The 115,842-nt window shown below is 33.8% G+C and overlaps 12 protein-coding genes and 6 long non-coding RNA genes across 27 annotated transcripts; 10 read left to right on the forward strand and 8 right to left on the reverse strand.

The window, feature by feature from the left end:
• Positions 1-1,106: 1,106 nt before the first annotated feature.
• Positions 1,107-12,512, reverse strand: LOC142232277 (leucine-rich repeat flightless-interacting protein 2). 4 transcript variants are annotated; one of them, XM_075303021.1, is made up of 7 exons: positions 12,376-12,512; positions 11,435-11,600; positions 5,964-6,269; positions 5,529-5,892; positions 5,292-5,456; positions 5,016-5,200; positions 1,107-2,539 (listed from the first exon to the last, which is right to left on the reverse strand). In XM_075303021.1, the coding sequence occupies exons 2-7, from the start codon at positions 11,519-11,521 to the stop codon at positions 2,429-2,431; spliced, it is 1,218 nt and encodes a 405-aa protein (XP_075159136.1). In that variant the 5' UTR covers positions 11,522-11,600; positions 12,376-12,512; the 3' UTR covers positions 1,107-2,428. The 4 variants fall into 4 exon arrangements, with proteins under 4 accessions (XP_075159136.1, XP_075159137.1, XP_075159135.1 ...); XM_075303022.1 differs by having other exon boundaries at positions 11,435-11,552; positions 12,376-12,496; XM_075303020.1 differs by lacking the exons at positions 11,435-11,600; positions 12,376-12,512 and adding an exon at positions 7,956-9,140.
• Positions 12,513-14,711: 2,199 nt separating this feature from the next.
• On the forward strand, positions 14,712-17,665 carry Rab10 (RAS oncogene family member Rab10). Its single transcript, XM_075303025.1, has 4 exons — positions 14,712-14,995; positions 15,804-16,003; positions 16,068-16,157; positions 17,108-17,665. Exons 1-4 carry the CDS (start codon positions 14,869-14,871, stop codon positions 17,303-17,305), a joined length of 615 nt encoding a protein of 204 aa, XP_075159140.1. The 5' UTR covers positions 14,712-14,868; the 3' UTR covers positions 17,306-17,665.
• Positions 17,666-20,144: 2,479 nt separating this feature from the next.
• Positions 20,145-21,767, reverse strand: Ost48 (dolichyl-diphosphooligosaccharide--protein glycosyltransferase non-catalytic subunit Ost48). The gene is made up of 2 exons (XM_075303024.1): positions 21,578-21,767; positions 20,145-21,466 (listed from the first exon to the last, which is right to left on the reverse strand). The coding sequence occupies exons 1-2, from the start codon at positions 21,717-21,719 to the stop codon at positions 20,253-20,255; spliced, it is 1,356 nt and encodes a 451-aa protein (XP_075159139.1). The 5' UTR covers positions 21,720-21,767; the 3' UTR covers positions 20,145-20,252.
• Positions 21,768-24,528: 2,761 nt separating this feature from the next.
• On the reverse strand, positions 24,529-24,840 carry LOC142231874 (uncharacterized). Its single transcript, XR_012720950.1, has 2 exons — positions 24,699-24,840; positions 24,529-24,634 (listed from the first exon to the last, which is right to left on the reverse strand). It is a non-coding gene; the product is annotated as an uncharacterized LOC142231874 (long non-coding RNA).
• Positions 24,841-25,050: 210 nt separating this feature from the next.
• Positions 25,051-25,298, reverse strand: LOC142231875 (uncharacterized). The gene is made up of 2 exons (XR_012720951.1): positions 25,221-25,298; positions 25,051-25,156 (listed from the first exon to the last, which is right to left on the reverse strand). It is a non-coding gene; the product is annotated as an uncharacterized LOC142231875 (long non-coding RNA).
• Positions 25,299-26,061: 763 nt separating this feature from the next.
• On the reverse strand, positions 26,062-43,945 carry rempA (intraflagellar transport protein rempA). The gene is made up of 10 exons (XM_075303026.1): positions 43,755-43,945; positions 43,095-43,690; positions 40,657-40,817; positions 40,097-40,551; positions 39,049-40,038; positions 31,966-32,316; positions 31,641-31,895; positions 31,462-31,584; positions 27,882-28,995; positions 26,062-26,681 (listed from the first exon to the last, which is right to left on the reverse strand). The coding sequence occupies exons 1-10, from the start codon at positions 43,899-43,901 to the stop codon at positions 26,398-26,400; spliced, it is 4,476 nt and encodes a 1,491-aa protein (XP_075159141.1). The 5' UTR covers positions 43,902-43,945; the 3' UTR covers positions 26,062-26,397.
• Positions 32,448-32,992, forward strand: LOC142232281 (uncharacterized). The gene is made up of 2 exons (XR_012721076.1): positions 32,448-32,717; positions 32,775-32,992. It is a non-coding gene; the product is annotated as an uncharacterized LOC142232281 (long non-coding RNA).
• An 8,663-nt stretch (positions 43,946-52,608) lies between the features above and the next one.
• Positions 52,609-53,528, forward strand: Tspo (Translocator protein). 2 transcript variants are annotated; one of them, XM_075303033.1, is made up of 3 exons: positions 52,609-53,080; positions 53,199-53,434; positions 53,500-53,528. In XM_075303033.1, the coding sequence occupies exons 1-2, from the start codon at positions 52,763-52,765 to the stop codon at positions 53,403-53,405; spliced, it is 525 nt and encodes a 174-aa protein (XP_075159148.1). In that variant the 5' UTR covers positions 52,609-52,762; the 3' UTR covers positions 53,406-53,434; positions 53,500-53,528. The 2 variants fall into 2 exon arrangements, with proteins under 2 accessions (XP_075159148.1, XP_075159147.1); XM_075303032.1 differs by having other exon boundaries at positions 53,199-53,523.
• A 7,876-nt stretch (positions 53,529-61,404) lies between these two features.
• uncNacbeta (uncharacterized nascent polypeptide-associated complex beta subunit) lies at positions 61,405-64,717 on the reverse strand. The gene is made up of 2 exons (XM_075303034.1): positions 64,235-64,717; positions 61,405-64,001 (listed from the first exon to the last, which is right to left on the reverse strand). The coding sequence occupies exon 2, from the start codon at positions 63,995-63,997 to the stop codon at positions 61,646-61,648; it is 2,352 nt and encodes a 783-aa protein (XP_075159149.1). The 5' UTR covers positions 63,998-64,001; positions 64,235-64,717; the 3' UTR covers positions 61,405-61,645.
• LOC142232286 (uncharacterized) lies at positions 63,910-64,540 on the forward strand. Its single transcript, XR_012721078.1, has 3 exons — positions 63,910-64,046; positions 64,105-64,137; positions 64,202-64,540. It is a non-coding gene; the product is annotated as an uncharacterized LOC142232286 (long non-coding RNA).
• Positions 64,718-71,997: 7,280 nt separating the features above from the next.
• amrt (TM2 domain-containing protein 2 amaretto) lies at positions 71,998-73,028 on the forward strand. Its single transcript, XM_075303035.1, has 2 exons — positions 71,998-72,394; positions 72,458-73,028. Exons 1-2 carry the CDS (start codon positions 72,080-72,082, stop codon positions 72,746-72,748), a joined length of 606 nt encoding a protein of 201 aa, XP_075159150.1. The 5' UTR covers positions 71,998-72,079; the 3' UTR covers positions 72,749-73,028.
• Positions 73,029-75,235: 2,207 nt separating this feature from the next.
• Positions 75,236-76,727, forward strand: CtsB (Cathepsin B). Its single transcript, XM_075303036.1, has 2 exons — positions 75,236-75,667; positions 75,820-76,727. The coding sequence occupies exons 1-2, from the start codon at positions 75,284-75,286 to the stop codon at positions 76,462-76,464; spliced, it is 1,029 nt and encodes a 342-aa protein (XP_075159151.1). The 5' UTR covers positions 75,236-75,283; the 3' UTR covers positions 76,465-76,727.
• A 911-nt stretch (positions 76,728-77,638) lies between these two features.
• Positions 77,639-82,933, reverse strand: LOC142231448 (uncharacterized). Its single transcript, XM_075302056.1, has one exon. The coding sequence runs from the start codon at positions 82,931-82,933 to the stop codon at positions 77,639-77,641; it is 5,295 nt and encodes a 1,764-aa protein (XP_075158171.1).
• A 1,437-nt stretch (positions 82,934-84,370) lies between these two features.
• Positions 84,371-85,215, forward strand: LOC142230609 (uncharacterized). The gene is made up of 3 exons (XR_012720747.1): positions 84,371-84,584; positions 84,761-84,930; positions 85,024-85,215. It is a non-coding gene; the product is annotated as an uncharacterized LOC142230609 (long non-coding RNA).
• Positions 85,216-85,929: 714 nt separating this feature from the next.
• On the reverse strand, positions 85,930-87,563 carry por (Protein-serine O-palmitoleoyltransferase por). The gene has a single exon (XM_075303037.1). The coding sequence runs from the start codon at positions 87,447-87,449 to the stop codon at positions 86,064-86,066; it is 1,386 nt and encodes a 461-aa protein (XP_075159152.1). The 5' UTR covers positions 87,450-87,563; the 3' UTR covers positions 85,930-86,063.
• Positions 87,564-88,502: 939 nt separating this feature from the next.
• LOC142232293 (uncharacterized) lies at positions 88,503-88,985 on the forward strand. Its single transcript, XR_012721080.1, has 2 exons — positions 88,503-88,730; positions 88,788-88,985. It is a non-coding gene; the product is annotated as an uncharacterized LOC142232293 (long non-coding RNA).
• A 378-nt stretch (positions 88,986-89,363) lies between these two features.
• Positions 89,364-100,906, forward strand: Ranbp16 (Ran-binding protein 16). 4 transcript variants are annotated; one of them, XM_075303041.1, is made up of 19 exons: positions 89,364-89,605; positions 89,801-90,030; positions 90,090-90,255; positions 90,310-90,548; positions 90,621-90,837; positions 92,943-93,041; positions 93,110-93,256; positions 93,323-94,002; positions 94,071-94,215; positions 97,950-98,097; positions 98,161-98,314; positions 98,376-98,781; positions 98,847-98,985; positions 99,051-99,128; positions 99,192-99,253; positions 99,961-100,100; positions 100,164-100,283; positions 100,342-100,412; positions 100,649-100,906. In XM_075303041.1, exons 1-19 carry the CDS (start codon positions 89,603-89,605, stop codon positions 100,696-100,698), a joined length of 3,294 nt encoding a protein of 1,097 aa, XP_075159156.1. In that variant the 5' UTR covers positions 89,364-89,602; the 3' UTR covers positions 100,699-100,906. The 4 variants fall into 4 exon arrangements, with proteins under 4 accessions (XP_075159156.1, XP_075159154.1, XP_075159155.1 ...); XM_075303039.1 differs by having other exon boundaries at positions 99,051-99,253; positions 100,342-100,449; XM_075303040.1 differs by having other exon boundaries at positions 99,051-99,253; positions 100,342-100,446.
• A 1,808-nt stretch (positions 100,907-102,714) lies between these two features.
• On the forward strand, positions 102,715-112,931 carry Gbeta13F (guanine nucleotide-binding protein subunit beta-1). Of its 3 annotated transcripts, none has more exons than XM_075303045.1 (3): positions 102,715-102,883; positions 106,314-106,462; positions 106,690-112,931. In XM_075303045.1, exon 3 carries the CDS (start codon positions 106,878-106,880, stop codon positions 107,898-107,900), a length of 1,023 nt encoding a protein of 340 aa, XP_075159160.1. In that variant the 5' UTR covers positions 102,715-102,883; positions 106,314-106,462; positions 106,690-106,877; the 3' UTR covers positions 107,901-112,931. The 3 variants fall into 3 exon arrangements, with proteins under 3 accessions (XP_075159160.1, XP_075159159.1, XP_075159158.1); XM_075303044.1 differs by having other exon boundaries at positions 102,715-102,879; XM_075303043.1 differs by lacking the exon at positions 102,715-102,883 and having other exon boundaries at positions 105,868-106,462.
• The last annotated feature ends 2,911 nt before the right edge of the window (positions 112,932-115,842 follow it).

The raw sequence follows: 115,842 nt of genomic DNA on the forward strand, positions 1-115,842 counted from the left end.
TGCTGTACATTGATCGAATGAATAACGCAATGGAAACAAATTTGCCTAAAAACTATAGTTACAAAAATGTGGTGTTTTAAAAAAATTAGTTTAACCGACGTCGGAGTCGAGCAAAATCGTACGACTCCGACTTCACAGCCCTGATTGCCACCATGTGGATGAACGTGAAACAAAATTAGGCTATGAAAGAGCGGCATGTCTGCTGAATCAACAGCATTTTTTTTCAAAGAGTTAAGTGCACTAGATAGGGTCACGAAAAAAAGTTGATGCAGTCACCCCCCAGTTTTGTAGCATACACGAAGACAATTTCAGAACACCAAAACTTTTTTTTTCGTGCACCCTACGACCCCCGAAATACAATTTATTGTGCTGTGTCGTCATTTGAATTTTGTGTCGTCATAATTAATTTGTATATTTTTTATGATTTTTAATGCATTCTAACGCTTGTTTGAAACGTTTTCCCTCGAATATTTTCAAAAATTCTATAAAAATTTCTATAATGAATTTAGCATTTTTGTGGCAAAATTTGAATAGGTTGTACCATTTTATTTATTCTTACCTTTTTTTAAAAGAAAACAAAAAATTACGCATTAAAATATGAAAAAATGAAGTAAAAAACTTCCTGTGTAGTTAAAATAATTAACTTCTTTGTGAGGACATTTTTGGAAGTGCTTTTAAAGTTGTGACATTAGAACAACTCCCAATTTTTTTGCTGGGAAAAGTGTGGAACTACTTTTAGTTGCTTTATTATAAATTAATTGTCGAGTTATTTTGATGCCTCACATGCATTTGCAATTAATATAATAACAGAATGTCAAAGGTTTTAGTACAAAAACTACAGTCATACTCGGCCGTAAAGTGTATTTTGGAAGAGATTTCATGTTGGCCGCAATCGAAATTCAAAAAGTCGAACATTTTTATTTGAAAATATGTCCTATCACACCTACCAATGCTTGTATGAATACATGTAAATAATTAATTAAAGGTGATTATTGAATTCTTATTATCGGACAATGAATGGTAATAAAAATATAGTGCAGCATTTTTACACATTCAGTCACATTAGCTGTCTCAACGACCCCAAACATGAATTAAAAGGCATTGAATTAATTTTAATTTTTTTGTTTTATTTTTTATTTCGTTCGTACTCCTAATTTCTTTATATTGATTTTTAGAAAAATGTTATTATGTAGAAAGCAACTAATATCTCATATCATATTTTTTCGCAAAATACTATTAATATTATTTAGAATAACAAACATAAACTGGGATTTTTATTTTTCACTATGTATGCATATGCGTGTGTTCTGTGGACTGTGCTGTACAGAGATAAAAATTTTAGTTTTAATTTCAATTAAAATTTGATGGCAAGATTATGAATTTTATATTACAATGAATTTCGATTTCTCGTTTCTAAAAAAAATTACTATGAAAGGTGCGTACTACAGGTAATATAAATGAAATATATATTTTTTTGTTTAATATATGCGCAAGTCTTTTAAGTACTTTACACCTTATTTGGAATCAAATGAAACAATAATTGAGAGAGCCGCGCTAAATTTTGAGAAAAAAATATTAGACTTTATGGGCAGTTATCATAATTATAATGTTTAATATTGTTAAAAAAAAACGTTCTTCTTATAAAACAATATTTAATTTAATAAAGTCCTAGAAGTTGACCGCCATCAGCACAATTTTACTGAGAGCGTGGGACTGTGTTTTTTTTGTGTATTGTTAGTCATTTGTTTTTGATTATTTGATGATTTTTCTTTAATCAAATATTTTTAAATTCTAGATTTGTTTTACTTCAGGTTAAAAATAAAATAAATATTTCAACAAATAAAATATTAATAAAAAACATTTCAATTTTTCGACTACAATTACAATGTATTAAATATAATAATAATAAATGTATACAAATATACATACATAGGTAATAGATTATCATTTATCGCATACAGAGAGCGTGCAGCGCTATTAGACCATTTGTTTTTTTTTTTGTGTTAATTGTTTTATATACTATAATTGTATATATAAGCATATGTGTTATATTTTGTTGTTGCCAGTTACGTTTCGTTTTTAATTCTTATAAATTAGAGATGCATCGTTTATGTGTGAGATTGAATAGGGTTTAATTGAAATACGAATAACTAACTGACTGTGACACGAATCTTTAGCAACAACACAATATCATAACAAACAAAAATATATAGAGGAAATAAAAGGCGGCAATTCAATGACCATTGGTTTTATGCACTTTGCTGCCATTGACTTTAGAACCGGTACCATTTCTGCTACTGGAATTATATGTGTTTGGCTGCTTTGGTGATGTAGAAGATGATTTTCCAGCTGTTGACATTGAATCCTCAATTTCAACCTTATTTGCCGTATCATTAATTTGAGACAGTCGTTCATAGCCATACAATGGTCAAAGATCCTTTAGAAGAGCGCTCTTTGCATTCTTTAGTTTGTCCAAACGTTTTATTAAATGATTGTTTGATGTTTCCAATTCTTCAAGTTTTTCCATGGCTTCACGATTCTACGAAAAAAAATGAAATATTTATAGTCTTTCATATTATGGAGAAAATTATATCGAAAGAAACAGACTCGAATAACCTTTACAACGACGAAAAGTAAAGCTAATAGCAAGAGCATCTCAAGGGTGAAACTAGAGGACTTTGTCATATAAATGAAGTTCGAAATGTATAGACGTCTCAAGACAATTTACAATGATTTTTGTTTAATAGAAGTGTGCACCAAAGATAATTGAGTATAACAAGATTAAGCATTGTGCTCTTATAAAGAGAAAACAAATGTCAAGGTGTAGAGGGCTATGAGAAAAAAATTGTTTTATTTGTCAATTTTTTCCAAAGCAGCTCTGCCCAAGAATAAATTTAAACGGCAATATTCACATAAAACCATAATGAATATTTGCTTTAAAATACACATACGTTTTATTTTAATTTTCTACAATCGTTTTGGTACTGCTTTTGTGGGTTTTTATTCAGAAATTTATGAAAAACACAAATGTTTTTATATTTTCCGACGCAAACGGCAATACATTTGAGAGACACGTCGACGCAAACTTTATGATATTTTGTTGGCAGAGTCCTCTGGTGCTTCAGTTTTGCTATGACAAGACTGCATCTTCTTCTCAATTATCTTTGTGTGCACTTATCACCAGTGTTGCCAGTATTTTTCTGGCTCTTGTCCCCAAATTATGATGTTTTCGTCCCCAAAAATCCCTAATTTAAAATTAAATTCCCTACAAAAATACCCAATACATTTTTGCTGTAGAAAATCAGTAATAATTTAAAAATTAAAATTTTGTCACATGCAGCAAGCTGCAATATGATCAAGATTTCGAACCACAACACCAAGAGACTGGTGATCGTCTTTCGAATGCTGGAGGTATGAAAATGAGAGTTCGGTCACCTTGTATTTATGAACGAAAATTAACTTTTAAATATTCAAGTAGTAAAATTGGGTGGTAGACACGTTGCAAAAGTTGGTAGACTACCAGTCATTAGTAGATTGATAGAATTTTTGATGTTTTGGTACATTTTGCAAAGAGGTACTTCATAAATTTTCTATAGAAATAAAATTTTGAAAAAATGTTCTTTATAGAAATAATTTTTTGACAAAATTTTCTATAGAAATATAATTTTGACAAAATTTTCTATAGAAATAAAATTTTGACAAAATTTTCTATAGAAATAAAATTTTGACAAAATTTTCTATAGAAATAAAATTTTGACAAAATTTTCTATAGAAATAAAATTTTGACAAAATTTTCTATAGAAATAACATTTAGACAAAATGTTCTATAGAAATAAAATTTTGAAAACAATTTGTATAGAAACATATGGCCCATGGGGGCTCAGTTTGATTAAATAAATAAATAAAATTTTGACAAAATTTTCTATAGAAATAAAATTTTGACAAAATTTCTTATAGAAATAAAATTTTGACAAAATTTCTTATAAAAATAAAATTTTGACAAAATTTTCTATAGAAATTAAATGTTGAAAAAATTTTCTAAAGAAATAAAATTTTGAAAACAATTTCTATAGAAATAAAATTTTGGCACAATTTTCTATAGAAATAAAATTTTGACAAAATTCCCTATAGAAATAAAATTTTGACAAAATTTTCTATAGAATAAAATTTTGAAAACAATTTGTATAGAAATAAAATTTTGACAAAATTTTCTATAGAAATAAAATTTTGAAAACAATTCGTATAGAAATAAAATTTTGACCAAATTTTCTATAGAAATAAAAATTTGAAAAAATTTTCTATAGAAATAAAATTTGGCAAAATTTTCTATATAGAAATAAAATTTTGTTAAAAAAGTTTCAACTGATTTCTCGAAAAAAATCCCCAAATTTATGGAAATTCTCCACCAAATCCCCAAGTCCCCAACTTAGAAAATTTGTCCCCATTCACGGAAAAATATACCCAATTTGGGGGAAATCCCCAATACTGGCAACCCTGCTTATCACACACAATTGCGCACACGATTCACTGTACATCCACAGAAAAGTTGTAAAAGAATATAAAATTGTACAGAATTTTATATTCTTTTACATTTGGTTTTGTTTTTTTTAAGAAAAGGAGAAACTAAAGACAAATTAAAAACCTTTAGCATAACGAAAAGTGCCAAACAACTGCGCTGGGAATTCACTTGAGACTTCTAGTATACATTTCGTGATATCTGATTTTACTACTTCTGATTGCTATGGTATACACAAATATTTATTTATTTTTGTAATTTATGTTTTTCATTTCATTGCATTACCGATTATAACCGATAAGGTTTTCGTCGGATGCAGTTTCAGTCCAAATTGTGTTTTATTTCTTAAAATAGCAATCATATGCTAAAAAAATAAGTATTTTCATTAAATGTGAAAAAGTAACAGAATTTGTCAATATTTTAAATATTTAATTGCTATATTTTTATATGTAATTGCACTTTTCTCGAGTTTTTTTTTTCTAAATAGTTTTGTTCTTACCTCTCTTTGAAGTTTCCGTCTTTCAATTTTCAATTCAGCTTCTGCCTTTTCAGCAGCTTCAGCTGTACTTTTGTAACGTATTACTTGAGTTTCTGATCGGGCTAAGCTTGACTGTAGACTAGCAATTTCCTGTTCAGCTTTTTGCAGCTTGTATTTATAATCCGATATAATTTTATTGGCTTCTCCTATAGGTCAAAAAAAAAAAAAAAAAAAAAAAAACGAACAATTGTAAATAATATTTAAAAACTTCGATTTGAACAACTTTAATTATATTACTTTGTGCTTCATAGTCATCATCGTCCGAACCCAAAGGACCATTTGAAGAACTACCCCGTCCTCTACCTTTGCCTTGACTTTTATATGTCTCCAATTGTTCTTGTAATTGTTGCACTTCTGACTGTAACTGTTGTTTTTCTTCGGTAAACTTTTTAAGTCGTACATCTGTTTTAGTAAAGTGATGAAATAAATATTTACAAATTATCTCAGTTATTATCTATAAGTATTTGCATGTACCTAAAGAACCCTGAACTGATCCTAATAATTGTGCATTTTCTACGCTGACTAGAGCACGTTTGGCGTCAGTACCATCCTCATTTTCAACAGCAACAATAACCAATCCTTGTTCGGCAATTAGGGTATCTCTTTCATTCAATTGTCCTTGGACAAGTTTTAATTCTTCACTTAACTTATCTAACGAACGTTTCAGGGCATTGCAATCACGTGATTTTTCTTTGAATTCACGTTGTAACTGCGCATACGATTCCTCCATGTCTTCTAGTTTGTCTTTTAGCAACTGTATTTGATACGTTTGTGAAGCACGCTCATTATCCAATTGAGCATTAGCAATCATGGCCTTGCGAAATCGTTCTTCCACATCCTAAACCATAGAAAAAGTCCCAAAGAAATGTTTATTAAAATTCACAATGTTGCATTCAAAATTTTACATGCCTTTAACTCATGGCGTATATCTCTTAAACTCCGTCCCTCTTCTTCTAAAGAATCTTCACTGCTGCGTCTTGAAGACATTGAATTAGCTCCTCGTGAAGAATTTAATAAGCCACTAATTGCCGGTGATGCACTTCCCATTCCCAATCTTGTTCTTGATAAGGGATCTATACCGGATGCTGTTGTATGCATATCGAATGCACGATCGGCATTTAGTTCCTGCTGCTGTTGTTGTCGCTCTAGCTCACGCATTCGTATTTCTCGAGCTTCCGCTCTAGCCTGCCTCCGGGCTGCCAATCTTGCTTCAGCCTGTAAGAAAATTATAAATTATTTATAAATTTTGATTACGTAACATAACCTGAAATAAATAAAAAAAAAAATAAAACTAGACGTGCCCATATGTAATAGGTACTTTTAGTTAATGTGGTAACCTAACCTAACATAACCTGAAATAGGAGACCAGAAGTCTAAAATGGACGGTTAATTTCATAGAGGCATTTTCTCCATTTTGAAACCAAAAATGATCGAAATTCGGGGCATCTCAGCTAGCGAGATGTGTCCAGTACACATAAATGGATCTGCTTTTCCAAAATCAACTTATAATAAACTACGACATTTCAAGAATCAAAATAAGAACAAGAATCTAATCGTGGAAATCACGAATCTTTGTAGATAAATTGCCGTATGCACAATAGAAAAATTAGAGGAAAATTGCAATACCCATGTTACAGCTTCGCCAAACTAAAAGGTTTAGGGTTTTGCTGTAACAAGTTATGAAATTTAATAGAAGTCGAAGGCTAAGAGATCTGTTATCTAGTTTGTTGTCTTGGGAGTTGATGGGACCCACCGTCGTGCAATAGTTGGCCGCATGTGTCCAATCCCTCTATCGACCGAACACCAAAAAGTTTATCGGTGGACACCAAAGTGTTTGTCCTCTGGTGGAACTTTTCAGTGTTTCGAAGTAGTTTCTCGGCTAAGGAGGTCCCTTCTCTTTGACCTAAAAATAGAATCGGGCAGCACTCATTGAAAAGAGAAACCAAGCATTTCCCTTATATTGGCAAATGCACACAAAAAAATTTCACGAAAATTTTTCCAATTAAAATTTTAATTGAGTTTTAAAAAATATTCAATTAAAAATTTAATTGATTCAACGAATTTTTTAATTGAAACAAAAACCAATCACAAAAATAATAGTATCAATTAATTTTTTAATTGGATCAATTAACTTTTTAATTGACCTTCAATTAATTTTTTAATTGATACTATCATTTCTGTGATTGAAGACATTTCAATTAAAAATTAATTGGATCAATTAATTTCGTGATTGAATCAGAAAAATTTTTTTTTGTGTGGGAATGAGTACTGTAATGAATTCGATATCGTCATTCGAGATAAAGTCAGCTAAAATATATTTTGTGGGTAAGGAAAAAAAACGAAGTTTAGAGAACAGACATAATACATTGACTTGACTCTGGAATAAAATGAAATTGCCAAATTTGTAATAAGTACTAAATTTTGTCAACATTGAACCGCTATATATACACATTTGAGGACACATTTTTGTAACAAAGTAGTTTCAAATTGGAGACAAGATTCGCAAGGCAAAAAAGTTAGACAATACGCTGACACTATCGGTCTGTTCATGAGTCAGAAAGAACCCAATTATTTCCATGACCTTGCCATTTTTTGCTTTATAACCGACCACCGGATGAATTTAAAATCGATCGAACTTTTCGTCTAGAGAAGAACGAAGCTAAAAATGGGTACTCCAACTATCTAACAGAGATAATGCAGAGGAGCAAGACCTGACTCCTAAGGATGAATACGAATTGTCTCAACCGCTAATTTCAATCATTTCCACAGATATGCATTATTCATGATTTCAAAAATATTGCAACGCTTAGTATGATGGTTTCTGGAATTCTGTAAACTGAAAACAAACTTTTTTCTCTGCTTTAAATATAGATAGAAATTATCGCAATTAATTTTTCTTACTATATTGTTTGCTTCGTCAAGAAATTGAACCAAAAGTTCATCGTATGGCTCTCCTTCAATGTACTCATTGTCATCATTATCATTACTATTATTCCCATTTCCAGCTGGTGCTGTAAGCGGCTGGGCTGAATTCGCATCATTAACATGTTTGGACTTTAAATCCAACATTGTTGGGGGCTTTTCATTTGAATGTGTTTTATCAATGTCGACGACGGCTACTTTGGATATATCTTGAGTTGAGTTGTCATTGTTGTTGTAATTGTTTCCATTATATTCTTCGTCACATACTTCAGTTTCATTGACATTCTTTGTTATTGGTGCTGATGATTCTTCTTCTTTTTGGTTTATACGTTGTACCGCTGTTACGGACTGCTGTTGTTCGTGTTTATCATTGTTATCAGTAGTTACTTCTTCTGCGTCTGCTGCTGGGGTCGTCTCTTCCACCTGTTCGTTATCCGAGATATTCATGGTATTTGGTTGCATTCTGCACGCCTCCTTCAAATTCCCACCTACTAGCGATGACTGTTCTGTGGCCTCTTCGCATTCCTCTATTGCCAGTACAATTTTGCTATTGTCAATGGTGGCTAAAGTGTCCCCGCACGCAACATTGAGTTCAGCCAAATCACTATCACTGAAATCAAACTCCTCGATGATTTCATCGTTTACAACAATTTTTTCTTTATCATTATTGTTGTTGTTGCTATTAGCATTACTGTTGCTGTTATTGTTCGTTTTAATTTTTTGTGTTTTCGATTTCAATGATTTTTTAATTGTTTTCTTATTTTTGTGACTATTTTTATTATTAGTTTTTCCAGCAGCAGCAGAAATGGAAACGTTCTCAGTCGAAGTTTGCTTTCCCGACATATTGTATGAAGACTAACCGAAACAGGGAATTTTTGGAATTTCTAATTTTTGATATTTTTTCTTTAGTCACTCAAATATCTTGTCGTGCACACGTTCTTCTTTCTCTTCGATTGCCGACTGCGTAGTCAGAAAGAAACTCAACCTAAGCCTGGCTGATCGTTGACTTACATATATTAGGTAAACAACAAATGGAGGAATCGACAAAGTAAATCAAATAAACTCGCTTTTTCTGGGTATTTCAAAACATGGATTTTGTTCGTTTCTTTGCCACAACTTCTGTTGAGTGCGCTTACTCATTGCGTCGACAAATGACTGACTGACTGATTAAGTGATCGCCGGCTCTCTTCATAATGTGAGAGCAACGTTACCAAACCAAAAATAAATTGTGGGATTTAAACTCGAAGTGAGAGGAGAAAACAAAACATGCTTGTGTTGAAAATTCTCACTTTTAACATTTTTGTACGTCATTTAGTACCTGAAGCAAAACCACCAAGCACTGCCAGTAGACAGTAGTTTTGTGAGTCTATACAGAAACCTACTGGAATGCCGGTCACACATGGCTTTATCATTGTGAACTTCAACATTGAAGTAATAGTTATTGGGTTGTTATTAAAATTTATTGCATTTAGACTGCGCCTTGGAAAACGGCACATTGATGTAGTTTATACAAAAAATTATGTATTTCTTCCAATCGTAATAACTGGTGTTAGTAGAAGAATTTTCATTCATTATGTTAAAGAGACATATTTTAAGCGCAACATATTTTTTATACAACACCCAGAAGAAGACGAGATAGGCACATGGTGTCTTTGGCCGGGCCAAGAGCCGATTTAGAAATGTTTTTATGTCTGTGAACACAATTTTGTAACAAAAGTCTATGTCGCAAATTAAGTCCTTGAGTCAACATCCATCTCAAGCTCTATATAAATCTAACCTAACCTACCCCGAATTGGTTAAAATTTTGAACAGAGTATCATCAAGTGTGCTGAATTTCGTGGAAATCGGTTTATATTTTATATGTATCTTTCACCCGATAAATACTAAAATGGCTCCAAAATTTCACATATGTGTGTTTCAAATTGGTGTGAAATCGATTCAGATATAGACATAGCTCCCAAATGACTTCACAGTTTACACAGGGATCAAACATTTTGTAACGTATTTGATCCAAACCGGTTCAGATTTAGATAAAGCCCTCATATATACGCTCTTCCGATTTGCGCAAATATGAACAGAATACCCCCATTGTGCACAATCTAAACTATTTCTGATTTTACTGCACTATAATTGCATATTTTCCGCAGGATCGTTTAAAAGTTAGATAATGATCCGACTTGTTTAAATATCACTCGATTTGGCCAAACCTCCTATATGCACCTGACTCTGGACGACAAATTTTCTATAACCATTTCTATGAATTTACTATATATATTTTATTTGGCTAAAAAGGTTTAGAATTACATGCTCTGAATGAATAAATAAATAAAAAATTATGAGAATATAAATGTATTATATACAACTCCTAACAAATTTGAAGGTACCGCCTCACTTTAGATTTCCTTTACTTGTTATTTATTAGAATAGTTTAAAAATATAAATAGGGACATACTTAAAGAACAAAAGTTTCATTCTATAATTTGAAACCGATTCAATAATAAAATTATGCGTGTGTAATATATTGCCGGAGGGATACCCTGTATTATTGGGAAGATCTCGTACTCAGAAATCCCAATTTAAATAAAAATGCATCACAAAACTTTTTTACATGTTTTTATCACAGTAGTAAACAAATGAATTGTACCGTATGTGAATGAAGGGGAGCAAAGTTTCGTTATATATTTAGTTCTAGCTTCTTTAAGCCTTTTTTTAGGAGCACATAAACTTTTAGTCTCATATTACACTCGCTCTTCATGACCATTCCACTGAAAGATATTTCCAAAGCTAAAGTCTATTCAAAACAAAAGTTATTTGAGTAGATAAAATTTGAAGCGAAGAATGCCCTATACGGGTAAGACTCTGTTTGGCATGTTTCGATGATTGAAAAAAAAAAATGCATTTGATCGGGAGTGGGTTACTGTGAAAGGAATGATATTTAATAAATATTTAAAAAATCAACTTTTACTTCCATAGGCCTAAACGTTTTTGCTTCTTGATAATATGATAGGTGTATTTTAGAAATATACTATGATCCATATAAACAATTTTAAAATTTGGGAATTTTTTTGCAAATCGATTTCTTAACTTCTAAAAGGTGTACTATATTCGGCTTTTTTTTTTTTTTTTTTTTTTTTTTTTTTTTTTATTATTATTATTTTATTATTATTATTTTATTTTTTATTATTTTTTTTATTATTTTCCACCAAAACTCAAAATTAAAAGTGCAAAAATGTAGATGACTATGTTTTTATCAAGTCTTAAATATATTTTTTTAAATCTTGCGAAAACTATGATGGAAAGTTTAGAAGTATTACAAATGCCACCATTTAAAATTAATTGATTCAAAAAGTAACCATGGGAATGTGCGCTTTGGATCGAAAACCGAACATAATACCCACCTTATAATGCCCCACAATCGTAGTTTAGTTGGGTTATAGAATCCCCTATAATTTATTTACCTCTTTGGCGATTTGATCCAATGCCTGATCCTCAGCATTCACTCGTGAATTGACCCGGCGCCGTCCAACGGCACTCGAACTATCCATTTTGTTTATAACAGGTTCGTCCTACAATAGTCTTTTTGAATGTTAAAAAAATCGTTGAGACCGATATAAAGCAAAAAACCTAGTACAAAGATACACTTCAAATTCAAGATCGATCCTCTATTCAACTCCAAGGAACTAGAAAATCAATCGTAAATTGGCAAACGCACACACACACACACACTTATATGTAATAAATACACCAACAAACACTTGGCCTATTGGAGAGTTTTGCACGATTTCACAGACACTTATTATTAATTCAAATAATAAAACCTTATTTGGATGTGGTACTGTGCAGTTTTTAGTTTTGCGTTCTCATCTCTAACTATAAATGTGTAAAATTATTATTAAAATTATCTTAAATCATATATGGATTATTTTTGTAATACACACACTTTTAGAAAGAAGACTTTAATGAACTTTGTGCATAATTTCTCTTTATTCCTCTATGCAGCAATTCTAAATTGAATTGTTTTTGTGAATTAATTTACTTGTTCTTGGCCAAGTTTTTTTTTTCTGTTCCTCCTTCTTTCTTATTTACTTGCACTATTCACTTTTTTCTTTTCGCTTTTGCAAGGGTGGGTTCATTAGATCTCAAGCCGAAATCCGAAATCAACACCTTCGCTTTTCCCCTTGCACAATTGAATTTTGGTTTTCGTGCTGTTTCTTTTTCCTCAGTGTGATGTATATGGAGGTGGTATGCGTCAAATGTCCCATATCGTGTTCTTTATCTCTAAAGGATTAGCATAGAAATCTTCAATTGGACTGGATATTGTCGTAAAAAGTCATGTCACACACACACAAATTTTATTTTCTTGTTTAGATACTCTATATTATTTTTTTTTGTAGTATACCACGTTTCTTGTATTCGTTAGTAGAGAAACAGAATATTTGCAAATTTATTAGCAATATATTCTACGTGTATCATTTAAAAAATTAGTAGTGCTAAGTAGAATTATTTTCCTTTTCTATTCACGCTCTTGCCAGAGATGGTAGTTTGATTTCGATTACAATCTATAGGAACTAGAGACTAACGATAGTCGATAAAAAAATAATCGGTACATAATCGTTTCACTTGGGAAATTCGAGGAATCCGAATGTGACTCGGTTTTATATGCCACTAACAAAAGACGAATCTGCAACTCTTATGATTCGATACTGTCAACCGTGCCACATTATTCGAGGACATCGAGAATAGGTCCCTACCGGCAGAAACGAAGCGTTGGGTTTCTGAATTATATGTGTGGACGCCAGTCGTACGGGAAATCAGGGACAAAAAGTCAAAACCCCGTAGAGATAAACAGGGAGTTCCCCAGAGTGGGTTGATATCTCGGGCACTGTTTAACCTCTACCTGTCCTAGATTCCACCCTCTCCTGATGGCGTCGAGATTGTATCATATGCCGACGACTGTACAATCATGGCATCCGGGCCCATTGTTAATGACATATGCGATCGTTTAAACATCTACATTTTTGATCTTACCAGTTATTTCACTGCTAGAAATCTGAGGATATATGGCGGAAGTGCGTAGGCAGTTGAATGTTAGAGTCGGTGGCGAAATAATTCCGACAGTAAACTACCACAAGATATTCGGGGTAACATTCGACAGCCTTTTCAGGTCATCTGCCCATGCCACTGCAATATGTAATAAGCTCCGCGGTAGAAACTAGTTCCTCAAGTCACTTGCCGGCAGTACTTGGGGTGTGGACACCGCAGACCAGTGACACGCAGTGAAATAACATACAGATCAGTGATTGATAGCAGCGTAGCTGACGTACATGCAAGGGCCACACGACACGCGTCATCTTTTCTCTTGCCCTGCTAAACCAACCCGACTTACCACCAGATCACTCTGGACGCACCCCACCTTAGTCGCAGAGTTCCTCGATCTGGCCACAAGCTGAAGTACCAGAGCGTATAACATAAAAATGGATGAAATCACAATAAACTATTACAACAACAACAACAAAAGTTGGCTTAGCTTTCATATACATTTTGGGAGAATAATATTACCAAAAATGTTAATTTTAAATTTATCTTACATCAAAAACTGAGAAATTTTGGAGTAACGATGAGTTTCAATTTGAGCATTACACTTGAGAAATTGTTGCCAATGTGTTGAAATTAGGGCTGTCAGCCGGGATAAATCCCGTCCCGAAATCCCGGGATTTTGGAGACGGGATTAATCACGAATCAGAATCGACAAATTGAGTTAATAAACATTTATTATAAAAAACACAATTTCATCAAAAGTCGAAGTAAACGATAAGGCCTTTGAACAATGAGCTCATGTTAAATGGAATTCGTGCCAAATAAAATAAAAAGCAATGATAAAAGGTCCGTCGATAATATGACAAGATCGCGTTTATCTAATACAAATTTGGATGCCTTGATATTTTTAAGAAGTTACTTAAAACTTTGTAAGAAAGCGACATGAAATCTCTTTTTAATTTATTTTTGTCATAATGTTTTGTTTTTTTTTTTTTGTTCACTTGTTGAGTTGGACTAAGTGTTTGTTAAGCATGATAGCATTTTAAAATTAATTTTTGATTTTCCCTCAGGTTCTTTTGTTAATAAAATAGAATTAAAATAAATTGATTTAATGTACAACTATTTTTAGGCGCTGTAGATTGTTATTACTTTAAATATTTAAAAAATCCCGAAAATTTCGGGTTACCGGGATTTATAAAAATCGATCCCTAACGACAGCCCTAGTTGAAATCTACTGTTGAGGGTAATGCCTGTTTTTTTAATTTAATTTGACTTTATTTCTTAATTTGTAGCCTCTGGTGGCCAATTTAACAAAAATTACAATAAAGCTACAAAAATATTGTATAACATAAAAAATAAAACTTAAATAATTAAATATAATATTAATTTGAATAGATTCTTCTTCTTTATTACAGAGGGGCTTACTTATTATTACAACCTATTTGTTTATTTTGGTTTATTTATTTTTTTAATTTTCATTAAAGTCTCCGTAAACAGTTTTTCGTTGAGCACGAGATTTTCTTTCTCATCGTGAGTCTTAACTTAATCGTTTGAAAACCATATTTGAAAGTGTGTTGAATACAAGCATACCTCCAGTGATTGTGTTGATTGAATGATATTCGATTCTTTTTGTGCTCGACCTATTCGTAAACATAGATTGACAACTGTATGACAGCTAAAAAAGGCAAAAAGCCATAGGCAGAACATTTTTATTACTGCACAGTAAAAGAAAAAAGAAAACAATAAGAAAAATAAATAATATACTTAATTTTTTTTTAATACAAACCCTAGGCTGAGAGAAAATAAATTCACGAAAAAGCATATATAGTCACGCCATCTTTTCTCCATATACACAATGGCAAAGAAAACTTACGACTTACTTTTTAAATTATTGCTAATAGGTGATTCAGGTGTTGGCAAAACATGTATATTATTCAGATTCTCCGATGATGCCTTCACATCAACTTTTATATCCACTATTGGTAAGTATATGTATGCCGGTAAGCTCCATCTTCTTCGTCCACTGGTGTTCTTCATGGATAGAACACCTGTTCAAAAGGGCGTGGTGGATAGGATTTCTTGTGTATTACGAACTTTAGACTTGTGCATTAATTAAATTCTAACAATTTTTCCATTTTCATAATATGTATTAGCACCCTAGGGACAGACTTCAGACTTCAAATATTTTCCAACACAAAAAAATTTGCCGTTCTTGCACTTTGAATTTGGTTATGAGTATGTGTATATATGTAATTTGTTTGTCGTTGTTGTAAAAGTCAGCGCAACAATTTTCCACGCATTGGTCTATTTATATTTAATGTTCTCATTTGATGAAGCAAGGGGGAAGTTATCATTTGAGGAAAAGGTTCAACATCGTAGTTAATTAATTACATAAAAATATGACGCATTAACGTATCTTATGGTTGCCAGGTTTAAAGAAAAACATTTATACAATTTTTGTTATTTGTATAATTATTATTAATCATTCTTGAATTTTAGTGCAAGTACGCGTATTATTGTTTATTCTAAAAACTTTATATTGGGAAGTTTTCTAAACTTCAATTTCCTTTGAGTGAAATGGCAAAAAAATAAAAAAAAAACTATATTTTCAATATACATTTCTTTACGTTTATAACCCAACCTATATAAAAAATACAAATTTTTAATTATTTATTTATTTAAGAATTTAAAACAATAGTAAATTATGCTATTAAATGAGATAGGTACTAACAACAAAGGTTTTCGACCTAAACATATATTTTTGTTTTTTAATGATTTTATTCTTTATAGGAATTGACTTTAAAATAAAAACCGTTGAGCTCAGGGGTAAGAAAATAAAACTACAAATATGGGATACTGCAGGCCAGGAACGTTTTCATACTATCACAACATCATACTATCGTGGCGCCATGGGTATAATGCTGGTGTATGATATAACAAATGAAAAAAGTTTTGAAAACATAGTTAAATGGTTACGAAATATAGACGAGGTAATACACTGCACTTATTCCTATAACAAATAAAGTAATTTATAATTTTTCTATTTCTATGAAGCATGCTAACGAGGAAGTCGAGAAGATGATATTGGGCAACAAATGCGATATGACAGATAAACGTGTCGTTAGCAAAGAACGTGGAGAAGCAGTGAGTAAAAAATATGATCTATTAGTTACTACTTTAGGGGCAAGCAAAATTGAAGTCTTCGAAAAGAGAACAAATGTTGCGGCATTGAGGTGGCATATACTCCTAATAATAAATTTCTAAATAGGGGAGAAAAGAACACATTTTTAATACATAATATAATATAGCACTTCAAACGTAAAAGTTTACTTAATTTTGCCTTGGTTTCAGGCCGGCTGAACACCCAATTGAACTCACTTTTGGCTTATCTCCTAGGTTAGGTTAGGCTCACTCAGACCATTGCGATACCACAGTGGTGAACTTCTCTCTTATCACTGAGTGCTGCCCGTTGCCATCTTAAGCTCAATGACAAGGAACCTCATTTTTATAGCCGAGTCCGAATGGCGTTCCACATTGCAGTGAAATCACTTAGAGAAGCTTTTAAACACTCAGAAATGTCACCAGCATTACTGAGGTGGGATAATCCACCGCTGAAAAACTTGGTGTTTGGTCGAAACTGGGTTTAAACCCACGACCCTGTGAATGCAAGGCGGGCATGCTAACCATTGCACCACGGTGGCTCCCTGGTTTATTTCCTAACGATATTTCTGAGTTTATAAAAGCTTCTGTAAAAGCTTCACTATTATCGTATCGGAATTGGCAGTTAGAAAGAGCTGAACATAGGATCATGAACTCTCATTGATGAGAGAGAAGTTCACCACTTGTGGTATCACAATGGACTGTCAATATGTAGTCCAAAATAACAATTGAAATTTAAATATTGTGAGGGTCATATAAGCTGAGGAGAAAGAAGTTCACCATCTGTGGCATTACAAAGGACTTCTTATTCTCAATGTGCCTTGACCAACCAGACAGACACCAAACCTAACCCAACCTTTAGTAACTCGATATAAAGCAACAAATTCCTATTTGTGAACTAGACAATTTATTACCAAAATTAATCGTTTTTCTAGATTGCCCGTGAGCATGAAATTCGTTTTAAGGAAACATCAGCCAAATCAAATATCAATATCGAGGGTGCATTCTGTGAATTAGCCGAAGCTATCTTGGACAAAACAGCGGGTCGAGAATCTGCCGAGAATCCTGAACGTGTGGTAATCGATCGCCGGAACAATGAAAAGGCTCCGGCATATAAAAGTTGTTGTTCTTAAAACTCGAAACTTTGGATTTTGGTTTTGCTGCTATTGCTATAAAAAAAAAACTACAAACGTCCTTACCACCATCGACATTAACAGCAAAAACAAAACGAAGACACTTGCTAACTTATTACTAACAAGAAGCCCAACTACAGGATGATGGATGACGACGATGATGATTTATGTACATGCAACCAAACAAACAACCACTGCTCTAGTACGAAGGCACACATACAAAACCACAAGAAATAACAATCATACGTCATACATACTTAAGATTATCGCTACGATCGTAAAAGTAATTAAGAGAAACATGCATAATTTCTACTATATACACCATTTTTAGTTAAAACAAAAAAAGAAAAACAATAACAATATTGCTTTTATATGATGAATGCAACATATGTACATGCAACTATTTGTTATTACATTACTATTCAAGGAACAAACAATGAGACAAATTTTTGTGCGCAAATAAATAAGTGTGAAGAAAAAAAAAACAAAATTTACCGACACATATCACATTCTATGCAAAATTATTGTAGGAAAGTGTGTTTGTCCCCTACCTACATTGAAACCAGGTGTGAAATGGGAAATGTGTTATCCATTTTTGAAATCATCCTTTTTTTATTAACCTTAAATATATCGCAATTTTAGCATTAATAAATTATTCGTAGTGGTTACAACGAGTTGACAATTTCTTCGCGCCTTGAAATATTTCTGCTTAAAATTCTATTGATTCTAGATATTTAATTTGCTGTTCTTCGTAGCTACTTTTACATACATATATTTTCTTTTTTGTTACTTTCAATGGTATTTTCCAAGTTATTCCCCTTTTTATAAAACGTCATAATTTTATTTATATTATTATTAAAGCTATACACTAGATTATCATTTGTATTTTTATAATTAGTTATGCTGTTTGGATAATAGATATTTTGTGTGATGGCTTATGTTAAAAGTCTGAATAAATAACATCAATGTAAAATTTCAATTTCAATCATTGCCGTTTTCCGTCTTTTTATTGTTAAACCAATATAATAATTTTTATCATCCATCATCGCATGTACATCCATAGCAAAGAAGTCTGCAAATAATATTCGGTTACTGCTCTTATGCTTTTGTAACTACATATTGAGTATTACGAAAAATTGTTTTAAAATCTATTCTGCGTCTAAAGTGATAACTTTGCTAGACGACTAATCTGTTATTACTTCGAACTTATTTTGATTTTTAGTGTAGTCCAGAATCCACTTTTAATGAAAATCTCGACAATTTAACTTCCACTGTAAAACGAAGCATGTAAGGGGAATATCTCCAATTTGAAAGTTGACATCTTGAGAATGTCATAAAAAACGTACTAACAAAGGAGAGATCCTACCCACGACACTTTTTGAAGCCATTTCAACAACATACTTTCCCATTGGAAATTAATGAACGTTTGTGAACATGTATTTTTATGAAGTATAGTATCATATGTATGTATGAAGTTAGTTAAGCTTTCTAAATGAATATGAACTGCAACTTCACTCGTTTGATTTGAAGGAAACCATAATATGTGTTACTATGAATTCTTAACAACGGCTTCAGTCGAACAAACCAGCTATATTCTTATACGAACAATATACATTTTTCTATTGGTTGAAATTTTCATTATTGTCCTCTTCCGTAGATCTTCTGCAATTCTACAACACTTCATAGTGGCATAGATTTGATTGTATTAGACGCTTGTCATTTCTAAAACGAACAAGTTTTAATCTTTTTCTCTTGATCGGTAGGCCTTTCATAGACCCATCCTACAAGCAATGTCATTGTAGGTAGATACCATCGAAAGTTTGGTAGATTAATTCGTTTATTTCCATATAACTTATAAAAAATCATGTATGCAATGTTCTTTTAGCAAACATCGACTGCATAGCCTTTTTAGTTGGTTTCAATTTTTAGCAAATTTCATTATATTTAACAAGTGTTTTTCCTTAAAGGTGAGTATTAAGTTCGTGTTTAGCCGCTAATTTTCACTAAAGTGAAAACTAAATCAGTAAAAAAAAGTAATAAAATTATACATATTTGTTGCAGACTTCATTATAACTTGACGAGGAATATCCCAAAGCAAATTTTCACAAAGTTTGTATTCATTAAAATGGATTATTAAAGAAAAGTAATCGTGAAAAAATGACGATTTTAGCGGCTAAACTCGAACTTAATACCCACCTTAAATCTCCAAACACTACTTCAAGTATCATTTTCGAACTCTGAAAGTTTTTTTTTTGCTCTTGACTATAAATAGCAGGCCAAGTTGTATCAAAGTTGATATGAAAATCTAAAAACCATTGCCCTTATGTTCAGTTATGATTTATTCTGTCGGTAAAAAAAGTTGGTCGCATATACAAACTGTACTAAACCATGATATATTTTCCGGGAGAATTATAATTATATAATTTTGTATACGTAGTAATAACCAACCCCCGAAAGGATATTAAAATTTTATAATTATGTATATATTCTTCCAACAACCAAATTAACTTCTTTGACGAAAGCAAATATTCCAATTTTTTTTTATAAAAATGAATTCCCTTTAATTTGTGTAAAGTTAGTTTTATTCAATATATTTTATAGAAACATCATTGAATTTTATATGACTTTTTGATAAGTCTATTCTCCTGGTTTAGTTGACCATTTCTACTGGATCTTTTTACTGCCTCTCTTCTTGGTAGCAATAATTAATAAAACTTTTACAATCTGTAATAACAACCACCCCCGGAAAGGATATTAACATTTTCTAAATATATATTCCTCCAACAACCAAAAAGCAACGAAAGCAAATATTCCAATTTTTTTATAAAAATGAGTTCCCTTTAATTTGTGTAAAGTTAATTTTATTCAATATATTTTATACAAACATCATTGAACTTTATATGACTTTTTGATAAGTCTACTATTCTCCTGGTTTATTTGACCATTTCTACTGGTTCTTTTTACCGTCTCCCTTCTTGGCAGCAACCACTGGAGTAGTTTCGTCTTTGAAATGTAAAAAGACGAAAGAAAATAAGAACACACCCACCATCATGGAGAAAGCGCTACAGTAATATGGGAAAGCGCTTGGTATAAAGCGTTCGTATTGGGTATGTTCGAGTGGACGAACCGAAACTTGTACATTGCTTTGAAGTTGAGTATAACCAGTGCGATCATAATTCACTTTGAACTGATATACACCGTAGACATCGGGTATTTTGAATTTGGCCTGATAGCGGCCACCTCCAATGTGTTTAAGTGTTGTTCGTACAAAGGGATCGATGCGAACAAATTCCAATTGAACATCATTTGCATTGAATGCTTGCCATTTATCTTCTACCAATTCCTCAATAGTTATCGAGTATACCACGGGATCGGTGATAGTGTATGCCTGTTCTGGTGGTAGGGTTTCACCCTCACGATGATGTTTTACTGCAGCAACACGAAGAGCACCGGTTTCTCCAAACACCCATTTACTAATGGAATTAGCGACTTGCTGATTGCCCGATTGTTTATAGGTTTGACCAGACTGTGCGTAAGTGATGGAGTTTGTGAAAGCTTCATCAGAGAAGAAATACAATGAACCTGAAAAAACAACACGGGCGTTGTTGCGGGCTTGCAATGCAGCTATTAATAAAGTATTACGTCCCACGGCGTGAGGATAGTCTTTAATGGCTTGTTCCGGATTATAGCTGTAAGCTGTGCTCTCTGCCCTAAGAAGTTGTAAAACTAACGAGTTTTCTTTATCGGCTAGAAGTCCTGTTCCTTTGTATACTAATGGCCTCTTCTCATCACTTCGAGCCTTTCCGACAATAGTGGGTGAATTAATCAAGTTCTTTGATGATGTAAGTATAGTGGTATGATCGCCCTTATCAGACACATCATAGTTCAGATGGTCTATGACGGAAGCTCCTTCCTCATCTATCTCAAATCCGCATTCTGAAGCAAATTCTCTCAAAGCATCTCCAGATTGTTCACTGCCAGCTATCAGAACGTTTCCTCCGTCGTCGACAAACTGTGCTAGTTTTTCAACGCTTATTTCACCACCAAACTCTTCGACACTTGGGGCAAATACAATCAGATTTTTATACAAGTATTCACCATAACGCGAAAGGAAAAGTCCGGAATCATCAGCTAATTTGTAAGTTAGCTTAAAGCCTCGATCTGAAAGAGAAAAGGGCGTATGTATACTAGAAAATAGGACCACGTCACAGTGAATACTCATATGTCATATAAGACCTCCAATACGTGATACCGAAACAGTATCATTCTTACCTTGAAGAGATTTGAAGAAAATGGAATGTGTTTCGCGTATTGCTAAATTGTCCAGCAATACTAAAGTATCCGCATTCGACTGAAGAACCGCATTACTATGAAAAACTATTGCAGATAACAATAAAATTATATATTTCCACATTTTAAGACGACGACACCGAAAGAAACCGGCAAGCTAGTGTTGGGAAAGTAACGAGTATTTGATTACAAGTACTCGTTATTGACTAATTTTTTGAGTACTCGTTACGAGAAAATGAGTACTCAATATCTTCAATGCCAGTTTTTTTCTTCTAACGGTAAGTAAGTTGGCGGTTTGGAAGTAAAATTCTTGACTTCTTGGAAAGTATTAATTGAAGTTTTCGAAAATCGTTTTATCAGTTAAAATGACACGAAAAGGATATATGGCTTCATATTTGAAGAAAGTGAAAAATTTATCTGATTTCTTAAAAACGTTTGCATTTGAAAAAAATTGCATTGGGTGTAGGTGTGGGAGCTTTAATTTAAAGAATCACATGGATCACGTCTCATGCAAATAGTATGAATAATAATGTCGTTGATTTCAGCTGGTTCAATCCAATTGTTTTCAGAGAAGGGCCCAAGCTTATTCAAAAACCCATGGAAGATTTCAACATTGGGTCTCACGATAAAAATGATCGCTAAATATTTGTATCCACTATCAATGGTGGATAATGGTGGATTTAAAAAGTTTGAAAATTGCAAGCATCAGTAATACACAATGCCATCTAGATATACCCTGACGAAAAAATACCGAATATTGAATACGAAGTTGTAATCTGCTTTTCTATACCGTTTTTTAATTTTAAAAAGAAAAAAAAATTGCCCACAATGTATTTTTTAATTTTTTTTTTAAAGTAACGAGTTGTAACGAGTACTCAATTCAAAAGTAACGAGTAGTCAAAAGTAATCAAAATTTACAACACTACGGCAAGCGGAAAATTAATAATAATCGAAAACGGTCTTTGTATTATCGATTAGTGAAAATGTTTTAATCGATTATTGTTTCTACATTAGATTAAAATCGTATATTAGGGTAGCACATTTAATTCGGATTCATTGCTTCATATAGTTTTTTTTAATAAAACCAAAAATTTAGTGCTGTAAATATTATTACAAATAAAAAAGGTGAAAAATTGTCTGAAATTTGTTTTGTGTGTATGAATACTTTTAATACGAATAAATTATGTTTTCCTCAAAAACACGTCAGTTTTAAAATCAGTGTGGCCATAAATGCAAAATCTTTGTTTTGAGTATTTTCAGAAAAAAATTTATACAACCCTGGATTTTGTTGACAGGGATGCCCGCCAACGTTTTTTGAATTTGGGGGCGCTTCTGAGAATCCCCACTACGTCGAAAACAGTCGTATACGATATTCAAAACTCCTCGGAAAAGCGCCGTCACTATTGAGTAGTATTGTAGTAACGCCAAGTTACTACAAAAAAAGTATCGCATGAGTGCAATTATTAGGTGCCCTTCTGGATACATTTAGACGCCAATAAGAGCCCCTTGAAACAATCAGAGAAAGTGCATTTTAAGATAGTTGTAAAAGAATCATTGTGGTCAAGTAAAACACGATTGTTTAGATGATTATTAATTTTATTAAACATTTATAAATTCTCATAAATATAACATTTATACGACTATCACATCACATTTAACATATTTTTATGCATTAATAAAAGATTGATGTTGAGTTACATGTTGTAGCGTCTATCAGCCAGTGTTTTTATTCCCAATGGAGGCAGCGTGTCTGGAAAAATATTTGAAAAACAATCACTTTATTCCATTGGAAAGTCAAAAATTGTTCACCAATATACCTTTTACAATTTTAAGCGAAATAACTATGTTTTCAGCACTTCATTATCGATTTTATTTAAATAAATTATAAGAAGGTAGTTGTGCTTGGAGTTTCACAAAATATAAAATGCCTTTTGTAACAATAGTGATGGCAAAATACTTTCATGTACATTTCATACTTTTTCATACACTTCCCCCATCACAGTTGGCGATTGATGCAGTGTCACTTCCCAATAAACACAAACGTTTGAAAAATACTAAATTTCAACAATTTTTCAAATATTTTTTCAAAGGATTAGGGTAATATTCAAGTTGAGAAATTGTTGAGAAAATCGCGTTCTCAACAAAAAACAGACATTACCCTCAACAGTGAAATTCAACACATTAGCAATAATATCGCAAGTGTTATCCTCAAACTGAAATGCATCGCTACTCAATAATTTGTCAAACAATTTTCGATGCGAGTCAAATTCAAAATTAACATCGTTGCAAATACTTTTCAACCTAAATTTGTATGAATGATATACCCACTTCAAATTGAAAGTCAAAGCCAAAATTCTATGGATTTTGTATAATTTATTCATTTTCATCAAAATAAAATATATAATACACTACATAATACACTACAATACCAATTGATAAATAATAATCTTATTAAACAATAAGAACAAAAAAAAAACAACAAAACTTTAAATATCTTAAACATTATTAGTAAACACTTTTGCATTGATAATTCGATTTCCTTCCTGTTGGTGTCATAAAACAGCATTAAAATTTATTAACATGCGGGCAATTTGAAATTAGGAACGTACTGGACCGCGTGTTAGAATTGATTTCCAGCACAGGGATTCACAAAATATCCATTTTAAATTGATAATAGCATATGAATTAAACTGACGATGTGATGCACATTTTCATCCAGAAGTTGTTGATTTCAACAATTTGTTATTTTTAACAATTTTAATAGGTTGCACTTGTAATGTTGTGGAAACTTTTTCTTGTCGATAAGCCACTCATTTTTCATTGGTGAGCTTCTTAATGTTTGCAAGAATGTAGCATCCAAAGATGTTAGTTTTCTGCAAATTAATTTTAGTGACTTCTCTAAAGTGTTGATTTAATTTTTCATATTGACGTACCAATTATTATAAACTATTTGAAGCAGTTCCAGTTAATTGTCCACCATTTTTTCATCGGTCAGCTTTTTAATGTTTTCAAGAACGTAGAATCCATAATTTTAGTTTTCTGCAAACAGATATACATTTAGTGACTTCCTTAAAGTTTTATTTCATTTTTTATTTTCACTTACCTATTTTTATAAACTATTTGGTTATTTGTCTAAAATTTTCCATTTTTTATTTCTTGCAATTGACCACGAACTTCGTTGCACAAATAAGTATTGAAAACCACATGGTTTTTTCGTTGCATTTTTAGGGTAGTGTTTTGGCAAAGTTTTCTCATATTATCTTCAACACCTTTTCAAAGATTTCGTCAACATTTTGGCAAATTGGAAGTAATTTTTCTTGTCGATAAGCCACTCATTTTTCATTGGTGAGCTTCTTAATGTTTGCAAGAATGTAGCATCCAAAGATGTTAGTTTTCTGCAAATTAATTTTAGTGACTTCTCTAAAGTGTTGATTTAATTTTTCATATTGACGTACCAATTATTATAAACTATTTGAAGCAGTTCCAGTTAATTGTCCACCATTTTTTCATCGGTCAGCTTTTTAATGTTTTCAAGAACGTAGAATCCATAATTTTAGTTTTCTGCAAACAGATATACATTTAGTGACTTCCTTAAAGTTTTATTTCATTTTTTATTTTCACTTACCTATTTTTATAAACTATTTGGTTATTTGTCTAAAATTTTCCATTTTTTATTTCTTGCAATTGACCACGAACTTCGTTGGACAAATAAGTATTGAAAACCACATGGTTTTTTCGTTGCATTTTTAGGGTAGTGTTTTGGCAAAGTTTTCTCATATTATCTTCAACACCTTTTCAAAGATTTCGTCAACATTTTGGCAAATTGGAAGTAATTCGCAAACAATTTGAAGATATATTGAAGATGAGCTATTTCAAGTCAAGTTGAATTTATGTTGAAAATTATATTTACCCTCAAACTGAAAAGTTGTTGCATTTGAAAAACGCTCATCCTGTGTTTATTGGGTTACGAGGTAGCGATGAGGATGAAATGGAACTTTGAAATGCTGGTAGGGATGTTCAGTTCGCTGGCTCTGACTATCATTTGGGCGAAAATACAATGAGGAAAAAATTGTGTAACACCAAGGCAACATAGTTTTTGCGAAACGAAAACACAATGAAACATCTCAACTCGGAAACGTTTTGGAAAAATGAATGAGGAAACGAGGAACATAGAATTAAAGGAAGACAATTAATAATAGGACAATTAATAATAAAACTATATAGCAAACAATATAAATTTTAATTAAAAAGTATATTTTTTAATAAGATGGCGACCGATCATTTTTGAAATTTTCGCAACAAGAAGATGTAATTGACGATCGAAAGCACAATGATGAACCTTTTCAAAGGGAATGTCCCCTGCCAAAATTTACTTACATATATAGTATGTCACATTCTCTAACCAAACATTTTGCCTGAAGGTATATTTATTTAGTTATTTATTTTATATATTTTATAAAGGTACGTTTTAGTTTCGGGAAATATATATTTTCTTGAAAACACATTATTTTTATAATTCTTTAATTATTTTATTTAATTACTTAAATTATCTTATATTTTAAGATAAGTTTTTTAGGGCCATTAAGTTAACAAATAAAAAAAGGCAAATTTGTGGCCTGTACCAGAACTGAAAAACGAAAAAAATAGTTATATTTTTTTACAATGAATAAACAACGAATAGCAACTGTGAAAAACCAATCATTTTCATTTAGTACCATCCTTTAACACACCATGACTGATTTTTGTTATTTTAACAAATTGTCTTGATGCGACTACTAAGAAATTTCTTTGAGCGTATCTTTTCATCGTAGAACTTCTTGGATTTCTTCTTGATCACTGTCATCACCATTGTCAATGGAATATTTTTGCATAGGTTGCCAAATCAAATCGAAATCCAAATTACATTCTTTTGCAATTCTCTGTACCAATGATTTTTCAAGCACTCCCGATGAACACCAACCAGGGTCTCTCAAAGATAACTCCTTTAAAGCTTTTGCAGCTTCATTGTATTGTTTTGTGTATGTGAGAGCCCTAACCAGCATTGCTATGATATCTGATTGACGAATGGGTGGCATTTCTGGTTTGACTGAAATTAAAATATATATATAAATACATACAAAAAATCATCATTTTTCCAATTAAAATTTTGATTGAATTCTAAAAAAATTTTGATTAAAAATTTAATTGGTTCAACAAATGTTTTAATTGAAACAAAAATCAATCACAGAAATTTTTAGTATCAATAAATATTTTAATTGGATTAATTATTTTTTTAATTGATGTTGGTGATTGATACTATCATTTCTGTGGTTGAAGAAATTTCAATTAAAAATTAATGGGATCAATTAATTTCGTGATTGAAGACAAAAATATCTTTTTCTGTGCAAAAGTAGTTTAACAAACTTATTTAGTACAAATCAGTAGAAGGGGAAGATGGGCATTTGGATGACATCATATCAAATGTTCTATTTACGACGTTTGATACATACATGTTAAATTTTGGGTAATTCATAATGAGGAACATTTACCTAATTTTTCTGCTATTTTCTGACACTATTCGTAATCATATTTTGAACGTTTGAACTTAACGCCTTAAAATATTTGATAGTATCTGCACTTCTCACAAATTCCGTGAGTCATCGTCATTTATTGTTCACATTTTCTCCTATAAAGTCTCGTAAGCACCTCTATCAAAATTTCCGTTACCCATAAGAAATGAATTGCTATATTTGCTAACGAAAATTCGGTGAGGTGTTGTTATCGATAGTTTACATTTTGCTGCCATAAGGAATACATTGCAAAACACTGTTATCGGAACACAAACGAAATTTCCGCTACATGTGCATAAAACTGCATTATTGGCATGTAAACAAAGTAACCCCTATAGGTACATATCGGACTCTAAAGTCTTCTAAAAATCTGAAAGTGAAAACTGAATCATCGTAAGGTAAAATATTATAAAATAGTTTTGTTCTGTTTTTATAAAAGGAATTTGAAAACAGAGTAATCGGCTTCAAAAAACATTTCATCATAGTGGGAGATTTTTCGCTACCCATTGGATATGAATGGATATTTTTGGAAGCGAATATAGCGAAAATTGCATTATTGGCATGATAATGAACTATCCGTACATGTGCGTACCGATTTCATCACAGAGTATGAGTATACAAATTTTCTTATAACGGGTTTTAAAGATAACATTTGAATAATGGATTGAAATGTCTGAAGCAAATTTTCCTAGCAAAAATCATTGGTATTTTTCTAAGGTGTATCCATACAAACTTACTTAACATATTGCGACAACCAGATATTGCCAATTGATTATCTCCTGACAGTAAAGCATTTTGAATATCCAAAATACTTTTAACGTCAGCCATGGTCCTTTGTAAATTTGCAATTGCCTGTTGACTATGACCTCCAAGCTTTCCTAGACATTCGAGAGCTTCCTGCATTGCTTTTAGAGCTTTTTCATAATTGTGATATTCATCGATTTCAATTTGAGCACAAATTGCATAGAAATTAGCCAAAGAATCATAAGCTTGTCCTTTCGAATAGAATGTTACTATATGTTTAAGTATATTGGGGTCATCCTGCCAATTTAGAGCTTGCAAATAATTTGCAGCCATTATGTATACATCATGCTGCCGAGCCATATTAGCAAAGAAGATTATTTTTTCCGTGTTTCCCGACTTGAGAAGACTCTTCATTCCTCTGACTTTGTCACCCGCTTGAGTGAATTTCTTTGTGGCAGTATGATAATCGCCTTGTTGTTGAAGCAACTCTCCCAATTGCGTCAATATATAAATACGAGTTTCTTCATCCACCTCACCCTTGGCGGGAGTAAGCATTTCAGCTAGATCTTCAGTTATGGGTACACCTTTTCCAACACATATTTTAATAGCCTTCTTCAATTGTTTGGTTTTAGCCAGCAAATTGGCAGCCTTTTGATGTTGCTCCACTCCTATGAAAAATTCTGCACAACGATCTATTAATTCTGGATCAGACGTCGGAGTCAATTCTGATGCTATTATTTCTAAAATATCAGGCTGTTCCGATTCAAAGGCCATATCCAAGGCTTTGTGCAGCATTCCAGCTCTATGATATAGTTCAACAGCACGTTTAAATGAACCGACTTCCTCGAAATATGCTGCTGCTATGGCTTTATCACGATTTCTTGAGGAGCTAGCCACAGACCATAATTCGTCCTGAAAATCATTTTCTTTACAAATCCGTATGGCATTACTGAAGGTTTGGGCTCGGGTGTAAAACATGATGGCATCCTGAAATTTTCCAACATTTTCGTAATGTCTGGCCAAATGATAACAAGCTGCTCGGTCACCCGATTGTCGTGCAATGACATCAGCTTTGGATATTTTACCCAAGTAGCAAAGAATCTTTACCTAAAAGAGTAAAAGTGAAATGTTGAAGCTATTTTGTTCTCCTCAAAAAATTTCTTTAAACAAATTTCGGAAGAACACCCCCTGTCAGCGTTTACAAATTCGGTTAAGGTGATTTTCAATCCAAAAGCTGGGAAGAGAGTGCATGAAACAGCGAATGATGTTAGAAGCATAAGCGTACGTATCTTGTTAAAGATTATACGAGTAGAAAGGATATGGGATGATGATGTAAGAAATCAACTGAGCATGAAAGAAAAACCCTGCCAGCGTTTAAAAAGGCAATTCCAATCCAAAAGCTGGGAAGATAGTGCATGAAACAACGAATGATGAGTCTAACCCATAAGCCCACCATCTATCAATTTGTGAAGTCTATGAGCTCTGCTCCAAACTCAGTAGAGAGTGCATGAAACAGCGAATGATGTTAGAAGCATAAGCGTACGTATCTTGTTAAAGATTATACGAGTAGAAAGGATATGGGATGATGATGTAAGAAATCAACTGAGCATGAAAGAAAAACCTTGCCAGCGTTTAAAAAGGCAATTCCAATCCAAAAGCTGGGAAGATAGTGCATGAAACAACGAATGATGAGTCTAACCCATAAGCCCACCATCTATCAATTTGTGAAGTCTATGAGCTCTGCTCCAAACTCAGTAGTCTATCATGTAGAAAAATCTATGACATACGTTGATTACACATTGACAGCTTTTCTGGATATTGAAGGCGCCTGTAATTGGGTAGTACTGGCATTAGAGGTGAATGGTGTGGAAGATTTTATTATAAAGGCCGGTATGCACCTCTAGCTAAAAATTTCATTCCCATAAGAAATGCATTGCTATTTATGCTAACGAAATTTTCGGTAGCGTTCAATTTCGTAAGCTGGTACGCACCTCTAATGAAAATAACAGGGTTGTAAAAAGCAGCAAACATTTAATTTATTACAATCATTGTGTGCGTTAAAGTTTTAAAAGGTCTGTAAATAATAAACAATTTATTTTGGGAATATTTGGAACATATATTAACAATTTTTAAAAGCGATTAGGTAATGCCACTTCATAGGAACACAGAGATTCAACAGGCAAACGCCATAAGACCACACGGGGGTTGTCACAAGGCTGTGTAATATCACCCTTGCTGTGGCTATTGATAGTAATCGAGGTTTTAATTGGGCTGAGTAGCAAAGACATCAAGGTAGTGGCGTGCGCGTATGACATCGTAGTATTGGTATCGAGAAAATTTCTGGATACGATCTCAGATGTGTTGAATGAGACTTTACAGTATCTTTCAGTATTGGTATCGAGAAAATTCCTGGATACGATCTCAGATGTGTTGAGTGAGACTTTACAGTAATCAGACCTGGAACTCTTCACTAGAAGAAGAAAGATCATTGGATACAAAGCTCCTGAATTTCAAGGGACAACGTTGAGTCTCTTGAAATCAGCAGGATATTTGGCCCCCTCGATTTGCATATAAAGGAAACCGCAGGGGTTACATTCATAAGACTTAAAAGCTTAGATACAATGGAGAGCACTGTTTGCAGAATTTTTCGCCGAGCGTTATAGAGGTTCGAACTATATGGCGAGTGAACATATTTAGTAAAAGGGGATACTTTTCGGATCTCTGAATATTTATACAGATGGACCTAAAATGGACGGAGGAACTGATAGCGGCAGTGAACTAGGATAAGGGAGTATTAAACGTTAGGTAGCGGAGGGAGTATCTTTCAGGTAGAAATTTCTACAATCTCAAATGCTTCTGAGTCGCTGCTGATGAGATCACAAGCGATATCAGCTTCTTCGCCAAGAGTCAAGCATGTATAAAGGCCTTGGGCATAAGGTAGTCAGCCGCTGTCGTAGAGAGCTTAGGGTTTTCACTGAACAGCATAATGTATCTCTGTGCTGGATACCTCAGTACTGTGGAATAATGGGAATGAAGTGACAGAGGTGCTGGCTAAGGAGGGTGATCGTGGAACGAATAATGTCCTTGTGGACGTTTTCCTCCGGTGTTTTCCTAAATTAACCCGATTAATGTTTGGTCTCTTCGGAAGGTTGCGAACAAAGCAAGTTGATCTGGAACGAAAAAAATCGGTACGAGTTACGAAATTCTGATGGCGATGAATTGACAAGAATTGAATCATTTAATGTGGTAAGAATTGCTCTTAAAGATGGTAAGAATAGGCCTGTGTCAATGATCCTTTAGAAGAAATAAGATACTGGGCTCCTTTATCTTCCAGACTCCTACCGATCTGAGGAACTGTAGCTTAAGGAACGTTCTCACCTTCATTTGGTTGGATCTTTAAGCAACTTTAAGGAAGACAGACAAATGAAACAGCCATGAAACACCTGTAACTCGCAACACTGGTTTAAAAATACCCGAAAAAGTTTTCTTTTTGGGTAAACAATGACTTCTCTCGATTTTCAGCAACTTTTTTGCTATTTCAGCATATTTAGCGTTGAGTGTACATTTTCTCACCTGGGAATACCAATCTTCCGCTTTCTGATATATGGCCAGTGCGCCATCCATATCTCCAGAGCTTTCAACATATTGACCCCACCATTTTAGCATTTTTGGATCATTGGTATTTTGCATATAGCGCTGAAATATATTCTTTGAATTAATAAGCACCATAAATAAAAGGGGTTAAAATCTACCTTCATTGCTGTGGGATTCTCCAGAAGCAACCGAGTAATATTTTGGACAGGATTTTGGGTTTTTTCATAGCATTCCAATGCCCCTGTTATATCGCCTTTTTCTACTAATTCTTGGGCCTTTTGATAGTAGGTATTTTTTAAGTGTATTCGATCGTGAGTCTCAGCTATTGCAAATGCATCTTCAATTTTTCCCAGAGAACGCAAATGTTTATTAAGTAAATCGTATCTACCGCATTTCTCAAATAGCTCCTGTGCCTTTAGCAATAAAATGATAAACAATTCATTATTTAGAGTTCCAACGAGTTTATTGTTACATTAAAAATACCTTCTCGGGCATATTAAGTTCGATGGCCAAAATTGCAGTTTTAGCTTCTACCTCGAGATCGTCATCTTCTAAGGCTTGTCGCACAGCACGGACAGAGCGTGCCTTTCCTAAATGACCCAAGCATACTTTTGCAACATCCAGACGTTGTGTGGTAATACACATTTTAGCTAAATTGGACCAAACAGCTTTTGATTGTATCGATCTAATACTGCGATACGCAAGATCCATGTTACCCTCGGCAACATGCATACTAAAGTTTAAAACCATTTTGCGTGTAGATGTATCGGTATCTTGCAAATCGCTAAAATCCCTTAAAGGTGTTTGTTTTACCAAATTTATGTCAAGAGTTACCTGTAAAGATTTAAATCACATCTTATAGTATTCATATTATGATTATGTTTGATTATTATTATTATTTGAATATTCGGAGCTATAGCTGGAATACACGCACCGATGACCACAGGTTGCACTCAGTTGGAATATACATTTATCCATATTTTAATTAAGACCGCTACCCTGCCAGCATTTCAAAGTTCCATTTCAACCTCATCGTTACCACAGACTCGTAAATGTCACTTCAACCATCATGAAAAGGTACATCAAAAAGTACATGCAAGTAATTTGCCATCCCTACTGTTAAAAAAGCCATTTTTTTGTGAAACGCCAAGCGCAACCAGCTTGTTATATTTTAATTAAATAAAAACGAAAATAAAGTTCTGAAAACATAGTTTATACGCTTAAAATTGTGAAAGGTATATTGGTGAACAATTTGGTGATTTTCCAAATGGAATAAAGTGATTGTTTTTCAGATATTTTACAGACACGCTGCCTCCATGGAATAAAAACACTGGTTGATAGACGCAGCAACATGTAACTCGCTACTTGTAACTCAACATCATCATTAATGCCAAAAATTATGTTAAATGTAATGTGATAGTGGTATTTATAAATGTTATATTTTTAAGAATTTGTAAATGTTTAATCAAATTAATAAATATCTAAACAAACGTGTTTTACTCGACCACAATGATTCTTTTACAACTATCTTAAAATGCAATTTTTCTGATTGTTTGGAGGGTCCCTTATTGGCGTCGTTCTAAATTGATCTATAAAGGCACCTAATAATTGCACTCATGCGAAACATTTTTGTAGTAACTTGGCGTGGTACAACTTCTCAATAGTGACGGCGCTTTTCCGACGAGTTTTTGATGTCGTATATGATTGTTTTCGACGTAGTGGGGATTCTCAAAAGAGTCCCCAAATTCAAAAAATGTTGGCAGGGTATGTATCTCCAACGATATTCTTATATACCATATACATACATACTAAATTCTGTAATGAGTTGTTATCGACTGTTTACACCTAATAAATACAAGGCAAGACTGTGTAATTAGCATGTCCTATTGGGAAAGTACTTCTCCTCAGCATTACCAAGAGCTAAATTATAAGCGTGGACGAGATGTGAGCAAACAAAGTGATTTGGTAGAAATAAACAACAAATTTAGTTTCCACATGGTAGTACTTATGAATATCTAGTGTATGGTAACCGAAACCGTCCTGGGACGGTAAATAAGTATTCCAAAGCTCTTGGTACTCGGTACTGGGCCCAAGGCTGGTACTTCGTTTCATTGTGTTTCTGTGAGATTATTGTCAAAACGGTTCCGCAAATTCTAATATATTATGTTTCTATTTCTCTTCTCGATTATTATCATATCTTTTCTATCTAGTATCATTACGTCTGAAGGATTCTTCACTAATATTAAGGGTGGTTAAATTGTAAGGGCCGATATTGAATGTGAACCACACCTAAACGCCAAGTTTTTTTCCGAATTTTATATGACATTTCTCTATTTCAGACTTACTCAATTTGAACCATGGCGAGATACACAATCTAACAACGTGTTAAATGGCTCCAAGAAATGGCAACAGTGGATGATCAATTTTCGAAGAAAATCATCTTCAGTGATGAGGAACATTTTCACCTCAGTGGATTCGTCAATAAACAGAATTGCCGCATTTGTCGAATGAGAATCCAACAGTGATTGTCGAAAAACCAATGCACCCACAAAGAGTGACTGTTTGGTGCGGTTTATGGGCTGGCGGCATCATCGGGCCGTATTTTTTTCCAAAATGAGGCCGGTCCGGCAGTTACTGTGAATGGTGTTCGCTATCGTGAGATGATAACGAACTTTTTATGGCCCGAATTGGAAGATATGGATGTGGACGATATGTGGTTTCTGCAGGACGGTGCCACTTGCCACACAGCTAACGAAACAATGGCTCTTTTGCGCAACAAATTCAATGGCTGTGTTATCTCACGTATTGGCGATGTCAATTGGCCGCCAAGATCATGTGATTTGACACTGTTGGAGTTTTTTCTTTGGGGTTATTTGAAAGAAAAGGTGTACGTCGATAAGCCAGCAACAATTCAAGAGCAAAAGGATGAGATAATTCGGCACATTAACGGCATAGAACCTCTATTATGCCTCAGCGTCATCGAAAGTTTGGACCATCGGATGAAGGTGTGCCACCGAGGTCGCGGCGCCCATTTGGCCGATATTTTGTTCCATACATAATTGAGTAATACCAATATATCATAATAAAATAAAATTACAATAATTTCCTAAATAATTTTATTCAAAATCAACATCGGCTCTTGAAATTTTAACCACCCTTTAGATGTTGATCATTTTGTGTCTATTTGTGTAATGTATGTGAAGAGAGATGAAACTGTTATTTAGATGCGGTATGGTTTTTGGTATTCCTCCACATATACGGAATTTGTTGTCGGCAAGTGTGTCATCCTTCAGAATATACTTTCTCTAGCGTTTGTTTTCAATTACTCCATTCTGTATTACTATTACAAGTCCTTCTGTCTCTGCCTACTTATTACTGTACTTTAGCCAATTTTGTAGTATTTCCTAGGTCCACGTGAGGTTGCTGTATAAAGTTTAGATATCTTCCTTAAAGAAGTTTGGAATTTGGGCTAATGGGGTTATTTTCTGCATGGTTTTTCATGTTTAATTAGATGCTCAATAAATCGTATTAATTTGTGGTCCATTTTGTGAATAGTTAAGACTTCCAATCGTCTGGAGGATCGAATGAAATGTCTTTTTCGATTGTTCTTTATATCCCTTTATTTCCCTTTCAACAGCCTTTTGGCTCTTCGACAAGTTTAGGGTTTAGTCAGCTTATTGGGTTGGTTGTGTTTATCTTCTTTATTCTATTCGACTTCCAGAAATATTCTATTTCATCTGTGCTCACTAAGATATTTGGGGTGGTTTGTGTTTGTTTGACTGGTAGGTTTTGGAAACTCTTTTCGTTCGTATGAAAAAATCTGTTTTGGAGTCATCTTTGGCAGAATTGTATATAGGTTCATGGCCTTTTGGTATACTTTGGTAGTTTTAGGCGTATGTATCCCTAATTTGTTTTATTTTTTGATCCGGAGATTCGAATCTGGTGTGAACGCGAAGTGTGTGCTTTAGTTTGATCTTGATTCTTTTACCTTGTATGTGATTTGCTGGTTCATTCCTGTTCCCCTATATTTTCATTTGTAGTCTTGGTCGTTGCCATTCGGGCATTCTGTTTTTCTATTTTCTGAGAGTTGTGAGTTACGTACGAGATCATGATGGAGATTTAACAGGTTGGCTGATAAGTCCCCGGTCTAACAAAGAATAACACATTTTTTTTGTCAAAATTCGTTTTTATTATTCAACATAGTTCCCTTCAAGAGCGATACAACGATTATAACGACCTTCCAATTTTTTGATACCATTTTGGTAGTACTCCTTCCTCAAAATAGGCCTCAATTACGGCGATCACCTCTTCATTGCAACCAAATTTTTTCCCTGCGAGCATCCTTTTGAGGTCTGAGAACAAGAAAAAGTCGCTGGGGGCCAGATCTGGAGAATACTGTGGGCGGGGAAGCAATTCGAAACCCAATTCATGACTCGTTCTCAATGACTTGTGGCACGGTGCGTTGTCTTGGTGGAACAACACTTTTTTCTTCTTCATATGGGGCCGTTTTGCCGCGATTTCGACCTTCAAACGCTTCAATAACGCCATATAATAGTCACTGTTGATGGTTTTTCCCTTCTCAAGATAATCGATAAAAATTATTCCATGCGCACCCTAATAAATAGGGGCCATTACTTTGCCAGCGGACTTTTGAGTCTTTCCACGCTTCGGAGACGGTTCACCGGTCGCTGTCCACTCAGCCGACTGTCGATTGGACTCAGGAGTGTAGTGATGGAGCCATGTTCACATATCGACGGAAAAACTCGGTTGTATTACGAGTTAAAAGCTGCAAACACCGCTCAGAATCATCAGCACGTTGTTGTTTTTGGTCAAATGTGAGCTCGCGCGGCACCCATTTTGCACAGAGCTTCGGCATATCCAAATATTGATGAATGATATGACCAACACGTTCCTTTGATATCTTTAAGGCCTCTGCTATCTCGATCAACTTCATTTTACGGTCATTCAAAATCATTTTGTGTATTTTTTTGATGTTTTCGTCGGTAACCACCTTCCACTGAGTTCACCGTCCTCCGTGCTCATTTCACCACGCTTGAATTTTGCATACCAATCAATTATTGTTGATTTCCCTGGGGCAGAGTCCGGAAACTCATTATCAAGCCAAGTTTTTGCTTCCACCGTATTTTTTCCCTTCAGAAAACAGTATTTTATCAAAACACGAAATTCCTTTTTTTCCATTTTTTTCACAATAACAAAAGTTGCTTCACAAAAGACGCTCTATCTCACAAACTAATTGACTTACAGACGTCAAATTGTGACACGAATCATTTGAAGGTTGGTACTATATAAAAATAATATGCATTTAATACTAGCGACGCCATCTATGTGTCAGACCGGTGTCAGACTTATCAGCCAACCTGTTACTATTGTTATTCGGTGAATTGTTTTTGAATTGATGCCAACCAATTTGATTTTGGCTTCGATATTGCTATGGCTGGACTTGTAAAGGGTGGTTAAATTGTGAGGGCCGATATTGAATGTGAACCACACCTAAACGCCAAGTTTTTTTCAGACTTACTCAATTTGAACCATGGAGAGATACACAATCCAACAACGTGTTAAATGGTTACAAGAAATGGCAAGAGTGGATGATCAATTTTCGAAGAAAATCATCTTCAGTGATGAGGCACATTTTCACCTCAGTGGATTCGTCAATAAACAGAATTGTCGCATTTGGGCGAATGAGAATCCAAGAGTGATTGTCGAAAAACCAATGCACCCACAGTGACTGTTTGGTGCTGTTTATGGGCTGGCGTCATCATCGGGCCGTATATTTTCCAAAATGAGGCCGGTCAGGCAGTTACTGTGAATGGTGTTCGCTATCGTGAGATGATAACGAACTTTTTATGGCCCGAATTGGAAGATATGGATGTGGACGAAATGTGGTTTCAGCAGGACGGTGCCACTTGCCACACAGCTAACGAAACAATGGCTCTTTTGCGCAACAAATTCAATGGCCGTGTTATCTCACGTAATGGCGATGTCAATTGGCCGCCAAGATCATGTTATTTGACACCGTTGGACTTTTTTCTTTGGGGTTATTTGAAACTAAAGGTGTACGTCGATAAGAGCTAAAGGATGAGATAATTCGGCACATTAATGGCATAGAACCTCCATTATGCCTCAGCGTCATCGAAAATTTGGACCATCGGATGAAGGTGTGCACCGAGGTCGCGGCGCCCATTTGACCGATATTTTGTTCCATACATAATTGAGTAATACCAATATATCATAATAAAATAAAATTGCAATAATTTCCTAAATAGTTTGTTAATAATAAAATAAAATTGCAATAATTTCCTAAATAGTTTGTTTTATTCAAAATCAACATCGGCCCTTGAAATTTTAACCACCCTTTAGTAGGCCATTAGGACAGTTTTATATCCTTAGATTAGGGTCTCCTTAGATGATGACTTTATATGGCTTGCATGGCTGCTGTGAAGCCCAAAGTTGTTATAATTGAGCTATGCTCATGGAATCACGTAAGTGTATACAGCTTTTATTAAGCTTCATCCCTTGAGCTTGGACTTGCTTATTGAGCGTAGTCTGTTTCCGAATTCGGTTGTTATTTCGTGTTTTTTGTTAACAGCTATTTAATACTTAAATACATATAATGTTCGTCTTGTAAAAGACTAGTTAGGTATTGACCCTCCGCGCACGCAGAGAAGGAATATGATCACCTCAAACATGTTTCAAGAGCAAAATGATATTTTTGTATGGTGACCATGTTTGTCACTAAAATGTTATTTTCTCGTCAAATATAACCTGCTTGCCAAAATCAGATACATGATTTCCGAGAAAATAACATGGTTGCGAAAACCATGTTACATGGTCACCACCCAAAAATAACATTTTGCTCTTAGAACATGTTTGAGGTGATCATATTCCTTCTCTGGGTGCGGTTTTGAAGTTTTCTGCATGGATATATTTTTCCCTGATTTTCTATTCCGAATTTCATTTTAATGTCCAGTGAGAATATATCTATAATATGTTATTTAGAAGCTGATTAAGATTTAGCTTAATGTCTGCGTATAGTTTCAAATGTGATATCTTCACTGGATCGAAGGCATTGAGTTCTGAAGCAACTTTGAGTGATATCTGTGCTCATTTGGCGTGTCATTTCATTTGGAATAGCGATGGTGATAAATACGCTGATGACTCGTAGATGTAGCGCATATTTTTCCAGCTATGTGGCTTGTTATTAGGTCTTACCTTTGTCTTAGGTTTTACCTTTGTTCTTCTGTTGTATTAGGTGTGATAGTTTGGAGAATTTAAGATAGTGAGGACAATTGTATTTGTTGCCTGTAGATAGTTAATCAACCCGAGGTGCGATAGAGGAAAACTATGGAAATGTCTCTCACCGGACTAAAATGTGTATAGTTAGGCTTGTATATATTGACATTTGGCAATATATACAATGACTCAGTAAATAAAATTGTTTAACCTTCTTCTGTCTTAAAATTAAAATTTTAAAAATTCTTTCTTAATAAATCTATACGTTTTGTTGCCTTATCTCTATCTATCTAGGCATAAATAAATACTTACTACATTTGGAATACAAATGTTAAGAAGTTTTTCGCCCGCAGCCAGTAATCTCTTTTCCAAAACAATCAGCTTGTTATTTTCCGAATAAAAAAACACCAACACATGTGTTTCAATTAAATGCCCTTCATTGAGCTTATTACGATTTGATGGTGTTATTGGCTTGCCATTATCAGGTTGTTCCATCTTTGATTTAACTTCCAATGCCAGTAATCGAGATTCATCAACATCCCACCACAATGATACTGGTATACATGAATCTTGTCCAGATGTTTCATTCTCGCGTAAGTCGAATTCCATTAAGTGATTCTTTTCAAAATCCCAACAGTATAATATGGGTGTGGGCAAGAAACTTCGATTCGCAATTACCAAAGATAAATGTGTTCCTCCTGTGTTACATTTCACCAATATTAACTCCCCGAAATCTTCAAATAAATCATATGCAGATTTTGCAGGAAATAACATTTTGGGATCATGTCGCGAAACATCATAACATCGAATATAACCATTCATGGTAAATATCGATAGATATGAGCCGGTCACATCCATGCCTATAATTTTCCCTTCTGTACTGCTCGATATGATCTTATGCAAAACTACCCCACCGATCGAAAAAATCGTAACATCAATGGTTGTTAGACAGAAGATATTTTGATGTCGCAAACCCAAACCCAGGCATTCAGTATTGAAGCTCTGTAGAAATTTCACTCTAAGTTCATCAACTGGTTTTTCACTTTTAACACTATCACTTGAGGGTGATTCAATAGAGTTTCCAATATCTGCAACACGTTCTACATCTTTTTCGATAACATATGTTGCAATACTACGACCATTACTCAAAGCAATATTGTTAGAGTCCAAGGCTATGGATGTAACATTGAAATCAGCATGAATGGTATAGCTTCTATGGTTAATATGTTCGACGAAAATAGTTCGGGCACTTTGCTGAACGGCCCATACGTCACGCGTGTGATTAGAAATGAGTGGTTGTTCCTGAAATTAAACTACAATAAAAATGAGGTTTAACAAAAATGCCCGAAAAATAAATTACCTTCATAACATAGATATTGGAAACACAATTGACCAGGAGACATGGTTTCGATAGCTCATTGAAACCCCACAGGCATTGTTTTATTGAACCCCTTACATAGGAAATGTTTGTCAGTTTCCACATATCTTCCGGAGCAGAAGCTTTGTATCCAATATTCCGCTTCCATGTATACAAGTTACCTAAATTGGTTCCAGCACACAGGGTCTGGTTGTCTCCAATATAGGTAATACAAGTGAAATATTCATTGGAGTTTTGAGAGTTTGAGTTTTTCAAGTGACGTCCTGTGCCACTCAAATGATTAACCAAAGAGCTATTTTCAGTACTATCTTGGCTTAAGAAATTTGAGACGGATGACTGATATTCCAAAACTGATGTAGAGTTTGCACTTGGTAAATCCATCTTTAGTAAATAGTTATCACTCTTCTCAATATCCCATATGCGTACTGATAAATCACCTAAAATACAAAAAACATACGATAGACTCGGTATCCACCTCTAGCGGAAAATTTCGATATCCATAGTAGAGGTGTGTACGTGAGTAATATTTTACTCACACTTACCAGTTATTATAGCCAATGTGGAGCCAACCCATGTTATAGCACCTTTTTTCCCCGTAATTTTGCAGCTCAATTTAACACGATCTAATTCTGTCAATATTCCAGTTGATTCCACCAAATATAATATGACAGACATATCCTCGGTTAAGCATATTACGGCGTCCCTTAAGATAATACAAAATATATTTGTTAGAAATGAAATTTCAGATAAACTTTATTTTTCTATATTTTGTCCATAAGAAATTTTCATTAAAATCATTTAAACCAGAATAAAGACAATCGTTAAATCGCCTGTTTATAAATTCGGGTTATTTTGCTATTAAATATGTTTTTTCTTTTTTTAGGAAAAGGAAATTTCTTTCCGGAGGAAGGTATTTTTTCTTTATGTGTAGTTAAATTTTTGTTTCCCATAAGAAATGTTTTCGTTAGGACGATATTATTGATTGTTTGCATTTTATGCAATAAATATATTCCCTAGAGATCGATATTGCCCACAAAGAAAAATATTTTTCTCCGGAACAAAATTTTAGACAAACAAAATTCCCTCTTCTTCAAAATAGCAAATTGGGTTGGGAAGCTCTGGTTTAAATATACAGCATTTAAGTATTTACTTAAACTTAAAAATGAACAAGTAAGTAATGTAGAAAGTCTAATATTGTAGTACTATTATTGTACTAATATTGAGTCCATTATTAAAAAAGAGGAAATCGCTCATCTATATCTATATCTAAATCTGAACCGATTTCGATGAAATTTTGCGCATTCAGTTAGTATTATAGGGAAATTCGCTTACAGAGTTAGTATGCCACTAATATTGAGTTAATTATTAAAAAAGAGGAAATCGCTCATCTATATCTAAATCTGAATCGATTTCGTTGAAATTTTGCGCATCTTACTCAAAGTTGGATCTAACCAACTTTGAGTAAGATCGGTTAATAAATAAGGGTTTTATGGCCAAATTTAGCAAAATCGAGCGATATATGTACATGGGAGGTATATCTAAATTTGAACCGATTTCAATGAAATTTTGCACATACAGTAAGTGCTATAGAATATTACATTCATCCAACTTTGAGTACGATCGGTTGATAAATAAGGGTTTTACGATCAAATATGGGAGCTATATCTATATCTGAACCGAGTTCAATGACATTTTGCACATACAGTTAGTGCTATAGAAGATTACATTTAGGCAAATTTGAGTTTGATCGGTTGATAAATAAGGGTTTTACGGCCAAACTTGGCAAAATCGGGCGATACATATAATATGGGAGCTATATCTAAATCTGAACCGATTTCGATGATGTTTAGCCCATATTTTAGTACTACAAAAGATTAGAGTAAGCCAAGTTTGAGTAAGATCACATAATAAACAAGGTTTCTATGGCCAATTTTGGGAAAATCGAGCGATACATATATATGGGAGCTATATCTAAATCTGAACCGATTTTGATGAAATTTTGCAGACTTGAAGTGTGATGAAAAATGGTATTTGGTGCCAAATTTGACGACGATCGGTTAGTAAATATACATATATATGGGACCCATATCTAAATTTGATCCGATTTCTTCCAAATTCAATAGCGGTCGTTCTTGTGTCCAAAAAGCACCCTGTACCAAATTTCATCAAAAAGTGGTTATAATTGCGACCGAAATCCTGTGAACAACAAATACATGGACAGACTGACGGACGGACACCAAGCGCTAGATCGACTCAGGAGGTGATTCTGGGTCGATCTTTATATATTTTATGGGGTCTAAAATCAATATTTCTGATAGACACACTCTGCACGTGAGTAATATTTTGGTCACTCACGACGGAGAAATCTTATTCACGCACACTCACGGACGATATTTTTTAGTAGGTCTCACGCTCACGCACGAAAAGAAAATGTGTACTCACGCACTTTTAAATGTCGTGACTCACGAATAATTTTATAAGTAATTTACCTATAGAACCTGACTGAAAACATGAGTATGATTAAAATCGAGAGCGTTATAAAACTCTTAACACCAAGGATGTCACTAAAATTATAAATGAATTCAACTCGTAAGCATTGTATGTTCGAAAGCGGGATTATTTTCGTGAGCGTGTTTTTCCGAAATTCGTTACTCACGCACACTTACGAAGATATTATTTTCGTGACTCACGATCACGCACGGCATTTGGTTGGTTAATCACACTCACGCCGTTGCCGTCAGCGAGACTTACGACTTACGCGTGAATCACGAAAATTTTCGTGAGTCACGACAATTTCGTGGCACGTACACACCTCTAATTATACCCTGACCACTATGTGGTTTAGGGTATAAAAATGAATAACCCAACACTCCAAAACTCCTAATTAAAATAAATCCTTTGTACAGCTTATTTTGACGCTCACTGTATGTGTTATGGATCGTTAGAGGCCCATATCGGCCTTCAATTATTACATACTCACTTTTTAGGATGCCACAACATTTGAGTAATTGAAATTGTATTATTGGCCAAGACTTCGGTGCAGGTACCACCTTGGTTTATATAATACATATGACCAATTTGTGTACATACAAAAAAACAATAGTTATCCTTTATATCGTTATGCGTTGCAGTGCGTACAGCAGTGCGTGGCCTCCAATTGGTTAGTGTGTCCAGGGCGTTTTCATCTCCTGCGACAGCAGCTTTTGCCAAATTTACCATCTCTTCACGCAACTCACTGCAAATCGTACGTCTGAATGTTATAAGCGACAGAACATCACGCAAATCATGTGAGAACATTGTGAGAAATTGGTATTGTCCATCACATCGCCAACCGGTCAACAGACCCATAGTATCGGCAGTGACCATTCGCCCACCTTGTTCACTGAATTCCACCAAAATTATAGCGGCCTTGTGTGGGCCACTGACAGAGGCGAATTCCCGATGACCATTAAACCATACATGAATATCGCCATTTTCCCAACAGCTTACTAATAAAATACGTTCCGGATGCCAGGCCATGGCTGTGCATTGAGATGTTGGATGCATTGGGTAAGTAACATCTCCCTGAGGTTCTCCCTGAAACAAACAACGAAATCGATAAGATATGTTAAAATTAAAATACGAATGGTTTTCAAGTTACCGTATCTGTAAATACTGTTACTGAGCCACCTCGTTCCTGGCTATAGGAAGCTACCGCAAATATAGGCTCACGGGAATGCCATGACCCTATCGTACCCACTGCATCTGCATCTAAAAATTCTACTTTGGTATCGAAAAATAGTGTCATTATTTTTCAACTAAATTTTATTGAATAAATTCCAAATGTTATCCTGTAATTAGCAGGAAGAAATTCTTTTAATGGTTACCATGGCTACAATATCAGAACCTAAACCACCCCAAATACGAATGCATGTTCCTGGACGTAGCTAAGGAACGCAGTTAGTGTTGCCAGGAAATATTATTAGAACAAAGTGTTCTTTTTCCGCTGATAAATTTTCCTTAAAAGCAACTACACGCTCACAAAAAATCGCTTCTATAACATATACTCCCAAACATATTTTGCTTCAAGCATATACATTTTTGGGTATTGCCCAAACATTTATATGTTTGATCTCTTCCAATATATAATATGTTTGAAAGCATATTAGTCTAAACAATATATGTTTGGGTAGTCTAAGTTCCAAACATTTTGTATTTTTGCATCCAAATTCAATAATGTTGTCTTCCAAAAAACAATATGTTATTATGTGAACATATAATATGTTTGGAAGCATTTTGCACCCAAAAATATTATATGCTTAAAAAAAATCCACCCAAACAATATTGTGCTCAAAATTTTATTTATTTATTTATATATTTACAATCATAACGAATTATGAAACTAAACAGGTAATATAGGTGCTAACAACATAGGTTTTCGACCTGAATGCTCAAAATTTTGTTTCTGCCCAATTGTATATTCCCCCACATCTTTCTCACTTCCACGAGATTTTTTAGTTCTTAGCACCTTTTTCTGTAATACAAACATTGTAGAAGAAATTATTCAATTGTATGATTTTTTTATTTTAATTTTACCTTTTGCCGGACGGGGATTCGAACAGCGGACCACACAGTTTGTAAGGATCAAAGAAGTAGCTGACCAATTGCCCAAGGAAAAATAAAATGTTAATTTTGTAATAACAAGCAACAATCACCAACTTAATTCAATATCGCTCCCTGTTAAATAGCGCTCCACGCTACTAAACACATATATGTTTATAGGCTATTTCTAAATTAATATATGTTTGCATCCAAGCATATTATATTTACAAACATTTTATGTCCCAAACATAATATGTTCTAACATATAACATATATGTCCCAAACATGTTATGCTAGTTTATGAACATTATATGCTTGCACTCAAAAATATTGTGTTTAAAAATTTGTGTTCCAAACATATAATGTTTATAGCCAAACATATGAAAAACAGCCTTTTTCATCCGTGTAAACAAAAATCGAATTACAGAAAATCGTTGCTGGGCTTATTTGTTCTTAAAGAGGAATTTTGTTCCTCAAGGAATTTTCTTTTTCAGCAAATGAATGTGGATCGACCATATCTAACAAAAACGAGCAGCTCTCGATTGCATTCAACAAGAAAGCCATAGAAGGGGGAGACCACCGATCACGAATAACAAACTAACGCTGTTCTCAGTATTTTTTGGCTCTTGTCCCCAAATTGGGACGCTTTAGTCTCAAAAATCGCCAATTTAAATTAAAATTCCTCACAAAAATCCCCAATAAATTTTTGCCAAGTTTTTTTTTATGAAAAAAAGAAGATTTGAAAAAAAAATCGAAACGCAAAACCATGAGAGCGGTGGTCTTCCTAATACTCGTGAAAATTTATGAACGAAAATTTACTTCCAAATACTCAAGTATGGGTGGAAGAACAATATGAAGGTAAACCATGTTCATCATTTTCATATTCATGGGCTATATTGTCCAAATCAGTAAGGAACACTGATGAAGGATAATATTTAGGTCGGAGTCCTTGCAGTATAATTTCACAATAATAGAAAGTTGTCTTGTCCAAGCTGAGTAAAATTATAAATAATGTAGAAATAAAAAGAATTTAATGTAAATCTGATTTATTAAACACAGCCGATTAAAGAAAATCCCCACCAAAACCCCCAAATTTATGGCAGTTCCCCACGAAATTCCCACACAAAATGTGTGGGTCCACGGGCTGGCATATAGGCATTGAAAGTTGGTAACCTTGGGTGCATGACATTTTTTGTAGCTCCAAAGCCGAAATTACGAATCGATTTTCATGATTTCTACTGGATGCGAGTGCAAATATCTCTAATAGATATGGGCCAAACAATTTATTTTCTTTTTTTTTTCAATTTTTTTTAACAAAATGGGGCCAGTATTTTGGACCTAGAAGGACCGATTTTGAGCGGATTCTTGTTTTCTTCATTTAAAAAATTCATTCTTTATGCCTTAAAGCCCAGGCTTCTGGGACCATATATACAAGTGCTTATCGCGCGAAAGATATATATGGGCCCTATCTCTAAATCTGAACTGATTTCAACCAAATTCTACTTTTACAAAGCAAATCAAATTATGGCTTCTGGGGCCATACGGCAGTTCGGAAACTTCTTAGCCTAGCACAAAAAGCGCGGTATAAACAGAAAAAAGTTAAGTGTTTTGGAAACTTCCCCCCAAATTTATGGCAGTTCCCCACGAAATTCCCACACCAAATGTGTGGGTCCACGGGCTGGCATATAGGCATTGAAAGTTGGTAACCTTGGGTGTATGACATTTTTTGTAGCTCCAAAGCCGCAATTATGAATCGATTTTCATGATTTCTACTGGATGCGAGTGCAAATATATCTAATAGATATGGGCCAAACAATTTATTTTCTTTTTTTTAATTTTTTTAACAAAATGGGACCAGTATTTTGGACCTAGAAGGACTGATTTTGAGCGGATTCTTGTTTTCTTCATTTAAATGCATGCCTTAAAAAATTCAACACAAGCCTTGGCTTCTGGGCCCATATATACAAGTGCTTATAGGGCGAAAGATATATATGGGCCCTATCTCTAAATCTGAACTGATTTCAACCAAATTCTACTTTTACAAAGCAAATCAAATTATGGCTTCTGGGGCCATATACGAGGGCAGTTCGGAAACTTCTTAGCCTAGCACAAAAAGCGCGGTATAAACAGAAAAAAGTTAAGTATTTTGGAAACTTCCATCTCTCTGTGAACACATGTTAAATTTTGTTTCGATCTGGCAACTTCTTCATATAGAAACAGGTGTTCAAAAAAATTTTAGACAAACAAAGATCGTTTCCATTTGTTTTTCTTTGGAAGAAAAGTATATACTTTTTGTGATAAAGGTGTATTCTTTTCCCGGATGTAAAAACAATTTCATAAAGACTAACTCAAAAAACAATCTTTTCTGGCTAATTGCATTTTCGCCCACATCTTTCTCAATTCTACGAGGTTTTTTAGTTCTTAGCACCTTTTTCTGTAATACAATCAATGTAGAAGAAATTATTCATTTTTATAATTTTTTTAAATTTTACCTTTCGCCTGGACGGAGATTCGAACCGCGGACCATGCAATTTGTAAGCCAACACACTATCCACTGAGCTATGTAGCTGTTATTGTCATCAATAGACCATTATTCATATAAGTTGTATTTATATAGCATAGCTTACGGCGCCCACGAGCCGATTAAACAAACTTTATTTAAAGCCTTGCATACCAAGGGTCCTGGGTTCGATCCCTACTTCGACCGAACACCACAATTTTTTTTTTTTTTACATATATTCCAGATATGTTCGAAAAAGATTCCGAAAAGGTCTTCAACATTACATACTACTACTATATTCTATTTTTACTATGAAACTGTAAAATGTGTCTTTTTAACCCTCTAATGCCCCAATTTTTTGCCAGCTGATTAAATTTTCAATGTTAACGACACAAAAGCAAGAGAACTGAGCAAGAAAAATTTATACGGTAAAATTCAGCATATGCTGCAAAGTTTCTTGAATAGTTTTAAATAAGTTTTCTTTTTACTTTGCCCATTTTTGTTGTCTTAAGGTGTGTTTTACTAAAAGCTTCCTTATCAAATGAAGCCCGCCTTTAGGGGGCTTCTAATGCCTTTGGGCATTAGAGGGTTAAAGACTTAAATTAAGAAAGAAAAACACAGTGCTTGATATAAACGATATAAACGTTGTAGGTTCAAAAATATTTTTTTTATTGAAAAAATAAATAAATGATAAAATAAATGATAAAAGTTTAACATTTTCAAAGAAATTAACTACAAACAAATATTTTGTTTGCAATAAAAATAAGTTAAAAATAAGATAACCCAAAATAATCTACGGTTTTTTTCGGTGTACCAAATGCAATTTTTAGATGGAACAAAAACGGCAATAATGAACAATAATATTACATATATTCAAAAATTGTCCTTACTATTTCGAAAGAGTCAATTTCGAATTTACATTTTGACCACGAAACATCAGGATGTACCATATTTGCGGAATAATTCCATTCAATCTTATGAGAAGAAGGACGGGAAAACAAAACCTTTTGTAACAATATAATTTTTTGGGTGATAACACATAAGCTATTTATACATCTAAAATTATTTAAATGCTTCTGTTCCATTTTGTTGACGTCCGTTCACGATTTTGGTACGTTATTTTTTATTTGCTCGATTTTGTAACTAGAACTCATGGACCGATATAGGAACTAAATATAAGTCATTCTGCGGTCATTCGCGTCCAAAAAGGACGAAATGCTACTCCCAAAGAGCAAACCAGAGGCCGCCGAAAACTGTTGACCGATGCGGACGCTCGCCTTATGATGGCAGAAATGAGGCAGAACAAGACCGTAACGCCAAAAATACTACTGTTGCCAAAAATAAGCAAGTTAGTAAATGGCCAGAAAGACGAGCGCTCCACAACATTGGTTATGTTTCAGCTGTAAAAAAAATAAACCTGCATTATCCGAAAAGAATCAAAAGGCGCGAATGAAGTTTGCAAGAGAGCATAAAAATTGGACGACAGATGACTGGAAACGTGTTATCTGGTCAGATGAATCAAAATTTAACCGTTTCCAATGCGACGGTAAACAATATTGCTGGCGTCGTCCTGGTGACACCATTCAACGCCACCATGTTAAGCAAACTGTAAAGCGTGGTGGTGGAAGCATCATGGTTTGGGGCTGCTTCACTTGGTGGCACATTGGGCCATTGCAGAAAATTGATGGCATAATGAAGAAGGAAGACTACCTCGCCATTTTGCAGACTCATCTTCCCGAGTTTATGGACAAGAGTGCCTATCCTGAAGATGAAGTGGTATTTCAACAGGATTGTGATCCGAAGCATAGTGCAAAAATAGTGAAAAATGGCTTTGTGATAAAAACTTTCAAGTGATGAATAGGCCAGCACAAAGGCCCGACCCCAACCCCAACCCGGGCCAGCACAAAGGCCCGACCCCAACCCCAACCCGATTGAGAATTTATGGTCAGTCGTGGGAAGACGGCTGGGATTGTACAAATCAGCTCCATCAAAATTAGAAGACCTGTGGGAACGAGTACAGCTTGAGTGGGAGAATATACCAGGTGAAATTATAAAGGAATTGGTTGAAAGTATGCCAAAACGTATAAATATGGCATTAAAAAATTAAGGGTTATGGACCAAGTACTAGACAATTTTCCAACTGACACCGGTATAGAAAAGTGCAAAATTGAGTACATGCGAGTTTTTATACCCTGCGCCACACGGTGGAACAGGGTATTATAAGTTAGTGACAGGGTATTATAAGTTTGCTCTCTCAGAGTGGGCTCTTGAGTAGATATAGCGATGTCCGTCTGTCCGTGAACACATTTTTGTAATCAAAGTCTAGGTCGCAGTTTTAGTCCAATCGACTTCAAATTTGGCACAAGTATGTGTTTAAAATTTTGCACAAGAAGAACAATTAGTACTATAGTCAAGTGTGTCAATTTTTATTGAAATCGGTTCAGATTTAGATATAGCTCCCATATATATCGTTCGCCCGATATGGACTAATACGGTCCCAGAAGCCAGAGTTTTACCCCAATTTGGTTGAAATTTTGCACTAGGAGTAAAATTAGTAGTGTAGTCAAGTGTGCCAAATTTTATTGAAATCGGTCCAGATATATCGTTCGCCCATATATATCGTTCGCCCGATTTACACTCGTATGACCACAGTGGTCAATCTTTTACTCCGATTTAATTGAAATTTTGCACAGGGAGTAGAATTAGCATTGTAGCTATGCGTGCCAAATTTGGTTGAAATCGGTTCAGATTTACATATAGCTCCCATATATAGCTTTCACCCGATTTACACTCATATGACCACAGAGGCCAATTTTTTGCTCATATTTAGTTGAAATTTTGCACAGAGAATAGAATTAGCATTGTAGCTATGCGTGCCAAATTTGCTTGAAATAGGTTCATATTTAGATATAGCTCCCATATATATGTTTTTCTGATTTCGACAAAAATGGTCAAAATACCAACATTTTCCTTGTAAAATCGCCACTGCTTAGTCGAAAAGTTGTAAAAATGACTCTAATTTTCCTAAACTTCTAATACATACAGTATGTCAAGAAAGTGTTTTGACAATAGGATAAAAATTATGTTTTGTTCCAAAATTAAATATAATTTAATTTTAAAAAATATTTTATTATGTATTTTGCAAAGTATACATATTTTATTTTTCTCTAAACGAATTAACAACTCGATTTTTACTTCAATTATTTCTGGAATTTGAAATATTTGGCAATGTCAAAAGACTTTCTTGACATACTGTATATATCGAGCAATAAATCATAAATAAACTTTTGCGAAGTTTCCTTAAAATTGCTTCAGATTTAAATGTTTCCCATATATTTTTATACCCTCCACCATAGGATGGGGGTATATTAACTTTGTCATTCCGTTTGTAACACATCGAAATATTGCTCTAAGACCCCATAAAGTATATATATTCTGGGTCGTGGTGAAATTCTGAGTCGATCTGAGCATGTCCGTCCGTCCGTCCGTCTGTTGAAATCACGCTAACTTCCGAACGACTTGAAACTTGGCACAAGTAGTTGTTATTGATGTAGGTCGAACGGTATTGAAAATGGGCCATATCGGTCCACTTTTACGTATAGCCCCCATATAAACGGACCCCCAAATTTGGCTTGCGATTGCTCTAAGAGAAGCAAATTTCCTCCGATCCGCCTGAAATTTGGTACATGATGTTAGTATATGGTTTCTAACAACCATGCAAAAATTGGTCCATATCGGTCCACTTTTACGTATAGCCCCCATATAAACGGACCCCCAAATTTGGCTTGCGATTGCTCTAAGAGAACAAATTTCATCCGATCCGGCTGAAATTTGGTACATGGTGTTAGTATATGGTCTCTAACAACCATGCAGAAATTGGTCACATCGGTCCATAATTATATATAGCCCCCATATAAACCGATCCCCCGATTTGGCTTGCGGAGCCTCTAAGAGAAGCAAATTTCATCCGATTCGGCTGAAATTCGGTACATGGTGTTGGTATATGTTCTCTACTGACCATGCAAAAATTGTCCACATCGACCCATAATTATATATAGCCCCCATATAAACCGATCACCAGATTTGACCTCCGGAGCCTCTTAGAGGAGCAAAATTCATCCGATCCGGTTGAAATTTGGTACGTGGTGTTAGTATATGGTCTCTAACAACCATGCAAGAATTGGTCCATATCGGTCCATAATTATATATAGCCCCCATATAAATCGATCCCCAGATTTGTCCTCCGGAGCCTCTTGGTGGAGCAAAATTCATCCGATCCAGTTGAACAAACACGCAAGAATTGGTCCATATCGGTCCATAATTATATAGCCCCCATATAAACCGTTCCCTAAAATAATGTACCAAAATTTTATTTTTATCGAAAACATTGTCAAAATGTTATTTCTATAGAAAATTTTGTCAAAATGTTATTTCTATAGAAAATTTTGTCAAAATTTTATTTCTATAGAAAATTTTGACAAAATTTATCTCTATAGAAAATTTTGTCAAAATTTAATTTCTATAGAAATTTTTTTCCAAGTTTTATTTCTATAGAAAATGTTGTCAAAATTTTATTTTGTCAAAATTTTATTTCTCTAGAAACTTAATTATATACGTATTTAATCGGCCCTTTTGTACTTTAAAATATAACACGTATGGACTATGTGGTATATATTACGTTGTTCGGAAGTTTTAAGATCCCTTGCCATCGGCTTCAGTAGAAGTTTCTATGCAATCCATAGTGGAGGGTACATAAGCTTCGGCCTGGCCGAACTTACGGCCGTATATACTTGTGGTGGAAACCCTAGTGCATTAGCTGACTTAAATTTTGATTTTGTAGAAGTCTATCAAATTCTGTCCAGATCGAGTGATATTTAAATGTATGTATTTGGGACAAACCTTTATATATAGGCCCCAACACATTTAACGGATGTGATTTGGTACCGAAAATTTAGACCTACAAAGTGGTGCAGGGTATAATATAGTCGGCCCCGCCCGACTTTAGACTTTCCTTACTTGTTTTTTGTTATGTTTATTTATCTCTCTGAATTCTTTACTTTTTGTTTTGCGTTTTTTGTTGTTTTATTTAGAAATGAAGAAGGAATAAATGAAAAATTAAAATATTTTGAGTTTCTTTATTACTGTTTATTTTATTCGTTTAGAAGTGAAAAAATTAATTATGTAGTCATTTCTTAACGCCACTGTACGTAAATATTAATTTATTATTTGTATTAAAAATTTGTTCTAAATAACGAAAAACATTTTTCTCTGTGTAATTTTTCTGCTTTCGATGGAATTTCATAGCAAGACAACTCAGACCCAACACATTGTTTCGTATAAACAAGCACAGCTGACTTCGCTCATGACCTGTTATTTGTTGGGGAGAACAATATTAATGACTTCATGCATCCAACTTGGTTTCAGTTCGAGTTGATAGTTCCCCACAATCACAACACATAGTCACTAATAAGCACGAATAGACGTACGAATACACAACAAATAAATATTGAAATAAGTATTTTTGTATTCTTCTCAACGAATTAGTTATTGGAATTTGGAATAGAAAAATGAGTGAATCTTGGAAAATTGCCGGTGCCATTGTTCTTCCTAATCTTGGAGGAATAGTGGGAGGTTTTGTGACTCGCAAGAATTTGGATCCATGGTATAAAGGTTTGAAATTCCCCTCATACCGTCCACCAAATTGGATCTTTGGGCCAATGTGGACTTCGCTCTATTCTGGTATGGGCTATGCTTCATATTTGGTTTGGCGAGATGGAGGTGGTTTCTCTGGAGCTGCTCAATTGCCTTTAATGGCCTATGGAACCCAGTTAGCATTGAATTGGGCCTGGTCCCCAATATTCTTTGGTCATCACAATATCAAAGGAGTAAGTCTATCTAACATTGGCAATGACGCAATGGTGCAATTAAATACCTAGCTGTGGATATCTATTCGCTTGATAATTACACACACGTTTAAATACTTCTCTCTTCTCTGGATTCTAGGGCCTAATCGACATCGCTGCCTTAACTGCGACCGCATCCGTCTGCGGTGTTTTATTTTATCGTGTCAACAAAATCGCTGGCTACTTGTTCATTCCATATATTGCATGGCTCAGCTTTGCTTCGATGCTAAACTATTCTGTCTACAAATTGAATGACACAAACGAGGCGAAAGAGTCGAAAGCAGTAGAGGGATCAAAACAAACCTAAATATCGATGATGTGCGTTGTTTTTGGAATGTAATGCTTTTTGAAATATTGAGTATCTCTTGTAATGTGTATGATTGTATGTATTTTAATTACAGTATTTTTTGTGGATAACACAACAATTTTTCCTTCAGAGTTTTATGATTTGTGGAAAGGTGATGTGGTGGTCAAAAGTCCAAATTTATAAATGCACGTGTAGATTTTAATTGACCTAAAAATCGCGTCAAATTAAAAAAACAAAAACTTAAATTTCGGTTTGTCATTTCTCATGGACATTGGATTTATTTTTTCAATTGTAGATTTGTAATCATCCAAAATTTCATTCAAAATTTTTGTCATCTACATTAAACGTATACACGCAAAGAAAAAACAAACGTTTGGAAAACGTGTACCGAAAACGTTTTTCTTTTGTTAAAGTTTTTTGAATTGCTTCGAAAATTTTAAACTTTTATCACCAAAAAAATTCGTTTGTTGCAAAATTTTTATTTTTTCAATAAAAAAAGTTATTTTTGAAACAATAACACAGTCCATTTCGTTTATATCAAACACTGTTCTTTTCTGACTTTAGGTCTTTAATAAGACACATTTTACAGTTCAAAATTTAATATACTACAATGTAATGTTGAACATTTTTGCGGAATCTTCCGAACATATCTGGAATATATGTAAAAAAAAAAAAACTTTGGTCGAAGCAGGGATCGAACCCACGACCCTTGGCATGGAAGTCGGACGTAGCAACCACTGCTCCACTAAATTTTTGTTTCTGTTAAATAAACTTTGTTTATTCGGTTCGTGGGCGCCGCAAGCTATGCTATATAAAGATATGGCCGCGGTTCAATTCTCCGTCCAGGCGAAAGGTAAAAAAATTTTAAAAATTTTAAAATCGCATAATTTCTTCTACATTGTTGGTATTACAGGAAAAGGTGTTAAGAACTAAAAACCTCGTGGATGTGAGAAAGATGTGATGGAAAATGCAATTAGCAAGAAAACAATGTCTTTTTTTTGAGTTTGTCTTTATGAAATTGTTTTTACATCCTGGAAAAGAATAAACGTTTATCACAAAAAGTATATACTTTTCTTCCAAATACACTTCCTTACAGCGAAAAGCAAATGAGAAACGAACTTTGTTTGTCTAAAATTTCGTTTGGGAGGAAATAATTATTTTTTTTTTGCGTTTAGATGTTTTAATAATTCCTTGAGGAGTTATAATCGATCATATTACTTACATGCCCTCTTTATTATATAGTTTTTTTAATCCCAGGGGAAGCAAAAATTTTTGCTAGAGATTCATACACTATTGCAACTCGAGTATAGAATTATCTACCAGAATTAAAATTTACCATACTTGACAAATATTATTTACGGCCATTTTCATGTAGCTCCGTTAGGCTTTAACTGCCAGTTAACAGAAAGTAAATTGCAAATATCTTCTCTTCAGTTAACTTTAACTGAAAAATTTCCAGCAGTTAAGCTCCTAACAGGCATATGGAATACATAGACAAGATGACAGATATGTCTCTAGTTCGGTTTAAAAGTTCGTTAGCTAACGTAGCACTAACGGAGCTTCATGAAAATGGGGGTTAAAGAGATGGATCAAATTTTGCATGATGACATAGAATAAAAAATTAGTTTTCAAAGAAATATTTTATTGTCATTTCAAAAATGTATAGTTCCGCCTCATTAATTTGAAATTAAATATTATAAATAAATATTTCTTGAATTGTAAATGATGATATGTTCCTAATAATTGCACTCATACGATGCTTTAATATAGCAACTTGGCGGGATAAAACTTTTCAATAGTGATGGTGCTTTTCCGACGAGTTGTAGATATCGTAAACGACTGCTTTCGACGTGGTGGGGATTCTCAGAAGTGCCGTCAAATTCAAAAAATGTATGCAGGATTAAATCAACAATAGTACATGGATTAACTGATTTGATATAATGGGTCATCTGCCGTATAATCCTGACTTGACATCGAATGACTTCTTTTTATTCCCGCACGGACGAAAAAGACTGTTTTCATATGTTTGGGTGTAAAAATTATATGTTTTGAACTCAAATTTTTTAACACAATATTTTTACTCGAGTTATCTACCAAAATTAAAATTTACCATACTTGACAAATATTATTTAAAGAGATAGATCAAATTTTGCATGATGGCATAGAATAAAAAAATAGTTTTCTAAGAAATATTTTATTGTCATTTCAAAAATGTAATTTATAATATTTAATTTTTAATTTGAAATTAAAAATTAAATATTATAAATAAATATTTCTTGAATTGTAAATGATGATATGTTCCTAATAATTGCACTTATACGATGCTTTAATATAGCAACTTGGCGCGATAAAACTTTTCAATAGTGATGGTGCTTTTCCGACGAGTTGTAGATATCTTATGCGACTGCTTTCGATGTGATGGGGATTCTCAGAAGTGCCGTCAATTTCAAAAAATGTATGCAGGATTAACTGAACAACAGTACATGGATTAACTGAATTGATATAATGGGTCATCTGCCGTATAATCCTGACATGACATCGAATGACTTCTTTTTATTCCCGTATGTTAAAAATAAAATGAGATGTCAACTTTTTTCGGCTCCTGAAGAAACGGTTCATGCTTGTTTTGGAGATAACACAATCAGAGTGGCAGAAATGCTTCGACAATTGTTAAATTCGAGAAACTAAGTAAGAAACAGTAATATTTTATGGGAAACAACAGACTTATGTTAGCTTTCCTCCTTTTCAACGAAAAACTCTTCAGAATTATTATATTATCACCTCAAGCATGTTTCAAGAGCAAAATGTTATTTGTGGACAAAGATGGTCTGTATCAAACTTTTTAAGGTTTGCGACTGTCGCAAAGTTGTAAACGTCGTAAACGTCGTAAACGCCACATACACGTCGTAAATATAGAAATAGTAGCAAACGTCGCGAACTAAAAATACTTCAGTCCCTTCAGCTAGGCAGTGAATGATATCCAAGATTATGATATGTGCGAAGAAGTTTCAATTCTTAGGAATGTTCATAAAATTATTAACAAGTTTAAAAAACTTGTTGATAGAGTTATTTCAATTGCAAACTCCCTGCAAAAATTACTATGAACTACTCGATGGTGCAGTAATCGTGACGTTCGGCACTAAATAAAAATACTTCAGTCCCTTCAGCTAGGCAGTGAATGATATCCAAGATTATGATATGTGCGAAGAAGTTTCAATTCTTAGGAATGTTCATAATAATATTAACAAGTTTAAAAAACTTGTTGATAGAGTTATTTCAATTGCAAACTCCCTGCAAAAATTACTATGAACTACTCGATGGTGCAGTAATCGTGACGGTCGGCACTCGCTTATAGTTAACCTTTCACAAATTTCTGCAGAAACTGGAAGGAAGGAAAACTACTTAATGCGCCTTGCAGACTATATTTAAGTTTATCCGGACGACAGTGCTCGTGTCGTTTATGGGATCGATAACATATTTACCGATTATTTAGTCATCGCCGACAAATTATATCGATTGGACGAGTTTAACCGCTAAAAGGTGAGTACTATGTTCGGTGTTTTCACCAAAACACTAAATTAAAAGTACAAATATATTTGTGAAGACGTTTATGTTTTTCTCAAGTCTTACCAAATAATGGTTGGAAAAGATCCAAAAAATTGACTGCAAATAATTTTATATTTCTAAATTAATTAATTAAAAAAAGTAACCGTGAAAAAAAGCTGGTTGTCAGCTTGAAAACTGAACATAGTACTCTGCTAAAATCGTCATTTTTTCACAATTACTTTTCTTCAATAATCCATTTTAAGCAATACAAACTTTGTTAAAATTTGCTTTGGGCTATTCCCCATCAAGTTATAATAAAATTTGCAACAAATATGTATAATTGTATGCCTTTTTCTGATTTAGTTTTTACTTTAGCGGCTAAACTCGAACTTAGTACTCACCTATGAGAAAATTTTATATAATCACATTTTGACTTATTAGAGCCAATTTCCATACTAATTAAAAATTTTCAAAATTGTAGCTTGTTATTCGCTGATGCAACAAAAGCTTGGATGTATATTATGAAGCACGAAAACCAAGAATAGTTAGATATATAATATAAAGCATTTTTTGCATACCTTTTATAAATTAAACAAGTATATAGGGCCGTAAGTTCGGCCAGGCCGAAGCTTATGTACCATCCATCATGGATTGCGTAGAAACTTCTTCTAAACACTGCCATCCACAATCGAATTACTTAAGTTGCGGTAACGCTTGCCGATGTCAAGGTATCTTAAAACCTCCTAACACCATCTTCTAAATTGTATGTAAGTCCATACGTGGTATATATTAAATCAAAAAAGATCGATCCAATACGTATATAATTCAGTTTGACAAAGTAGACATAAAATTTTGACAAAATTTTCTACAGAAATAAAATTTTAACAAAATTTTCTATAGAAATAAAATTTTCACAAAATTTTCTATAGAAATAAAAATTTTGACAAAATTTTCTATAGAAAGAAAATTTTGACAAAAATGTCTACAGAAATAAAATTTTAACAAAAATTTCTATAGAAATAAACTTTTGACAAAATTTTCTATAGAAATAAAATCTTGGTAGACTATTTTTGGCTCTAGTGGCAACCATGATTATGAATCGAATAAAATTTGAACAAAATTTTCTATAGAAATAAAATTTTGACAATGATTTTGAACCGAATAAAATGTTAACACAATTTTCTCTAAAAATAAAATTTTGACAAAATTTTCTATAGAAATAAAATTTTGACAAAATTTTCTATAGAAATAAAATTTTGGTAGACTATTTTTGGCTCTAGTGGCAACCATGATTATGAACCGATATGGACCAATTTTTGTGTGATTGGACCAATTTTGGTATGGTTGTTAGCGACCATATACTAACACCACGTTCCTAATTTGAACCGGATCGGATGAATTTTCCTCCTACAAGAGGCTCCGGAAGTCAAATCTGGAGAACGTTTTATATGGGGGCTATATATAATTATGGACCGATATGGACCAATTCTGGCACGCTTGTTAAAGATCATATACTAACACCATGTTCCAAATTACAACCTGATTGGATGAAATTTGCTTCTCTTTGAGGCTCCGCAAGCCAAATCTGGGGATCGGTTTATATGGGGGCTATATATCATTATGAACCGATGTGGACCAATTTTTGCATGGTTGTTAGAGACCATATTTCAATATCATGTACCAAATTTCAGGCGGATCGGATGAAATTTGCTTCTCTTTGAGGCTCCGCAACCCAAATCTGGGCATCGGTTTATATGGGCGCTATATATAATTATGGACCGATGTGGACCAATTTTTGCACGGTTGTTAGAGACCATATACCAACATCATGTACCAAATTTCAGCCGGATTTCAGCTAAACTAAATTTTTTAAAGCACTTAACATTTTTATAACTAAACAAGTTTTTACGCAAATTAGATTCCATTGTGTTATTCATTCGATCATTCATTCGCTATGACTGCGATTGAAACTCAACTTCCAATTGCGATGGCGATTATTTTATGTTTCCTAAAATGTTTCATAGGACCAACATTGCCTTAAGCTGGGTACTATGTTCAGTTTTCAAGCTGAAAACCAGCTTGTTTTCACGGTTACTTTTTTAAATTAATGAAATTATAAATATAAAATGGTTCACAATCAATTCCTTAGATCTTTTCAATTCATTATTTCACAAGACTTTATAAAAATATAATCGTCTTCATATATATTTTTGTACTTTTAATTTAGTGTTTTGGTGAAAAATACGAACATAGTACTCACTTTTACATTTGAAATACAGAGTTCAATTGGAATCAAATGTGAAATTTAGATCGATCCATTTATGGTGCTCCCCACAATAGAACTACAAAATAGCGCTATTAAAATCAGATTTAGTTACATTACCCGTAGTCGAGGCTGATGAAAAATGCTGGTGTCGAGCAAAATTGGCCCTGGTCGTAACCATGTTATTTTCTCGAAAATTATGCATGTAACTTAATGTTTAGAAAGAAAACAGCAATTTTGCACGAAAAACCTTTCATGTTCCCCATGAAAGAATAACGTTTGACTCTTGAAATATGTATGAGATATGACCACAGATACACCTTTATATAGTTCCCAACACGTTTAAAAGATTTTATATGGAAATCTCCTTATCGTATTATTCCATATGTATATTGAGAAAATGTTTAGATAAATACAAATACCAAAACTGCAAGTATTCTATAAAACAGTAGAAAATCTACTATTTTGGTAGCATTCTACTAACTTTAGAAACAGCATGTAGCATCAGACAATATTTGTAAGAAGTTAACAGTACAGTTGTGCGTATGAGTACCGTAATATATAAATGTTAACCATACGCTCTCCATAACAGTAACACTGATTTCAACGTCGCTTTTCTTTTGTATATGTATGTGAATCCATTAGAAAGAGATAGAACGGTTCGTTTATGTGTGCTGTATTTAAATATTACTACACAGATAATAATAAGTTTTAGAACCAATAACTTTTGTTGGAAAACCAATAACAAAATTTGTTAATTTTCCTGCAACAAACTAATTTGTACTTTTAATAACCATTATTACAAAAAAGTTGTTAGCAATCGTTACCATCAGAAGGCAACAAATAATTTGTGTTCTCAATAACATAATTTGTAAGTAATTTGTTGAGCATCCAACAGTACAAAATATATATTGAACGTTACGTTTAATCCTCAACAAATATTTTTGAATTTGAACGAAAAAATTTGTATGTGGTTTGTTGGAGTCTATCAATGACCTGCAACAAATTTATTGGTGTATTGACAAACAATTAAATGGAAATTAAAATTGACAGAATTATGCAACGAATTGCACCAAAATTGCAGGTCATATTTTGGAGATATTTTGTTAAGTACATGCAGAGAAGGAATATGACCAAAATGTTATTTTTGGACGGGGAACATGTAGCATTTTTGTGTCGAAAATCCTATACTCAGTTTTGTAAATGTATGACGATTTTAAATTTGAGTAGTCCAGGGTCTAGCAAGCATTTTGACAACTATTTGCCCAGTGCTATATATTCTAGTTAATTAGAATTGTAATAACTCTAATCCCGATATTAATATGGTTTTATTAATTATCTCATACAACAAACACATTTAAAAAACTACCAAATTGAAAAATATAAATTTTTTACAGACATTTATATATGCTTTTCTGTATTCTCTGATGAGTGAGCTCTTTGCTTGCTATCATACACGTGCATGTGCTCATACTCATTTTGTTCTAACGGTATTCTTCGCATACTTCTTTTAGCTTTCGTACATATTCTCAGCGATGGGCGCGTAACCAGTCTTGTATTTTTGTTTTCATGTCGATAGCAGTCAACTAATTTCGCAACAAAACAATTTGTTGAAAATTCAGAATATTTCTATTATTTCCTCTGTCAAGCATCTACAAACACATTTCAACAACAAATGCCTCATATTCAATAGACAAATTTGTTGAGCATCAGCAGATTTTACATACAAAAAAATTTGTTAATATTTATTTGCAGTTATTTTTTTGTGTGTAGTAAACATATGCATATATATTAATATATTTAAATACTACATATTACAGTTTACGCAAAAAATAACGAACGAGATAACCACAACCGAGTCAAATCAAATTCCGGAAAAATATGTAATTTGGTGTTTCCTTTACTACGTTTAGATATCTTTGGATGCGGACGATGGACTAACCATAAAAAGTAATAATTATATGCATATACAAACAATTCTGTAGCCAACAATTTGAAAAAAGTTTGTGTATTGTATAATGTCTTCAAATTAAAGAAAATAGCATGACAAAACAAACAACAACCAATAAATCAGCAAATACAGACAGATCAACAATTAATCAAGGCCTATCAATGTGGTAATGCAAGAAATATTTCATTTCCTTTTCAAAGGAGATCAGCGAGCTGCAACAAAGTACAAAACACATGGTATTATCTTCACCATAACCCTTTATTGTTCAATTCCTTAAAGTTCAACAAGATCTTCATATTAAAATAGTGGCCTGGTGATGATATTTTATTTTAGTTTTTTTTTTTATGTGTGTTTTAGTGAACAAAAAATTGTCTTTTCTTGGGTTAGTATGGATTTGGAAGAAAAATTGAAATGTGCAAATAGAAAAAACATTAGTGGCGAATAAAATGCGTGATAAAAAAATGCCTATGTTGTGGTAGGTTAAGAAGCATTTTTCTGGGGCTGAGTAGCAGCTGGCGCTTTTTGGGGGCCTTTGGGTGGAGATGATTGTTTGGGTTTATTATCGGCAGGTTTTGCACCTTGCTTAGCCTGTGGCTGTCCAGGCCCTGGTCCCTTTTTGGGTCCTGCGGCATTTGCAGAGTTCTGTGCTGGTTTGGCATTATTATTAGGTTTTGTATTGTTTGGCTTAGGTTGAGCTGGCTGTTTTTGAGCAGATTGATTATTTGGTGCAGGTTGTTTCTTTTGACCATCAGCCTTAAGAGCATCATTATTTGATTTGGATGCAACAGATTCAGTGGGAGTTGTTGGTTTTTGTGCAGTCGGAGTGGGAGTTGGTTGCTTCTTTTGAGCATCATTTTTCACAACTGTTGCTTCATTAGGAGATGGTGCAGCTTTATTGGGGGTCTCAGCTGTTGGCGTTGTTGGAGCAGTGCTTGGTTTCTTAGCTGGGGGTCCGCTTTGCTTTTGTTGAGGTGCTGGTTTATTTGTGTTGGGAGTTTTATCCTTTGGGGGACTTTGTTTTGCTTGTTGATTAGGCTTGGTCTGTTGATTCGGGGCCGGTTTTCCTTGTTGTTTTGTTTGCTGTGCTCTATTAGGAGATTTTGCCATATTCGGAGTTTTTGCAGGAGCTTCATCCTTCTTGGCGGTTGCAGTATTAGTTTGCGGTGATAGTTTTGCAGCTTCATTAGTTGCAGTAGCAATGACTTCATCAACTTTAGCACTTGCGTTCTCAACCAATGCAACGGGGACTTGTGGCTGAGATGTGGGGCTATTATCTTGATTTTGTACAGATGTTTCAGGTGTGTGGTTCTCATTCACTTTTTCCGGAGTAGATGCTACTGCTGGGGCCTGCGCTGGGGTATTTTCAATCATGGCTGGTTGTTTAACTTCAGTTTTCGCATCTTTGACTGCAGCAGCAGTCTGGGTTTGTGGCTGAGGTGATGCAGCCTTAGCTACAGCCTGGTTTTGGAGTCCCTCTTTTTGGGGTTGTGGTGAAGCAGCCTTTTTCATATCTTTTGGTGGTTGTGGGGAAGCTGCCTTTTTCATATCCTTCGGGGGTTGTGGTGAAGCTGATTTATTCATATTATTGGTAGGCTGTGGTGATGTAGCCTTTGGTTGTTCTTTAACATTCACTTGTAGCTTGGCTTCTGTAGAATCTTGAGCTTTAGGTGCGGGGACTGTTTCTACTTTTTGATCTTTAGATAACTCCGCTTGTGCATTGGCTTGCACTTTCATATCAGACTCTTTAACAAGAGGTTGAACCTTATTATCGTTCGTTGGTTTAGCTGATTTCCCTTCGTTAGATGGAGTTTGTTTTGGGAGAGCAGTGGCTTGTTGTTGAGGCACTATCTCAGCTGGCTGTTTTTGTGGAGCAGAGGCTTGCTGCTGATGCACTGCCTTGCTTTCGACAGGTGGTTCTTGTGCAAGTTTAGCTTGGTCCTTCACCACAACTTCTTCTGATTTCTTATCATTCGATTTATCTTGCTTCATGGATTGTTGCTGATTTTCTTTCTTATTATCTTTCTGAACATGTGTGTCTTTTTCTTTGGCCGGTGCCTGATTTTGTTTTTTCTCTGCTGCAGCAGGGGCGACGTTGGCGGCATTAGTTTCTTGCTTATTGGGTTTTTCATTTTTCACTTGTTGGGGTTGTTGTTGTTGTTTGTTTTCATTCTTTGACAATTCTGGTTTATTTTTAGCTGCCCCATTAGCCGACTGTTTGTTTTGTTGCTTTTTGCCTTTCTTATCCAATTTATCATCGTTCTTTGCAGAATTTTCTGCATTCGGTGCATCTACCTTCTGATTGGCAGTGTTTTCTTTATTCTTATCCAACTCCTCTTGGCCTTTAGCTTTGGCCAGTTTGGCTTCATCCATTTTGGCAACCTCTTCGAAATCATTAACCAGCATAGGTACTTCATCGTCTTCGGCTACGGAACCGACAACGGCATTACTAGTCTTTCCTGCCTGAGTCCCAGACATGGTATTGGCAAACATACGCAATTGCATGACAGTGTCTTGGCCCAACTGAGGGAGAATTTCCGGTAACATCTCAACGATTTTCTTAGTTTCCCCATGACCAGTCACAGCAAATGTATTGGCAGACAAGGAAGCTTGAGCTTTAGGATTATTAAAATGTATAACCGTTAGATCATCTTTGATGATATTAACTTCTTCGATGCCGGGTATGGTGCTGACAGACAGCTTCTTTAAAGAACTTTGTAATTTCTTATCATCCGTAGCAGCGGATTGATGCATAACCTTCTTCTTACGACGTGGAGTACCCTTACCGCCTATCCGAACCTGGGATTGTAAACGACGAAGTTTTTCGGCATTCATTTTGCTGCATGCAAAAAAAAAAAGAAGATCGATTGTTAATATAATAACGGTATGTATAATCTTATCCAGATAAGCCACATAAAAATTCGATTTGTGTCCATTTCCAGTAAAAATTTGAGAAAACTCTAACAATTTTCGAGGTTTGTAAATGGACATGGTATAACATAGTATTATGCGATAACATATAAATTACAATTAATTTAGGTTATATAAGAAAGTTCACCCTTAGCCACTCACCTTTACTGATGTTTTTCGTTCCTCTATGCAACTGAACTATGCTACAAGTAACTCCTCGTTTGAATCAAAACGAATGAATATTCAGCTAACTTAGCAACGCGTTCAACCTGCCTCTAAGAGACTATCTCTATTTTTATATAAAGATTTGCAGCATTCCCTCCTTTCAACGACGATAATAAACGTGTGCGACGTACAACTATAAGGAATGGCGAAACGGCGGCGAATAGTACACAAAAATCACTATAATGTCTCACACATGCACTTTGCTTTAAGCATATAAATAAACTTTCGAAAGTATTTTTTTTATTTTCCCTCGTTTGGTTTTTGCACAGCAAAAATTCTATACACAAAATAATAATTAAGAGTGTCACCACACTTCGGTTCTTTGACTTGGCCGGATGGCTATAGAGCCTTGCGTATATACTCTAATGTTCACTTATATCAGCACTACTGAGAAGATTGATCGCAAAATCCCAACTGATTGCTGATGCTACACCAGAGTATAGTTGAAGGCCCAACAATTTGCGTTAAGATATTTTGGCCAATGTTTTTTGGTCTATGTTCCGATGAACCACACATACATTTCGGATCTATGCAAAATTTTCTCTGAGAGGACTCCAACTCAATGTGATTGTCGTTATACGCAATGAGAAATATACAGAGAAAAATCAGCAAGAGCAAATATATTTATGTTTAAAATAGGAGATAAAAGATGCATGGATATATTGTTTTTCCCCCCTGTACATATATTTATTTCTACAAAACATACTTATCTATATTGAAACTAAATAAAATAAAATAACATATGCGATATACATATGTATATATTTGTGTATTAAAACATATTAATGGCATTTCATGTTAGTTGTAGAAATTTTATAAACCGATTTCATATCTAAGGAGAATATAAGGATTTTTAAGAATATAAATGTACACCTGTGCATTGGTGTACACTCAAAAAATGTTTTTTTTTGTATGGTATACTAGGAAAAAGTGTACTGGATAGTCACACCCAAAAAAAAGTGAACCCACCGTGGAAGAAAATGTAGATTTATTTTAGAAAATTTTAACTAAAATAGTTTTCTAATTGCAAAATGTTACAAATAAGTTAATACTTTTTGTCAAATTGAAGAAAATTTATTAAAAGTAATTAATTTTTTTCTCTTGTTTAAGAAAATTTCATATGTGGAAAGAAAAAATTGGATTTAAAAATTGTTAAAATGTCTTTAGCGCTATACGAAGTTCATGACAGGTACAAGTTTAGTAAAATTTACTCATTTGAGAGACTTATGAACTCAATTTAAGCAAACTTCTGCCATTTTAGGAAAATATGAACTATTTTATTTTTTAGTAAAATTGTGCACTATATTTGTATACAACTTTTTTTCTTATTTTTAGTTCACGTCATTAAATTTAGCAAAAAATTATTCATATAAGGAACATTTACTCATATTGTGCAAAATTTAACTAAAATCAACTAATCTTCATGAACTAAAATTCAGTTCAGTTGGCATTAGAGTCCCTTTTTTCTGGGTGCAAGTGTGAGGGACTAGATGAAACCGTTATCCGGAACATGTTCGAAAATTGCGTTACGTACACAGAAAAAAATGATGCTAAAATGAACTAATATTTATTGCAAAAGTTTTATTTTGTTTTAGTTTATTTTTAAAATTTTGTAAGAAATTTTCCCCAGCCCACAGGGGTCGATCCCTTTGGCCAAAAATAAAAAATCAAAGTTAGACATTTGTCATAAAATGTGGCATCACTGTTTCTTATGCAAACAATGTGAATTTGTTTTTGTTTTATTCCATCTGTACTCTTTAAGAAAGGCTTCAAAAAGAGAGCAAGTAAGCAGTTGGTTTTTGAAGTGTGAAAAAGTATAAAATTAAGTGCACTTTTAAATAAATAAAACAAAAGAAAAAAAAATATCGAAACAAATCGAAATGAATATTGAATTAAATGGTATTAACTATATTTTAAAATAAAAAAGTGTGTAAAAATTGTTTTAAATTTGTTATAAAATCAGTTTTTGTCAGTATCATTGTTTCGTGTTCGTTCGTTCTTATATGTAAATTTTATGTAGAGTTTTAGTTGTGTTCCCCCCTGAAGTCTCCAATAGGATTTTTTTTTTGTTTATTAGTTAATATTTCAAGATTCTAAATTGATAGAAATCAGCTGCTTTCTTTTGTCCCCCTTTGTGTTATCTCCCTAATACCGAAGTGGTCTTGTTTTTTTATATCCAAATATGAATTTTTGTGTGGTGTTTGTGAGCACTATTTTACACTGAAAATGTACATTTGATGACTTTTCTTATGTATTTTGATCTACTGAATTCGAAAATGAAGGTTAAAAATTTTTTATGAAACCGTTTTTGAGATATCCCGTTATTTTTAGTTTTTCTGACTTTTTCCACTAAACAAATTATATATCGAACTTGAATGCAAGGTATTGAGACGACGAACAAATATGTATAATTGGATATGTGATAAGTTAGTTGGTTCAAAATATATCGATGAAAATAGGGCGAAACAATCTTGTTTTACAATTTCATGAAAATCGGATAAAAACTACTGCCCTTGGAGTAAAATAGGGAGATCGGTCTATACGTGGGCTATACCAACATATGGGCTGATTCAGCTAATTTCCGTTACATCTATTTGTGATCTTAAAATAATTCTAGATTTTAAATTTTAGGCAAATCGGATAGAAAGTACGTTTTCTAGAAGAACACAAAATAAAATCGGAAGATCGGTATATATGGGGCTATACCAATACCTGAACCTATAACCGTCATTTTCTTCACACCTATTTGTGGTCCTAAAATACCTTTGTATTTGAAGTTTAAGGCAAATCGGATAGAAAATACGATTTCTAGAAGCCCAAGAAGTAAAATCGGGATATCGGTCTATATGAGGGCTATATAAATACATGGACCGATAGACACCATTTTCGACACTTCTATTTGTGGTCCTAAAATACCTCTAGATTTCCAATTTCAGGGAAATCGGATATAAACTATGGTTCCTAGAAGCCCAAGAAGTAAAATTGGGAGATCGGTCCATATGGGGGTTATACCAAAACATGGATCGATACACACCATGTTCAGCACACCTACCTTTTGTCCTAAAATACCTTTAGATTTCAATTTTCAGCCAAATCGGATAGAAAATACAGTTTCTAGAAGCCCAAGAAGTGAAATCGGGAGATCGGTCTATATGGGGGACTGTACCAAACCCTCATCAATCAATCCCATTATATCATTAAATAGTCATGACATAATTATAAAGCCGTGACCGAAGTTTCACGATGATACCTCTACAGGAAGTATTTTTGGCCGCTAAATACATATAGCACCGACCACTGTGCAGCCCAACGATTTTTTTCTTTATTCCAAGTATATCTCAAAAACTTTATGAACAAAATGGCAGTAAAATTTCAAATTGTTTAATTCTAACTAAAACAGAACAAGTTTTTCGTACACTTCACAAAAATAGCAAGAATGAACTACAGCGTGGTTAAAATAGGAATGGTCCGGCGCCTAAGATTTTTTTCTTTTTTTTCGTTCCTGTTTTCTTTTCGAGAATGATACATTTCGTAAATGGTAATTAAAAATCCTTTAATTTAATGAATCTCAAAATTTGGAATACACCTTTCGCCTGGACGGAGAATCGAACCGCAGACCATGCACTTTGTAAGCCAACACACTAACCACTGAGCTATGTACCTGATATGGTCATCAATAGATAAATGTCCATATAAGTTATATTTATATAGCATAGCTTGCGGCGCCCACGAACCGAATAAACAAAGTTTATTTAACAGAAACAAACATTTAGTTTGGCACCGTGGAGCAGTGCTTGCTACGTCCGACTTGCATGCCAAGGGTAGTGGGTTCGATCCCTGCTTCGACCAAAGTTTTTTTTTTTTTTTGTTGTTTTTACATATATTCCAGATATGTTCTGAAGATTCCAAAAAATGTTCAACATTACATTGTAGTATATTAAATTTTGAACTGTAAAAAGTGTCTTATTAAAGACCTAAAGTCAGAAAAGAACAGTGTTTGATATAAACGAAATGGACTGTGTTGTTGTTTCAAAAATAACTTTTTTTATTGAAAAAAAAAAATAAAAATTTTGTAACATACGAATTTTTTTGGCGATAAAAGTTTAAAATTTTCGAAGCAATTCAAAAAAACTCTAACAAAAGAAAAACGTTTTCGGTACACATTTTCCAAACGTTTTTTTTTTTTGCGTGTACACGCATGGTCATGAATACTTGCTAAATCACGTATTTTTTTTTTTTGTGTTGGTTGTATTTTCCAAATCCTAACAAAGCTCTTCATGTGTTTTGTAGTGAATTATATGAAGTATTTAAAAAAAATCTGACTGTATATCTACATTTGAAGACGAATGCCCCATGAAATTTCTCGTAGAAAAAAAATTTTTTTTTACATTTTGACGACACTTTACTTAGTAAATAGGTGTATTTAGAATATAAATTCGCAAGAAAAACTTATTTTTATCGAGCGGTTAATTCTTCGTCGTTAAAAGGTTAAAAGTTAGTTGTGTTTGAGTAAAAATTCATTAAAAACGTTACTAAAATAGGATAAAAGAATATTTTATTGTTGATACCTATGTTAGAAAAGTCAGTAGTTTGCTGACATTTTCTGCTGATTCGAAATTATAAATTCTCTCTGTATACTGAAAAAATATTTACGTGATATTAAAGATTACGCAACCTACATTTGAGGATGCGCAATTTACAAAGTATTAAGGATAACTTTTGTTTAAAATAATGATATTTTATTTCAATTAAAGTTTATAATCTTTGCTTCAAAAATTTTTTTCATTAAATTTAGGACACAAATTTTGTAAATGTACGTCCCTCCGTTAAAGTCGCATTTCCTCAAACTAAGATATAGATATAGGTTAAGACTTATTTTGAGGATTTAGCATCTTTGGTTTAATTTTTTTTTTTTTTTTTTTTGGAATTAAGAAAACACTTTATGCTTTGAAGTTTCCGTCATAATTTGGATTTTTAAACCGACATTTGTTTGCACGCCAATAGCTTTATTAATATACAGCGAAAAGAGAATGAAAATTCGATAAGATATGTCGGAATCACAAATTCTAACGTGTCACAGTCTTCGGTAGTCACATATGTATATTGTTGGCCTGATTTAATTTCAATATAATAAAGATTGTTGCCAGGACAAAAATGTCAGATATTTTAACAAATGCAGTGTGATACTTCAGCACAGATATTTTTCAAAAAATTTTAGCAAACACGTATCCTAATTCAGCAATATTTGTTTGCTATTTCAGCATAGAAAAAGGTTTGCTGTTTCAACTAACAGATGATTGTGGAAACAACTACACTCATAGAAAAAAGTCTACTGAAAACAGCAGTCGATGTCTAATTTTCTATTTTTGTACTTCAGGGTCTAACGAACAACAAATTATAAAAGTTTTAGGTTATAAGTTTTTCCCCAAAGCATATTTAAGAGCCAAAAGTAGTTTTTGGTATATTTTTGCACTGTAATATACTTACAAGCTCCTAAATGCGATCAGCAAACATTTTATTTGCTGTTATGCCTCAATTTGATAAATATTCAGATTTTTTGGGCAAATATTGTAGATATTTAGAACGACGCCAATAAGAGCCCCTTCAAACTATCAGAAAAAGTGAATTTTAAGGTAGTTGTAAAAGAATCATTGTAGTCAAGTAAACACGATTGTTTAGATGTTTATTATTTTGATTAAAAATATTTAAATTCTTACAAATATAAAATTATTACGACTATCACATCACATCCCTGCCAACATTTTTTGAATTTGGGGGCGCTTCTGAGAATCCCCACTACGTCGAAAACAATCATATACGACATCAAAAACTCGTCGGAAAAGCGCTGTCACTATTGAGAAGTTGTACCACGCCAAGTTACTACGAAAAAGTTTCTCATCAGTGCAATTATTAGGAGCCTATTTAGATCAATTTCGAAGGACGCCAATAAGAACCCCTGCAAACTATCAGAAAAAGCGCATTTTAAGGTAATTGTAGAAGAATCATTGTGGTCAAGTAAAACACGATTGTGTAGATGTTTATTGATTTGATTAAACATTTATAATTTCTTATAAATATAACATTTTTCGGTTTATCTCATCACATTTAACATAATTTTTTGCATTAATAAAAGAATGATGTTGAGTTTTAAGTAGCAAGTTACATATTGCAGCGTCTATCAGCCAGTTTGTTTATTTTCGATGGAGACAGCGTGCCTGGAAAAATATTTGAAAAATGATCACTTTATTCTATTTGGAAAGTCGAAAATTGTTCACCATATACCTTTCACAATTTTAAGCGTAATAACTATGTTTTCAGAACTTTATTTTCGTTTTTATTTAAATAAAATATAACAAGCTGGTTGCGCTTGGCGTTTCACAAAAAATAAAATGGCTCTTCTAACAGTAGTGATGGCAAAATACTTTCATGTACATTTTGTACTTTTTGATATGCTTCCCCCATCACAGTTCACGATGGTTGTGGTGACATTTACGAGTCTGTGGTAGCGATGAGGATGAAATGGAACTTTGAAATGCTGGCAGGGATTTAACATAATTTTTGCATTAATAAAAGAATGATGTTGAGTTACAAGTTGCAAGTTACATGTGGCAGCGTCTATCAGCCAGTGCTTTTATTCTCGATGGAGGCAGCGTGTCTGGAAAAATATTTGTAAAACGATCACTTTATTTATTTATTTATATATACCTTTCACAATTTTAAGCGAAATAACTATGTTTTCAGCACTTCATTATCGTTTTTATTTAAATAAATTATAAGAAGCTAGTGCGCTTGGTGTTTCACAAAATATAAAATGGCTCTTGTAACAATAGTGATGGCAAAATATTTTCATGTACATTTCATACTTTTTCATACGCTTCACCCAACACAGTTGGCGATTGTTGCAGTGTCACTTACGAGTCTGTGGTAGCGATGAGGATGAAATGGAACTTTAAAATGCTGGCAGGGTGGTTAGCATGCCCGCCTTCCATATACAAGGTCGTGGGTTCGATTCCTGATTTCTGAGTGTTTCAAAGCTTCTCTAAGTGGTTTCACTGCAATGTGGAACGCCGTTCGGAGGTCCCTTGTCATTGAGCTTAACATGGAATCGGGCAGCACTCCGAGATAAGAGAGAAGTTCACAACTGTGGTATCACAATGAGTGAATAGTCTAAGTGAGCTTGATACACCGGGCTGCCACCTAAGCTGACATTTTTATTTGTTTGAGCCAAACTAAAACATATTTAATTTAACCAAGCTTAAAAACTAGCAGACAATGTTTGCTATTTCAGCAAACAGTAATTTGTGAGCGATTTCCGATCGTCACGTTTACTGCACCATCGGGTAGTTTATAGTAATTTTGGCTTCGAGTTTCGATTTGTAATAACTATATTCTCAAGTTTTTTAAACTCGTTAATAATTCCTGACAATTGAAACTTCTTTGCATATATCATCATCTTGGATATCATTCGCTGCCTATCGGAAGGGTCTAAAGTATTTGGAGTTTGCGACGTTTGATACTTTTTCTACATTTACGACGTGTATGTGACATTTACAACTTTGCGACAGTCGCAAACCTTAAAAAGTTTGATACAGGCCATATCTGGCCACTAACAGCTTTGTTATCCAGTACTAAAAGAAAACAAGCCTATTGTTATTTCCAACTGGGGCAACACTTTTCATATGTTTTCAAACACAGAGTTGTTATATTGGCTTCGAGTTTTCACAAAGTAAACATTGTTGGCTTCATATTGTTACATCGAGATTTATATTTCCCTTGACCAACATGTTATCTGGTAAGATTATTTGTGTGGCCATCATAGTAATTCACACCTTCAGCCAATTCACTGAAGCCGTGCAGGCGAGGAGTGATCGAGAACAACAGGTTTCTGGATCTATTGCATCCAGCTCCCGAACCACTTCTGAAAGCAATGTTTACCGTATTTGGGGCCCGAAAGTTCTCTGCTCTTTGCTTCCAGACGATTTTTTGGAGTGCAATAAGCCTATAGATCATAAAGACAACAGAACAGCCAAAGAAGAAAAAGGTTATGGTTGTCTTAAATTTGGCGGCCTCAATTACGAAGACGTGGAACACACAAAAGTAATTACATGTGATTCAATACTTTTATTTCTAGATTAACCAAGATCTCTTTTATTTGTGAAGGTTCAGTGCACTGTTTTCCCCGATATAGACTGTCATGGACCAAGAACATTTCAAAGAGATGGCGTCCCTTGCATAAGATACTCGGAACATTACTTTTTGACAACCTTACTATACAGTTTACTTTTGGGATTTTTGGGAATGGACCGTTTTTGTTTAGGACAGACCGGAACGGCTGTTGGCAAGTTGTTAACATTGGGAGGGGTTGGAGTTTGGTGGATAGTCGATATAATATTACTTATTACGAACCGACTGACACCAGAGGATGATAGCAACTGGAATCCATATGTTTAGCAAAGGTTTTCTTGGAAACGCTCAAATAGTAATTGATGATTAAAAGATATTGTAATATTGTGATGTATATAGCATTAATTTAGCTTAAGTAAAATCAACAATTTGTTTCTAAACCATTGTCCATTTTCCTATAATTTTCTTTACGCATAAGAACTCATTTTGAATAATAGTCTAATAATAAGATAAAAGTTGGAAAGAAAATTAAAGTTTAACGATATACAAATATGTCTGTGTATCAATAAAAAATTCCAGAACATATAAGAATAAGTCACTTTCAAAATTACGAATTTCCATTTTCTTACTGATATGCGTTGGTATAACCTATTGACACAAACTTTAGTATAGGTGTAATTAAATCTAGAATAATGACATATCCAATAATATGAATTATTTATTACTTTGTTCGTATTTTAATGTGGAACAACCAAAAATTAAATACGTCGCGTCGCCAATTCTAATAGTTCAAATAAATTGGATGGCCCAATTTTTTGAACCTGTAGAATAGCATAAAAATTAACTTTACATTAATAAAGTTATGAATTGTACATCCCAACAACTCTACATATGTACCGAAAAATACTGTGAAAATAACGTCTCAAACAACTCAGGCTAGAGGTTAGGTTAAGTATAGCAACAACCCGATGTATCAGGCTCACTTAGACTATTCAGTCCATTGTGATACCACATTTGTGAACTTCTCTCTTATCACTGAGTGCAGGCCGATTCTATGTTAAGCTCAATGACAAGATGCCTCCTTTGCATAGCCGAGTCCGAAGGGCGTTCCACATTGTGGTGAAACCACTTAGAGAAGCTTTGAAACACTAAGAAATGTCACCTGCATTACTGAAGTGGGATGATCCACCGCTGAAAACTTTTTGGTGTTTGGCCGAAACTGGATTTGAACCCACAACCCTGTGTATACAAGGCTGGCATGCTAACCATTGCGCTGAGGAAGACAACCCGGAATAAATTTCCAAACCTTAGAGAATAAGTGGAAAAAGCTGACCAAAACATATACGTTTACGCTAAAGACCCTGTCAGCATTTCAAAGTTCCATTTCATCCTCAGACACTAGGATTTCCATTTCATCCTAGACTTGTGACACTACAACAATCGCCAACTGTGATGGGGGGAAGAGTACGAAATTATTGGTGAACAATTTTCGACTTTCCAAATGGAACAAAGTGATGGTTTTTCAGATATTTTGCCCGACACGAGGCAGCATCAAGAATAAACACAGATAGACGCTGGAGCATCTCAGCCGAATATAGCAGAATTGCAACTTAAAAATCAACATAATTCCTATTTTAAGGCAATATGGTCAATGTGTTTTTATTCGTGTAAATGTTATACCTGGAATAATTTATAAATTTTTATTCAAATTAATAAACATCTAAACAATCGTATTTACTTGACCAATTCTTTTACAACTATCTTAAAATTCACTTTTTCTAATAGTTTGAAGGGTCTCTTATTGGAGTGATTTTAAATTTATCTAAACAGGTACCTAATATTTGCATTCATGCGATACTTTTTTGTAGTAACTTCGCGTGGTACAACTTCTTAATAGTATAGGCACTTTTGCGACGAGTTTTGGATATCGCATACGACAGTTTTCGACGTGGTAGGGATTCTTAGAAGTGCCGACAAATTCAAAAATTGTTGGCAGGGTTGTTTAAAATGTTCGACATTTTTTATTTCTTCCAATTTACGACCTCCCATCACGTCTTACCAGTGACAATCATCGGCACTTGGGTGTCGAAGATCTTCGTCTGGCCAGACGTATTCAAGATGTGGTGAGGGCAGTGTTGCCAGGTTAGGGGTTTCCCCCAAATTTAGGGGTTTTTTACACGTTTAAGGGGATTTTAGGAGTAATATTTATTTGGGGGGATTTTTGGAACAATTCTGGCATGCATTTTGAGAAAAAATAAGGGAAGTCAACCCATGTTCCTAAATACAAGCAAGTATGCAATGACATTCTTTTTTAAACGCATCTGTTGAAGGGGCATTTTTAATATTTGATACAATTGAAAACAAGGTTAGGTTAGGTGGCAGCCCGATGTATGATGAAAAACTTTTTGGTGTTCGGTCGAAGCAGGGATCGAACCCGAATTTGTGACAAGTGGTGTAATAATTTTATCTAATGGTTTTTATTTACTTCAAAAGAAAATGTTTAGCATATAAAGAACTTATTTTGTCTAAAATTTGGTTTCTCAGAAAAAAACTTTTTTTCAGTTTATTTATGTTAAATTTAATTTTTAAAGTGTATCACTACAGGATTTTTTTAACGAAATTTTTTGCTTCTTTTTGTACAATTTACATACTTAAAATTTTTGGGGGGTTTTGAAAAAATCTAGACCAATTTAGGGGTTTTTTTCTTAAGATTCGGGGAATAACCAAAAATTACCTGGCAACACTGTGTGAGGGGGACGATGGAACGCTTTTGAGTTTGGATAGAATTTGAAATAAGTAAGTATAATACCTTTCATTAGTCGTCTTTATTGATTCGTAAGAGTTAATTGTTAATTATTCATAATGCGTTGGTGGCATATTCTGTGTTTATTCGTCGTTGTTCAATTGGCATTAGCCGCCGACGAGGATATTTTGTCAGATAAATTTATTGAAATCGTACGTTCGAAAGCGAAAACATGGACAGTGGGTAGAAATTTCCATGAATCTGTTCCATTGGCACATATTCATCGATTGATGGGTGTTCATCCTGATGCCCATAAGTTTGCGCTGCCCGACAAAAAACTGGTCCTGGGTTTAGATGCAGTGGAAGGAGCAGGAGAAGACCTACCAGAAGAATTTGACTCTCGCACCAATTGGCCTAATTGTCCTACTATTAAGGAAATTAGAGATCAAGGATCATGTGGATCATGTTGGGCATTTGGAGCAGTAGAAGCAATGTCTGATCGCGTATGTGATTAATATTACATATATTATAAATCATTATCAGCAACAAAATACTGTACTTCTTTGTCCATTGTTGTTTTTGTTGTTATGATTATATTTGTGTACACACTTAGATGAACCCAAATGTTATCAGTTTGCATTGTTTATTATTATAGGTTTGCATTCATTCGAACGGCAAAGTAAACTTCCATTTTTCGGCTGATGACTTGGTTTCATGTTGTCACACTTGTGGATTTGGATGTAATGGCGGTTTTCCCGGTGCGGCATGGAGTTATTGGACACGTAAAGGAATTGTAAGCGGAGGAGCTTTTGGTTCAAATCAAGGTTGTCGCCCATACGAAATTGCCCCATGTGAACATCACGTAAATGGAACGAGACCACCATGCGACGGTGAACATGGCAAAACCCCCCATTGCCAACATCAATGTCAATCGTCATATAAGGTAAATTATGAGAAGGATAAACATTTTGGAGCTAAGGCATACTCTGTTGGACGCAATGTACAAGACATTCAAAGAGAAATTATGACAAATGGCCCAGTTGAGGGTGCATTCACGGTCTACGAAGATTTGATTCTATACAAGGATGGAGTCTATCAACATGTCCATGGTAAGGAATTAGGTGGTCACGCTATACGCATTTTGGGTTGGGGTGTTCAAAAGCCACAAGGAACACCCTACTGGTTGATAGCAAATTCATGGAATACAGATTGGGGAAATAATGGCTTCTTCAAAATATTGCGTGGTGAAGATCATTGCGGAATAGAAAGTTCAATTTCTGCTGGCTTACCAAAAATTTAAACAAAATCTTCATGATTTAAAATGGGATGGGGAAATTATGAGAAACGTAACACTATCTTGAAACCATTGTAAGCTTAAAAGAATTTGCAAGTTTTTCGGGACATCCTATTTTTAATTTTTATAATTCTAGTTTCTAATTGATATCATTCCAAAATATTTAGATAAAAGATTCTCAATCGAATTGGCTTACTATGGACTTAAGCTATCGAAAATTGAAAGTAAAAATTATCTGTATTAAATAAATAAAATGAATTTTAATATTACTTGTTTAGCCTTTCATTTAATAGATATAAAAATGGAAAGAATCTTTACTACGTAAATTTCTTATCAATATTCCGATTCATATCAAAAATCAGTCTCGCCCAAACAAAAGAAATCAAATTGCGATAAATAAAAAGGGGTAAGATGTTTTTGCATTATACGTTAAACTTTTCCAGAACTGTAGCTGCTTAAGTCGTTTGTTATTTTTCCACAAATTTTAATCAGTTACCTACAATTCAACAAACAGACCCAGCCGAGATATCAATTTAAATTTGGCCGATATTGCGCATACAGCATGTAGTAAATGAAAATATGTATGAAATGAATATTGTAAGAATGAGATTAACAATATTTAATTCTCATAATAATGGTGAGAATTTTAATATTAATTAATCTCGTCCTAAATGTTATAAAACGATAAAAAATGTATTGCTTGGAACATCCAAAATGTTAATAAAAAAAGCATAAAATATAAATTTTCTAATAAAAATACCGCCTATATGCACTGTTTAAGCCTGTAATATTTTTTACAGGCTATTTGCTCGACAATAAAAAAGCGAAGGTTTAAAGTTTTTATTTCAAACTAAAGTTCCGACTTGAACTTGACTTTATTCACTTGCTTCTGTGTATCGAATGAAGAAACCAAAAATATATTTGTTTCAAAAAATCTTAAAATAACAGAATTTATGTACAAAAAATAAAGGGTTTGTATGTACAAATGTCTAAGCATACACATTCTGACATGCATACAAAGGGATGCCCCAACCAATGCACCGCAGACGACGGCTAGACAGTTGCAATATGTATGTGCATAGGTGTATGTATGTATGAACTTGCAAATATTTTTAGAAATGCATTCAGGTAGAAAAATATGTTGATATACAAAACAATAACAAAGATACGCAGACAAAATCTATTCTTTGCTAATGCAATCAGGCTGCACAGGGCCGGACTTGAAGTTAACATCCTCCCCCCGTTGAAGGCTGTTGGCTTCAACAGAATCAATAGGAAGCAAGGCCAAGTTGTTGACAGCTCTTTTAAAGATTCCACAGCTAGTTCGCACATTTACAACTCGAACGACATCATCCTTTCCCTTTATGATTTCGGTTATACGTCCTATTTGCCATTTTAATGGGGGTAAATTGTCATCCTTAACAAGAACCATACATCCTGGTGAAATTTCTTCGCCCTTGGTTTGCCACTTTGAGCGTTCTTGTAAAAGTGAAAGGTATGATGTACTCCATTTTCGCCAGAAATTTTGTTGCATCTCTGAAACCTTTTGCCAGCTATTAAGACGACCGAAGTCAATCCAGGCCATGTTCGGTTCTGGGATGGAAATCAAAGGGCCACCAACTAAAAAGTGCCCAGGTGTCAATACATCCAAATCGTCTGGATCTTCCGATATTGGGCACAGCGGACGGGAATTTAAAATTGCCGATATTTGGCATACCACAGTCCTTAGCTCGTCGAAGGTTAGGGTGTTAAGTCCAACAGCTCTGTAAAAATGAAATTTTGCTGATTTAACAGCAGCCTCCCAGAGCCCACCGAAGTGTGGAGATCTGGGAGGAATGAACTTCCATTCTATGCCATCATTGAGACATTGATCGTGAACCGCATTTAGATGAGATTGTCTCAAAAACATTTGCTTCAAATCATTTAATTCGTTTTTGGCACCAACGAAATTTGTTGCATTATCCGACCATATCGTGGCTGGCTTGCCTCTGAGAGAAGTAAATCGTCGAAGTGCGCACAAAAATGAAGGCGTCGATAAGTCTTGAACTAACTCTAAATGAGTTGCCTTTGTCGCAAAACAGGTAAAAATGCAAACGTAGCTTTTTACTGGTGGACGGCTTTTCACTTCCGATTTGTAATAGAAGGGACCACAAAAATCTACACCAGTCGTGTGGAATGCTTTATTAGGCCTCACTCGATCAGTGGGAAGGTCACCCATTACATGCTTCATGAGCCTTGGCTTCATTCTAAAGCAACGAACGCATTTGGATATAATGGAGCTTACTAATTTTCGTCCACCAATGGGCCAAAACTGCTGTCGAACAGCTGCTAGTAGACATTGGGCTCCTGCATGAAGTAATTTGTTGTGGAAATGCATCACCACGGCAGTTGTAATGGGATGATTTTTAGGCAATATCAGGGGATGGCGCGCGTCGAAGTCCAGATTTGAGTGTTCAAGGCGTCCGCCAACTCGAACCAATCCAAAATCATCTATTATGGGCATCAATGATGATAACTTGCTGGATGAAGAAATCGCCTTATTCGCCTTTAATGCCTTGATGTCATCGGGAAAGCAAATCATTTGAATGTTTCGAATTAAAATTTTAGTGCCAGCTTTTAAGTCACTCGGAGTTAGTTCCAACGAAGAACCTCTCAATTTAGGGTAGATAAATTTAGATACATAAGCAAATATACGTTGCATTTTCGAAAATGAATTGTGATACTTACACTGTATCGACAAATCTGTGTGAGCAGTAGCCAGGAAAACATTTCTTTTACGTTCAGGCAAATCCACCAAGAATTCCGTATTGCCAGGCCAAGTACTAATTTCATTTGAAAGGAATTTTGGACCATCACTCCACAGTGGTGAATTGAGTAGCTCCTCTGGCGTTGCACCTCGCGATAAAATGTCTGCCGGATTAAGTTTGGTTGGAACGTAGCGCCATGACATTGGTGTTTCTTGCGATTGAATCTGAGAAACCCTATTTGATACGAAAACATTAAAGTTTGAGGGTAACTCTCGAATCCATGACAATACGACCATCGAATCTGACCAACAAAACACGTCGCATTGAGGAGATACTGTTTTGACAACATTGTCCACAAGATTGGCCAAAAGGCAAGCGGCTGAAAGCTCAAGCTTTGGTACAGTCAAAGTTTTTAAAGGCGAAACTCTCGATTTGGAACACAATAATGATGATTGCACAATGCCATTTAACTCAGTTCGAACATAAACGCATGCACCATAAGCAACTAAACTAGCATCACAAAATCCATGGATTTGGATTGATGCAGACGTCATCGAAATGTAACGAGGAAATGTAAACCGTTGAAGTGAAGTAAAATTTTTTATATATTCCATCCATGATGAGTGTAATGATTGTGGCAAACTTTCATCCCAATCTAAGTTCAATTTCCATAAGGTTTGCATGAAAACCTTTGCCTTTGTGATAACTGGTCCAATCAAACCCAAGGGGTCATAAAGCCGAGCTATGGACGATAATATGGAGCGCTTTGTCACCACTTTCCAATCATCAATAGGGTTGAAAACGAAAATAAAATCGTCACCTTTCGGATCCCAAACGAGCCCAAGAGTTTTTGTGACATCAGTGCCATCGTGAAATTTCAAAAATTGTTCACAGTCTGCAGATGGAACACCTTCCAGAACAGCAGGCTCATTAGACATCCACTTGCGTATTAGGAATCCTCCTCCTTTTAGAAGTGAGGTCACTTGCTGCCGTATTTCAGACACCTCTTCAACAGAATTACCACCAGAAATCATGTCATCTACATAAAAATCACGACGAACAATTTTGGAGCCAAGGGGAAATATTTTTTCGTCATCAAATGATAGTTGGTGCATTGCACGGATGGCCAAAAATGCTGCTGGTTTCGTACCATAAGTGACGGTATTCAACTTGTAAATTTTGACGTCATCAACCTCGTTTTCTCGCCAAAGTATGCATTGGAGATAATCGTCGGGATGGGTCACACGCACGCACCTATACATCTTGCAAATATCTCCACTCAGTGCCACCTTAAAAAATCTGTATCTGACCAGGGTATTAAACAGCTTTGCTTGAATAGTGGGTCCAGCGTATAAAATATCATTTAATGACTTTCCAGTTGTTGTTTTAGCTGACCCATCAAAAACCACCCTTAATTTTGTAGAGGTACTGTCCAGCTTATGTACGCAATGATGTGGTAAAAAATATTTGACCTGGGAATCTTGTGGCGAAATTAACGACATATGATTTAAATCAGCATACTCACGCATAAAAGCAGTGTATTTTGCCTTTATTTCTGGATAACGCCTAAATTTCTTTTCCAATGAATTTAACCGCTGTAAGGCTTGTTGGTAAGAACCTCCTAATGATGAAACATTATCGCCTTCAATTTTAGGCAATCGAACTGAGTACTCCCCTGTAGTCAGGCGCATGAAATTGTTGACAAAATGTTTTTCACAATATGCGCCTTCCTCACTGATGGCCACATTGTTTAAGAAATCACTTTCGACTTCCCAAAATGCCTTTACAATTGTCGAAAGCTTCTCTTCTTCTTCGGCATCGTTATATGAAAGGGCAAGGGTACAAGTTTGCCGAGGGCGAAAACTACCTCCAGCAACTACCCATCCAAATAGAGTCTTCTGTAAAATTGGTAAGTTAGCAGCTAACTTTATTTGTCCCACAGACATTAAATCGAAAAACAATTCAGCGCCTATCAGCATATCGATGGCTCCCGCCTTGTCAAACGCGGGATCAGCAAGATTAATGTTTTTAGGCATATTCCAGTCCAGGGCATTCAAGTTTATGCTAGGTTGATAATCTGTGATTGTGGGCACCACCATTGCGGACAATATTGTGGTAAAATCTCCAATTCGAGATTTTATCCTCATGTCAACCGATTTGTCAACTTCCAAACTTCCATCACCTATACCAGAAATTGTAGCTGCAATTCGTTTACAATTCATACCAAGGCGCTTAACAAGACGATTTGCAACTAAATTTATTTGGGATGCAGAATCCAAAATTGCACGACATGGGACGAAGTTTCCATTTTTATTTTTGACAAGGATTATTGCTGTCGCTAACAACACACTACCACTCGAAGATGACTTGGCATCGCTCGAAGAAGCTAATACGGCTTGGGTTCTGTCTGGCTGTTCAGGCGACGTGGCTGACGGCTCCACCGATTGAGCAGATGAAGAGGCAGAGCAAGACGGATCAATATGTAGCAAAGTGTTATGCTTAACTGAGCATATTCGACAACACTGCGCAGTACACTTCCGCAGTAGATGTCCCTTACGAAGACAGTTGAGGCATAATTTGAGCCTCTTTGCTTCTTTAAAACGAAGAGGGGGCGAAAGATTTCCAAATAGTGAGCAATTAACAATAAAATGTTCCATTGAGTCACAAAAAGCACACAAAGGCGATGGTGAGCCGGCAGCTACATGGACATGGCGATTCTTGGAAGTCTGTTTTTTGGTATGCTGGCGAATAGAATCCAAATTTACGCAGGAATTTTCCAAATTTTCCAGCATGCGACATCTCTGCTCCAAAAATGACGACATGGAATCCCAACTCGGCAGCTCATTAACAGGCAAGCCCTCCTCCCATTTGATCTGCGTCGATCTATCCATCTTAATGGTTGCTAGATAGATTAAAAGGCCATCAGCTATTTGTTCTTTTGAGGTAATGGTCATCATAGCGCGCAAATGTGAATTCAATTTATCGCTAAGGTGACGTAATCCTCCAGCAGAGCTGTCCTCCACAGCTTTCAATGAAAATATTGCATTTATATGACTCTGAAAATGTAACAGTTTATTATCGAATCTATTTTTCAATAATTTTACCGCTTCAGAATAATTCCTCTCATTTAGTTCCAGTGATGCAATGGTATCTAGAGCTACCCCTGTTAGGCTCGAACGGAGATGATGAAACTTCTCTAGGTCACTCAGATCCATATTGCTGTCGACAACCGTGGAAAATAACGAGAAAAAATTGGGCCAATTTGCATATGCACCATTAAATTTGGGCAATTGAATTTCAGGCAGTCTTGTCTTTCTCATAGAAGATGAATTTTCTGCAAAAGGAACACCATCAACTGAAAACTGACGCATTGTTGAACACCTGTGGTTTGGTTGAGTACGCTGAATCGAATTTTGCCTTCGGGTTAATTTTGCTTTGACATCTAGGTATAGAGAAGTAAACCGCATTCGTACATCATATTCCTGCTCTACAGAGAGCAATTCTTCTAAGACGGATTGGGCTTCCTCGAATGCGGCGTTGATCTGTTCCACATATTCCAGACGGACAGATAAATCAGCGCTATCATATTCAGCCAATTGCTCATTCGTTAGGCTCCTCATCAACGATTCCAATTGCTTCTCCATAGCTAGTATTTTTGTCCGAAATGGCATTATGTTTTCTCGTACTTCTCCATCAATGGTATTAGTGATTTGATCTTCACCCGGCATATTATAATTTTTCACTTTGATTTATCAGCTTTAATACGAATTTATTTTTATTACGAAATTATCCAATTTGATAATACTGTGTGATTACTAAACTTAATCACGTCGGGGTCACCAATGTTTAAGCCTGTAATATTTTTTACAGGCTATTTGCTCGACAATAAAAAAGCGAAGGTTTAAAGTTTTTATTTCAAACTAAAGTTCCGACTTGAACTTGACTTTATTCACTTGCTTCTGTGTATCGAATGAAGAAACCAAAAATATATTTGTTTCAAAAAATCTTAAAATAACAGAATTTATGTACAAAAAATAAAGGGTTTGTATGTACAAATGTCTAAGCATACACATTCTGACATGCATACAAAGGGATGCCCCAACCAATGCACCGCAGACGACGGCTAGACAGTTGCAATATGTATGTGCATAGGTGTATGTATGTATGAACTTGCAAATATTTTTAGAAATGCATTCAGGTAGAAAAATATGTTGATATACAAAACAATAACAAAGATACGCAGACAAAATCTATTCTTTGCTAATGCAATCAGGCTGCACAGGGCCGGACTTGAAGTTAACATGCACTACCGGGATTAGTACAAAAGCGTCAGAATCCAACTGTCCTCTCACTACAGAGATAGATTGCGAACATTTTATAATTCAAAGAGGATTGTTAGAGCATTAATATCGACGTTGGCGAGTCTAAAATTAAATTAATCGACTTCGGCCAGCAAAAACACCGCTGAGTTCACATGGCCAACATGAAAAGATGGATTGAGTCGATTATGAGAAGTATGAGAGCCACCGTGGTGCTATGGTTAGCATGCCCATCTTGCACACACAGGGTCGTGGCTTCAACCCCAGTTTCGACCAAACACCAATAAGTTTTTGCAGCGTTGCTTTCACTGCAATGTGGAATGCCGTATGGACTCGGCTATAAAAAGGAGGTTCCTTGTCATTGAGCTTAACATAAAATCGGGCAGCACTCGGTGAACTTCTTCACCACTGTGGTATCACAATGGACTGAATAGTCTAATGGTGATTTCGATTGGGGAAAAAGGTGCAACATTCCCGAAATTGATTGCATAATATGAAGGACACTGTCATATATTGTGGATCCTGTTTCCCTGACAAAATTATGAATTAACAATAACTTTGGAATGACACTACCATTTGGGAGAAAATACATTGAGGGAAAAAGTAGTGTAACACCAAGGCAACATATTATTTGCGAAACGAAAATACCCTAAGTGAACCTGAAATATCGGGCTGCCACTATACCTATTCTAACCAATGTAAAATATTGGATTGGTTTTATTTACTTTTAAATATAATTTACACTTCTTTTTGTTTGAACCTTATCTCATTTATTTCGAATAACACGCAATTAATAGATCGAGGCAAACATGGTATGATGTGAAAATATTGTGGAAGGTTTAAAAATAGTAAATCGAAATCAGTCACAATTATTAATTACCATGAAAAGTCAACTGTTTCGCGATAAGCTATTACAGACATGAAAGAGACGAGTACCATCTCTAATTGACTGGTTTACGAATTCACAAGTATTGGACCAGATAATATACCTAAATTACCAGGAAATCAGAAAAAATTAAAGAGAAATTCATCCTGGGAAATCGTAAACCAGAACACAGAGGTATGTATTGTCACATTTCATCCTAAAAATTAAAATGTTTGTAGGATCTGATTGGGTATTGTTTGATCTTAATCACGATGAGATTAAAAAAAATTATATCTGGTCGTATTGTATGGTAGTCTTCTTGTCAACAAACAATATAAATTATTAATATGTTGCACTTCCTTCCTTGTCAGTCCCATCTACAGATGTTTTAGCAGTTCTAAGCAAACAGTCCGCAATTTTGGAACAGCATACATACTGCTGAGAAGTCCGCAGTGATCCGAGTAAAATTATAAATTCACTCCGGTCTATCTGACAAGAGAATTACTGTTGCAGGGAGCCTAAAACCTAAAACATTTGCATAGTAAGCATTGGACCCCTAAAAACTTCTAACATTAAAAAACAATAAACAATTAATAGTCCTTTTTAATATATGGAATCTTAATTTTCATTTTAGTTAAATTTTTTTAATTACCAAAATGTGGTTAGCAGAAATTTGTCGTGGCCCCAAAATCTAACGTGCCGAAATCTAAAGAAATGAAGTCTTCATTAAGCTTCCTACTTTTGTGAGTTTTTATAATAGAACATTTAGATATATATTTTTAAAAATAAAACATTTGGATACATATAACCCATTCTGAGTGGTAAACGAATGAATTCTCAATCTGAGCCAATCAGCACTTACTTGCCAAAACTTAGGAACACATTTTAAATTCCTGTCCACAACTTAAGTTTTACAATAACAAAAAGCTCAATAATAATGGATTGGACATCTTGAAAGCTCCTACAGAAGAAAATATTTAAAGGTTATCGCAGAAAATAATAATTTAAATCTTCTTAGTTTAATGTATTAATTTGTTTACATTATATCGATTGCTCAGTATTTTTGTTATGATGTAATATATTTTTATAGGCCTCTATTGGGTTTGTATTACAGAATTTTTGAATAAATAAATATCACTTAGACTATTCAGTCCATTGTGATACCACGGTGGTGAACTTCTCTCTTATCACTGAGTGCTGCCCGATTCTATGTTAAGCTCAATGACAAGGGACCTCCTTTTTATAGTCGAGTCCGAATAGCCTTCCACTTTGGAACCACTTTGAGAAGCTTTGAAACCCACAGAAATGTCACCAGCATTACTGAGTGTTGCAATACTAACCATTGTACCAAGGTGGTCAAGTTAGAAGCATATTTTAAAATCAAATTGATATAATAAACGTTTCTTGTTAAAATTCCAAGAATTTTACCCTAGTACAATGGATACTTCGAAAAAAAAAATTAAATATCAAATAAATCGGTAGCATGCCTTATTTACTGAATTTCTTACCAATGAATTATAAAATCCAATAAAGACATATGTTTTTCAATTATGATTTTTTATATATTGTAGTACAAAAATTTCTTAACAGATTTTCTTAATACTGAGTCTTATCAATACGAGTTTTCTTAAGTACATATAACACATTCCTATGAATAACACTATAATACCAAACTTAAATAGCTAAATAAAACAAAGCCATTGATGATGCCAACCAATGGCCAACAAAATTCATATGCGACCACACCAGTAGGTGATCCAAAAATGGTGTGAGATTGTTTGAATTCAGCATTATTCCCAAATAAGCTAACTGTAATATAGCAATGACACTAAATGTCATATTAACCAGATATAATAGAAGAATTTGCTTTTTTGAGTTAATCCCTTTGCGCGTGCAATGCTTGTACTTACAATTACTTCGACATGGATAGGCCTCAATGCAAGCATTAAAGATTTGGGCTAAAGTAAAACGCAATTTATTTTCGAAATAACTAAACAAACCCAAAGAAACTAGGACTAAGTGCACTTTGTAATTGAAACCGTGAACCAAGCATGATACTAAATAAGTAATGATTATAGCAAAGAAATTAGAATGTGAAGAACGCAGCCGATTAAAAACAGTATTTTTTAACCATATATGCATAGGAATATTCCAACTTCTGATTGCAGTAGACAATGAACGGGGAAATTCTACTTGTAGTGGTTTCACGATTTGCAATTGAGAGCAATAATTTACAAGTAATGTTGCATGAGAAAGGTAAGATATGAAGTAATGGCTGCAACGGATAGATAACGAGTCCATATATGTTCGATACCATATTCCTCCGTTCCATAATTGTTTCAGCCATGGGACTAAACAATTGGACAGATTGAGGAAGATCAAGGACAAAGAAACGTGCAAGAAAATGTTTACAATATTCCATTTCCTACTACCATGTTTATCATTCCGTTCTCTATAGCTCCTAAATGGTATCCATGGACCCAGTATAAGGGATGAAGGACTACACAAATAACCTAGAAGGGTAAGCCAATGAAAACTTTCCTTTCCATCCTGCAAATCGAAAGCAACAGAAATCAATTTCATAGTAACAAGCATTAGTGGCCCCCGAATGGTTTCAAAATGTTCAGCTCCCAGCAATATTTCACACAACAACTGACATGCTATTGTATAAACACAAGAAAATAATCCCTTGTGTTTTATATTCATGACAATAATTACTCTCAAAAAGGAGCATATATTGACAATATGAATTACAACGTACATTGTTGACGGCGAACCAACGTACAACCACAAACTCAAGAGACCACAAAAAATTGATAGTAAATGATACAGCGCTTTAATCTCACGTAGGCATTTGGCAACTTCCCATAAAATTACTTGGACGAGACCACAACTGAGAAGTATGATGATATACTGTTGTATTTGTAATGAAGTTTCCTTAATGCATCCATTGCATAAATCCGAGAAGGACTCTTCACCAATTAACTCCGAGTCGTATTCGTAATCATCAGCCTGCTGTTCCAAATCATGTTCTGGCCCATCGTAGTAATAGTAGTCCATATTAAAATTCTTAAATTATTCTTTTCGTATTATTGCCGGTAAACAAAGATATAGGTATGGGACGAATGAACACAAACAAATTGTTCAAGCGGCATACGACAAAACTACTTCTCCGTTTTTAGCATGATACTATAACCACAGCAAGAACGAAATCGTAATATTATATTCACAGTGGCTCAATATGTGGAAATGTACAAAACAAATTGTAATAGCCATCACTGTTGGATGATGTGCTATTTTGTTAGTGTTCTTATACGAATCTAAAAATCAATATTACGACAGTGGGTTCTCTGCGCCGGAATGATCCGATCGGCCATATCAGTGTACTGGAAACATAACCATTTGTGTCAGCGGCGGCTGACACTACATTCTTGCCTCCGGAGACGGCAATTACACTAGTTTACACTGAAAAGTACAAACCATTCTTATGAAAACACATAAGAAAATTCACATCTCATCAAATGTACACGAACAAAAATATTTTGAAACTAGTGTTAGTAAACTGGTCGGCGGCGGCTTTTATGGACAATTTTAAGTTATCTGTAACATTTGCATTTTTTAAATAAATACAAAATATAAAAATGTACACATCTAAAAGCATTATTTTTATGAAAGGCTCTTATTGTTTCAAGGCTCTTATTGTTTCAAAGCATTATTTTTATGAAAGGCTCTTATTGTGTGGTACCCAATAGTGACGGCGCTTTTCCGTTTATATTTACAGCTAACTTCACATATACACAAAACAAATGCCTTCGGTCGACTAGGATGTCCAAAACAGCTAAATTTGTAAATTTGCTTTTTGTGGCATTTAAGTCGAACGGAAGCGTTCATTTCGGATACCATGATATGATGAGGAATGGCCCAAAGCAACTGTTAAAAAAGTATATTTTCATTCTAATGAATTACTAAAGAATAGTAATCGTGAATAAGGATGATTATATGTTCGAGTTTAGCCGCTAATTTTTGCCATTGCCATTTTCACCATTACTTGTCTTGAATAATCCTATTCAATGAATATAAACATTATAAGAGTTGTTTTGGCCCTGCCAGCATTTCAAAGTTCCATTTCAACCTCATCGTTACCACAGACTCGTAAATGTCACTTCAACCATCATGAAAAGGTACATCAAAAAGTACATGCAAGTAATTTGCCATCCCTACTGTTAAAAAAGCCATTTTTTTTTGTGAAACGCCAAGCGCAACCAGCTTGTTATATTTTAATTAAATAAAAACGAAAATAAAGTTATGAAAATATAGATTATACGCTTAAAATTGAGAAAGGTATATTGGTGAACAATTTGGTGATTTTCCAAATGGAATAAAGTGACTGTTTTTCAGATATTTTACAGACACGCTGCCTCCATGGAATAAAAACACTGGTTGATAGACGCAGCAACATGTAACTCGCTACTTGTAACTCAACATCATCATTAATGCCAAATATTATGTTAAATGTAATGTGATAGTGGTATAAATGTTATATTTTTAAGAATTTGTAAATGTTTAATCAAATTAATAAATATCTAAACAAACGTGTTTTACTCGACCACAATGATTCTTTTACAACTATCTTAAAATGCGCTTTTTCTGATTGTTTGGAGGGTCCCTTATTGGCGTCGTTCTAAATTGATCTATAAAGGCACCTAATAATTGCACTCATGCGAAACATTTTTGTAGTAACTTGGCGTGGTACAACTTCTCAATAGTGACGGCGCTTTTCCGACGAGTTTTTGATGTCGTATATGATTGTTTTCGACGTAGTGGGGATTCTCAAAAGAGTCCCCAAATTCAAACAATGTTGGCAGGGGGGCTATTCCCTATCAGTCTTTGTTTTTATCGTCAAAGTCAGCTGTGCTTGTACTGCAAACCTTACTAATGTACCATGCGAAATACTACAATTTTTTACATCTTTGGTAGAGAGAAGAAAAAGAAGAGTTTGCGAAATTGCATTCTAAGCTTCGCAAAATTGTTTGTAATAAGAAGAATTAATAAGATTTTATTGTTTAATCAAATAGTTTTATGTATATTACATTTTATATTGTTTAAGTTCAGAAATTATTCACATAGAGCATCACTTGTATGCGAATAAATATTTGTGCGCTTGTGGAAGGAGTAGTAACTTCTTGCGTCTTAAAAACAAAATAAACCAGAAAATGGTAAGCTATTTTTGAATATTATACTTGTAATGAACAAAATACATGAAATGTAAAATATCACCATTGCGGTCAAAAGGATAATTAACCCGCACCGGTCGGTCTTATTATTGTTTTGGAGGTTATGGTGCACATACACAGTGTAATGGATGTATCTTGTAATGTCTTTTGTTTTCTTCTTATATTGTTATACTGTAGGAAATCCAACAGCTAGAAATTTTATGTAAACAGTTATACGAAGCCACTGACTCGGTTTTACGATCCAATGCTGAGAAAACTTTGGTGCAATTTGTAAGCAGCCAAGATGCATTACCTAAATGTCAGATGCTCTTGGATCGGGCAGATTCTAGCTATGCTCAGTTGCTTGCTGCCACAACACTAACAAAATTAATACAGGGTCTTAATTTGGAGCAACGTATTGATATAAGGTGCAATTCCAAAGTTTTTTATGTAAACTGGCAATACTATAACATGTTTCCTCTTTTAGGAGCTATGTCCTTAATTATTTGGCAAACAGACCGAACTTACAGCACTTTGTTGTGCAGGCGTTGGTTACGCTATTGGCTAAAATTACAAAATATGGATGGCTTGATACCTACAAAAATGAACTGGTGTTCCAAACGTTGCTAGAAGATGTGAAAACATTTTTACAGGTTAGATAAAGATTATACAGTAAATTGTTCCGAAATAAGCTTTTGGTATTACAGGGATCTGTGGATCATTGTACATTTGGTGTACAAATTCTTTCACAACTTGTATTGGAAATGAACTCAATTGTGGAAGTGGATGCGAATATATCATTTTCGAAAAATCGAAAAATTGCCACTTCATTCCGGGATCAGCAATTGTATGATATATTTCTGCTATCGTGCAATCTTCTAGTAACAGCTCGCGATAATAGTAAAACAATAAATTTTATGGATGAATCCCAGCAAGCATATGTTAAGTACGAGGAAACTATTGAATATATTTATATTTTTTTATGTCCATGACTATTACTATTTTTCTATTTCTCTAGTTTGATTTCTCATGTATTGCGTTTAACGAAGAACTGTTTGAGTTTTGATTTTATTGGAAGTTCCACAGATGAATCATCAGATGATATGAATAGTGTCCAATTACCAACATCATGGCGGCCTGCTTTTCTAGATTCGAATACTCTGAAATTATTTTTCGATCTGTATCAGATATTGCCAAATGGCTTGGCTAGCTATTCTCTATCATGTCTTGTACAGGTTAGTATGTCAAAAAATTAAATGTAGGTATGAAACCTCGTATTTCTATCTCTAAATTAAAAATGCAAAAATACATATGAGGGCGATTATATTTTCATAAACTCCTGCCAAAACTTGGAAGGAAAAGTATTGATTGTGTACTATTTCGTGCTTTCAAATTAAATCGATCAAAAACATTTTTAATGGAATGCCTCAAGAATTGAAAAATGAGAACATTTTTTTTTTTATTTAACTCATTTTACAACCAAGCCGAAATGGCCATATACGGTTACAGGGATACTCAAATAAGGAATTACATTAAATTTACTTAAAAAAGAAATTATAAAAATAATTAGGACTACAATCAAGGACTGCAAAAACTTGACATTATTACACCTTATTACTAAGTATATATCTTACTACTATATGTAGACTACGTTACAAAAACCATTTGATATATAAATATAAAAATTTAGGAATTGATTACTACTCTCAAATGCCTACTAACGTAGGTTATTAACCAATAAGTTTAATTATTTGCAACTAAAAATTTAATATTTAAATAATATATATTTCTATGTTAACAATTTTTAATCCTCGAACTTATATGTTTGAGTTATTTTATATTTGATTTCTAATTTTTGTTTTTTATTTAATAAAAACTAACTAGGACTGCATAAACTTGACATATAGTTGCACCTTAATACTAAGTATATATCTTAGGTTAAACAGCGTTGGGAACTACAATATGTAGACTACGTTACAAAAACAATTTGACATATGTATATAAAAAAGCAACAAAAAAAATTAACTGATAATTAGGAATTGATTACTACTCGCAAATGCCTACTTATTTTTGTATTCAAACGAAAATGATTACATATGTAAAAGAAAGATGTTAGAAATTTCAATTTGTACTTATTAAGTTAATGTATTGCATATAATAGCTTATTGCTAAATAAATAAATAAATCAATCAATCAAAAAAGGTAACCGGTGGAAAAAGGCGGTTTTCGGCTCGAAAACTGAACATAGTACCCACCTTTATACTAAAAATACGGGTTTAATCGCAGAGTTTCGAAAATCTTTAAAATACACATTAATTTGAAATTAAGAAAATTAAACTTTATTGGTAAAACTGCGTAAAATGATTTTTACGTGTCCCCTCATAATAACTTTTTGTGAAGTAAACATTAAGTCCATTTCTAGTAACTAATAAGGGTACATTTAATTGTTTCAAAATATTTAGAGGCATAGTAAAGATACTCTAACAAGCCTTGAATTTAATAACTTGGAGCGGTGGTATGACTAATGCCGCTAACTTAGACTCTCAAATAACAGTAAACTGTGATGGGAAATGTACCACAAAATTTTGAAAGTACTTTGCGATCACTCGTATTAAAAGAGCCATTTGATATTTTGTGAAACATCAAGAATAAAAAGCTTCTTATAAATTCATTGGAGAAAAACAAAAAAATCAGCGTTGAATAAGTTTTTATTAAGCTTAAAATTGTTGAATATATAGGGTCGTTGATTCAAGTCCAGTTTCGACCGAACACCAAGTTTTTCAGCTATGGTTTGTCCATCTCAGTAAAATTCTAAATTTCGATGTGAGCAAGAAAGCACTGCTGTACATCCACATTTAGTCCACTAGTATTCAGACACTTTTCTGATTTGTAGAGTTGCTGGTATATAATTGCTAAAGGGGTTTTCATATTTTCATTACCTATGGTTGGGGAGCCAATTATGATTATATCATTAGATTATACTTCTAGTTTATCTTATATAATTTCTAGTTATATTGAAATTAAGATTTATTCAGATTATTATAAATTTGTAATACAAATGGTTTTGGTCATTAAGGATTAGTATTACTGAATAAAAACTGATAAATAAAATGTAATGATATGTACGACGTAAACAAAACTGGGCTACACAACTCTGTCTTCGCAATCAGTGATCTCATTTTTATATAAAATTAATAAAAGGGGTACCAGAACAGAACGATCCGTGATGATTCTTTATTACTAGAAACATTTTGCACATCGACATTGTTTTTTCAAATTTATGCATTTTATATTATGGAATCAAATAAGTTCGATTTTGTTTGCTTTTTAAAACTTATAGATGACATCTGTAAGACGTTCACTGTTCAACAATTCAGAGAGAACAAAATTCCTTACTCACCTTGTAGAAGGCGTTAAAAATATATTGGTAAATTTACATGTAAGTATCAAATTAATAAAAAAAAAATAAAATGTATTTGCAATTAAAATACAAAATTCTTGTACCAGGGTTTACGGGATCCTGATAATTATCACGAATTTTGCCGTTTATTGGCCCGATTAAAATCAAATTATCAATTGGGGGAATTGATCGCTGTTCCATGTTATCCAGAGGCTTTGGCTCTAATAGCAAAATTTACGGTCGAATCGTTGCAGGTATTTATTATCAAGGATTATTGCTAAATTCTTCTCTGCAAATACTTAGGAATAATTTACTTACAGATGTGGCAGTTTGCACCTAATAGTGTACACTATTTGCTTTCTTTATGGCAAAGAATGGTTGCTTCAGTTCCTTATGTGAAATCTCCGGAACCGCATTTGTTGGGTACCTATACACCGGAAGTTACAAAAGCCTATGTCGAATCACGTTTAAATGCTGTACCTGCTATAGTGAATGATCATATGGAAGACCCATTGGATGATTTATGCATGGTTTTGCAACAGTTGGAACAACTTTCCGTTATAGAACGCTGCGAATATGATAAAACATGCTCATTACTGGTGCGTCATTTCGACCAGAAAGCAAGCGAATATGAAAGTCTCTTGCAAACACCTAATGCCGATCCTATGTCCATTACGATACACGAACTTCAACTAACATGGTTAGTCTACATTATTGGTTCGGCTATAGTTGGAAGACTAACCGTAAATTCAAATGACGACCTTGATACAATGGATGCTGAATTGGTTATAAGGGTATTCCAATTGATGAGATTAACCGATGCTCGTTTACCACAGGCAGGCTGCGAGAAATTGGAATTGGCAATTCTTAGTTTTCTAGATCAAGTTCGCAAAATGCATATCAGTGAACAGAACCAAAAACCCAATGTGTACAAGCGTTTGAATGAAGTTTTCGGTATCAGTGATGAGCAAATGCTATTGAGTTTTATCAATCGTAAAATGTATCTATCATTCACAGTTAGGTTTTTATGTATGCATGTATGGATAGTATAATCTATTGTTTTTCCAGAATAACTAATCTGAAATTCTGGGGTCACTCGGAACAAATTATTACAAAAACTTTGATGCTACTATCAGATCTTTCTGTACATTTTAATTCAGTGAGGAAATTGGCCAAATTGGAGGAAGTACAGTTTATGCTCACCCATCATACGGTAAGTGGACCATTATATAATGTATTGTAGTGTTTCTTGTAAAATAAAGCTACTAGTATCATTATAACGATTTATGGTGCGTTACACAAATATATTGTTCACTTTGAGCCAACAATAGCCGATTATGATTTTCTAGTCAAATATTTTTAGAGGCCTATTTGGCTTTCTCCTTCACATGGAACTTTCTTATTAACCCTTTCACTACCAAAATAAACCTAATGTTAAAAACTTTAATTTTTCTTCTGTTTTTTACTAGTACTAACAAGATGTAAAACAAAAATTGTCATTTTGAGATCCTACCTCAATTACTTCAAGAGCTATATGAGCTTGTTCTGAGAACTTGATTCTTGAATTGTGACCAAATGGCCTTTCGAAAAAAAGCGTTATTTGACCTATAATATCTTTCAAAGTGTGAGAAGAAATACAAGAAAAGAACCTGAAAAAGTATGAGCTATAGTTTTTGTATAAATGTCAATTTACTAGAGACATACAGTAGAAAAATTTTCTCAACATTTCATATTTTTCGTTTATTGTTAAAGAAGTTTATTAAAATGTATTGTAGTGCTCTCCAATATGGAAAATATTTATAGCTTATTTAGATTAAACCTCTACTTTAAAATAACATCGAGAAATAAGCATGGGCTTAATGTTGCACATTTTAACTGCCAGAGCATTCGGCCTTCGGCCAATATGACTAAATTTGATGAACTTAAGTCTATTATTGGTGGATCTGGGTTGCATGTAGTCGTCTTATCCGAGACTTGGCTTAAACCTATTGTTTCTACGCGTTCTCTCCGTATTTATGGATTTGAATTTTATCGGAATGACCTTGTCGGCAGTAGAGGTGGTGGCGTCGGGATATATGTGTCTTCCGCTCTTAGACACAAAATAATTTTTAAAAGTTCAATTCTGGGTAAATGCGAAACTCTTCTTAGAGCTTTTATCTGGTCCAGGGTTTTGTGCGTCGTCGTTGCCACCTCCTGGTGATATGTTATCTTTTTATTTTGTGTTATGTTTCATCGTAAACTTTTTTTGAATTATTCTACATTATTGCTCTTGGCGATTTCAATTGCAATATGTTTAATGCTAATTGTAGAGACTCAGTCCGTTTTGCTTGCCATCGGCTATCTATGTCTGTTTCGCACAATTCGAAGCCCACGCATTATAATGTCGTACATGGTACAACGTCATTAATAGATTTTATGCTTGTCACTCCGAATTTGGAAAAGGTTGTGTCTGATCAGATGCGTCGTTTGATTTTGATCACTCTGAGGTAATCGCATATGTTGAGTTTTAAGATTATAAAAATATGGAAGTAGTCGGGATGCAAAATTATTTGATTTCCATTGATTGTTCGCAAATTTTCGTCTCTGCGGATGTTAATGTTAAATGTAGCCCAGTATCTTCTCTTATTGCATATCTATTTGCTTTTGTTCCTATTGTTGAAGGTTCAAAAGGTTATATAGGTCATTGAGAGATCTAGCTTATTCTGCTTTTCAGGCTGACAAGACTCGGAACAAGGCAAAATCTGTTATGAGGAAAGAGAAGAGGAAGTATTATTTCAGGCGGTTTAATGGTCTCAGTACCGACGGTCTATGGAAAGTTCTTCGGGGAGCAGGATGCGTTGGAGGTGATGGTGTTTCTTTCGACGAGGATGGATGAAGTGAACAATTTTTTTGTTAATTGTGCTCCTACGGACTATGAGGAAACATTCGATTTCAATAGTTTTTCTTTTCCTGAAGACGGGTTTTCTTTTAACTATGTAGGCGTAGAAGATGTTTCAGCGGCTATTCTGTAGATAAAGTCTAGATCGGTTGGAGTCGATAATATCTCTCCCAACATATCAGATATTGGATCTTTTTAACTCAGTTTTGACTACCTCTGTATTTCCTTCTGGTTGGAAAATGGCTCGTGTAGTGCCAAATCCCAAGTTTAAGGTGGTCAACGGACCGGATGACCTACGACCTATTTCTATTCTCCCGGTCTTATCGAAAATTTGTGAGCATTTGATTAAGGATCAGTTGATTTTTAAGTTTGGAAACAGGATTTTGAGTATTCAATATGGTTTTCGTAAGGGCCATAGCATCCCATCTTTACTATTACACCACACTGACTCCATCCGAGAGAATATCAACGCCGCCAATATCTGTGCTCTGGTCTCTATTGATTTGACGAAGGGTTTAATTCTATTTCTTTTCTAACTATGATTAAAAAGCTATGCCTCAGATTTAATTTTTCTATGACCGCGCGTAAATTTATTCTTTCATATTTGAGTGGAAGGACTCAGTTTGTGGATTTGAATAACAGAACTTCTTGTATTTTGCCATTAAATTCGGGTGTTCCCCAGGGCTCGATCCTTGGCCCGCTGCTTTTTCTTTTATACATGGATGATTAGGGGGAATATTTAAGTGGTTGTGCTTGCTCTTTATTTATATATGCTGATGATGTTTTTCTTCTCTTTAACTCTCGTCGCGAATTTTCTGATGTTTTCGAAAGCAACATTAATTATTGTTTGAGTAGAGTCGCACAATGGTCAGGTGATAATTCTTTTGTTATAAACCCGCTAAAGACGAAAGCATTACTGTTTGGCGGTGATAGTGATGTGATTGATGTCCGTTTGGGGATGTATAGGTTTGAATTTGTTAGCCAGATTAAGTGTTTGGGTATTCTAATTGACCAAAATTTGAGTTTTGTTCCTCATATTGAGTTGGTTCAAAATAAATTATATTCTTCCTTGCGTCGAATTTATTCATGCAATTTAGTCCTTGGATTAGATACAGACTTGCACATGCGTTATTGTTGCCTGCTATACGATACGGTCTGCAGATTTTTTGGGAGTGGCTGCTACCCATTTTTAGCGATTGAAATACTATTGTCAGATTTGTCTAAGAGGAAGAGACCATGTTTCAGAATTTGTGGGGAGGTTCCTTGGTGTATCGATTGCTCATTATGTCAAGTGTACCAATCTGCTATTCTTATATAAAGTTATTCGAAGTGGGGTACCTAGCACTCTATGTGACTCTTTTCGATTCTCTCGCTCGACGAGAAATCCTCAGATTGTGAGTCCTTGTATCTCTTGTTCTTTATATGAAACGTCGTTTCATGTGCGAGTCGCTCGTATCTGGAACATGTTGCCTCTTGATTTGAGAATTTTCTCCCATTCGAATAATGCTTTTCGTTTAAAAATGTATCGTTTTTTCGGGAGCATCAATTTGAAGTTGACATTGATATTCTATAATGCTCTATATTTTTGGTGCTAATAGCTGGACCCTGCCTGTTAGTTTGTCTTTCGAATTCGTATTCCCTTACATTATACTTACTTGGCGGGGGGAGCCCTTTTATGAGTTACTCATGTAAACAATTGTTATACAATTTTAAATTTACACACTTGTTATTTTATGTATCTTTACTTAGGCTTTAGTCACATAATACATTTATTATTTGGCTTCATTGGCTTTGTATTACGAAATAAATGGAAATTGAAATTGAATTGAATAAATCGAAACTAAGTGGGGAAATAGAATTAGTGTCTTTTTCGAATGTCCTTCTAAGTGGACATCGGTAGTGAAAGGGTTAAATAATCTCAGAGGCAACACTTTTGGAGGATTGTTAATAAAGAAAATATTATTAGCTGTCATTACTAGCTTGAACTTAAATATACTTCGTATCAGAATAAAACAAATGCCTTAATAACACTGAATTGTTTCTCAACAAAATTATGTACTATATTTCAGAGTGAGCACTTTCCTTTTTTGGGCACAAATTCTTCCCTAACGGAAATGAGATGCCGCACCATGTTTTATACATCCTTAGGACGTCTGTTAATGTTCGATTTGGGCGAAGATGAGGAACGATTCTACAGCTTTCTAAATCCGCTGACAAGTAAGCTATTCCGTTAGGGGTTTTTATCCTTTGCTATATTGTGAATTTTATATTGAAAATTAGATCAATTCGAATCTCTTGCCCCTGTTCTAATGGATGCCAATAGTTTCCCCAATGAAGAAGCTAAGAAGGCTATAATTGGTTTAGCCAGAGATTTAAGAGGCTTGGCCCAGCCATTAACGTCAAGAGTTCCATATACTATGCTCTTTGATTGGCTGTAAGTAAAATTTGTGTTTGGTGTGCGTTAGATTGCGAATAAATCACTATCTCTTTTTCAGTTATTATTCTGATTATTTGCCCATGCTTATACGAGCCGTGGAGTTATGGGCCCATGATCCTGCCGTTACAACTCCTGTTCTCAAGTTATTTGCCGAATTAGTACATTGTCGTACTCAGCGATTGCAGGGCAATGTTTCCAGTCCTATGGGAATTCTATTGTTTAGAGAGGCTTCAAAACTTATTTGTATATATGGAAATCGCATCTTACATTTAGATGTACCACGTGATCAACAGTATCCAATGCGAATAAAAGGTATCTCCGTATGTTTTACAATTTTAAAAAATGCTTTGGGGGGTAATTATGTAAATTTCGGAGTCTTCAAATTATATGGCGATGATACATTGGATAACGTTCTCAGAATTGCTGCTAAAATGATTATGTCTATACAACAAAACGATTTGCTGGTAAGTTCTCTTCATGTTTTCAGAAGCTGTAATTGTTTAAATAACTTAATATACAATATCTATAGGAATATCCGAAATTGGCTTCATCCTACTTCAATTTGTTGAACTGTTTATCACAAGATCATATAAGTTTTTTGGCTGGCATAGAACCTGGTGCATTTGTGTACATTCTAGAGAGTTTATCTAAAGGCTTTACAGCTTTAGGTATGATAAAAATACACACATAGTAAATACTCAACAAATATTTGTATGTACGCAATATTTTTTAGATTCGACCATCTACATAACATGCTGTGCCATATTGGATAGCATAATATCATTCATATTTAAGCAATTGCAATTGAAAAGTGAGTTAAAAAATTTAAAGAAACATACTGTTAAAAAATTTTTAATACATTTTTATATTTCAGTGTCTACATTCCCAAATAAGAAATTACGAAGCTTAACACCAGAAAATGCAAGGTTTCTTGAGGTAATATATTGTAAACTTTTGCCCCTATATTGGTTCCAAAATATATTACATATTTCCAAAAATTCGAGAAAAAAAAATTGAAATATTTTTTGATATTTCATTAAGGAAGGGAACTCCCATCGCACCCGATTTATGTGTCTGATTTTTCAGGCGAGATGAACACTTTCGTCGTATCGGCATTTGAAAAAATCTATATATGATAATGCCTTATGCACGAAACCTAATGGTCCATTATTTAAATTAAAATGAGAGAATCAAATTAACCCTCTAACCCTCGGGAAGCTTTTAGTAAAACACACCTTAATATTAGAAAAATGGATAAAATAAAAAGAAAACTTAATAAAAACTGTTCAAGAGTCTTGACAAAAAAATTGGGGCATTAGAGGGTTAATTAGCATTTTGAATGAACGAGTATGGGTGCCACAGTTAGTGTGTGATAGATTGATAGAATTTGATATCCTCAATAAAATTTGGTTCGAAGGAAAACATATCAGATGCTTCAAAAAGAGATTTTTTAAATTTGATCGACTATTGGTATAATTTCTTTTTTTAAATTTGGTAGTTTACTCCATAGGTCCAAAACATTTTCTTTTAATTCTTTGATTTTCAATCAAATTTCGTTAAAGAAAAGATGGTGCAGCGATTCAACATAGAATTTAAATTGATGTAACCAAAAATAATTCACGATGTCTGCATTTTTATTTTAGGTTGTTAAAATGAATTCCGAATTACTGCAAAACATGATGTCGACATTACTTAATAATGTCATGGCTGAAGATTGCAAAAACCAATGGTCTATGTCAAGACCGTTGCTAGTGTTGATCCTCCTTTATGAAGACTATTTTAGGTATGTTAAAATTCTATATATATGATACGAGGTTAATATATACATATATATATATTTTTTTAGATCTCTTAAAGAGAATATTCTACGCGCACAACCATTAGATAAACAACAAATAATGGCCCAATGGTTCGACGATTTGATGAATGGAATTGAACGCAATGTTTCCGTCAAAAATAAGGAAAAGTATGTAAACTTTGAAATGCAAAGAGGGCGAAAATTTAATACAAAATCTATATTTCAGATTTATTCATAATTTATCATCTTTCAGACGTGATGTGGTGAATTTGCCAAAAACGTCAAATTATAATACTGGTTCGTCATATAATGATGATTTGATCATAGATATGTAGTAAAGACGAAAAATAAAACATAGCTCTCTACTTATTTACATGTTTATCTTTTTTTTTGCCTACATTTACTAAAAATTTCCTTTTTTAGAAAATATTTTTGGTTTTTTGTTTATTATTTTTTGTTTGTTTATAAGAGAGATCTATGTGCAAATTTCCTTATTATTAGAAAAAGTTTAATTTTTTGTATTTCTATTTCAGATAGTTCGTATCAGATATATTCAGAAAATAATTATTCCGTTTCTGTGTGATTACTTTATCCTGAGAAGCACATACAACCGACTGCTTTTGATATGTTAACGTATACAATTTTGGATATTAGATTTTAAACAATTCTCGATATAAACTGACCCAGCAACAAGCATGATGTCTGATTAGAACCGAAAATTTTGTACTTTAAATAAAATTTTTGATGTACATACATATATACATATATATTCATATTACTCGAAACTAAAAGTTTTTTATCTTCAAGACATTGCTGTAGTATACTTGTTAACATTGATTTCATCAATAGAAAGACATTGAAATTGGTTTGAAAATACCTCACCCGATGCGTCAATGCTGAATGTGCGTCAGAGATTAATAATAAGGCGCATGATTTAATGGTGGTAGGGTCATTTATATAATAGGAATTTTAGTTCTACAAAGGTAAGAACAAATGCCATTTTGACGTGCTGACGAAATATATTTGTAATAAGCTGTTTACACTTGAAATCTAGTAATTATGCACTGATAGAAAAGTAATTAAGACTGCCAGGTCTTGGATGAATTACCATCGGTTGTTACCATTTAGGTATTAATTCGACATCAATAGTTTATGATGACAACATTTTGTAACAAATTATTGCTCAGGTGGTATAATTTTCATACCATACGTAACCGAAATATAATCAATTATTGGCTCTAGATATCGAATGTTGCAAGGTATAAATGATAACAAAGCAGTATAAATGCCTGGCAATAACTATAATACCGAAGGAATCTAATGATGGCTTTTTCTGGGCTGTATATACTAAGTCCAATAATACAGCGTAAAAATACAAAAACAAGATTTTTCAATACTTTTGTAGTAAATTTATTACAGCAGTCACTTCTAGGCCTCATTTTAAATGCACTACAAATTCAAAATATTCCTGCTGGTGGAATTACAGGACCTTTTTCAAAACATATAAAAAGTATCTAACATTACATGACAGGGTTGAATGCAAAATACAGTACTCATATTTTATTGCCGAAGTAAATTCCACCGTGGTGCAATGGTTAGCATGCCCGCCTTGCATACACAAGGTCGTGGGTTCGATTCCTGCTACGACCGAACACCAAAAAGTTTTTCAGCGGTGGATTATCCCAACTCAGTAATGCTGGTGACATTTCTGAGGGTTTCAAAGCTTCTCTAAGTGGTTTCACTGGAATGTGGAACGCCGTTCGGACTCGGCTATAAAAAGGAGGTCCCTTGTCATTGAGCTTAACATGGAATCGGCCAGCACTCAGTGATAAGAGAGAAGTTCACCACTGTGGTATCACAATGGACTGAATAGTCTAAGTGAGCCTGGTACATCGGGCTGCCACATAACCTAACCTAACCTAAACTACGGCGCCATTCCACCATTTTGGTGGTGGCTGATCTTAACAATCGTACTTACACCAAAATCAAAATAGAACCAGTCATCTGTTGATGGTCTCCGACCTATCTCTAGAGAAAATCTTTGCAAAAACATACTTCTAAACAATTTCATTTCTCCTACCATTAAACCCCTCAATAATGGAATTCCTCAAGAACCAACGTTTTCGGTGGTATTGTTTCACACAATGGTGATAACAAAATTCTAAAAATTTTTGGTACATTTCCCATCACAGCTGGCGATGTTATAATTTCATTTCAGAGTCTATAGTATCGATGGAGATGAAATGGAACTTTGAATAACTACCAGAGATATTTTACTTTCACGTTTACAAAACCAATTTTCTAAATTAGAAGGAGAATTAAATTGTAACGTTTTTTAATTTCAAACATGTGCACACTAAAACATGTATTTTTCGCAGAAAGTAGTAAGAATTTGTTTAAAAAACACACAATTTATTTACGTCAATTTATAGATGGACTTTCAGTGCCATCTATAAATTGACGTTTGTTATCACGCTAAAAGAGAGAAAAGTTGTGTCTTGTTCAAAATGGCTTTGACAGAAGAACTTAAAAATAACATATTTAATAGCGCTCCGATACAGAAATACGGGGCTGTTACTATATGTCAAGAAGGGTGTTGGCTAAAGAGAAGAACTGTCAAGCTTTGCGGTGGAGTGTAATTGAAATTGTTGCAGAAAAATATTTTTTTAAACAGTGATGCAGAAAGATTTGCACAAAAATTATAAAAACTTTCCATAGAAAAACGAACATTTCGCACAAAATTGTGAAAAGAAAAACACAAAACGTAAGTGCGTGTGAAAGAAAGCAAAAATAAAGTGAAAAATATGAATTCAATGTCGGGGAAAATTTATATATGTACATATATAGATTAAATCCAAGGCGAAGAAAAATTGTTCGACGGCGTCGTGCACGAACGGCAAACATAATTAGTTTACACATTGTCGGCTTATTTGTTGTCTCCACAAAGGGGAGCTACAAATTATAGTGCTCTCAGAAATGTTTAGATATCTCTTTGTTCTCAAAATCTGGGTTTCGACTCCTCTCTGATTCACACTTACTATTCTCCAATCATCCCTTTCTTGTATCCCAACAGTGTATGCTAAAAGTTTACGTATATTAATATTGAAGTGACAAGTAATCTACATTATTTAATTTTTTTTGAAAATTATTTGATTCCAATGGGATTCCAAATGATAATGCATCAAAAGGCTGGTGAGTGTGTCGTATGACGAATGAAATAAATCAAACCTGTATTGAGTACCCACTACATTCAATTTCCAAAGTGATATTCCTTAAAAAAGAAGTGAACAATTTAATACCTCATTCATATTAAGCTCGAAATCTACTAAAAGGGGATATGAAATCCCTTTTTTATAAGGCAAATGACAGTTAAAATCTAGTTAAAGTGGATTTTGGAAGTGTAATACCTCATTCACATTACACTTCCAAAATCCACTTTAACTAGATTTCAACTGTCATTTGCCTTATAAATAAGGGATTTCAAATCAACTTTTAATAGATTTCGAGCCTAATGTGAATGAAGTATAATGTGAATGAGGTATAGGATTGATGTGCTTGGATTTTCAGAGAATATCTATAAAAAATGCTTATATAGTTTAACATAGCTTTCTCCTTTTTGCGGATTTTGTGTCATCCTCGGCTTAAATCTACTTTAGTACAAGTGGTCCGATTGGTCTAACTTTTGGCTAGCGTGTAGACTTTTCGATTCTAAACACGAAACGTAATATATCTCTTTTTGTGGGAAAGACCTATTTTCAGAGTTACGGGCCCCTAAAGTTTTCATTATCACATATATTGGATTTGGTATCAATCGCATATAATCATCCTAAAAGTAATATATTTAGAATAACCTGGACACGGAGAGGTCCTGGGTTCGCGTTAGCCCACTTTGGACTCTGTTCACAGAAGAAAGTCTCAAAACCCGACCGAAGCCGGCCACCTGTCCACTTTGGGTTCGCGTTAGCCCACTTTAGACTCTGTCTATATGAGCAAGTCTTAAACCGCGGCCAAGGTCCGCCACCTATCCAGTTTGGGATCGCGTTAGTCCACTTTGGACTCTGTCCATTGGAGAAAGTCCCGGCCGAAGACCGGTCAATTTTCAAGGGTCGGTGTCTCGAAAACTACGCTCTTCCGACAAAATGTTTACTTAATATTTTCTCTTTAAAATGTAGTATTACGCAAAAAACGCAATTTCATTCATTTAATGAAAATTAACAAATATATTAAAGAATATACAGATTTTTATATGTCGATATTTCGAAAAACTAGGCTTTTCCGACAAATTTTTTACTTAACATTTTTGCTTTAAATTTCTTCTCCTAAACTCAAAAACATTTTTGTTTGTTTTTAACAACTATTGCTAAAGTAGATTTGTTCCAAAAAATATTCCAATATTACAAAACCAATGCGTTAAATTTTTTAAAAATTAAAATGATTCATACCAATCACAAAACAGAAAGACTTTTTGGAAATTGAGATATATTACTATTGAACAAGCTTTAGGCAACGAATTTGTATTAAACGCGATAATTACGCTGCCATATTTTTTTTTAATTTGACGGCACATTTTAGTACACACAAAAAAATATTTTTCTGATTCAATCACGAAATTAATTGATCCAATTAATTTTTTAATTGAAATGTCTTCAATCACGAAAATGATAGTTTCAATCACAGTTTTAATTGGGCATAGAAAAAATCCTTGATTAAAAAATTAATTGATGTCATTAGCAATTTTCAATTATTTTTTTAATTGATTCAATTAAAAATTTTATTGATTTTGAATGCAAACCCCAATTAATTTTTTATTTAAAAAGGTAACTATTTTCAACTACTTTCTGAATTGGCTTAGAATTTTTATTTTGATTAAGAAATGTTCATCACTTTTTTTAACTGACTTCGTCTTCTGAATTTGATTAAAAAGTTAATTCTATCAATTAATTTTTTAATTAAAAATTTTAAAATTTTCAATCATTGACTTAATTAACCTAATGTTTCTACCTTGATTAAAAAGTTAATTGTATCAATTAATTTATTAATTGAAAAAACATTCAACTTCAATTAACTTTTTAATTGGAAATATTCTGGTGATATTTTTTTCTGTGTATGTTTATATCTTTATAAGATAAATAAATTGCGTCGAGCAAGTGTCGTCGCTATTGAGAAGTTGTACCACGCCATGTTTCTAAATTAAAGGTTTGTTAGGGCATTTCACTATGCTTCAATTTTTAAACAATTAAGCGCGGCCTATAAGGACCTTTCAAATATATAAATATAAGAACCAATTTCAAATATTTCTTTTAGATTTGTACATTTTTAAATTCTCTATTAACAATCGCTACAAAATTCACTATTTTTATTCTCCTAGTAATGATGTTGTACCAGCGTCAAATATTTGAAAAATTATCTTTTTTTTTTAATTAATAAAGTAACGGGATTTATTAAATTTTGTTAATAAAATCAGATGAAAATGCTACAATAAAAATTACAATGTAGAAAATACTAAACGCTAAATGAGAATATTGCGTTTAACTACAAAATATAAATGCTAAAGATGGATGCAATAATGTGGCATATAAAGTGTATGAATAGTTCGTGCCAGCACTGTATATATTTTGGTGCGAATGTAACCACTATATATAGAAGAATTTCCGTCAATAAATTGTGAGCTCTATCTGTCTCTTTCTTGCATTCTCCTTCGTTCAATCGTTTCGTCGAGTTTTATTGTACTTTCGTTGTATTATTAATCAAGTTTTCATTGGTGGTTGCAAATTGCAATTTTGGTGTACCAGTGTACTGAGGAAAATTCTAAATTGTACGTGCTTACTGTTGTAATAAATTAGAAAAAAATTAAAATATTTGTATATCAGTTACACCAAACTAGAAATAATTGAAAGTTTACATACAACATGCAAAAATCGCTATTAATACGTTGTTTTTCATAAAATAAAAATGTATAAATCTCATCCCTTGTATTACTACTAAAAGTACGATCGAACTCTCGAACCGTAGAACAACCATAGGAAGGCAATAGAAAAAAATATACATATACATACACTTAAATAGGCAGGCAAAAGTGTAAAGAGAATAAAAGAAATTTGGGTTGGAGAAGTAAAGTGAAGGGAGGAGGAGGACGTCAACGTCGAACGAAGCACCAGAAAAAAAGGAGAATCATATACAGCAGCGTTTTTTCAACAGGAGAAAAACGACTAGGCGAAGAAGAGGAGAACTCCCAGGCAATTAATTAAAAAAAAAAGAATTATTCAGGAAAAATTAGCAAGAAATTTGGTTACACTAACTTGTGGATTGGATCTTGTTGGAAACTAGGGTAGTGAAAACAAATCTAGGTAAGTAAATTATGTACATCATGGAAATGTGTGTGTTTTTTATGGTATTGATGAAAATTGTCAAGTGAATTTGTTAAAACTAACACCCCACAACTTTTCGTAACTTTTTTTTCTTCTCATTCGCCACCCTTTGCCTGTCCGCCCGTCGTGTTCATCGTCATCATCATCATCACCACACTCAACTCAATCTCACAATCTGCGGCCTTCCCAACCACCACCTATAAAAGATATAGAGATTTTCACCATCATCATCACCAAGTAAGCAGCAGTCAGTAGTAGTAGTGCAACCGACATAAAAAACAAAGTTCCAATCGCAACAGCCAGAAAAGTAATAAAGCAGAGTCATCCACTAAATTTTTTATATAAAGTCCACCACATCCATCTAACAAATAACAATTAGCAAAAGTCTACAAAGATGAACGAGTTGGACAGTTTGAGACAAGAAGCCGAATCCCTTAAAAATGCCATACGTGATGCCCGTAAGGCTGCCTGCGACACAAGTTTGGTGCAGGCAGCAGCGTCTTTGGAACCCATTGGTCGTATACAGATGCGCACAAGACGAACATTGAGGGGACATTTGGCGAAAATCTATGCCATGCATTGGGGCAACGATTCACGCAACCTAGTATCAGCATCTCAAGATGGCAAATTGATAGTTTGGGACTCGCATACCACAAATAAAGTCCATGCTATACCGTTGCGCTCGTCTTGGGTCATGACGTGTGCATACGCGCCCTCGGGCAGTTATGTTGCCTGTGGTGGTCTAGATAATATGTGTTCAATATACAATTTAAAAACCCGCGAGGGAAATGTGCGTGTATCCCGCGAATTACCCGGACATGGTGGCTATTTGTCATGCTGCCGTTTTTTGGACGACAATCAAATTGTAACCAGCTCGGGTGATATGACCTGTGGTCTATGGGACATTGAAACTGGCCAACAAGTTACATCGTTCTTGGGCCATACTGGTGATGTTATGGCTCTCTCACTTGCGCCTGGTTGTCAAACATTTGTTTCTGGTGCTTGTGATGCTTCGGCAAAACTTTGGGATATACGAGAGGGCGTATGTAAACAAACATTCCCTGGCCACGAATCAGATATAAACGCAGTGACGTTCTTCCCCAACGGTCAGGCATTCGCCACAGGTTCGGACGATGCCACCTGTCGTCTCTTTGATATACGAGCTGATCAAGAATTAGCCATGTATTCGCATGACAATATCATCTGCGGCATTACGTCGGTGGCATTCTCAAAGAGTGGTCGCTTGCTGTTAGCTGGCTACGATGACTTTAATTGCAATGTTTGGGACACAATGAAAGCCGAACGTTCTGGTATATTGGCTGGCCACGATAACCGGGTCTCGTGTCTGGGTGTGACTGAAAATGGAATGGCAGTAGCAACGGGTTCATGGGATTCCTTTTTGCGTGTGTGGAATTAAGCATAACATCAACAATCCATAAGAGAAAAACAAAAAACACAACACATTATGTTTTAAGGAAATCCAACAACAAATCACAACAAAATCAACAGCCTACAACAAAAAGAAAATACTGTTTACTACTATACATATATAGTTTAATGTAATACCAACAAAAATGCCGTGTAATGATGGTAAAATTAATTCTGAGGATATTGTTGAAAGAAACGCATTTACTTATACATTTACGAAAACAAAACAAAAAACGAGGGTGCGCAACTACTCCAGGCGTCCTAAAAAATGCAGAAGAACGGCTATTTTCTTTATACGTGATCATTGCTACTTTTTTATATGTCTTGTACTGTTTGGGAATAACGCAATCTCATTAAGGAATACGATTAATTTTTTGGCGCATTTTAAAATCGTGGAAAAATAAGGTTTCGAGTAGTCCAGAATGAAAATTCACATTTGTTCACTTCTATGAGGACACAAAAACCCCTCCATTTTATTGATCAAGAGAAGCAAAATCAACAATATCCTCAACAATTTTTCCACATTCAAATTTTAATTTAATTGAACAATGTAACAAAAACAAGAAAACAACACGCGCAATTTACACGCACATTAATTTACACACAACTTTACGTACAACTTCATACATACGCGACACACAACCACACACACACATACAATATATTTATATATATACAATTGAACTTACATTGCAAAAAAACCTAAAAAGTGTGGTAAGATGATTAAAAAATGGATGAGAAAACATCCATTAATAAAAAAGGGCATGCACATTCGAAAGTCGTATTATGTAGGACTATAGGACATTTAAAGAAAGGATATTTGAACATATAAAATGAAATCCCACACAGACAGAAAAATATACACAAAAGTAAAAAATACGCGCAAAACTATTTTGCACCCAGAAAGAAGTAAAGGAAATTTTTCATTGCCCCCGCCGCCATAAAAACATAACATGTCTCTATTAAGAAAAATGCAAGTATCACTTTTTTAGTAATTCGTTACAGAATCTTTTTTTCGTTTTTAACATAAAGAGGTCTATTCTGTATCTCACGTGAGAATTTGAAGTTTTCATATCTCACAGAAACTTCCTTAAGAAAGGTATAATTGTTTATTCTATCTTGTGAAAACTTTTCACGTCAAGTACAAAATAGATCCTGCGATGTGTCTCCTCTTATATGTCTGTTTAAAGCCTAAATATATATATTCATCATTTTCCTAAGAATATAAGGCTACAGTAGTGTTATACATATGTACATATATGTATTATTAGTATGTGTATGAATGCGTAAATTTTTTGTTTTCTGTTTTTTTAATTCATATAAGCAAATTGTCTTTTTATACTTGAGTTCCCTTTAGCCAGCAAGAACTTACTATAAACCTACATTCTCATATACACAGAACCAAATTAGAGCAGAAAGAACAGTAAAAAATAAAAAGATGAGGCATTTACAAAACCACAGCAAGTTTATTTAAGTCGAGAATGAAATGAGAAACATCCTAGAAAAATAATGATAAAACAAAAATCACGTCAACAACAAAAACCACAATGAATAATTAATTTAATAAGTCTTACAAAAAACCAAAAACCATTTATTAATAATAATATTTAATTATAATAATAAAAACATCATACACTACAACTTTATAAAACAAAACGTATTTAAGGACTTTAATTTCTAAAAATAAAAGTAATTTAAAACAAAACCAACAAATATAAACATATTTTATATATGCATAAAAAATTCTTATAAAAACAAAATTAAGAAAAAAACTAAAAAAATTTATATAAAAAAGGAACAAAAAATAATTAAGCTAAGAGGGGTAATAGGAGCCGATACAAGTAAAAAAAAAATACAAACTACAACAAAAATCACCCACTCATACAATAACAAAATTCAAATTTCCATTTGCATCTCCGCCCCGAATCCATCTCGCATCTTGATTTAATTTCCACCGCGGTTCTTATGGCGATGACCACAAAGTGTTAATTTACAATAACACACAAAGTATTTGTAATAGTGATGATTTTCATTCATTTGTTCAAAGATAAAATAACGCAACAATTTCCTATTTATCAAACCCATTAAGCTACGACGAATCAACAACCTCACGTAAAAAGGGGAAACAAAGTAGAACGCACACATGAATTAATCCATTTATTGTGTTACCATGACAAAACACAATAGTAGCATCAAAAGAACTGCAGTTGAATTTTGTTTAGCTTATTGAAAAATGAATACATTTAGTCGTTATTTTAAAATGTATGTGTTTACTAGAATTTAAAACATTTTTGGGGCTCAAAAATGAATTATTTTCAATGTATATTAATTTGTCGGGCTTCTTGGTCCAAGTTTTTCCTTTCAATAATTGCAAATGTAAAGTTACTTTTTTTATTTATTTTTACACAAATATATAGAGAAATAATTGAACTCAATGAATACCACCAAGGAGAAAAAGAAGTAATTAACATCTCCCTCATAGTCATTTCGTTGATTTATCACACTATGAAATATGAAAAATGTTATTTGGCATATCGGCATGATAAGTGGAAAATATCAATTTATACACACATATATTTTTATATATGTATATGCCTCTACAGTACAGTACTTTTAATTATTTTCACCTCGTATTCGACTATCTGATCCACATTATTCTGAAATTTAAGCTATTCGATCTTTACAAAGCTAATGGATTTTTCGGTATAAGATTCTATTCTCAAAGACGTCTTGATTACTTTAATCCAAAATTGCGAAAGTATATATACTTTCTCTCGAATCGAATATATAAAAAGTGTTAGTTAATACATTAATATGCGCATGATGATATAAACCGCTGTGCAAACTTTTTTCGGACTTTATGTTTAGAATAAAATTGTTCTATATTGAACTTGTATAAAGTCATTAAACTTTATTGCAGTGCAAACTTTTCTCGAACGATATTGTTCTATAGAATATAGTTTGGAATATTTTATATAATTGTTTTCAAAAGCTAATATACATTTTCACAAATTGATTAAATTCGGAATAGTATTTCCAATTTTTTTAAGCTTAAACTATAAGAGAAACTTTAAAATAAATTAGAAAAATGTCCCACGTTAGTACCATTTAGCAATCTATAAATACATATTTTTTATGTTGTGTATGGCTTGCTGTGATTTGTAAATGGATTTTTGTTTGAAATGAATTTGTTCTTCAGTTTGGTTAAAGAAATTTAATAAAACCGTATCTCCTTTTTTTATATTAAATCACTTTTTTATATTTAGTTTTCAAATGGAAACATCATTAAAGAAATTTACAAGTAAACACTTTTTTTTGAATGCGCAAGTAAACGTTTTGCAGAAACTTTTCCATCTTAAGAAAAAAAGATGCAAGTATTTTGCAAAGAGATTTTTTTATTTTCTATACTGTCTGTATAAAACGCAGAAAAAAACATTACCAGTAATTTCACGTACCTCCTCCCGGAATAGCCTGTCATTCTTTATTCAATCATTTCTGCATTGTTCCATTAGAAGATGTTGTTGCTCTCATAGCCTTAACACAATGATCCAGTTAGCCATATTAATATAAGTATATACATGCTATATAGGAATACACACAAGTGTAACCAGATCAAACTTTCCGTTTGAAAATAAATAAAATACAATTGAGGAAAACAAAAACTTCAAAACATATAGCTCAGCTTTGATTTTTTTACAATTTGCATTTATAGTCTTGTACTTTATTTATTTGTTTGTTTTTACATATAAATGCGAACCTAAAAGTTTCTAATTGTTTTCTACATACATATTATATGCATACACTAAATAAAATCAATTCTTTTGTTTTTTTTTATTTTGAGAAACTGAAATTATTGAGAGATAATTTTTATCACGTAAATATATTATTTAATTTTATTTAGCAATATATACAATATTTTTTTGTTTTTAATTCTTATATTAGGTTTTAGAATGTTCCTTTAATTTTTCTCAATATTTACAAATATGCGATACTATATATTATTTGATAACTGTTGTAACTTATGTTTGTTTCCAGTCTCGTGTTTGAAGCATTTCACTCACATATTATAAAATATTACCTAAATCATGTATTAAATTTATGCTTATTTATTTACATTTTCCTAAATAAGTTTCTAGTGTTTGTATGTATGATATTTTGCTACATGGAAATCCCAAAGGAAAATTAAATCTATAATATTACATATTGCACAATTAAAAACTATATGTACAATTCTATTTGTTATTATTAAAAAAAAGGTTATGTAAAAATTATCAAATTTGTATATTCTGTGGGTGACTGTATCTACTTCGCCGAAACTAGGCCATATTGTAGTATTCCGTGTTAAATATACTATACCTACTTCGAGATCATTATATGACACATTCATTTTACTTAATTACAACTTATTTTATAATTATCTTACTGTAATGAAAATTTCGGCTATTCTATGATTTTTTGTTGATATATTTTCGGATTTCGAAATGAAACATCACTACTACCTTTGGGATTATTTCATTATGGCACTGACAGTGACGACGACAACTTTAGATTTTCGATATTGCAGTTCATATGAAAACACTCCTACGATAGCGAAAAGCATAACATCCATACGTACCACACTCATTTCAATCTGTCTCTTTCACACCCGCAGACTAGACGGACACATATAGAAAATACATTTTTCAAAGGGTCATATAAGATTTAATATTAAATAAACAAAAAAAAAACTTAATGAAAACAAACCAAAAAAAAAAAATACACAACATACACATGCATACACATATACTTTCTTTGAAAGGAAAAAGCCCAAAAACAAAAATAAATAATTAAAAAACAAGTACATGGAACTAAAGTAATGAACAAACAAAACACAGAAGATTAAAAATATTCAATGACGATAAAAGTAACACAATGGAAAATAATACATCTAAAAAGAAACTCATATTTAAAAATCTGTAATTATAAAAATTAAAAATAAAAATTCAAATAAAAATACATTTGCTTAGTTAGTGTAATCAAATTTTTTTCAATTTATTTAAAGGATCAAAATTAGTAAAAAAAATTGCAGTCTCTTAAGGTAATTTCTCAATTTTGGTTACAAAATTATGAAAAATATAAAATTATGATAAAAGAAATCACTTAGAATCAAAATGATAGGATTTTTAGTTAGTCCTTAACTTTACACTGCATTCTTGAAACTTTCACCATGCAAGCCAAACGCTTGCACGGTACTATCGAAAGCCACAGTTAATACCATGTTTCTATATATCGAATGAATACCCACTCGATATAAAGGCAGCCACTCGAATTCGAATCAATTTGGGTTTCTGTATTTTTGAAAGTTCATTTCGTTTGTGTGAGAATGCGTTGATTATCAAAAATTAATATTTTTCAAATTTGTGGACTGAGAATTCATTAATTTCAACAATGTTTTTACTTTTGACATATACGTTTGTTTAACACTCGACAAAAAAAAAATAAAGATAAAGGGTGATTCTTTTGAGGTTAGGATTTTCATGCATTAGTATTTGACAGATCACGTGGGATTTCAGACATGGTGTCAAAGAGAAAGATGCTCAGTATGCTTTGACATTTCATCATGAATAGACTTACTAACGAGCAACGCTTGCAAATCATTGAATTTTATTACCAAAATCAGTGGCAGAAAATCCGCTTTTTTATCGACAAATTTTGTTCAGCGATGAGGCTCATTTCTGGTTGAATGGCTACGTAAATAAGCAAAATTGCCGCATTTGGAGTGAAGAGCAACCAGAAGCCGTTCAAGAACTGCCCATGCATCCCGAAAAATGCACTGTTTGGTGTGGTTTGTACGCTGGTGGAATCATTGGACCGTATTTTTTCAAAGATGCTGTTGGACGCAACGTTACGGTGAATGGCGATCGCTATCGTTCGATGCTAACAAACTTTTTGTTGCCAAAAATGGAAGAACTGAACTTGGTTGACATGTGGTTTCAACAAGATGGCGCTACATGCCACACAGCTCGCGATTCTATGGCCATTTTGAGGGAAAACTTCGGAGAACAATTCATCTCAAGAAATGGACCGGTAAGTTGGCCACCAAGATCATGCGATTTGACGCCTTTAGACTATTTTTTGTGGGGCTACGTCAAGTCTAAAGTCTACAGAAATAAGCCAGCAACTATTCCAGCTTTGGAAGACAACATTTCCGAAGAAATTCGGGCTATTCCGGCCGAAATGCTCGAAAAAGTTGCCCAAAATTGGACTTTCCGAATGGACCACCTAAGACGCAGCCGCGGTCAACATTTAAATGAAATTATCTTCAAAAAGTAAATGTCATGGACCAATCTAACGTTTCAAATAAAGAACCGATGAGATTTTGCAAATTTTATGCGTTTTTTTTTTTTTTAAAAGTTATCAAGCTCTTAACAAATCACCCTTTACTTACCAGTCGACATAGAGGAACCCAAATGAATTTTCTTTCGTTTGAAATACGAAAAAAACTATCGTTCGATATACAGAAACAGGGCATAAGTTTGCTGTATTCAATGGTGTAATATCAAACCTTTTTTAGGGTATGGTCACACTGGGCAAGACCAGCAAACATTTTTAGTTCATAATGGATACAATACATCACAGCAAGAGTATTTCCCAAAAACTGTATCGAGATATTTCGAAAGTGCTGCTGGAAAAAAGTTTGACACTCGTTTTGGGCAACTATTTGCCAAGTGTGACCATACCCTTAGTTAAAACAATATTAGTACGTTGCTGTTCTATAAAACAAGCCTGATCACTCTTTTAAAAATAATTAAATCTACTAAAAGTGGGTTTGAAATCCCCTTTTTTTAAGGCAAATGACAGTTTAGATCTAGTTACAGTGGATTATTGTGTGCATGCAGGTCATTTTCGAATATGAATATTATTGTGTGCATGCAGGTCATTTTCGAATATGACATGACCTGCTTGCTATATGTGTTCGGTTCATGTAAGTACATAAATAGATGTGTCAAACATGTTGTGTATCGGCCAATGCTTTGGTATAGTCTGCATAAAAACCATTATTCTGACATAATAAATCTACACCCAAAGAAATTTGTTAGTAGGAACTAAACAGTAGGGCTAAAACAGCAGAAAGTCTGCTGCAGTCACTGTTTGCTGAAATAGCAAACATTTCCTGCTATTTTTTTAAGCTCAATTACACTAAAACATGTTTTATTTTGGCTAAAACAAATAAACATGTCAACTTAGGAGCTATCCTAACATAATTAAAACAATATTTTATGAATATCTATAGTATCTGAATATTTATCGAATTGAGACATAACAGCAAACAAAATGTTTGCTGATCGTATTTAGGAGCTTGTAAGTATATTACAGTGCAAAAACATACCAAAAACTACTTTTGGTTCTTAAATATGCTTTGGGGGAAAATTTATAACCTAAACATTTTATAAATTGTTGTTCATTAGGCCCTGAAGTACAAAAATATAACAGCAGACATCGAGTGCTGTTTTTAGCAGACTTTTCTATGAGTGTAGGTTAAATAAGGTATTTCCGCAGTCCTATAATTCAGGCCAGCGTTGTCAAAATTGTTTCACCAAAAACCGCTAGATTTGCCCAAAAAGAAAGCAAAAAAAAAAAAGCTAGAAAAAAAGCTTTTTTTTTTGTATCAAAAGTTAAATTTTTGATTGAAATTTATTTATTTCACTTAAAATGCATATTATTTTAATTGTATTCATTTCAATTCTACTTCTGTGAGACTATAACATTATTTAAATCATATTAGCTCTGTTTACGTACTCGATAAATTTTGATTACCATCACAAATTTTTACTGGTAGTCCTTCGTTTACATTTCACAGTAAAAATTTTTTTCGCAGTAAAAACTTGTAATTATCAGCTGGTTAATCATCAACAAATCCAATTGCACTAGAATTAGAAAATATAAATATT

The sequence above is a fragment of the Haematobia irritans genome, chromosome 3 (genome assembly GCF_050003625.1).
Source record: "Haematobia irritans isolate KBUSLIRL chromosome 3, ASM5000362v1, whole genome shotgun sequence".
In the NCBI taxonomy this organism is placed as follows: domain Eukaryota; kingdom Metazoa; phylum Arthropoda; class Insecta; order Diptera; family Muscidae; genus Haematobia; species Haematobia irritans.

Bases quoted from the DNA above. Each gene is read 5' to 3' on its own strand.
- por (XM_075303037.1), bottom strand. From the start codon at position 87,449: ATGGACTACTATTACTACGATGGGCCAGAACATGATTTGGAACAGCAG.
- Tspo (XM_075303033.1), top strand. From the start codon at position 52,763: ATGAGTGAATCTTGGAAAATTGCCGGTGCCATTGTTCTTCCTAATCTT. The intron at 53,081-53,198 runs GTAAGTCTATCT...TCTGGATTCTAG, and splicing joins GTCATCACAATATCAAAGGA to GGCCTAATCGACATCGCTGC.
- Ost48 (XM_075303024.1), bottom strand. From the start codon at position 21,719: ATGTGGAAATATATAATTTTATTGTTATCTGCAATAGTTTTTCATAGT. The intron at 21,467-21,577 runs GTAAGAATGATA...TTTCTCTTTCAG, and splicing joins TTTCTTCAAATCTCTTCAAG to ATCGAGGCTTTAAGCTAACT.
- LOC142232277 (XM_075303020.1), bottom strand. From the start codon at position 8,819: ATGTCGGGAAAGCAAACTTCGACTGAGAACGTTTCCATTTCTGCTGCT. The intron at 5,201-5,291 runs GTAATATAATTA...TTTGACCTATAG, and splicing joins TGATGACTATGAAGCACAAA to GAGAAGCCAATAAAATTATA. The intron at 2,540-5,015 runs GTAAGAACAAAA...TTTTTTTCGTAG, and splicing joins GACGGAAACTTCAAAGAGAG to AATCGTGAAGCCATGGAAAA.
- rempA (XM_075303026.1), bottom strand. From the start codon at position 43,901: ATGACACTATTTTTCGATACCAAAGTAGAATTTTTAGATGCAGATGCA. The intron at 40,818-43,094 runs GTGAGTATGTAA...TATTATCTTAAG, and splicing joins ATGTTGTGGCATCCTAAAAA to GGACGCCGTAATATGCTTAA. The intron at 31,896-31,965 runs GTATTTTTAATG...TTATTGCTAAAG, and splicing joins AACTTAATATGCCCGAGAAG to GCACAGGAGCTATTTGAGAA.
- Rab10 (XM_075303025.1), top strand. From the start codon at position 14,869: ATGGCAAAGAAAACTTACGACTTACTTTTTAAATTATTGCTAATAGGT. The intron at 16,004-16,067 runs GTAATACACTGC...ATTTCTATGAAG, and splicing joins GGTTACGAAATATAGACGAG to CATGCTAACGAGGAAGTCGA. The intron at 16,158-17,107 runs GTGAGTAAAAAA...TCGTTTTTCTAG, and splicing joins GCAAAGAACGTGGAGAAGCA to ATTGCCCGTGAGCATGAAAT.
- Gbeta13F (XM_075303045.1), top strand. From the start codon at position 106,878: ATGAACGAGTTGGACAGTTTGAGACAAGAAGCCGAATCCCTTAAAAAT.
- amrt (XM_075303035.1), top strand. From the start codon at position 72,080: ATGTTATCTGGTAAGATTATTTGTGTGGCCATCATAGTAATTCACACC. The intron at 72,395-72,457 runs GTAATTACATGT...TTATTTGTGAAG, and splicing joins AAGACGTGGAACACACAAAA to GTTCAGTGCACTGTTTTCCC.
- Ranbp16 (XM_075303038.1), top strand. The intron at 98,986-99,050 runs GTATGATAAAAA...AATATTTTTTAG, and splicing joins TAAAGGCTTTACAGCTTTAG to ATTCGACCATCTACATAACA. The intron at 99,254-99,960 runs GTAATATATTGT...TTTTTATTTTAG, and splicing joins AAAATGCAAGGTTTCTTGAG to GTTGTTAAAATGAATTCCGA.
- LOC142231448 (XM_075302056.1), bottom strand. From the start codon at position 82,933: ATGCCGGGTGAAGATCAAATCACTAATACCATTGATGGAGAAGTACGA.
- CtsB (XM_075303036.1), top strand. From the start codon at position 75,284: ATGCGTTGGTGGCATATTCTGTGTTTATTCGTCGTTGTTCAATTGGCA. The intron at 75,668-75,819 runs GTATGTGATTAA...TTATTATTATAG, and splicing joins TAGAAGCAATGTCTGATCGC to GTTTGCATTCATTCGAACGG.
- uncNacbeta (XM_075303034.1), bottom strand. From the start codon at position 63,997: ATGAATGCCGAAAAACTTCGTCGTTTACAATCCCAGGTTCGGATAGGC.